The 144,179-nt window shown below is 28.3% G+C and overlaps 6 protein-coding genes across 18 annotated transcripts in view; 2 read left to right on the top strand and 4 right to left on the bottom strand.

Annotated features, from left to right (window-relative positions):
- Nucleotides 1-14,843, top strand: part of LOC107442216 (cytoplasmic polyadenylation element-binding protein 2) — an 80,164-nt gene extending 65,321 nt beyond the window's left edge. For both annotated transcript variants that reach the window (XM_016055714.3, XM_016055713.3), the window contains 6 exons: nt 4,210-4,392; nt 6,990-7,079; nt 10,032-10,150; nt 10,255-10,369; nt 11,513-11,694; nt 14,070-14,843. In XM_016055714.3, coding sequence (XP_015911200.1) covers nt 4,210-4,392; nt 6,990-7,079; nt 10,032-10,150; nt 10,255-10,369; nt 11,513-11,694; nt 14,070-14,297 — 917 coding nt within the window. In that variant the 3' untranslated portion in view covers nt 14,298-14,843. The remainder of the gene's footprint in view (nt 1-4,209; nt 4,393-6,989; nt 7,080-10,031; nt 10,151-10,254; nt 10,370-11,512; nt 11,695-14,069) is intronic.
- Nucleotides 14,844-26,793: 11,950 nt separating this feature from the next.
- Nucleotides 26,794-56,823, bottom strand: LOC107442214 (ELMO domain-containing protein 3). 3 transcript variants are annotated; one of them, XM_016055711.3, is made up of 11 exons: nt 56,672-56,822; nt 56,489-56,552; nt 51,071-51,125; nt 49,398-49,466; nt 49,226-49,314; nt 48,054-48,177; nt 46,585-46,707; nt 41,826-41,956; nt 38,600-38,676; nt 38,386-38,513; nt 26,794-36,171 (listed from the first exon to the last, which is right to left on the bottom strand). In XM_016055711.3, the coding sequence occupies exons 1-11, from the start codon at nt 56,674-56,676 to the stop codon at nt 36,029-36,031; spliced, it is 1,008 nt and encodes a 335-aa protein (XP_015911197.1). In that variant the 5' UTR covers nt 56,677-56,822; the 3' UTR covers nt 26,794-36,028. The 3 variants fall into 3 exon arrangements, with proteins under 3 accessions (XP_015911197.1, XP_042911995.1, XP_042911996.1); XM_043056061.2 differs by lacking the exon at nt 49,398-49,466 and having other exon boundaries at nt 56,672-56,823; XM_043056062.2 differs by lacking the exon at nt 38,386-38,513 and having other exon boundaries at nt 36,030-36,171.
- A 6,607-nt stretch (nt 56,824-63,430) lies between these two features.
- Nucleotides 63,431-81,374, bottom strand: LOC107442221 (zinc finger FYVE domain-containing protein 1). Of its 5 annotated transcripts, none has more exons than XM_016055722.3 (13): nt 80,573-81,361; nt 80,014-80,292; nt 78,803-79,025; nt 78,635-78,694; nt 75,556-75,767; nt 74,238-74,335; nt 73,089-73,197; nt 72,536-72,633; nt 72,299-72,416; nt 69,700-69,870; nt 68,588-68,747; nt 66,292-66,426; nt 63,431-63,700 (listed from the first exon to the last, which is right to left on the bottom strand). In XM_016055722.3, the coding sequence occupies exons 1-13, from the start codon at nt 81,203-81,205 to the stop codon at nt 63,471-63,473; spliced, it is 2,526 nt and encodes an 841-aa protein (XP_015911208.2). In that variant the 5' UTR covers nt 81,206-81,361; the 3' UTR covers nt 63,431-63,470. The 5 variants fall into 5 exon arrangements, with proteins under 5 accessions (XP_015911208.2, XP_015911209.2, XP_015911210.2 ...); XM_016055723.3 differs by having other exon boundaries at nt 66,292-66,408; XM_016055724.3 differs by lacking the exon at nt 78,635-78,694 and having other exon boundaries at nt 80,573-81,374.
- Nucleotides 81,375-81,560: 186 nt separating this feature from the next.
- On the top strand, nt 81,561-105,898 carry LOC107442226 (ubiquitin thioesterase trabid). Of its 6 annotated transcripts, none has more exons than XM_016055734.4 (13): nt 81,561-82,145; nt 82,461-82,527; nt 86,643-86,832; nt 88,680-89,033; nt 91,351-91,515; nt 92,626-92,910; nt 94,234-94,426; nt 96,721-96,792; nt 97,643-97,841; nt 98,983-99,227; nt 99,438-99,667; nt 102,757-103,001; nt 105,003-105,898. In XM_016055734.4, the coding sequence occupies exons 3-12, from the start codon at nt 86,695-86,697 to the stop codon at nt 102,985-102,987; spliced, it is 2,112 nt and encodes a 703-aa protein (XP_015911220.1). In that variant the 5' UTR covers nt 81,561-82,145; nt 82,461-82,527; nt 86,643-86,694; the 3' UTR covers nt 102,988-103,001; nt 105,003-105,898. The 6 variants fall into 6 exon arrangements, with proteins under 6 accessions (XP_015911220.1, XP_015911224.1, XP_015911222.1 ...); XM_016055736.4 differs by having other exon boundaries at nt 81,706-81,998; XM_071177078.1 differs by having other exon boundaries at nt 81,728-81,788.
- A 1,900-nt stretch (nt 105,899-107,798) lies between these two features.
- Nucleotides 107,799-137,347, bottom strand: LOC107442229 (WD repeat-containing protein 91). The gene is made up of 17 exons (XM_016055740.4): nt 137,110-137,347; nt 134,183-134,447; nt 132,297-132,419; nt 129,312-129,394; nt 129,096-129,211; nt 128,350-128,480; nt 126,864-126,994; nt 125,515-125,602; nt 119,317-119,351; nt 119,137-119,231; nt 117,076-117,172; nt 116,887-116,990; nt 116,692-116,800; nt 115,750-115,858; nt 113,167-113,279; nt 110,748-110,921; nt 107,799-108,064 (listed from the first exon to the last, which is right to left on the bottom strand). The coding sequence occupies exons 1-17, from the start codon at nt 137,227-137,229 to the stop codon at nt 107,912-107,914; spliced, it is 2,046 nt and encodes a 681-aa protein (XP_015911226.1). The 5' UTR covers nt 137,230-137,347; the 3' UTR covers nt 107,799-107,911.
- A 4,517-nt stretch (nt 137,348-141,864) lies between these two features.
- LOC107442219 (actin-binding LIM protein 2) overlaps nt 141,865-144,179 on the bottom strand; it is a 98,619-nt gene continuing 96,304 nt past the window's right edge. Inside the window, exon 21 of the mRNA XM_071177085.1 lies at nt 141,865-144,179. This exon is cut by the window's right edge and continues 575 nt beyond it. The gene's annotated coding sequence lies outside the window, so the exon portion shown is untranslated.

Raw genomic sequence — 144,179 nt, 5'->3', positions numbered from 1 at the left:
ATCTTAGATCCTGATTTCACATCTGCTGTCTGTTTCTCTTTCCAAGCTACCTATTTTTTTTTTTTTAAATTGCATTTTTACTCTATTTTGAGTCGAAGTGTACGAATTTAAAAACTTTATATTAAACAGGAAGTCACATAAATGCAGCGACTAACTTCTAGAAGAGTTAAGGCATATAATCAGGATAAAAATTACATAGGAATTCTTGCCCGTAAATGTCGTCGTACTCGGCGAGGGGCGCTTCTCTATTATAACCTGTTCAGGAGCACACGAAGATGATGTGCCCTTGTATGCCCTATTAGTGTGTCGCAACATTGACTCGACCCCCTGTTATATATAGCACTTTTAACATTTCGACAAAGAATGTACGAAAAATGTTATTTAAAAAAATCTGTAGCTTTAAGAGCGAAGCAAATTTATGATTTAAAATCCTCGAGGCAAGATCAAGTATTTGTTTAAATGTAACAAAAAATATTTGCTCCCCAGTGTTATTTTAGAGTTCAATTATATGAAGCCGTCCTTCGTAAAATAGATGTATTTATCCGGATAAAGTACGTTCCTGCGTTTGAAGTACGTTATAACTTTACTTATTTATTGGTTGAAAAAAATTTTTTTTCATTATTTTATTACCGACGTTGAACAACCTACCCAATTTTCGGGTTTACGACTACCAATGTTCAACTCCGTGGCCTTTTAATTTTGAACCCAATCCAGAAAACAAAGGAACTCCTGGATCAAGTATTAGAAGAAATGTGCCTTCGTGGAGGACTTTTTGATGGAACTAACCTGCATTTGCGCTACATGATGAGGTAAACCTCTCACAGTTAGCCTGATGGCAACGGGACTTTAACCCATGATCCGTCTACCACTGAAGAAATTTTACGTCAGCACGTAGGTTGGTGCGAGTTCGGTGCGGAATTAGTCTCGACCAGCTATCGCTGGAATTCGAACCCGGCTCACCTCATTGGAAGGCAAATGCTGTATCCCTCGAGCCACCACGGCTCAAACTTTTAAATTGGCGTAAAATATGTCTTTCAGATCATGAATATTGAAACTTGTTATAAAAAATCTTACTCTATCATTAGATTGCTCCTTTCTTTCCCCCGAGAATACGTTTTTAGGAGTTGCAATTAGATGATTTAATTAAATTAACGAATATAATTAACGTTTTTTTCTTCTTTAATTATAGCTTTCCCTTTCAAAATGTCGGGAGCAAAATTGTTCGGAGACGACGAAATGCTTTAAAGCAAATTTCTGAGGGAGGATATATTTTGGATCCCCACTAAAATGCCTGGTCATCCGAATATCTTTAAAATTAGAAAGGCAGAGCAAAATCCTAAAATTCCATTATCTTTTCTTTCTTACTAATTTGATTATTTACCGGAATTCAATGTGAAACTTTAAACTTAACTAAGAAGAGCAGTTACCTAGAGCATTAACAAAAATAATGTTTTGATTGTGAGTTTAATGTAATATATATTTTTTATTTATTCGGTTATTTCCTCATATCAAAACTAATTGTGAAAATATAGCAAAAATGGAAATATGAATTTTTTTACCCTCTGTTGGACTCAATGTTTTTGAATGCGCATTAAAGAGCTGTAGTTATACTATCGTTATTCGCATATATTTAGATAAACAAGCTTTCATATTTCTAATCACGTCTTTCATGTTTATATTTAAAAGACGTATAAATTTCTTTTACTATTTTCTAAACTTATAATTTCAAACTCATTTCTCTCATTCTAAAATTTAAAATTCATTTTCTTCGCAAAAAATGCCCGATTGCCTAAACGAATTTATGATAGCAAAAATTTTCGGAAAAGCTGGTATAATTCATAACATAATAGGTAAAAAATATAATAACATTTGTACCTATATCTACCCCTTAATACTTATTTTGAACTAAATTTAATATAGTTACTATTATGAGAAACTAAACGCGTGTGTGATATCTAGTAATCACGAGTAAAACCTCCTCCACACTCACAATAATCTCCTTAAGAGCTCATCTCTTCATTACCAGACAGTGTGTGTGTCAGATTTCTCTTCTAAAATATTTGTCTACCGAGTACCAAATATCTTTTTTAGTTTTTGTTTGAATTTTCTTTTTTAAAAAATAATAACAGTTTATATATCATTGACGTAAGTTATCCATTGAACTTTCTATTCAAATCTTTTTTAACAAAGTGGCTAAGAAATGGGCAAAAAAATGCTCTGAAAGTCATGGTAGATTTTGAAATTTAATGTCTTTCAGAGTCATGAAAGTCAAGGTTCGGAAAGACATTAAATTTCAGAAACTATAATGTACATTAAAAAATAAATCTTATTTCATCGAAAAACTGTAGAAAAATGGATGGAACTTTAAAGTATAAGTCTGAATAATAATAATAAATGAGTATAATAAAAATGTTTCAACAAAAGAAGAAAAAAAAGCGAATGCATATTTCATCCTTTAAGTTTTAATTTACTGTTTGAAGCGAATATTGTGAAGCAAACATTGCCGAATTTTTTTTTTAAAAAAATCTATCTTGTAGAAATTCACAGAGATGTTTCTCCATAAATATAAGAAAACTTTTAATCTGCATGGGCTTAATGTAATCTCATTTATTTTATAAATCTACTGTCAAAATGCGTTTCACAAAATGCACCACAGCGAAGGATTTTTCTAATTAAATAAAATACATGATTAAGGAGGAGTTAATTCCTTGAAAATTCGTTATTCTGTTAATTTGCCCCATTAAAGCTCATTAGTTCTATTCTGCCCTAACCAAAAGTTGCTTTATTTGACGTATTACAATCTAATATATTAATAAAAAAATTTTCTTCTTATTTTTTAGCCATGAATTGTAATCATAAATAGAATTTTCGCTACGATGATGCAATATTGAATTGCTTCCTTTTAAAAATTGCGGCAGAAGTGATAGCTGAATTTTTTTGTAATTATCTCTTAAAGGCTGCAATAATTCTTTTTCTTTTTATGTATTTTGTACTCATGTCGAAATAAAATTGTTCGTTAATTGGATTGTGCATGCTGAAGTAGAAGTTAATATTTTATATTTTTTAAAAATACAAAATGATACGATTTGTGATTACTATACTTCCGTAGTTCTTTAGAGTATTAGAAATTTATGGGGATGGTTTTATGGGGAAATAAAAATTTTCCGAAATATCTGTTACATGAAATTTCATTTCATTTATTAATTATTATTTTTTTAATCCCTAGATAATTAAACTTAAATCAGTGTTACTTCGTGACTAATCGTTCGACTCACAGAATGGAAAAATTAAAACATGCATAACATTTTTATGTATCTTTTTTAATTATCCCAAACTAAATAGCGCAGTTTAAGTGAAATAATTTTTTAGTTTTCATTGAAATATAGATCTACAGATGGCAGTGAAATGTATATGATCTGAAACAATCTGATTTTCATTTGCAGTTTTATTTTCAATTAAAGATGTTAAAGTAGTGTTATTCGAAAAGCTAAAACTGATTATTAGTCGGTAATTATTAATTTATTTTATTTTATAATCGGCGTTGAAAAACCGACCCAATTCTGAGTTTACGACTATCAATGTTCAACTCTGTAGTCTTTTAATTTTGAACCCAACCCAAAAGAAAAAGGAACTCCTGCAATAAGCATTGGGTAAAACTAGCCGTAGAGAGTAAAACCTCTCATGGTTAGATCACGTCAAAGGGTTTCTAACTCATGATTGTCTACCACTTATGGTATTTTACGTCAACACTGTGGTTGGTACAAGCCGGGTGCGGAATTCGTATTGACCAGCCATCGCTGCCACCTTATTGGGAGGCGAGCGCTCTAAATCCCTGAGCCTTCAGTAACATATTAGATTAATGTGTAGTTACTATAGGGTTAAGAAAGAAGAAGGATTTTGTTAGAGGGAAATTGTTACATTTTGAGTTGTTTTTAATACGCTAAATAATAACACTCACATTGAAGCAATTTCTTAAATATAGCCTATATCATATTTTAAAACAAAGAAAATTCAACTAAAAACAAAGTTGGTAACAAAAATGAGGAAATTATATTCATTTGTACAAGATGCATTTGCATAAAAAATCTAGCCATGTTTAGAAGATTTAATAATGATTTTGCACAAATTAAAAAATTTCCGTTCAACATTGTTGAAATATACTATAGCCAAATAAAATTTAAATCTTATTTGTTTCATTTTTTTTCCAAGGTAAATCACCTTTTTTCACGGGCTTAGAAGATAATCACCTTTTGGAAGATGGTCACCTAGAGCAAATTGTACCTTCGCTTAATTCATCACTTCTGTGTGCACCTAAATCTCCTAATAACGATTCCGGGGAAAGGTTTTCTCGAAAAGTATTTGTAGGTGGATTACCTCCAGATATTGACGAAGGTTAGTAAATCTTTTTTTTTCCTTCCTACTCTTTACTAAGGTTGTAGTCTCTTAATACAAAAACATAGTGAAAATAATCATTCTCATTTTTATTTATACGTTAAAATTAACGTAGAAATTTTGATGTTTTGCTATTATTTTCATTAAAATAGATTAAAATTATTTTGGAAATTTAATTTCGTTTTGCAATTTTTTACTGTTTTTATTTGTTCAAAAAAATATATATATATTTATAAATTTTATTTATTTCAAACATAAAACTTTGAAATTGATACTGAAAAATAATTCAGAAAATGTGTTAGTTTGCTGTAAAAAAATTTATTATTTTTCGTACTTTCAAATATGCATGCAAGATGGATATAGATGCAAGTAAAATTAGTTTTAAAATTGAAGTTTGAAATTAAGTTAAAATATTGAACCCGTTTTTTTAAGAGTATAAAATGCATATAACCGCTATTTGTATGCCGTATAAAAAAAATTTAAATTCAAGCTTTACGTAATTTGAATTTCTGTATCGATTTCAGATAATTATTTCTAAAAACGAAAGAAAGAACTATTATCTGATTCAATATGAAATTTGAAAATAATTTAAAAGTTACTAGAGAAATTTAAATTTTTATTTTAAATGTACCAATATGCGTTTTTAAAATCTCTTATATCTTGATTCCTTTGGTAAATCGATTTATATTTATACAACTTCAAGTACATTATTATTATGAGTTGTAAATGCATATTTCTAATTAGTAATGCATGCAAGAATAAAATTAGAAAAAATTACACAATTTTATAGATAAAATACAACTTAATTTCTTCATTAAATACAACTTAAAAATCAAATATAAAAAAAATTGCAATGTATGTAGAAATTTTGCAAGTTTTAATACAATCTTCTAATTTTGTATGCTTTAATTTTTAAGAATCAAATGTGTTAAAATTAAGGCATTCATAACTCGTGATAAATATTTCATGAAATTTGGAATAGGAAAATAGGGAAAAACTTGCTCCGATTAAAAAAAAATTTTAAATCTAGCATCAGTGTGTTTTATTAGGTTTAAATGATCATAAACAACAGCAGTTTTTTTAAACTTTATTTGCAAGCCAATGTCTGCATTGCTTTCATAATATTGTAGTTTGTTTATTTTTTTTGAAGTTTTAACGAAGTGTAAAATAATTTTTTATTATTATTATCAATATTCCATGTCGTAGAATTTTTCTTCTTATTTTACTTTAAATTAAGTTCAATTGCGTAAAACTTTACAGGAAACATTGTTAAAGTTACTATATTAGACAATCTTTTTTTATTTCCTATATTTTTTTCTTTAATGCGGTGTTAATAATTATTTAAATTATAAAATAAAAATTGAAATACTTTGCACTTTCAACTGTTTTATTAATGTTTATTTTATTTATTTAGTGAAGGTTTTCTTAAATGAAGGTTTTGTTGCTTAAACTTATTATTTTATTGATTTTTTTTTTTTTTTTTTTTTTTTTTTTTTTTTTTTTTTTTTTTTGTTAAATATTCTGAATTAAGCATAAAGTTTTCAGTTCAAATGCATGGAATGAAAACATTAATGGAATTAGAATTATCATTTTGAATTGAAATTGAATTAATTGAAATATTAATTTATAACAAGTTGTTTCGCCTTTATAGCTTTAGAAAACGCACAAAATTTGTTCTGTCCTATAAGTTGATAGTTTACGAAAGTAAACTAAAATTATTTAAATGCACACTTAAAAGAAATTTGGTATTTTATTAACATTTTTGCTATGTGAGGAAAAATTTTCGCCTGGATAGCAAACGGAATAAATTGGTTGCGTCCTTAACACCTTGAAATAATTTTGTCAACTCTTCCCCACTTTGAATAAGGTAAAAATAAAACAAAAAAGTAATTGTTCTTTTCATAAAATTAAAATGTTTGGAATCTATATATCCTTCTACAGAATACAACTCTTTAACATAAGTAAAATGTTTCCTTTATTTTTTCAACTCAAGCAAATTTTAATTTAAGGCAATTCATAAAACCCATTATTCTTTTAAATAAATTTGAATAAAATTTTTTTTCATCAATTGTAATACATTTCATCAGGATAATTTTTTGAATTCAAGAACAGAGTTTTCAGATCATAATCCTTCAAATTTCTCCTAGTTGTTCTGGTTGCCTTTGACATTAAATTATAATTTCCTGGAACAGTCAAACCTTTTTTCTTTAATTTCAAAAAAGACAAGCAACAATATTTTAATTATTTTTATTAATTAAATGGTTTTTTTTCCTTTCCAAGAGGTAGAAAAGTATGTACCTTCTTCAACCACGCCGATATTTTTAAAAGACCTGTGGTATCACTGATTATGGATAACAGTAATTTTTGTCGATTAAAATATAATTAAGAACTTCCTAATTGTTTTAGTCATTTTCTAGAAAAAAAATGTGTCTTTTTAAAAGAAGATGAAAGCAAGTGAATTTTCCTATGATAACGATATTGTTAATTTACATTTTTATTTATGATTTAGTGTTAATTATTTAAAAACATTCATCATTGTCACATAATAATTTTATTTGTGTTTTAAAAGTTTGATGAAAATTTTTTAATTTCTATAGATGAAATCAATGCTAGCTTTAGAAGATTTGGGCCTTTGGTTGTTGATTGGCCACACAAAGCTGAATCTAAATCCTATTTCCCCCCAAAAGGTATGTTTAGTTTTATTGCAACTTAAATTGAAAATTAAATCGTTAGCTTTGCTATACAGTCTGCGCTTATTAGTAGGACTCCCATTACAACAACTCTTTCATTATAACGACCTGTGTGCCGGCCAGGTGGCCGAGCGGTTAGCTTGCCTGACTGCGAAGCCATTGGCTGCGGGTTCGAATCCCGCTCTGGGCATGGATGTTTCTCTGTGTGCTGTCCTCTGTTGTGTGATGTGTGAATGTGGCCCACCCTATAAACGGGTTTGTGGCAGTGTGGCGTGGGTAATGTTGCTCGCCTCCGTGACTTTGATTCACAGGTGCCCACTGGGTAACGCGAAATGAGCAACAATTCTGGCATCTTCATAGGCAAAGATTCAAATTCTGTGCCTGCCATTAGGGGAAAAAAAAATAACGACCTGTGTTATAACCTTCAGTTTGCTATTCCATTGACGCAATGTTAATTTAATTCCTATGAGAAAGTTTGAAAAAAATTATTTAAACTATTATTTCCTTCGTTTTTATCACACAATAAATGTAAAAACCCCTTTAATCTTCTTTGAATGAAGAAAAAATATCATGACCCCCTAAATTCTTATACTACGTTCTAGGTGTTCATAATTTACTGTCTTTCATGGTCTGTATAACTTTCTTGCCAAACAATACAATAAATCTATCAAAGATACTTTTTTTTGTTTGAAAATATTATTCACTTGCTTGAATATAGTATTTTTGTAAAATATCAGGTTGTTTGTATGCTTTATTTGTGCGTTAAAACGGAGTCTTCGCAGGCTTCTAGACGTATGATCAAAAGTGGGATCGCCGAACCAGCATATTATTTTTTTAAGCATTTTTCATGGATGAAGAATCGTTTTATGGGGTACTATTAATATTGGGTATTATATTAATATAGTGTATAATAGGGTATTATATTAATATAGAAAAAAAAGTTGTATTATTACCAAATTTGATGTTGATTACCAAATTCATATAAAAATAAAGTCTAGATCTGTTAAAATTGATCAAGTATTTTTTTTTTTTAACTAAGTGTTAATATTTACGAAATTTTTACGTTTTCGCTATACAAGGACCTCACATTATAACTTCTGCTTTTGCCCAGACCACGAAGATCGTTATATTGAGCGTCGACTGTATTTGTTAATACAATGTATAGTTAAATAATATCGGAACTGCATATTTCAGCTCTAGTTTAAAATAATCATTTAATAATATTTTCAGCATTAAAAAAAACACCTCAAAAGTTATGAATTATTTTATTCTTAACATAATCATTAAATGAGATAAATTCATGCAGCACAAGGGTTTCCTTATTAGGATATACTCTTAAGAAACAATATAGATGTATTTACCATAATTTTTTAATAATATAAATATTTGTGAAAAGCTATACAATGTGAATTAAGCACAAATAATGACACAAATGATGGACAGTCTTGTACATTTTTGTTCCATTGTTTGTGCTTCACTCATGCAAAGCCCAATGAATATCCAATCTTCATTATAATATGAATATTTATATTGTAGTATGTAAATGATTCATAACAGAAAGGAATATCCACTTAGTATAAACAAATAAAGGGATGCCAGTTGTTCTGCTTTTGGCAAAATAATTTTTGAAGTGGTATAATATTAAATGCTAATACTTTCAAAGTTCTGTATTATGTTGAAAACCCTTTGAAAGTTCATTGGAATTAAGGTAATTTTATATTATGTCTAAATTATTCGTGCATAATAGTGTGAGAAATCACTTTTTAAAATTCTTTTTACATTTATAATATTTAAAATCAAGCATTAAAACTTATTTTATTACCACTGGAAAAATAATTTCCACTAAACAGAGAAAGTTGGCATCTCTTCAAATGTGTTCTACAACTTTTTGTGACCAGGCATTAGTGGGTTAAACATGTATAATAAATTCTCTATACTATTACAGTGCTTTGACCTATTATTTAAAAGTTTTAGTTATAATTGTTGTATATATTTCTACTTTTATCTACTTATATTAAGTTGCTCTTTTAGTCCTGTATGCAAAATATTTAATTTAAATAATCACAACTTTGATGCAGAATTTTCTTATTTCTTTCATTATTTTGTGTTAATTTTGGTCAAAATAAGTGAAAAATATTATTTTTGGAATTTTAATAATTTATGGCTTCAAAATAGGAATAAATTGGTGCAGATAGGACACATATGTCCTTCAGCAAGTATGGTCTGGATGGCTAACTCCCAAACAATAATTTTTCAAATTTGCACTTATCAGTAGATATTTAAACGTAAGAGAGACAATAGTTCATTATTGAAATTTCTTTAATTTACAAAATCAGTTGATCAGTTCATGATTGATAATTTTTTAATCTAAATGAAAATTTTTTCAAACTACTTTTGTTTTTAATTTAATATTTAAGTACAAATATAATTCTGATAATCTAACAGATTTTTTGAGTAACTATTTGCGATCGCAAACGCTCGAATACGCCATCTACGATAAGGGGGAAAAGACCGGTTCCATGCCTTTGGCCCTTCCCTCTCCTCCTCTTTTCAGTTGTATAGAAATGTTCTACGATATTTCCCCCCTTCTTAATATTTTTCGTATTTAATTGTCACAATTACTTCTCCTATGGCTCTCCCCATGCTAATGGTGAAGGCATGTAAAGTGTTGCCATAGGTAGAGAGTTCTGCTCGACGTCACCTATAGCCTATTTCGTTCGACAATTTGACAGTTTTTAATAATTAAAAAATACCTGTATGAATTTTTACTTGTAATTAGAGCGCCAGAAAATTTTTTTTAAGAGAGTCATTGGTGTTCCATCTACGCCAAACGGTTATCAAGGAATAAAAGTCTTAAATATTTGTTGAAAAAACTTGCTCTTAAAAATAGTTCATAAAATTCTTAATGCTTCAATTTTTTTTCTAATACAGTTTATTCTTTTATTTTAGGATATGCTTTTCTGCTGTTTCAAGATGAAGCTTCAGTACAAGCTTTGATTGACGCTTGCATCCAAGAAGATGACAAGCTGTATTTATGTGTGTCAAGTCCTACTATTAAAGACAAACCTGTATGCTTACTTCTTAAAGTATTAGTAAATATTTAAAAAGGAAAAAAATGTGACTTATAATTGATTTGCAATTACTAACAGAAGTTTTTTTTTTAAATTAACAGGTTCAAATACGACCATGGCGTCTAAGTGATGCTGACTTTGTCCTGGATGCTTCCATGCCTCTTGACCCCCGAAAAACTGTATTTGTTGGCGGTGTACCACGACCATTAAAAGCAGGTGAGGTATTTTTATATAGTGTCAAATTTTAATAATGGTCCATAATAATATTACTCAAACAAGTATGTAGTTCGAGCCGCGGTGGCTATGGGGATAGAGCATTCGCCTTCCAATGAGATGAACCGGGGTTCGATCCCAGCGACGGCTGGTCGATACGAATTCCACATCTGGCTTGGACCGACCACAGTGCTGACATGAAATATCTTCAGTGGTAGACGAATCACGGGTCAGAGTCCCCTTACCGTCAGGCTGACCATGAGAGGTTCTCGTGGTCTTCCACTCCATGCAACGCAAATGGTAAGTTCCATCAAAAAATCCTCCACGAAGGCAAATTTCTCCCAATAATTGATCCAGGAGTTCCCTTATCTTCTGGATTGGGTTCAAAATTACAAGGCTACGGAGTTGAACATTAGTAGCTGTAAACCCAAAAATTGGATCGACTGTTCAACGAGGGTTATAAAATAGAAAATAAAAGTATGTAGTTTGAAAATCGGCAATAAAAATGTACTTAAACAACCTGTTTGAAACTTGCTTGTCCACTTAAAGCTTAAATTTTCTGGTTTGAAAATATTAATATTATATAATTGTTACTTACCTAATAATGTATCATTTAAAAAGATTTGACAAATTGATTCTGCAATTGCAAACAAGAACATAGAAATGCATGCAAAGAGTATGACAGTTCTGAAGATCATAGAAAGTAATGCCTAAACCTCTGAGTGTTAGATCTGGCTTTTTCTCAGCTTATAGGTGCAGACTTTCCTGCATCAAAAAACCGGTTTCTCTATGTTGTTAAATGGGAAAATAATGCATAAAAGAAAAATTTCTGTACAATTTTACCTCGGGGCTTAACTCTTGGAGAGAAAAATATATAGAATATATAGAAACAATTTTTCTTGTGTATTCTGTCTTGTTTTATCATTAAATGACTTTATTTATTTATTTATTTTTTGGTAATAAAAAATAAGGACTATATAGTTTTATTTCTATGGCTCCCTGGCTCATTGATCTAAAAAATTTATCAGTTTTTTAAGGAAAAATAGCAATTTTATTTGATGTAGTTAATTTGTTCTAATTTGTATTTATTTCGGTTATAATTTATTCTTGATTGCTAACTGTTCGATGAATGGTAATGTATTTCAGTTGAACTGGCAATGATAATGGATCGTCTTTACGGAGGTGTGTGTTATGCAGGCATTGATACTGACCCTGAATTGAAGTACCCCAAGGGAGCTGGACGTGTAGCTTTTTCAAATCAACAAAGTTACATTGCTGCAATTAGTGCAAGATTCGTTCAGCTGCAACATGGAGATATTGAAAAAAGGGTAATTTGCTGTTCTTTTTGGGTCATTTGTTATTTACAAAAATTAGAGGTTTATATATATCAAATTCAAAGTATATCATTTTAATACTTAATCTACATTTAGTAAAGATTAATGCATTAAAAATAAGGCAAATATGATTTATAATAAATTTCCTACATATTTAAATGCATTGAAATATATATGTGGTCTCATAATTCAACGGGCTTAGTAAGTGCCATTAATTTGAAGAAAAATAAATCAGCCAGGATCTATATGATATACAGATGGATCGATAAACTAACACTAAATAATTTTCTCTTATTGTAAATGAACAACGTTTCTTTCAATAAACTTATTACATAATTTTACTTTCTTAACAGCGTTTTTTGATCTATAAACTATGAACTTTTCTTTTTATGCACTTGAATTGTCCAATTTTTTATTGACTCAAAAGTCTTTCTTTAGAATCCTTCTTCATTCTGTTCTCTTTCTAGCCAGGATGTTTCAGCTGTTAATTTTTATACTTTTAGCAAAGTAGACATTTCATTTATGTCATAAAACTAATTTATTATATAGATTGATAAACATTTTCTCAACTGATTTCCTAATACCAGTAAATACCAGTGGTATCAAAATTCATGATTTGTTTAAAAAAGAAAAATTTAAAAAAAATTCATTAAAATAATCAATTTTATTTGATTTAAATCCATTTTTTTAAAATTATTTTTTTGTATTTATCAGCCAAATTTTCTGATAAAACATACTAACAGTATTAATGTTATTTAAAAACAATAATAGCTAAAATAGTGGATGTTTCTAAATGAAATGTTTCATAAATTGTTATTGAATTATTACAAACAAATCACTGAATCAAGCTTATTTTTGTTCAAGATAAACATCCTAAAATTTTAAAAACAGTGAGGCAATTTTTCAGTTAAAATTACAGTAGAGTCTCGATTATCCGAGGTAATGTGGACCGCGACTAACTCGAATAGCTGAAAAACTCGGTTAAAACGAAGAGTACAAAAAGGAAGGAAAAAGAGTAGGTATAAATGTAATATATTTAACAAATACAACATTTATACGAGACACATATACAACATTATTCATACAGTTCATATTAAAATGAAAAAGCTTACTTAAAAACATATAAAAAGCATACTTTACTAGAATTAAATAGTTTTTATTTAAAAAAAGTCCTTAATCTTTTTTTGTTTTACATAACTTTGGTGCTTTTCTTCAGTCAGCAATGTTTCACCATTCTTGAGGGATAACAGGAAGACTGGTGTCAATCCGTTTTTGTTGTTCTATATATTCAATAGCATTTTCGATAGCTCTTAGTTCATCTGTATGAGAGATTTTTATATGTTGATTTTAATCATCGCTGTCTTCATCATCTTCGCTAGATTCATTTTCATTATTGATGATATTAACGATAATTTCATCGGATCAAGTTGTTGGATTTCATCTTCCTGAGTGTTTGGAAGATAAAATTCAGATTTGTTTTTCAGCGGTACTTTTAAAAATAAAGAATAAACTAGAACAAAAAAATCCTTAAAATATTTGATAGCTCGGTTAAAGCGGAAACTCAGATAATCGGGGCTCGAATTATCGGGACTCTACTGTAATTGTAAACTAGTTTGACGGAGAAAAAAATTTTTTAGATCAGAGGAAAGAAATATTGCTAGTTTCTTTGGACAGAACAAGTCTTTCCTCAATATTGATAAACACTAACTACGTATTTAATACATTTTTAAAGCACTTAATGTATTTACACATAAAACTAAATGGGTATAATTAAAATATATGTGTTACAACCAACGATTTATTTTATATACAACTAATAGAACAATATAATATAGCAGTGTAACATTACTCTTATCCACTTTAGGTCTTTAATTTTATTTATTAATCGATTTAGAAATATAATAATATACTCCTTCATATTTGCAGAAAATTATCTTTGGATAAATGAATTTTATAATTAAGTGCAAAAAGTTTTCAAATCGCCTAAAAAGTTCACAAGATATAGCGAAACACACATAAAGTAAAATTAACATTATGGGGTCCGAATTTCAGACCACTCTTCTGACCCAAACTATTGGGATCCTATTTCCCAGATCGCGGTTATCCCCTCTATTTTGGAGCTGAGAGAAACGCATGTTTATCTAAAGAAAATACGATTTTGTGTCTGAATTCTTTGCTTAAAATATCCTCTACTCTAATTAATTAGGATATTTTAGGCCACCTCTTCGAACCATTAAGATTGAGACCTTGAACTCGAAAATCCGATCATCGGATCAAAAGTTATTCGAAGTAGTCCGTTTTTCTATGTTATGATTTTAAAAAATGGAATTTTCATTCTTGCTACAACAAAATTTTTCTTTTATTTGCAGGTGGAGGTGAAACCTTATGTTCTTGATGACCAAATGTGTGATGAATGCCAAGGATCCCGGTGTGGGGGCAAATTTGCCCCTTTCTTCTGCGCCAATGTCACTTGCTTGCAATATTACTGTGAACATTGTTGGGCAGCCATTCATTCACGACCCGGTCGCGAGTTTCACAAACCCCTGGTCAAGGAAGGTGCTGACCGTCCCAGGGCCGTTCCCTTCCGGTGGTGTTAACTCAACCCTTGCATTGCTTCTTTAACAGCTGAATGATTTTTGTATGTTTTTTAGCTAGTTTCAGGAGTAATCTTGACAGCTTTGTAGACTGTTCCCAAATGGAAGTCCCTCATCCATATGTTTGCTGTTAACTACTATTTATTTATTTCTATAAAATGCTGCAGCAATGCTGTGTGTTTCAAGCATATTTGGCCAGTGTTTAAGAATAAGTCATTTTTAAGAGGTTGTCACCCAATCCCTCCTTTCCTACTAGTTGGCTTAGAAAATTCGGATTTGAATATCATTTTTCTTTTCTAGCTAGACTCAATATAGCACTAGTTTCAAAAATCCAGATTTCTCATCCAATCTGAGCAATAATTAAAGCCTTACCTTTTAGATGGTTTTCTAAGCCATTTGGTTTCTAGTGGCACCATTGTGCTCCTTGTAGGTTTTATTGGACACTACGTAGGAAATGATAATTTTTTTTTAAAAATGAATTGTGAGATTTTTTTTTAACACTAAACAAAATGTCAAACCTTTCGTTTGTTCAGAAAAAAAAATTAAAAACCAGAATTAGCTAAATATGTTCTAATTGGGATACGGGTGTTGGCAGCAAAACTTAGTCTTTCAAATCTTTTATATGAAAAAAATATAGTCATTATTTATAAATATATTTATTTTCTCACTGTATATGCATTTGGCAATGTAAAAAAAATTGCAATATGCTTTACCAAAGATTATATATATAAAATATACATATTTATGTACATTGCTATGCTGAACTGTAATGTGTGCATTCCACTGCATACAATGCATTTTTAGATGTTTGTGTCAGTACTGATATACATAACAGTACTAGAAAAAAAGAACCATATTCACTTTAATGTCCTTTGGACATAAATCGTCATGAGACTTTAAGAAACGTTTATATTTCAGTGCAGTATTTATTACACGGATTTTTGTAAGTTATTGTTGTTGTTATTAGAAGTCTTAGTGTGAATTTTATTAAATATATGGTGTTGTAACTACATGTAAACACTTTTATAGTATTTTTGATTTTGTTATATTTATAGAAAGCTTTCACTTTTTATATATGTGTGTGTATTATATGCAGTTTTTCTAGTCTTTTGTATGTAGTAAAATGCACCAACAGTACATAGCAATGTGAAGAAAAAAAAATTGGAAAGTTTTCTCTTTATTTTGTTAAACTCAATTGTGTGATATAAATTAGAAGAAAAAAAAGTTTTTACTTGTTATATCTATTGAAGATATAGGCAGAGCTGTGGAATTGATGAGTTCAAAATATTTTTTTGATTCTGACTCTGGTTAGTTGAAAGTTTGATCCAATAAATTAAAAGAAGTCTTTGATTTTATTTAGGAAAGTATTCATAATATTGTGAACTTGGCATTACTCAAATAAACATAGTGACAATTATTTAAATTATAGCTTGTCATAAAATAAATGTATTCTTTAAATTTTTTATTGTTCACTAAAGAAATTAATATTAGTTCATGAATATTTGAAAAAAAGAATCTCTTTGTATTAAGGTATTTTAAATATGTCCAACTGTGCATGTAAGATGTCCATATCTAGCACTTTTTCTATCATGGGCTTTGTGCAATCCGAACTCATTATACAAATAGATTTGGTAAAATTTATTTCTTCAAATCTTATGTTATAATTAAGGCCCGAATTTGAATGGCATTTGATTCTTTATTTTAAATTTTTAAACTCTTTTGTTCAATTAGGTCTTTTTTTAAAAATTTTAAGATTTTTTTTATACGAAGTATTATTTTTTTTAGATTTATAGGTACATTTATTCTTATTGAAGAAGTAATCAGCCTTGCAACTCAATCAACTTACAATTATGTATCACTCAATCTTACAACTTCCCCACACATTTTAACTAAGTCATACTATTTAATGCATTCTTCTTCTCTTTTACCTGCTCTACAGCCCTTGGCTGGCTTTGCATTTAAGGCTTTACAGCTTGCAAATGTTAACTTTGAAAAACCAAATAATTCTAAATTTTATTAGCTTTTTGTCACACACACTGGTCATCTTATATATTTGATAAATCTTCATTGCCCAAAAACTGCAATGATGATTGTTATATTAGAATATATTATTATTATATTATATTAGGATTCTGAACAAAATTTATTAATTACAAGAATTTTCTCTTATTTTAAGAGCATTTTTTAGGTCATCGAAATCTGAGCTGTAGTTATAATGGAAATTTTAATCTTAAATTAAATACCTTATTCTAATTGAACATAAAAATAAAAATATTTTACTTGAAATTATTATTTACTAAATAATAATTTTACTACTTTCCTAAGATTTAGTTGAAGTTTTAAATCTAGTTTAAGTCGGACTTTCACAAAAGCCTGGAATCAGATTCTAAGATTTCAACAACCGACTCCATAGCTCTGGACATAAGTGCATACCTTTGAAGTCAGGACATTGGCTTGATATGAAAATTCCAAAGACCCTTTTATTTATTTTTTCATTAATTGAAATCAGTGTACTTCGATATTTTCCTAGCAATATGCCAAAACCTTTCAGTCGCTGTTAGCTGTTTTACATGACTAACTTGTGTACCTTGTTGTGCAATTCAGTGTTCTTCTGTGATTTGTGATGTGTAGCTTTATAGTTCATGAATATTTAAAACATGTCTTAATATATTAACAGATCCTCTTATTTAATATATAGATATATTATAGAAACACTTTATTTTTTTCATATTGTATATGTTCTGCTTGGATATATAAAAAAACAAAACGCGAATTTTTTTTCTTTTATATAGCACAAGTTTAAAATTCATAGTGTATTTTTCATATGATCTTTGCTGTACATATTATGAACTAAAGAAAAAAAAATTGTGTCCATGTTATTCCTCATCGGTTTTTATAAAGGGTTAGGGACAATCAGATCGGAGGCGACGTTTTGCGTGAGTGAATTTCTAGTCAAAAAAAATAAAATAAAAAAAGACGCTTGTCACATATAATATTTTTTAATTCTATTGATGTTAAGATGTTTAAGGAAAACCAAACTGTGGAGAATTAAAAAAAAAAGTCAAAATTTTAAAATTAATGTGGATTTTCTAGTCTTCTTTAAGATACTAGAATTTATTATTTTTAAGAAAAGAATTGTACATAATTATATGCTTGAAATATATATATAATATATTCTCTCAAATTATAGTTAAATTATTTATAAAACTAAAAAATAAAAATTTAATTTCTTAATAAATTGCTCTTTAACAAATATTTTGTCTTAATAGTTAAACCAGTAATTTTTATTAATATTCTTATCAATATATTACTACTATAGGTTTTTCTCCATAAAAATATCTTTTCTAATCATAGAGTAGAGCAACAAAATATGCTTTTTGAAATAGATATTCTCTTATATATTTTATTTCGAAGTACTTTTTTAGATATTTAGATTTATATACTATTAACAAAAACTTTTTAGTACTTGTCTTTAAAAAGTCTTTTGGAATTTATATCAATCTAGTTCTAGCTAGCATTCTTTAACAGTTTAGATAATATTTTATAGATAGTGGAACTCTTAAATGAAAGCAAAACACCCTTTTTGCTTTCAGCGTGTGAGTGTGCTTTAAGAAATTTAGTGTAAAAATAATTTTAAATTTATAGATGGCTAGCAAAAAAAAATAAATACAATTAGTTTTAAACAAAATAGATCTGCTTTTACTCTTCCAAAGTAACCACTGTATGATATATTTGAGATATAAGTACATATTTTAACTATCGGTAAAACATATACTACCAATTGCTCAGAAAATTTTTTCATAGGTGAAATTCCAATTTTCTAGACTTCGCATAGAAAATTTATTCTTCTAAATTTTAAGCTACTAAAATATGAGGTTATAATAATTACAAGTTTTAAATCCATCTATTTGAAAGGAACTTTTATTGTATTGCACTCAGAATTATTTTTGATCATCTTTTTTGCAGCAATGGTACAGTGCGAGAGGGGAAATGAAATTAATCATATCACACGTTTGAAAATACGTGAACACTCTCAAAAATTCGTGTTAATAATTATTTGGACTTTCTCTGACGTCACGGGTCCTCTGTCAATCACATGTTTTACTAAAACAATTGACTTTTTTAAGTGGTATAAAGATATGTATATTTTCAGATACGGTGTATACATATGTGTGTGTTTATTTATTGAAATATTATATAGGAAACATCTATACTTATGTGTTGTTGAAATTATTTTTGATGTAAAAATGTGAAGAAAAAAAAATCTATTTATTATGGCTCATTGAAGTGATATTAACCTATTTATATAGTTGATTGTACGTAGATGTCTCTCTTATTAATGCAGAGTTATTTTTTATTCTATTTTTGCCTTTATGATGTACAAAGTATATTTATATGCTGGGGAAATGTCAATGTGCAATAACAAAAAGACCCACTGACTCAGAGAACTTATTTTTTTGTCAAAACGGTCTTTGTTTTAGATCATATATAGAAAGATTCAGATCAACAAATTAACAGGTTTTATTTCTCCCACACATGTCATTGACAGATGACCCTCATGCTGTACTGACTGCTCTCAATCAGTCATACTGTACTGACTGTTCTCAATCAGTTATACTGTACTGATAGCTTTAAACGCTGCAATGTTAGATGAGTTTATTTAAATTTCTTTATGCCGAAATAAAGAAGCTTTATTTTCCCCTTATTTTTTCCTTATGCGAGAATGTATAAATGCTTACAGGTTCTATGTAGAGTGTTCAATGTGTAAAGGACCTGTACTTTAATGCTAGTATGTTTATATGATTTAGTGGATGTTTTGATGTGTGTGCATTTGTTATTTTTTTAGCCATGACTAAATTTTTTTAACGGATTTTTTTATTACTCTTATGTTTTTAATCCAGTGGAAAGTTCAAGGAATTTAAAAAAAAAAAAATGAGTGAGAGCTTTTTAAGAAAAAAAAACGTTTTATTATATTAGACTGTAATACACCAGTATAATTAATATATCTTTTAATATACCTTTGTAAATTAATGTTACATTTTCTCAAGTTTTATAATGTTTCACATTTTGTATTTTTCTGACTGTGTAGTGTTTTTTCTCTAAGCATATGTGTGTGTGTATAGAATGAAGAAAAAAAAAGCCAGTTTGAAGCACCTTCTCTATATTTAACAGAATTTCTTATTTTTGTGAATGGTGCTATGCCTGTTTTTTCCTATAGCCTATGCCTTCCTGTTTTCACCGAAGCACCTCAATTGGCAGATTGATATTTTATGAACATTGCTTTTGTGCTTGACTTCCCTTTGAAAGTTCCAAAAAGAGTGTTCGGTAAAAACTAAAAGCCAAGGCTATGTGGCTTACTAGGAGTGATGCTATGCGGACCTCTTAGGTGGTAAAATGAGAAAGCTGGTCGGAAGAAGGTGTGTATACAACCCGGTTACGGTTGTAAATAATAATTAAAAACAATGTTTTTTGAGAGAGATAGGGGAGAAAGACATGAAATGTCCTTACATCTCACTGTGTTCCTTTGTAATTTTTGTATTCATACTCATTTTGGAAGATTTACCAAGAGGAAGTCATGAAAGATATTAAAAGATAAAAAAAAAAAATGATTAGCTGGTTCCTCTTGACATATTTTGTTTGATGTTTGTAAAAAGTTGGAGTTAGTTTTTAATTTTAATAACTTATTTATAACTGCCATATCTATAGTTTTTTAATACTAAAAGGATTTTTACCAGTATTATTTTTTGTAGGAAAAAAAACGAATTTCCGGGGAAACGTTTTCGAAATGTTTTTTCCCAGATCTTCAAGAAAAAAAATGCTGTTTTTAAGTGTTTAAAAAATTATTTATCTGCATCCCTTTGATGCTGTTCTTTTTTCAGAAATGTTTTATGTTGTTTAATGGCTTAGGACTATAGTTTTCTGTAGAATATTCGGTGTTGACAAAAGTGGTTCAAACTAAAAAACTGTGACGGTCGTAACTAAGGCAATAAAAAATATTTTTTATTCCCGTCTGTGGAAAACCCACCGAGATGGTTGCTTTGATATTAGCTGTGATAATTTTCTAATTTTTATTTGTGATGCAAATATCGATAATTTTTTTTTCCTACATCACCTAGTCCTTCATGTAATAAGTTACATAATCTCGTTAAGAAAAATTAAGTTATTAATGAGTTATCTCACAATGTTTATTTATATATATTTTCTCTAATATACTAGCAAATGGGAATTATCTAACCAACATCTACTAAAAAATTACTGAATTGAGTTTCTTGTGTATAGCACAGTAATACCTTATAAAAATGCATCAGGAATGGATAAGTATGAAGTAAAAATGAAAACACATAAAAAAAGAAGTAGAAATTAAGAATAACTAAAAAGTTTCACTAGACTAAACATTTTTACTGGTCTAAGTGATTTGAAAGATACTTAAACTAAATAAACTTATTAAATAATGTAATAGAAGCTTTATGTAACTTGAAATTTACTTAATACGGTTTAGTAATTGGGTTAAATGCTACACATTTACCATAATTAGTTCATTATGTTAAATATTTAGAGTAAAAAGAAAGTTTATGTGAAATTAGATGATTATAGAAAATGCGTAATTTTCATAGTTATGATTAAGCATATAATTGCAAGGCACAAAAAAGGGTGCCATATCTTTACACCCGATTATCAGTGATTGTTTCCTAGTCCTGGTCCATTAATCCATTGTCGATTTTGAGTCCTGTATATAAATAGCACTTAATGGGTTGTTGCTATTATATGTAAGCCACATAATTAAGCTATCTAATTTTTTAGGTGTTTTCGCATCTCAAAGCTAATTGGATAATTCTCATTCTTCTTGTATATTTATATCAATATGTTTTTTTCAATATTGCAGCGTTTAAAAAGTTAACAAAATAACACGTAAAGGATGGTGCCAAACAAAGTAAAATAAGTAGAAATATTTAGGAAAGAAACCTGAAATAAACATCGAACCAGTATCTGTGACGAGACTTACTTACCAGAATTGCTTTAAGACTTAAAATATAATTAAATCTAAAATTAATTTCAAAATAAAAAAAAAGTCAACAAAATAGTTTCTTATAACTAAGCATTTACTTTATTATGTTTACAAGTTAAATCTATTCCCTTTATTGTTTTAATAGTTCTGTTAAATAAATTATTCAATTTATTATTTAATTTCAACTTAAAAAATTTAAAAAGTCTGCAAAACTGTTTCCTTTTTTCTATAACTTTTATTTCATTATATTAATGAATTAGAAATTTTTATAATATTGTTAGAAATATTTCGGTTAGATTAAGTATGATTCATTCGATTATCATAAATTAATTTCAAGGTGAGAAAAAAAAAACGAAGAAATTTGGTGTTAAAATAGTTACAATACTATAATATTAACTTTATTTATGAATTATACAAGTAGATATTCACCCTATAAGTAGATTATGATTCAGTTATGTTTAGTATTATTATAGAATTACTTTTCAGTCTTAGCAAATTACAGTTAAATAGTTTTTTTTAAGGGATTTTAAAATCATTAGTTTTATTTTCATTTTATAAACGTTAAATTTATTTTTTTAATTTTAAATATTTATCCTATTGTTTAAAGCACCTTTATTAAAAATAGTGTCTTCATTTGATACCTTATATATATATATATATAATACTCAAGATATAGAACTATATTTACGAGTTATTTCATCCTCTAGTTAATAGAAATAGTAATTTCACTGTTACTCATTACATATCCTCATCAACTTTATTTTATTAATTTTTTTGTTATAAACGATTTTTATTTTGATTTGTTGAGTTTAAACTGTTATAAATACATTAAACGATTTTAAGATATTTATTTTTTAATGTTGTCTATTATATTTCTAGTCTCCTTACTTAATATTTAAGTGGTAACTTTTTGAGCTGGTGTATTGATACATGTATCACGTATACTGTTTTTTATTTATTTATATGAATGAATTATTTATTAGATGACTTACAACGACCACAGTCACTCTTTAAAAATGGTAAACTTAAGTAAGATAGCTGCATTAGTTTTTGTATGAAAAAGAGGATAATATTTGAGTGTACTATATAGGATAGATTTCGGCTTGGGTCTATTCATAGAAGAAATTACATATTAATGAGTACAAAACATGTTTTATATGCATTGCTTCTTGTTCAATTCATATTTATGCTCACAGAAGATAATCATAAAATTTTGAAACGTCCAAAAATGGAAGGAAAAAAAAAAATTGCGTTAGTAATAGTGTAATTTCTTAAATAAAATTGAAAATTGTGTTGATTAAGAAAACATTTTTAAAGTTTTCTTTTGTAAAAGCACATTGTCAATCATTTATTTAAATTACTGTTGTGATAGTTAAAATAGTTATTAGTTTTCATATGTAAATATCAGTGTACAAGTTCAAAAAAAAAATTAATTTATTTTGAGTGATTTATATATTTTTTGTAAAAGTATTAACGAAACACAACACAAACCGACACTTTTTAAGATTGGAAAAAGAATAGCATTAATTTTGTATGACTATTTTTTTATTTTTTTCAGAGAATTTTTAATTATTTTTTAGACAAGTTTAATGTATACAAAAGTGTCTTTATTGATAAAATTGAAGAAAATATTGCCTTTGTTACGACTAGATCCCTTAACCAATCACAATTGTCTTTAGACTGTGGGAAAGTTAGTTTTTGAGTAAATTTATGTTGTTGTGCAATTGTAAAACCACATTTGTTGCTGTTTTTTTATTTTTTATCAAGACCTGAATAAATAATATTTTTTTGTTCCTTTTTAAAATGTATAGTACAGTTTTTGTATTATTTATTTCAAATTTTGGTACATAATGTGTTTTGCCTATTTGAAGGCTTATTAGTTTGAAGATTTTTCATATTTATATTATTAATATTTAAATATCACTCGACTATATGTCTTTTCATCATCTTTGTGTATCAGGTTATTTCTGGTAGTTCTAATAAAAGCACAGCAAAATCTCCAACAATCTTTTCTTCTTTTTGAGAAATAGTATCATACATTTAACTAATTATTTAGTGAGCTAGATCATATTTTGGATTTTATAAATCAAAATACTTGACACTTGAACATTATTTTCTTTTTTATATGTATTAAAATTTTGACATTCAAATCTTGTTTTGTTTATTTTGTACTTTTTTTTCCAAGTAAATGGAACAACAAAAATTCTTTCGACAATATAATTTAAAGACCTTAAGTTTTAACTAATATTTCATTTCTGGCTACAAAAAATACTAATTATAAAAAACAAATGAAGATAAAATCGTTGTTGTGAAACAATTGTTAGTTACATTCTTGATTATTGATGAAGAAATAATAATAAAATAAGGGGTAAAGAAATAATAATAAAAAGGCCCTTAGCATTATGATGGATATCACAAAATATTCATAATAAACAAATGTATATTTGTAACCTGAAATTCTGACTTACAAATGAAAGTTTTTTCATCCTTAATTAAAAATTTTGTACCACAAATTTTTTCTTCTCGGCTATTGTTTCTCAATAATTGATTCAAAAATTATTCCTCCGTTTTAAAATTTTTTGGATATTGTTTATACATATAATTTTAAAGAAAAAAAAATCTTGAAAATATTTGTGTTTAAATATTTACAAAAAAAACTTTTTTTCTCCATCATATTCTCATAAATTGGTACAGGGCGAAAGTAGTAAATTTTGCTAACGGCCAGTGGTCAGCTGTACGTTTATTAATAATGGTCACTTTTTAAACATGCAGCCGTTTTTTCAAATATTGAAAAATGTCATCATTCACAGTTCTAATATCTATAAGATATCTTTTTTTCCTTGAATGCATTGTGATAGTGTTGATAATTGCCACAGTATAGCAGTCAAGAGTCAAATGAAAAACAGTTGTATGATTTGAACCTGTTGAGGGGTAGGGAGCATTGAATTTTTTTCTTCCTTTGTAATTCAGTCCCGCAGTGAACTGATCGTTAAGACATGGTTCCCAGCAGATCACCGAAATCAAGCATCACTGGCTGCGGTCAGTGTGCGGGTGGGTAACCACTTGGATCAGTTTGCGTAGAGACTGAGGGTGTGCGGTATTGATCCTCGTTTAGCTGTTCTACCGTAAAGTGCTCGACTTCACGTGCAGGTCGTCGGGCTACCGAAGCGGGGGTGCCATCCCCTCCGCAGAGGATCAAAATTGTGATGGCATGTCTTCGGATCATCCTCAGGGATGTTTCCAAGGCCGTCGCCAATAGCCCATTGTGCAGCTCTAGTGCGACGTAAATGAACAAATCAATCAATCAAATCCTTTGTAGTTGTATTTTATTTTTTATACTAATTAGTTATATTTATTATGAGAAGTATAGAAATTATTAATTTAATATAAAGCGCAAAATAAAAACGAGACGAGAGGATGTTCAACCATGACTGGTTCAACATGCACCTTGCTGCGTATACACGCCTGTTGTTTTGTCGGTGACCAAGATCGAACTCATCTCATAACCCTCGCTTTCCAACCAAAGATGTGAGCGACGCTTTAAACGACTGCGCCCAGTTATGAAGCATTGTAGATTTAACAACACAAAAATAAAGTATTACGGACGAATACAACATTATACGGTGTGCATAGAAAAAAAAACGGACCCTCCTGAATAACTTTTAATCTAATGATCGGATCTTCACGTTGTAGGACTCTTCTTAATGGTTCGAGGGGATGAGCTCAAATATGCTAATTAATTAGTGCCGACTATATTTTGAGTTACGAAATCAAACACGAAAACGTACTTTCTCTGAATAAACATATTTTTTTTTCCAACGGATTCGGATTTCTGACCTCCAAAATGTAAAGGGTAGCCGCAATCTGGGAGATATGATCCCAATAGTTTGGTCCCGTTAATGTTAATTTTATTTTTAGCGTATTTCGCTGTATATCGAGAACTTTTTATATGAATGGAAAAATTTTTGCACACAAATATAAAATTCGTTTATCCAAAGATAATTCCAGGCTAGAAACAAATTTTTGCAATTATTTATTGTTTTATTTAATAATCAAGGGAAAAATTGAATTGGGAGGTATAAAATTTTTTGCATCTTATCAAATTTTGTAAATATACTTATCAAAATTTGATCAAATAGTTCCTGAGAAATCTAATTTTAAAAAAGTCATATATTTAAAGTTTGATTTCTCATGAACTATTCAACCGTTTTCGGTCGAATTTTGCCATTTAAAATTACGTGCTTTAAAACGATGCAAAAAATTTTTAAACCTTACAATTCAATTTTTTTTATTATTAAATAAAATAATAAATATTAACGATTATTTATTATTTACATGGAATTATCTTTTGACTAGCGAATTTTATAATAGTGTGCAAAAATATTTTAATTCGCTTAAAAAGTTCCCAAGATATAGCGAAATACGCATCAAATTAAATTCACATTAAGGGTCCAAACTATTGGAACCATATTTTCCAGATTGCGGCTATCCCCTACATTTTGGGGGGACAGAAATACGAATTCATTGAAAAAAAGATATATTTATTCAGAGAAAGTATGTTTTTGTGTCTGGTTTCGTAACTTAAATTGTCGTTTGCGCTTATTGATTAGCTTATTTAAGGTCCTAAAGATTAAGATTGAGTCCTAGAACGTGAAGATCAAAAGTTATTAAAGGTGGTCCGTTTATTTATTTATTTTTTTGCACACCAAACAACAGCACGAAAACAACATGAATTTACGAGATTCGATAAATAAATTTTAGTTTAATTGGGTATAATATTAAAAAAAACACAACTACTTCCACTTAGTAGGAATAACATTTCCCATGACGCAATGCTAAATTCTATGCCACTATCCACATAAATCAATTATTAATCAAAAATCGAATATCAATTACTTTTCTTTATAATGCAATAAAATCTGGCGAGCAGCTATTTAAACGATTAAACACTTCGTTTGTTTATTTGTGGCTTGAAGTTAGGCTCGCAGAAAATGCCGTTCATGGGTTAAATTTAGTATACCCAATTGAAAACTATTTCTGAAAGATAGATTATATTTTTATAAGTTTAATAAACGATGTAATTTTTTAAATTTTTATGTCAATGCTTATAAAAACTATTTATTAAAGTTATACATAAATTTTTTGCAGGACAAACTAGTTTTAGCAACTCACAGAAAACAATGTATTATGCGCAAATAAAAATTGTTTATGCATACAGATGTTTTGATACATACTATTCTCAACATATATTCAAATGATTAGATGTTGAGTGTGTTTAATGCTGAAACATCTGTAAATCTTATAACAACTGTGTTTGCACTTAATACATTAACTTTTCGTAAACAGAATTGTAAAAAGATATAAAATATAATTGTAGACATCGATAATGTTGTTTTTTTAAATACTCGGTTGAAGAAATTATTTTAAATGTTCATGAGAAAAACTATGTTTTTGATATGTGGTAAAAATGAACAAATCAGTAAAAACAGGGTATTTCCGCAAGCCTTGCAACTAAAAGATTTTATTTTAACAAAAAACAATAATTTTAGAAGTAGCAAATGCAAAAAAAGTAAAAAAAAATATTGAGCAATTAAAATACATAGTATAACATTAGTTAAAAATAAATATTTTACTCTGAAATAAAATGTAAATAAAACACATACTTAAAAATATTTCTATACTACAACAGTGATTAAAATACCAATCCTATTTTATAAAACATGTTTCAAATTGTGCAAATCAGCTGTTTAAATTTACAGCCGCAATCAAAATATTTGAAAAATCATTCTAGAGGCACAACATATTGGAATTCAATTGCAGTCACTTAACATGGTTTTTCGAAAATTCGTCGCCAAAGAAAATAAAAAAGCCACAATTTAAATGCCTTACACTCGAAGCAAGGCAATGATTTTAAACTATATCAATCAGCTTGCCGTAAAGAATTATCTGAGCTTTAGAATGAACAAATAACATAAATATTTTATAAGTCATTAAATTTTTTTAAACATCGCCAATTTGGCGACATTTAGATGATTGCCTTATTATCAGATTTTGCAAATTTTTATGCGCCCAGATAACGCAGCATTGGAGTAAGTTTCGAAATGTTAAAAAATTAGACCACAAATATTTTTCATTTTCACAAAACTGTGACTTTTGCCCATTTTCAGAATAAGTAAGGACAGCGCTGGCTTTAGATAGGCCAAACTTGACCTAACAGTCATGATAAATCAGTCAGCAGTTATGAAAACAGCATATTATTTGCAAAGGAACATGTGACGAAGGAGTCTTTGAAAAACTCTTCGTAATAAAAAAGCGCCAATTTAAATGTCTCACAGAGGAAATTTTACTTGAAGAAAAGCTATTATTTTAAATTATTTATATAATTTTGCCACAAAGAATTATCAAATCTGCAAAACGGACAAGTAACTTCCATATTTTAAAAGTTATTAAACTTTTTTAAAAATCACCAATTCGGCAATATTTTTCTACCCTAATAAAAATCAACAATTCTCACATTTTGCAAATTTTTATGAGCCCAGATAATACAGAAGAGTAATTTTTCAAATTAAAAATTTAGATCACTAATGCTTTTCATTTTCGCTAAACTGTGGCTTTTCTTCGAATTGATATTTTGCAGTTAACAATAGGGGGCGCTGGCTACATACAGACCAAACATGCATAACAGTTATTAATAACTGTTGCAAACTCACAGCAGTTATGAAAATAGCAAATTATTCCAAAAGAACATAATTTCATGCGATGACAGAGCCTTCAAAAAACACGATTTAATGTTTAAGGCAAACATTAAATTATCTTACCTCTTGTGAGACCGTTAAATACATATTAATTTGAGACAATACAGGGTAAACATAAAATAATGTGAGGTGTTTAGAACCTTATAACTGGTGATGTAATGGGCAGAACATGATGTAATGGAATATTTGGTTTATACGCTCTTAAGAGTATACAGTTTCAATTTCCTATGGGAGTTATTCGTAGCTCTTTTGCCTATTAAAATAAAAAGCCACAGTGTAAGTGCCTTGTAAGGAATTGTTTAGATTCAAACTAACTAATATTTAACTTTTTTTTAAAAATTAATATTTTTAATTTCTTAAGAAATCGTTAATTTGGCAACATTTTTCCACCTAAATTAAAATTAATTCATTTTCATTTTTGCACATTTTTGAGTCAAAACAATGCAAAGAGAGAGTATTTAGTCAAATGTTAAAAAATTAGACCAAAAATGCTTTTTATTTTCACTAAACTATTGCTTCTTTTTTTTTTTTTTCAATTGACGTTTTGAATTATTTTCCTAATTAGTAAAGTGGTCAATGTTTAAAAATAAATAAAACGTAACAGTCATTAATAATAGTTAGAAACTCACAATTACGAAAATAGCATAGGAGTTTTAAAAAATAATATGCGTGCTATAAAAATAGCATAGGTACCATAAAAATAGCATAAAAATAGTATTGGAACTTTAATTTTACAATGAGTAATAAATAAGTTATTTGTCAGCTGAAACAAAAAGTAACTTTTTTTATTAATAATATGCAGCATTTACTATTATTTACAAATGTTGCTTCATGTGCTCCTGCCACCTTAATGTTTTAATAAATACATTTAATGTTTAAAGACCCTAAGTTACTAAATTGGAAAAATAAAAATATTGAAACCATATACTCTGCAAAGCACATAGTGTTACAAAAAAAAATTTATAAATTAATATGAATTATTTGAAAAAATACATTAAAACAAACTGTCTACAGTTGTTTTATCAAGAATATGAGTGAAAATATATTTCTAATTTTTTAAGCTGCTCAATTAAGGCTCTTTCAAAATCTTTTTTATTTTGAGTAGCTATGACTAAAAAAGAGAAAATTATAATTCAACATTACATAATATATTGTTACAAAAAATTACCAGTAAGTAGCTATAAACATAAAATGAAATTATATAGATATATTTATAATTTTTCTACTACACAAAACACAGATAATACTTTAAAAATAATTTTCGAATGAAAATACAACTAAAAAAATATCATTATCACATAAAAATAGACAGACAACAAATTTTTTTCAACATTCATCAGCTAAGCAAAATATATTTCTACAATAAAACAATATATTCTAAATAATTTGCACATAGATATACATTAAAATTGTGCATAGATAATATCAGCTATAACTTTAAATAGTGTTGTTCTTCTTTTTGTAATTCAACTAGTACATAAACAAATTTCATTAATAATTTCTTTAACTGTGAAGATAATATTTCTGGAAGGCACTTATTATAATTAGAAAAAAAGTGAAATTAAATATTACTTTGTAAAAGACCACAAAAGTAACCATGGACCAACTGCTATATATTCCTATGAAGGGTAATTTCCATTCCTTAACATTTCACTGGATAATTTTAAAATTAATAACACAGTTATATAGGCTATAATCAAAGCTTTTAGAAATAATGCAATTTAATAAATGTCAAAATTTTTGCATCCTGCCAAAAATAAATGACGTGTTATTCATTATCTCATGATAAAAAATATTTATTTCACATATACATTTATTAGCATGGCACCTGCAACAAAGAAATCTTTACATTTTAGTTGTGTTCACATTGGATTCTTTTCTAACACGTTTAAAAACATTTTATTTAAAAAAATTTCTAGATCATATTTTTGAGCAAAATTTTTTAAAAAACATTTTAACGAAAGGTGTAGGTAAGAGACATTTTTACATTATAGGTAATTTAAAAAAGTGTTTTAATTAATGTCAAAATAAGTTCTCAATCCATTAAAATGAAACTTCACACATAATGTATCTTGTACTAGTATACAAACCTGAATAAATGCGCACAAAATTAGAGGTTTCTAGTATTATAAATAAAAGTATTGATTTTTAAATCAAATGCCCTTTATATACATAGAATCGCTTCCAATCATGCTTCAGATTAAAAATTCATTATTTTTTAATTACGGAAAGTCAAAACTTTAATTTGTATGATAATCAATCTATCAAGTTATTATTTAATTTCTGCTACACCAGCAAAAAAGTACATTTTTGAAAATGTATTGATCTTGTCTATTTTTTTTATCAGCACTGCATAAAGCTTTATTATTTTTTAAATCATTTTTATAAGTTTTCTCTTTTCTTCCACGAAATAGAGAGGAGAAAAATTTGTTCTCAATTTCATTTACTTTTGAAGCAAGAGTACAAATTCTGTTTTTCTATAGCACTTGAATATGGCAATACTGCATAAACTTATTCAATTTTTAACTTTGCACCTGTTTCGGCCAAGAACTAGCTCTGTTTTATAAATTTGTCCGATTATTATTTTTTTCTTTTTTGTTACCGGATCGGCTTTGATATTCACTGATCCAGATAATCGGTGCTTTACAGTACCCAGATTAAAAAACTTTGATTATAGACCAAAATTTGCTAACAACTTAAAACATAAAATTTTAAATAAACAATGTAAAATTTTTCCAGTATTAAATAAACCCAATTTATACTACTTATTTCACATACTATACTAATATATTTTGAAATAACATTTAACATAATTGAATATTAATTTTAGTGCAGATTAATAAGTTACTGTTATATACTCAAATCTATTATTGAATACATCTACCCTCTAAAATGAAATGCATATTATGGCACTTGTGTATTGCACATACAGATTTATAAAACAGTGATATCATAATGAATATGTAAAAATATTTCATTAAGAAAAAAAATATATAATACAACTATTTAGCTAAAAAAATATTCAAAAAGTAAATTGTCTTAGAATAGAAATTTTAGAAAAAAATCTATGCAAATTAAGAACTTCTTAATACAATAAAAAATAACAGGGTTTGAAAACTTTTACACGTCCTACCAAGCATATTAATCTACAAAATATGACCCAGAAAATTTTTTTACAAGTCCAAACATCTTTTTTCAAGTGCACAGAAGTGTATTATTTATTAATCTGCCAAAATAATAATATTTCGAACATTTTATCTACACCATTTTTATTTTAATTGTAAAACAGAATTAAGTATTGTTAAAAAAAAAAAAAGTATTAAGATCGAATAAGCAATGGGGAAATTGCTTTGCATTGCTCATTGATTATTTTATACAAATAATCACTGATGGTCTAAATGCAGAGCATTATTATTTTAAGAAGTATTCAATATTTATCAGTAGGTGCATTTCTTCTCGTATCTTATAAATTCTTGTTTATGTAATTAAATTTAGTAACATTTAAGTTTTAAAAAATACTATCAATTTTCGTTTCGCTTTGATACTATAGGCTGATTTTGTCAAATTTGAAGAGGTGATGCGTTGGTTTTTATATATAAATATTTATATGCCCAAACAAGTATGTAAGGATAAAAATTGCATAAATGTTTGGAATTTTTACATGACATGGGTATTAGAATTTTCAAGTTCTGTAAAACTAAGAAAAGAAAATTGTTCTTTTTAGACTTTAGTAAGATCTGTAAATCTTGTTAAAATATTATTTACATTTATTGCTAAGTATATGTGTACAGTGTGCAAAATAAAAATCAAACCATCCAGAATAATTTTTGATCTGATCTTCATGTTCTAAGATTCATGCTTAATGGTTCGAGGGGCTGACTTCAAATTCATCAATAATGCTAATTAATTAGCGCAAACGATATTTTAAGTTGCAAAATCAGACACAAAAATCTCTGAATAAACACACTTTTTTTTAAACAGATTTGGATTTTCGACCCCAAAAATATAAGGGGTAGCCGTAATCTGGGAAATATCACTATAGGTCAGTGAATTTGAGTGAAATTGGTTGAATAGTTCTTGAGAAATCAAATTTTAAAAATACGAATTTTTTTTAAATTCAATTTCTCAGGAACTATTGAACTGACTTTACTCAAATTTTGTCTTGAAAAATTATGTTCCTTAAAATGATGTGAAAAATTGAATAATTACAATTCAAAAATATTTGAGACTATTATTAAATAAAATAATAAAAATTAATAAATATTTGCCAAAAGTTGTTTTTTTCACAAGGTATTATCCTTAGATAAACAAATTTTATAATTGTGCGCAAAATCTTTTTCATTCACTTAAAAAAATCTCTAGATATGGCAAACTATGCAAAAAGCCAAATAAACATTAAGGGGTCCAAACTTCAAACCACTCTCCTGATCAAACTATTGGGACTATATTTCCCAGATTGCCCCTACCCTTATATATTTGGGTTCAGAAATTTAAATCTGTCCAAAAAAAGGTATGTTTATTCAGAGAAAGTGCATTTTTGTGTCTCATTTTGTAACTTAAAATATCATCTGCACTTAAAATATCATAGCATATTTGATATCACACCCTTAGACCATTAAGATTGAGTCCTAGAACGTGAAGATCCGATCATTAGATCAAAAATTATTCAGGGAGGTCCGTTTTTTATTTTGTACACTGTGCATAGCTAATATTAAATAGATTTTAAAAACTGTATGAAACTGAAATATGATCAATAATCACATTGCTATGCTATAGGAATGACATTAAGTAGACATGTAATGTAGGAAAACTTGTTTTTTTTAAACAGAATATCACTTAATATTATACAATAAAAATCAATCAACATTGTGTAATGATCTATCTAATATATCTATAATTAAGAATATATACAGCACATTAAACAAAGCAAATCTTTGTACAGATATTTGACTTAGTAGCTCAACAATTATTTATTATCACATGTATGGCTTGCTAAGTAATTTAAAGTACTATAATATTGCTTTTCGGAAAGTACACTGTACATGCAAGGCCAAGAATATTGATAAATCTAATAGGGGTGAATTATATTTATAAAATGAGTGATTCATCAACGTGAATAATTACATTTAAAACTATTAAGAAATGATTCATTATAAATGAATAGTAGTCTATAAAAATGCACCATTCCAGAATTTGTTCTATTTTTGAGGACTGTATTTTGAGAAATAAGAAGAAATGCTTAAGGTTTTTTTTTAAAGAACTACCTGAGCATTAAATATTTAAATAATATTTAAAAATCAATCAAAAATTATGTAAACTTGCCACATTTCTGTTCTTGTGTGTAGAATATAAGAACTGAAACTAGAAAGTAATTATTTAATTTTCAAACTTAATTTCAAAATTAATTTAAGTTCACATTTGAAAAAATACATAATTTAATGCATGAATAATATAATAATACTCATGATTATGATAATATTAAACATTTCCATTTTAACTGACTAGTAATGTAATGTTTGTATTTATTTACATTCATATAAAATAAAATTTACACATAACGATAAAAAGATTTGTACTAATACAAAATAAACATATTTATATTCTGATTAAAAACAAATGTCACGTTTAAATTTAAAAAATTTTAAGAGTTAAAAATGACATAAAGGAACTAAATAAAGGTATTGGAAGCAAATTTTTTTTACAAGGATTAAAAGATCAGCTTAATTAAAATACACAATTATAATTTTAAAAATAAACTTTAAAGATATTATTTAAATTTTAGAGATATTACTCAGTTTTTCATTACCATAATATTAGATAAACATTAGTACAGAAATGATTAGTACATAAAATTCAGTATCACCGATTGTTGTAAATTTTGTACAACATTGATTATAAAAAGGTTCTTTATTTTAATATTTTATGCATGAAACATAAGTACATAAGTGCACTTTGTATTTTATAATAAAATTTAATTCTTAAAAAAAAAATAACTTTCTGTGTTACAATTCAGAAAATGGAATGGGCATTTCAGTATCCTCTCTAGGGTTTCAAATACTTAGACCAATGGTTCCCAATTTTTTGCAACTATAAAAATCTAAAAGAGCAACAGAGCCCCTATTTTATAAATGAAGTTTTTTAGCAGTTGTGACAATTATTTTGAATGTATTTTAATGTAAAAAATAATTTTTTTTTTGCTTCATCCATAATAGCTTTAAAATTAGGTTTTATGTTAGGCAGTTAAATTCGTAAGTATATCTAATCTATTTAGAATTAGTTTTTGTTGCATGCATAACCTGAAATTGGATAAATAAGCGGATATTAGAATCTGGTGCGTATAAATACGTGTTATAAACATTGAAAACGATTATCAGATAAACATATACAGTAGAGCGCCGATTATCCGAACCCTTATTATCCGAATGTCCAATTATCCGAACTGTGTCTGAATTCGTTTTTTTTAAAGTTTAGAATACTTTTTAACCTATCGACAATTTTTCTAAATTGAGAAGAATTAATAATACCCCCTACATCTGAAGATCATATTTAATTTACAACCTTTTTAGCAAATTTCTTATAGTAGCCATATATGTATTGTGATACAGCTAAACCTACATACCCCTTTAGCCCTTTACAACAGAAAATTATCTTCGAAGAATGCAAGCTTCATTTTGATAGTCTACAATGGTTGGAATGCAGAAGGAGTTTATGAATTGATAAGTTCTGAAGTTCTATAATTGGGGAACGGGTAGTTGTAACTTATGTTTAATAATTAGTGATTACAGTGCTTGGAATCTTAAATCTTGGAATAAAATTTTTAACAGAAAAACAAACGAAACTGAAGTTTCTGAACCAGTAGATCTTTCGGATGAAAATGATGAAATTGTTGCTGAAATTTTGAATGAAAATCGGAACTCTACAGACGAAGCGAAAGTTTCAAGTTCAAGATAGTGTACCTTCTCATATAGAAGCATGCAATCCATTAGATTTCGCAATGAATTGGCTAGAACGTCAAAATGATGTTGATCCAGTTCAGTTGATTTATTTAAAAAGAATAAGGGATAAATGGCTGATAAAAAAAAACGATAAGGGATAAATGGCTGCTAAAAAAAACGCGTCTTCTTTGAAACGAGATCTTTGCTGGATTTCTTTTGCAATGGAAAATAATGAAAAATGTTTTAAAATCAGTAATTGACAAAAAAAATTATAAAAAACTGAAATATGATAAAAATAATTCAAAATGAAAAAAAAAAGTTTAAAAAAAATTTTATTTAAAATATTTAAAAATTGAAAAAGGAAAAAAATTTTAAACACGCCAGAGCTATTTTAGATAGTATTGCCAGTCCTAAGCCTACAAAAGGTGTGAAGGGAAGTTAATGCATAAATAATAATCATTTACACTAGATTTTAAGCAACTTTCCAATTATCCGAACCATGTTCGGTCCCGAGCAGTTCGGATAATCGGCGATCTACTGTATATCTTTTTTGATAAATTTGTTTCATACAAGCATATTCTTTTTCATAATTTATTCAATATATGAATATTAGAATATATCTATATTTTTCTAAATTTTGCTATTTATATATTTACTAAATTTTAGTTTAATTCTCATTAATGTAACCAAAATATTAAATAAATAATGGATAATTGCATAAATATGATTACAGATTTCAGAAATTATAATCAATTAAAAAAAAAAAAACTTTGGGAATCATGTAACCCTTACGCAAAACATCTTTTGGAGACCACTGATTTAGAACATTCTTTTCACATTTTGCATTAAAATTACAAAGATACAACCTTTAAATATATATATATATATTAATTTACATAATAATAGATAATTTTAAAATTATTAACAATCATGACTACTAAAATGACATAACTCATAAAAAGATATTAAAATATTAATGTAAAAAACATTTGTTAGATGATCTGACAAAAGGATTGTGCAGGTGAATATTTTTATAGGCTATACTGTGGCTATATTGTCTCCAGCTCCTGCAAATCCATGAGCAACATTAGACGTCTTATCAGGAACTTGGTTCACTTTTAAATAGTTGGATAGTTCTTTCAATATCACAGAAGAATGTTTCTTAGCAATCTCAGTTAAATCTAAAAAAAATAAAGTTTTTAAAAATTAATAGCTACATTACACAACATGTTAGTTATTCCGTCATCAGTCATTCTACTAGATTTTAGAAAGCTATGGTTCTTCCAAATTTCTGGGTCCCTTTTTACTATAAGCAAGTTCCTATTTAAAATATGAATTTTCTACTTTATCAAACTATTAATAAGCATATTTATAACTATTATGTCTACTGATAGACAAAACAAAGAATTTCAAATGTAATATTTGAACTATAAATGCGAAACTATTAAGGCTTTTAATTAGGATTAATCTAACACTTGAAAGAAAACTAAACTTAACTAATCTAGCACTTGAAAGGCTTAAAAGAAACAATGTAATTTGATACTTAGATATTAATCTTATTTCTCCCTCAGCTATTAATAAAGAATTGAAAAAGATTTTTTGGTATAGTTACTTAATGTTTGGTTATAATTTAGCCTGTGTAAATTTGCTGACGTACTTCTCTTTTTTTTTCTGCGGGAAAATTACTCATCTCAGGGGAAGCTTCATAACTTATTTGTCGCGTTCCCTTTACAATGTTAACGTATTTAACACAAGCGGAATCATGAATTACCAACTATTAATATATTATAGGCTTGAGTTTTAATAAAACAAAAGATATTAAAATTAGTTTTTACCTATTTTTTTATGCGTAAATTTGAAAACAAAGATTAATGAATGGAATTAAAGAGAAAAAAATTTATACAAACAAACTACATTCACACCTTCCCAACTTTTACCTCAGTTTTGTGAAATTTTTAACATCTTAAGAAGAAAAAAATGACACTTCGAATTTCCTATGCAATGTTAGAAAAAAACTCATCTAGGAGAATTTCTTATCTCGATAACTGTGTTAATTGATTTATTTTGTTCATTATTAACCCAAATTTTTTGACATTTCAATTTTTCTTGTATTTTCCAAAAATCAATAATTTTAATAAAAACTTATTGACTGAACATTATATTTTAGTTGGAATAAATTATATTCTAGCTAGAACAGGTCGCATTGACTATATATAGCTCTATAAATAACAATTTTATCTTCGCACGAGTAGTGTTTAAAATCGGCTGTACAAAGAACCTACAAGGACATGCATTGAGGGTCTAAGATTAAGAAGTCTAGATTTTGCCTCAATGGGCCTAGTTACAATTAAATATATGTCATATTTAGGCAGAAAAATATTGACTGAATCAGACAAATCAATATAGGGTCAATATGGGCTGAATAATTGCTATAAAATATGAAGTGAATAGGATAATTCTAAAGCCAATTTAAGCAAATTATTTGGAAATAGCACAGCCTTCAAAATTTGCACACCATCACTTTTAAACAAAGCCTTTAGTAAAAGTTTTACGATAAGAAGGATTTGGAGCAATATAATGCTTAGCTACACTTTTGCCAAAGGAAGGTGATATTTTTACATTAAACATGCTTCTTAGTAATATTTGATGGTTTCTTTACAGTTTTCCCCTAGATTTAAGCACAATACACAGAAAAGCAAGGAAGTTGTATTTTTTTCCCCAAAACCGCTCTTTTAAGAAATTTTCCTAAACAATTTAAAAACTTAGCTTATATTATACATACCTGTATAGCACATGCACCTAAAATATAACAATTTTTTTTTCAATGCCCACCTGGGTTGAAAGTTATCAATTCAGGCATACTTAGGGCAAATTTGTTGGCCACTCTTTCAGGGGCACCATATTGTGTGCCAATGTTGCTCCCACAGTAAGGACAGATAGCACAGAGAAAGAAAGAACATCCATGCCTTGTCCGGAATTCGAACCCAGAACCATTCTGTTGCAAGGCCAATAGACAGGGACAGTGATGACGTATTTCATGACGTCAAACGACGTGTCCTTCCAATCTCCGTTCCAAACATTCTGTTGAACGATCCATTTAAATGGCATTTCCTATGTTAATTTAAGACGGCAAGATTTTTAGTTGTTTATTGACATAAATAANTGTAATAGCCGGTAAAATATAATAACTAAAAACCTAAAAAAATAAATAAAAGAAAATGTATTACTATGATGAATGGTGAAATATATGGGCCCCCAAACTCCAAACCAATTCCTTTTTAGTTTCAAGTGAAATTTTGTTGTTTAAAATTGTAAAATGAGATGAAATATTTTGATTTAATTTGTAGAACAGAGGAGTTAGTTAAAAATCGTAATGAAAAAAACTATAAAAGCACCTTTAATAACAAATCCCGAGTCCATAATAGTTTTCTTTTGTTGATACCATATAACATACAACCTGAGGAAAATTCCTGCATAAAAATCATTGGTTACTTTGAAAACATCCATGCACCTGTTACACTCCCTGAAAATAATCATCACAGAAAAAATGTATAAATTCCATGAGAATGCATAACATCAATCACATTCAATCAGGAGAAACTAACTGACCTATTTAGAACTTCTTCCCGCATTGATTCTACAACTATTCTAGTAATATTAATCCCCATGGCACAAAAAGGAAAGTTCTGAAATAATATATAGAATGTTATTAATTATACAATTTTTTATTCAGTCAATAACACTTTAAGGGACAAAAATCACAAAAAATGATAATTTAAATGACAAACAAACACACACAAAAAAAAAACTAGAAACTATTTAGTTATTAGCGCACAAGCATTGCTGGATGAAACCGTTTTATTAAATCTAGACGTTAGACGTGTATTCATTACTTACTTTGTAAATCATTTAAAAAAGAATCTATTTAAATTGTGTTTTTGATTCTATAGACTCACCATTCTATAGAATGCCTACTTATTTTATTAAATGCCAAAAAAACTGGCCAGCAATGTGTGAAATAATTTAACACTTCCCACGCTGCCTAGGCTGTCTGGCAAAGTATGAATACATATTTTGGACAAAAATTTCTTCAGATAATGAAGACAGATAATGAAGACGGAATAATGAAGACCAATTTCATTATTCCGTCAAAATAACTTCAGTAATTTTGAGATATAAATATCTTTTAAATAATATTTTAATCATTACCTTTTCCATACTTTAATGAGCACCAATTATCCTTCTTTGGAAAGTCAAGGTACTATATACATGTATGTAACAGTTTTATTTTATTTTGCAACCGGTGTCGAACAGCCAACCCATTATTGGGTTCATTTCTATCAATGTTTATCTCCATAGCCCTGTCATTTAGAACCCAACACAGAAGAAGGAAGGAACTCATGGATCAAGTATTGAGACAAACTAGCCTTTAGAGGGGACTTTTTGACTTAAACTAACCCATATTTGCATTACACGGAAGAAAAAAACCAAGAAAACTTCAGACAGTTAGCCTGATGGCTTTAATCCACAATTCATCAATAATTGAGAACATTTTATGTCCGCATTGAGTTCGGTGCAAGACAGGAGCAGAATTTGTATCGACCAGCCATTGCTCGAATCCACACCTGGGACACCTCATCAAGGGACGGGCCCTCTACACCTACGAGCCACCGTGGTTCAGTATGTAATACTAGTTGTCATGCTCCATATTTGTCTAAAAATGATAGAAAATCAATAAAATGCTCACAAATTCTGCAGAATACTGATGTATCATAAATTGCCAGTAACATTTAGTTTATAAGAAATTACTGTTATCCACAATTTTTATAAAAGCTTTATGAAATTTATATTAATCTGATGGAGAGGAGGTGGAGCGGCTCTGGGAAAAGAGCGCTAATCTTCTAATGAGGTTACCTAGTTTGAATCTCAGTGTTAGCTGGTCGATACGAATTTTACTCCAGCATCACCAGCCACAGTGGTGATGTAACAGATCATAGGTTAGAATCTAACTAACCATGGGAGGTTTCCTGATTTTCATCACCATATAATGCAAATGGGAATTAGTTCCATCAAAAATTCCTCCTTGAAGGCCAGTTTTTCTCAATGCTTGCTTCAAGAGTTTTTTAGTCTTTTGGATTGGACACAAAATTATAAGGCTACAAAGTTGAACATTCATAGCCGCAACCTCAAAATTGGGTCTGCTGTTTAATGTCGGTTAAAAAATAAAATCTGCAGGAGAAATTTTTTGATCATCCTAAAACTTAATTTTTCAAACAAATAATAAAATATTTTTTCTTAGTTAAATGATAAATAATTTAAAGTTTAGCCGTCTATCAATTTTCAATCCAAAGGCAGAGAGTAAGGCAGCAAATGATATGCTTTGTTTTAGTTTATTATACAAACCATATTAAGATAAAAGAACTACATTTAGAGCTGGTGGAATTTTTTTAAATTATTTAAATTTACAAATTTATTGAAATTACACAATTCCAGATTTTTATTTTCAAACATAAAAATTAGAATAACATTTAGATTTTAAAAAAAAAAACTATAACATAATGGTGTCATGCACCTATTATGCTGAATCAACAATTATCTAAATCAAATTATTAGAAGATCAAATGTTTTATTTTTTAATTATATTAATAAAAATTATGACATCACCTAAAAACAGCTGAGATACTGATTTTTTTCAAAATTTTTTTTTAATGTAAAAACACCATAAACACCTGAATAAATAAATTATGCTTCATCTTTCATGTCCAATTGCAGTGTTCTCCTAAAGCGTTTTTAGAAGGGAGGCCGGCCCTATCTGCCTTTTCATACCTTTATATGCACTCTCTTTGCCTTTTTTGTAAAAATAAGCCACCATCCTTTCAAAACACTGCCTTCTTACTCCAATAAAATATTCCAATCAAAAAAATAAATAATTCATTGCTTAAATAATAATTATACACTGATAAAATCATCTGTGTTTGAAGTTTTAATTCTGCTTATTATTACAAATATTTATTTTGTTAGGATTATTCTCAACTGGTTTAATTTTTATAAAATTCTCTTTTTTTCAGGGGTATATTAATTAATGTTTTAACTAATTTTAAATTCTGAAATTATTTTTTAAATAAATACTTTTTTCTAAAAAAATGCACCTTTAAATGCTCATTTTTTTTTATAATTTTCAGTTTAAATTATAGAAAAAGTTTCAAATAATTAAGTTTAATAAAAAAAAATATTAGGTTTATCAATCAAACATTTTTTCTTAGTTTACTTTTTTTGAAAAAAAAATTATGCTCAGAGATTGTCTTTTAGCATGCCTTCAATTATTTTTTACATACTATAAATTTTTATCTTGTTTTATTACTATGTGAGAACTACTTTTTGAAATATCTATATAAAATAATATAAGAGGGTACTTAAAATATATTGTTGAGGATCAAATTCAGTTATTACTTAATATTACGCAATTTGATAAATTTTTAAGGTGTTAAGTGAGTGCCCTTTTCCTTGAGGAGGTAGCACCCTACCCTTTTTTATTCCTAGGGAGAACTCTGCAACTATAAATAATTGCATTATATTCTTAATCCTAATTTCTTATAAAAGATTATAAAGATTATAAAAAGATTCTAAAAAAGATTATAAAAATTAAAAAGAACCTTAATTTTAATAACTTTTAAAACAGTAAAAGAATAAAACATTTTAAAAAAAATCATACATTTTAAGTATATACATTTTCTTTAAAGAATTATATTATTCTTTGACTTCATGCAGTACGTCAGTAAAATTATTTCAATACAGACAATTTATGAATTGTTCAGAGAAGAAAAATCACACATACTTGCTTCTCATTTTTAGCAAGAACAGAAATTGATTTGGCAAGATCAGCAGTGGCTGGATTGAGAGCAAAAGACAGTAAGTGTATGAGACCAAGAAATCCAACACCTCGTAAATCAGTTCCTGGATCGATGCCTACATAACGTAAAATTCGTTAGAAGCAGTAATATGAAAAGAAAATATACAGTTGCTAATATTTAATTTACAATGACGACATAAATACATAAAGAGTATTAGGATAGATTTTAAATAGCTCTTATAATGTGGTTATAAATTTGGAGCAGCAAAAAAAAAATTAACATGTAAGGCCAAATTTTAAGTATACTAATAGAAGTCAAGGGAGTGCGCTCCAATGGCGCAGTCAATTTTGGAATCACTCACACCCCTGGCATATTTAATTTTATACCCCTCATTGAACAGCCGACCAAATTTTTGGGTTTACGACTACTAATCTTCCATTCCATAGCCTTGTAATTTTGAACCCAATCGAGAAGACAAGGGAACTGCTAGATCAAGTATTGGGAGAAATTCGATGGAACTAACCCGCATTTGAGTGACATAGAGAGGAAAACCGCGAGAACCTCCCACGGTTAGCTTGACAGCAAAAGGACTAGAACCCATGATCCGCCTACCACTGAGGATATTTCCGTCAGCACTGTGGTCGTTGCAAGCCGGATGCGGAATTCGTATCGACTGGGATTCGGACCCGGTTCGCTCCATTGGAAGGCGAACGCTCTATCCCCTGAGCCATCGCGGCTCTGGATCAAGTATTTTATTTTATATTTTATAATCGTCGTTGAAAAGCCGACCCGATTTTAGGTTTACGACTACTAACGTTCAACTTCGTAGCCTTGTCATTTTGAACTAATCCAGAAGACAAGGAAACTCCTGGATCAGTACCCCTAGACGTATGATTTGTTATGGGAACATGGAGGACTTTGAGACTCAACGGATTTAACGTGCATCAGTCACCATTTACTACACGGGGAGTCATCGGCCGGCGAGGATCGAACCCACGATCTCTTGGACATGGGTCCAGGGCCCTATCAACCAGATGGAGCTTTCTGGTGGAACTAACCCGCATTTGTGTTACATAGAGAAGAAAACCGCGAAACCCTCTCGCCGTTAGCCTGACAGCAAAGGGACTGTAGCTCGGTCCGAGCTGGGTGCAGAATTCTTATCAATCAGCCATCGCTGGGATTCGAACCCAGTTCACCTCATTGGAAGGCGAACGCTCAGCCACCACAGCTCACACCCCTGGCATAGAGCTGGAGCTTATGAATTCCATCTTGGCAGCTGACATTACAACCTATATATATATGCAGCAAGGCTCACGTTAAATCAATCATGCCTGAAAGTCCTCTCGTTGGTTGTTTGGAGAGAGGGTTACAAAGTCAAGCACTGTTCACGTTGTCTAACCAGGGTCAAAATAAAATGGCATTTCCACCATGACCATTAAAGGATAGAGCCCAGTAAAATGAAGTTGCTTATCCGGGGTTAGGTGATACGTAGAAGTCATGGCATCAAAATTATGATCTCTGAGGTATGGCAATTAAATTATGGTCACTAAAAATAATATTGATTATATTAGATTGATTGATTTAAGACCAAATATCTAATAGATAAAAATTTATTGTTTCGGAATATAGTATGAAATTAAAAAACTGATCAGTAAATTCTGGTTAACATATGCATTTTAATAATATGTTAATAGTTTAAACACTTTATGCATCATTTAAAAGTTACATAAAAATTGTTGCTGTTGAAAAAGTCATCACTGTTTAAGCACAGTAGTGTTTCAGCCTATCATAGTGCCATTCTTGTCATTTTGTTACTGATTGTATGAAAAAACTAGTTGAGTTCATGTATAAAAAATTAAATTGAAAAATAAATGAAATATCTAATAATTATAATGTTTAAAAACTTCAACTACTTAAAGACTTTTAAATTTTTTATTCGTTAAATTTCTTAAAAAAATAACTTTTAATAAAGCTATGGACTAAATCATGTGTGGCATGAAATGACAAACTTTTGAAGCTCCAGGTGACTAACTTAATTCATTAATCAGCAAGCAAAGCCTTAAAGCAAATGACTGGGCGTCTGTTTTGAAACTGCTATTTTCAATAAATATAATGTCGTACGTCAAAACTTTTAAAATAAAATTTTGATCGAGAATATGTATTAATATGCGGTTTTAAAACTGCCATTTACAATACAATGACATAAGATAAAAACAACTGCCAAGATTTTTAAAATAAAACTTCATGTGTAAGAATGCATTAAAAATAAAATGCTGTTTTGGGACTGCCATTTCCAATAAATACAATGTCGCATGCCAATTTTTTTTAAATAAAATTTCATGGAGGAAAATGCATTAATATGTTGTTTCAGGACAGCCATTTTAAATAAATACAATAATGCCATATGAGAAGATCAAAACAACTGCCAAGACCTTTAAAATAAAGCTTCATATGAGAGAAAGCATTTAAAATAATAGGCTGTTTTAAACTACCATTTTCAATAAATATGTCATATGCCAAGACCTTTAAAATAAAATTTTATGTGTGAAAATGCATTAATATATTGTTTTGGGACTGCCATTTAAAATAAATATGTCATATGCCAAGATCAATGAAACTGCCAAAAAGAAAAAGGAACTACAGAACATATTACAAAACATATAACATATTACATATTATATAACATATTACAAAAAAAAATGAATACAGTTTTCAAACAAGAAAAGTACAATTGATAAATTCATAGCATCCTTTGAGAAGAAAGTCACACAGATTATGAATGATCATTATTTATGACCACCTAGAACTGAATTTAGAAAGTCATGTCACTTTTCGATCATTCAAGGGAGTTTGAAAGTATTTTATTTATAGTGTGATATTATTAAAGGAAATAATTATTCCAAATAATTTTGTTGAAACTTTTTCTAAATCAAATGGCTAAATTTCGAGTGCTATGGACATTAAAATAACAGTGCCTCTATGGAATAGCAAACAGGACTTAATGAATCAGTTGTTATAATTGAAGAGTCGTTGTATTGGGGGTCGTACAAAAGGGTGTAGATGGTATAACTAATTTTATACTGCAAACAAGTATCATCAGTTATCACTACCAAGACATAGATTAAAGAAAAATTAATCTGACAGAGATTAATTTCTCTTTATTCTTTTTTTTTTCCAATGGCAGGCACTGAACTTTATTCGTTTCGCCTTAGAAGATGCCAGAGTTGTTACTCATTTCGCGCTTCCCAGTGGGCACCTGTGAACCAAAGTCACAGAGATGAGTAACATTGCCCAGGCCACACTGCCACAAACCCGTTCATAAGGTGAGCCACATTCACTCATTACACACAACAGAGGACAACACAAGAGAGAAAAACATCCATACCCAGAGCGGGATTCGAACACGCGGCCATTGGCTTCACAGTCAGGTGCGCTAACCGCTCGGCCACCTGGCCGGCTTCCTCTTTATTCTATATTTTGGCATTTATGATGGTAACTACGTATAGGTCCTTGTAACCATATGCTGTTTTCAACTTTATAAACAATCTATGTAATTTAAAATTTGATTTTTCTTTCAAGCATCAAATAAATTTTTACATGAATTTCTTAACTGTTTTTAAGGGAATTTATTAAAGGACGAATAATACAGAAAAAAATTTAAAAATTCAACATAATATGAATGAAAATTAAAATATTTTATTTCTTAAACTAACATAACAACAATCGTAAAAAAATAATAAAATAAACACAAAATTATTTTTTTCTATTAGGAACTAAGAAATTCTATGAATGTTTATCAATTATTTCGAAAAGAAACTTACATTACTTATATAATACTTATTGATAAAAATAATATTTGTTTGTATAAAATTTAGAAATAAAACTGATTTTATTAAGTAAATTTAGTAANTTTTTGATGGAACTAACTCGCTTTTGCGTTACATGGAGAGGAAAACCACGAGAACCTCCCACGGTTAGCTTGACAGCAAAAGGACTAGAACCCATGATCCGTCTACCACTGAGGATATTTCCGTCAGCACTGTGGTCGTTGCAAGCCGGATGCGGAATTCATATCGACTGGGATTCGGACCCGGTTCTCCCCATTGGAAGGCGAACGCTCTATCCCCTGAGCCATCGCGGCTCTGGATCAAGTATTTTATTTCATATTTTATAACCGTCGTTGAACAGCCGACCCGATTTTAGGTTTACGACTACTAATGCTCAACTTCGCAGCCTTGTCATTTTGAACCAATCCAGAAGACAAGGAAACTCCTGGATCAGTACCCCTAGACGTATGATTTGTTATGGGAACATGGAGGACTTTGAGACTCGACAGATTTAACGTGCATCAGTCACCATTTACTACACGGGGAGTCATCGGCCGGCGAGGATCGAACCCACGATCTCTTGGACATGGGTCCAGTGCCCTATCAACCAGATGGAACTAACTTTTGGATGGAACTCAACATAATATGAATGAAAATTAAAATATTTTATTTCTTAAAATAACATAACAACAATCATAAAAAAATAATAAAAAAAAAACAAAATTATTTTTTTCTATTAGGAACTAAGAAATTATATGAATGTTTATCAATTATTTCGAAAAGAAACTTACATTACTTATATAATACTTATTGATAAAAATAATATTTGTTTGTATAAAATTTAGAAATAAAACTGATTTTATTAAGTAAATTTAGTAATAAACTGAACGAATCATATTAATAATCTATAAATTACCTTGGAACCCTACATCTTCCCAATGTTTCCCATAGCGAGGACAATCTTTATTAGAGTTAGTCAATGTTCTGTATAAAGTCTGGAGTACTCTGATATGTATTTCTTCACTGCTATCAAAAGGACCTACATTAAGACACACACTTCTTTTTATTCAATTGTCATATAAAATTAGTAAATAAAACCACTTCACTAAGAATTTTTGTTTTATTTTTTAAAAAAAGCAAGTAAGCAAGATAATATTTTTTAAAGTAAACAGCAAGTTTGGGACACAAGAAGCAAAATCTTCATAAATATAGATTTGTCCGTGATCCTAACACGGTCAGATCGGCTATTATTGTAAAATTTAGGTTTAATCTGACATGTGTATAGCAAAATTAGCATATATAAGGTACATAGAAATGATACAGAAAAAAAGTTTAAAATTTAGTGCTTTAATTGAAACTCTTAATACTTATAAATTAATAAAATAATTGAAATTTGAAAAATGGAATAAGTCCCTAGACAGTCTATAAACAAGCAACTAGATATTTCAGAAATTAAAAAAAAAATTTTAAAGATTTTTTCTTTTTTAGGCTCTTACATGTTCAAAATTCCAGCTAATCAAAGAACCTAATTTAGAATTTTTGAAAGCCATCACCTTACTTTTGCTTATACATCTGCATATAAGCAACTAAATTTTGTTAAGGACTTGAAACAATCAGTAATTAAGTAACTTTGGAGATTAAAAAAAATTTTCTGTATCCTCTATCAGTAATATTTTCAGTTAATTTTTTTAAATCTGAGAGGCAAAATAATATTCATATCTACTGTGTGCTTAAATAATCTACAGTGGTTTTTTTTTAAATCTGAGCAAAATCTGCAGTGCTCGTTGCTATGCTAAATGATTTTTGCTACCAGGTCTGTGACTAGGTTCTACTTGTCATAATAAATAAAAATAGAAATATTTATATGTAATAGTTAAACTGTAAATAAAAAGAGGGAAAGAGAATCATAAATTCTTATTTGCTTACATTATATAATTCATAACTGCTGATTCTATCTTAGCGTCTAACAAATAATTGGTTTTTTAAATATTGCTTTTTTAATTTCTTTAACATTGTAAATTACAATACTGTAATAATATGCAATGACAATAAAACTACTTACAAGAATTACATACTAGCATAAGTTTTAAAATTGCAACAAGCCACTGAATAATATACAATTATTATCTATATATCTACTGAATTTGTATTAAATTCAGTTATACAGTATGATTAATTGTAGCTTACATAAAGCAACAAAAAAAAATTGGATTTAGTTTTGGAAGGCCAGGTTATAAAGCCTAGTTGTTTTGGATTGAAGCAAAATACTAAATTATTATAAATGATTATTAAAAACACATGCAAACATCTAAATGAATGAAAACAAAAATATTACAAAAAATTATAAAAGGACTTATTTATGTAGTAAGACAAATTACAGCTTACATAAAGCAATGGCAAAGAATAAATTTCTTTCTGAAATTAAACTTAGATTTAATTTGGGAGGTCCAACAATCCAGTGTTTTAAAGCCTCAATTCTCTTCCTTTGCTTTACAGGTTTGATACATTTCTAGAAGAAAAAAATGCATATTTAAATTAGTTCAAACCATAAACTAATAATTACATACATAAATTAAATATCTAGACAATAAATATACTAGTTAAAGAGTAACAGTAGAATTTGAATGATTTTTACATGTCTATCTTGTCATATTTTCTGACATGCCACAGTAGTTTTAGCAAATTCAAAAAAAAAATTTTACCAAAATATAAATAAACATTAATTGAAAATTAAATTCTAATAAAAATTATTAAAAAAATTACATTGCATCAAATTTAAATTAAATTGAAAAATATATTTTTATAAGTGCACTCAGTAATTTCATCGTAAATTTTATGTCTCTTCTATTAGTTGTTTTAAAATATTATGTACTTTATTGAACTTAATACTTTATAAGTGTGTTAATACTTTAGTGTTAATAAATGTGTTAATACTTTAATAAGTGTGTTAATACTTTATTGAACTTATAAAAAAATCATTTCTTACAGGGAGCCAAATTGATGATTTAATAGACGATGAATTATTGTTTAAAAGTGTAATTTGGTTCATTATTTAATATTCTTAATTAAAAAGTATTACTAATTTTAAATGCTACAAAAAAATTTAAAAGAATTAATTCACAAGTAAACCCTTAAATTGTTAAATAAATTAAAATAATTTTAAATAAACAGTTCAAAGAAATTAAAATTTTAAAAATAACTCATATCTATCCAACAAGATATGAAAATAGTTTATCATCTAATAAAAATGCTAAATAAAAATATGAACTCTGAATCTCTGTCTCTTAAATTTCATAGTAAGAACATTTGTTTCATCAAATTTTTTTTTTGTTTAAAAAATTATTTAAGATTCTTAAAAACATTCCCAGTATTCTGAAACAGAAAATTTAAAAAACATGTCACTTCAAATCACTTTTGTATATTTCGTGAATGATCCCCCAGTTCAACAAATCAGATTTTTCAAACCCTTAAATCTTTTATAAAGGAATGGTAAAAAAAAGAAATTTGCCGAATCTGTAATTAAATTGTACTTTTAATTGCAAATGATTACCACTTACCAAAAATTGGCTCATGTTTGCTGATCGGAAAAAGTTCAGTACCTCATCAACAGATATTGGTTCAGTTTTACAAGTAGGAATAAAGGTACCTGAAAAAATAGCTTTTATTTTTAATTGTATTGAATATTTATGAAATAATAACAGATATAAGAAAAGAAATTCATTAAATGACCTTCATTTGAACCTAACTGATCCCATTCTGCTTGAGCAAGTTCGATGTCTTTTCTAGACTGAGATAAATCTAAAAAATGACAAAACAAACTATTTAAATGTTAAAATTAACATAAAGATATATAAAACATTGCACAGACAGTTTTCTTTACATGCATGGTAGATACACTATTCATAAACATTCTTTTGGCAATCAAGAAAGGTACTTAAAAGTTTATATCTCTTTCACTATGAAAGTTACAGTGGTTTAACATATTTGTATTAGCATGGTCTGTGAGAAGAATGTTTAAGAATCTAGGGTTAAGCCTAAATCGCAAACTCTTCAATATTACAGAAAAAATTCTTTGATATTCTCGTAATAAGAAGAGTCATGCATGTTTCATACTGATCTTCAATTTCCCAAAATATTTTTGCTAAAATTTTTTATTAATTTTTATTATTATAAATTTTCATTTTCACTTTTTTTTATTAATTTTAACATTCATAATTTTATTAATTTTGATTATTTTATTTCTTGATATTTTAAAATTTTTTCTGGCAATCTAATTCTTTCAGGTTACTTTTGAATGGTTTAATGAACCATTTTATATTGAAAACAGGCACACAAAAAATTAAAAAAGAAAAAAAAAATTGAGGGTAAAATGTAAAAATAGCAAGNAAAAAAAAAAAAAAAAAAAAAAAAAAAAAAAAAAAAAAAAAAAAAAAAAAAAAAACTAGAAAATTCTTATTAGTTTGATACATTATTTTACAATCAAAAGCTCAAAAGTGTGAACATCCCAATGCTTTAGCATATCTTCTGAGGTTTTACTTTTTGATCAATTAAATTAAAAGAAAATGTTTACACAGTAGTTCACATTTGTATAAATTCTTCATTCACTTCATTTGAATTAACATACTTAATGATAACTGAGAGCCGTGATAGCTTCCAGTGGTTAAGGTACTAAGCTGTTATTGTGAAGGTCTAGGGTTCAAACCCCAGTGGCGGCTCGAAGGCCACCCAGTTTTCGATCAATAGGCACCAACTTGTCTGGGAAGTCAAGGCAACCTGTGCGTAATTCTGACCACATTGCTACCATCATACTGTTGGCCATGAAATTGAGGCAACTTAACCTTCATGATCTCTTGGCCCACAATGGGTTTTTAAATGATAGCTGAAGAAATAAATTAAGCCACAACATTATTAAAGGGTTTCCACTTAATTTCAGGAAAAAAATTCCCTGACTTTTCCAGATATTTCAGGAAAATTTCAATGTAAATCCAGACCATAATTTATCTATACTATGCAATTTCCCTCAGAAAACTTCGATATATATATACTTTTTTTTATATGTATTCTTTTTCTTCAAATATTAGACTTAGCGAGAAAAAATCATTAATTGAGGATAGAAACATGGAAAAGTTTCACTAAAAAAATGGAATTTTTACAACAAATAATTGTAGTAGATGTTAGAATTAATTAAATCGAATCTCAATAACTGATTACTGTTACTGACACTTTTAAAACTGGTTATTTTCCAGGTCTTTGTAAAAAAAAATCTAACTTTCCCTGCTCTTTAGAGTCAAAATAAAATTCTCTGACAATTCTAGGTTTTCCCTGACCCGTGGGAGTCCTATTATTAAGACTTCAGAAAACATTTTGTAAAAGATATAAAACAAAAAATCAACAAGAATTACCAACAATTTCCTTGTGCTTGAAAATAGCAGGTTTATTTCCAAATGTGATAATATGCTGCATGGAAGGAAAAAAATTAATTTAATCATAGGAAAATGATATTTAAATAAAACAAAATTTACTTTAAAGCAATGGACAAACATTTCATGGATTACAAAACCTATTATTTTAATAACTATTATCAGTAGGACACTTGTTGGCTGAGTGGTAACGCTTCGGACTCCTGTGCCACAGGTCTGAGGTTCTATCCTCCAAACAGGGTAAGCTTCATTCAGCCTTTCATACCTTAAATAAGTCAATCAAATGAGTATCAAGCATGCTTGCCATGGGGGTTCTACGCTCGGATGACCACACATCCCGAAAATCTGCTCCTGCACCTCAGAGCTCAAGGTCAAGAAAATTGGGATGGTGGCAATAGCCTTTGGCCTTCATTGAACTGTTACACCACTGAGTTTAATTTATATAAATAGATGTGAATATAAAATTTGAAAATTCCATTGAATAGGAAATAAAAAAAGAAGAAACAGGGTAAATTTAGAAAATGAGGTAGGAAGAAAATTATACAAATCAATTATGTACAAAACTAAGTCAACACTCTACTAAATCTTTGTAAGCCTGATTCACTGATCATTAAAAAAATAGTGCGAAAAATTGAATGGAAATTTTTAATTTAAGTTAAAATAAGTTCTAGCAATATATTTTGATATTTATCCATAACCTTTTTGGTAATGGTTTTCTTGACAACTGGTACAAAAATTTTTTTAAAAAAATAATAAATCAGACATTGAAAAGGAACTACTTTGTTACCAGTACACACTTTTTTTTTTTCTCTTCGCCAACCAGATTTGGCACTTTTTGATTAGTGCCAATTTCCCGACCTCCCAGAACAACATCAAAAATTTAAACCCTTTAAAATTATAAGTTCACATATTTTTTTAACATAAAACTGCATTTTATAAGTGAAAAATAGCAAAGACCTATATCAAATCTCAGCCCCTAGGCAGCAGTTTCGCCACCAATAGCACCAGTTTCTTGCCGAAAATAGTGCAGACCCATACCAAATCTAAACTCCTAGACAACAGTTTCGTTATCCGTGTGCCCCCTGTTAATAATATACGGATTAAATGCATCCCAGGCAGTAGCACATAATAACCTTAGAAAAACATCAGTGTAGGAAATATGGAGCAAATGTATTCCGAGCAGCAACACTTAACTTTAAGAAATCTTCAGTGTAGGTTAAATTGCAAATACAGTCGTCCCCACTTAATCGCCCCTCGGATAATCGAATAACCCGCTTATACGAATAAAATTTAATCGAACCAAATCATTTTATATTAAACTAATGTTAAATTTCCCCGTTTAAACGGTTATTTGTTGTTTTTTGCCCCCGCTTAATTGCTCAAAGTGCTACTGAAATGAAAAAAAAATAATATTTTTGAGAAATGTTTCACCAGCTAAAATACAATCTCCCTTTTTAAGATAAGGATACAAGATGGATTCAATAGGGACTTCTTATTCATCAGTAGGTGCTTGGGATGAAGTTGAAAAATTAATCAAATCTTGCTACCACTTATACATTGGAGTAAACGAAGGGTGTTTTACTCCTCTTTGACTTACTTCACTCGCACATCATTTAGTATGTAAAGAAGGAATAGAGTGATTTGATTTTTGGTCAAGATTTGTGGTCCCCTCTTTATGCATTATTAAGTTTTAAAAATCTAATACACTAGTGTAAGGAATGTTTTCTCTAAAGTAGAATATTTGCTTAATCCTGTGAATAATTTTGAGTTGGTTGCAAGTTGAGAGCGAAAAGGAATGATTTAAATTAATTGAAAAAAAAATTAATTTTAGAATCAATAAATTTCAAAAAAATCCCCAACGAAAATAGCGCATTAATTAGGAATTTCTCAAGTTTCGAAGATTTAAATTTTAAAAAAAATCTGAATGCGCTTGAAAGGAATATGGACAAGTCATGAAAATTTTAGTAGAAACTAAAAGGGAAAATCCAATTTTGATAAATTGACAAATTAAACGGGTACAAAAAACAGTCTTCAATTATAGAATTTTTCACATGGGATTAAATAATATTTCAGTTCCAACATGATTCACCAACATTGATTTATTTTTATGTAACTTTAAATGATATTTTTTTATGATACTAAGGCAGAAAGTTTTAATTATAATTATTTATTGATCATAAAACTGAGTTTATTTAATCAAAACGCTATACTACGCATTAAATACCATTAAAAAGTAAAATTTCACAAAAATTCAGAATTTAAGATTGATTATAGCACTCCCCTTTTAATCGAATAACCCACTTAATAGCATAGATTTGGCTGGAACCGATGGTATTCCTTTAAGCGGGGTTGACTGTATTAATAAAAGAAAAATATTGCAGATATGTACCAAATAATTTCCTCCAGCTACATTTCTGTTACTGCTGGGCATAAAATTATATAACAAAATAAGAAAATCCTACAAAATATAAATACATAAAAACTCACATGTAAACTATAATTCCATTCATAAATCCTCAAATAAACATCTGTCTTCATTATTTTGTATCACTAAAACCGTTTTTTTTTTTTTTTTTCTCCAGAAAATTTAACTTGCAACGCTACAAATTTTGCACCCTAACTCATAAATTATGCAAATCAACAACAAAAATACCAATGTTCACAACAACAAGTTTAAATCCAAATGGATTCACAAAATGCAATAAGAACCACGTAAACATTCAACCCGCACAAAAATAAAAAATTAGCAATACTGAAAATATTTTCTTCATTCAAAATTCGAATAACTTGAATTCTGCAGAAAATATTACGTATCTTACTGAAACTCTAATGAATCTTTCTTGCATCCTCAAACAATCTCCCATCCCTTTACACAAATCTGTCATTATATCAACACAACTTTGATTACATCATCATTCACTTCGATGATCACCATCTGCAACTATATGTCTATGATTCCTCCAACCTACTTTCAAATTGAAACCAGATTATCATCAGCTATCACCCAACTTTGCAATAATTTTTTTTTCAAAGATAGATGCATATAAATAACAAGTCTGTATACCTTAAAATTAACTTCGATAATTTTTTTAGAAAAAATAATAAAGGATCATAAAAATTTAAATTTAGTAGTTAGTACTTTAAAGGAAAAATATCATGCCAAGGTAACACATACAGTGTTTTAGTATTCTGGGGCTTTAAAAATTATGCCAAATATAGAGCAAAAATTTAAACAATTTAAGTCAAAATCCAGCAATACCTAAAGTGAATAATTACGAATAACAAATCCTATCTTCATAAGTCTTTTAATTTATCATTATTAAATCTTTAATAAATGTCTTCATTTCATTAAGATTATTTTTTCAAATTTATTAATAAGATAATGTGATATTAATCATGGTAAATTAACTACAGTGAAACCTCCAAGAAAGATCACCTGTGTGTAGTGGCTTCATATATTTATGAACGCATGCGGAAGGCAGGGAATTTTTTTCACAGAATTTGTATTAAAGAAAACCTTTAGGAGAGAAAATTGAAACCTCTCCCAGAGACCAGGCAAACCTCTGCACCAAATGCAGAAAAGGTCACATAAGGAAACACAAAAATAGCAAAATAAAAAATGCTAATAAAACAATTAAGCAGATTCAAATGTATTCAAAATATTTGTGAGTGGCTCTTATTTAGAGAGCTTTTTTTGGCGATCTCTGAAAGAGATTGATAATCTCATGTTGCAGTTCAGGTGCATTAAAGACCATGCTATCACTGATCTATTTTTAGAGCTAGAACTTAAATTAGAAAAAAAAATATTTTAGAAAAAAAAACTAACAGCTCATTTTATAAAGTAAACTAAATTTTTTGATACAAAATTAAATGCAAACTTAAACATTTATAATAGTTCTATCAATTATATTTGGTAAATTTATTTTTACACATATGTGTTTTCACACATATTTATTTTTACAAATATATACAGGGTATCTGCTACATTTTAGATTTTCAAATTCATGACTTTTCATGATTTTCCATGACTAATTCCTAGAATTTTTCATGACTTAACGAAGTTGCTATTTTCTCCAACAAAAACGCAACAATAAATTAAAAAAAGCATTATAATCACATTATTCGAAACAGGCATAACCAAAACTATTATACTCTTCATCTTCATATTTATATATTTTAAACTTAAAAAACAGAGTAAGGAAAGAGTTGAAACAATACAATAGCTCAAAAAAATACAAAAGCAAAAAAAAATTTCTTTCTGCAGAATTATATTCTAAAGATACTTTTCTTGTTCGTCAGAAAGGAAAGAAATACTCCTGATTTTTCTGTTCATTTCAGAATAAAAAAAAATTTGCCAATAACTGGTTTGCTTCAACTAGAATTTTAAATTGATAAAATTTTTTAAAAAAATAATAATAAAAATTCTTAAATCACAGAAGAGAGTTTAAAGGATAATTCGCTCTAGAAATGATATTTTTTCTTTCATTTTTTGAAAGAACACCATAATTTTTAAAGAACATGATAAAATCATTTTATATTCAAATAAAATATGACTGAGTGGTGATTTTGTTAGAAATTCAGATATTTGGAACAGGATGAAATCCATGACTTTCCATGATTTTTTTTAAAAATTGTAAAAATCATGACATTTTATGAAAAATTTTGTTCAATACCGAAATTCATGACTTTCCAGGTGCACGGATACCCTGTATATAGTTATATCAGTAGAGGTCATTTTTATTGAAGCTAAATTTTATTCATCGATTCGGTTCTCATGATGCCAAAACGGGTGGCATTTCCACACCAAGAAAATGACATTACTGAGTAAAATTAAAATCGGTAGCGAAAAATCATGTATATCTTCAATAACATTGTGAAGTCAATTGAGGTAACCACTAAGTGATCACTCCCTAGAGGTTTTTCTGTTACAGTATGTAATTGTCTAAATATACCTATAATTAAGTGATAAGTTCCTTCAGTGAATATGCTATTCATCAAATACATTACAATTTTTCAGTCTAAAGTTTTTTTTATTAAACTAACAACTTGCTAAGCTTAGCTTAGCTTACTTAGCTTAGATAATATTAGCTCCCCTTATGATGGTTTTAAGACTTAACATGAAATTATCTCTTAAGATGAAATTAGCTCTTCAAAGAAAGCATAAAACTATAGAACTAAGCTATTACGGCAACACATTAAAAAAGTAAACTCAAAACAAGTAAAATAAAAAGTGAACGTAAAGTTTAGAATGTCCCATAATGAAAAAGTAAATTTTGCTATTTGCCAACTTATTGGTATAAGCACAACTAATGGCAAAATCATGAAATTTCAGAAAATAATTTAAAAGAAAAATTCACTAAATTTAAATTTGCTGAAACGAAAATACTGATTAAATTTTACCTCATCTTTAACAGCTGCTGTTTCATCACCTTCATCGATCGCGTCTAAGTGCATAACTAAAAAACTTTTAAGAAAAAATAAAAATTATTAATCACAGAAACTTTACTGATATTTGAAAAAAAATTTTTTTAGAGAGTATAAAAGTCATTTTCAAAATGTTAAATAGTTATTGCATTCAATTACATCATTAATTGTCATTCCATTAAAACAATTTTCAGCTTAACAACAGCTCCTCAAATCTAATTAAATGTAAACAAATCGAAATATCAGTTAAAATCATGAGCAAGAAAAATTAAGTGGGACACTCTTCCGTTTTCTCTACCCCACATACTCCATAATCTTTGTTATTTAATCGAATCTTTAGCAGAACAAAAATAAGTAACCGATAACTTTGAGTGATATGTTACTTTTTTCCCACTACAACTGAGAAAAAAGAAAAGGGTTCAAACCTGCTAAAATATTTGAAATTGCTAAATATATTGAAATATTTCAACGAAATACTTGAGAAAAAGTAAAATTTTCTAATTAGTAATATTACACAATTTTGTTCTATTCTTTAAAAAAGCGTGTTTTTAAAATTGTATTATATTTTTTTTAAACTTGCATTTGCACAATCCATCATTTGGTTGTTGTTGTTGTTAATTTACGTCGCACTGGAGCTGCACAATGGGCTATTGGCGACGGTCTGGGAAACATCCCGGAGGATGATCCGAAGACATGCCATCACAATTTTGACCCTCTGCGGAGGGGATGGCACCCCCGCTTCGGTAGCCCAACGACCTGCTCGCGAAGATGAGCACTTTACGGTAGCACAGTTTAACGAGGACCAATACCGCACACCCTCGGTCCCTGCGCAGACTGATCCAAGTGATCACCCACCCGCACACTGACAGCAGCCAGTGATGTTTGACTTCGGTGATCTGCTGGGAACCGTGTCTTAACGATCAGTCCACTGCGGGACTCCATCATTTGGGAGCAAAGCAAATACAATTTTTCGATTTGGTTAAAATAGATAAGAAATTAATTAGGTACACTCTGTTGGAACAGAAAAAGTATATGTTCCATATATTTCAGCAGACGTGTATATAAGTTCATTTCTTGTAAATTTGATGGTGCATTATATTCTCTATATATTTCCTTTAAAATTAAATTTGATCCTAATAAATGTTTTATATTTTCAGCCAAAATACATGTATTTTGAAACGATAATTTGCTGTAGTAGCAAACAAATTACTTAGTTCTAAATGCTAATAGTGAGGAAAACTAAGAAAGAAAATGAAGTAAAAACAGTAAGAATGAAGCACTCAACTGCTATGTCGATTTTTCAAGTACAGCTATCACAATTTTAAAAAAAAAATTTCCGATTATATTCAGTTGTTTACTACTTAATTTTATCAGGAATGTTCCAAAAATTAGTGAATGATTATAGAAGGCTATTATTGTTTTAATCAAGATAATACAAATTCCATCAGTAATTTATTACTTTTTACCACGAATCATCCCTTTTTTGACAATGTAATAAATTTATTTAAGTGAAACTATTTGGTTAGTATAAAATGGTAGTTGATCCCCTTTTGTTATACTTTATTATGCACCTTTCATCATCTGTCCCGCAGGTGCTATATTACATTAATATATGCAAGAGGTTCAGACACAAAAAAAAAAAATTAATAGATTATGTTTCAAATTTTATTTTTAAATTTTAACTATGTTTTAATAACATTTGTAAATATAACAATAATATTAATAGAATGTGTATATTAGTAGAATGTTTTCTTTCCACTTATCACAATCTGTCCTAATTTTACAAGCCCTTTCCTCCTCCCTATGCACGACATCATTTGTGGACGGTCACAAAACAAATTATATACACATAATTTTAAAAATAATCAAGCTCTATTTAAAAGGAATTTAAATTGCTTTTGCGATATATTAGTAATATACATTGTTTTAAATAAGTATTAATTTTTGCGCAATTACTGCAACTTTGGCACGCTATGAAATATAAAAGTAATTGGTCAATTGTAAACATCAAAATATTGAAGTTTAATTTGTATAAAACCTAATTTACACATTGCCTAAATGTGCCCCATGTTTTTCATGTATTGTTTTTTTTCCCATCCACAAATAAAACATCAGATATATTTCCGCTACAGAGAAAAGAAACATAAAATAGCTATTTTATCTCTTACCTGTGGATTGTGTATTAAAACTTCAAGATCATTTTCATGCACTCTGTAAATTTACTTGTATACTCACAGCTCAAAATTTAAATTAATAATAATAATTAAATATTAAGGGAAACTCATTGTTTGGAGAGAAAAAATTTCGTATAAAAAAATTCGCAATAAATAAATTGTAAAAAAAAACATCAATAAACAAATTAGGCTTTAAAAACAGTTTATTGACTTATACTACAATAAAAGTTCTGATGTACAGAGCTGTATACATACAATACTAAATAAGAGATATTCAATATTTACAAAGTTAAAATAATATATTTCAAAGAAACATTCAAATTATTGTAGTTTTATTAAACTACAATGATTCATATAAGGAATATGTTATCAAAATTGCTACTCGCATATTTAAATAAAAGAAATTTGCTTCTTTATTGAATAAAAACATATACATGAATATTCCAGAAAATCATAAATCATGTAATCATGTAATCAAAATTGCTACTTGCATATTTAAATAAAAGAAATTTGCTTCTTTATTGAACAAAAACATATACATGAATATTCCAGAAAATCATTAATGATAATTTTCAAAAAATATTAATATTATTTAGAGTTTTGGTTACATTAAAATGAGCACAGATTTCATAATTTGAAAGAACATTGATTATTTTGACCCAATAGAATTACAAAAATGATAGATTAACTTTGAGATATAATACAATTCCATAATTATTTTAATAAATTTGATGACATAAATATTTTATTTCTTTAAACAAAACATATTTTACATTTAAAAATAAGAAAAAAAGTTTTTTTGAAATAAAAAATAAAGTAAAATTTAAAATTTATTTAATTTAAGAAATAAAATTTAAATGAAATAATATTTATATATGACGCAAAGCAGTGGAATCATCATGCTTTTAATAAAAAAAATTTTCTCTTATATTAAAGCTTGTACAATAAGCAAGATGATTTTGCTAGTAGTAAAGTATTTTAAAACTAATTTTAACATTGTAAATTAAATTTCAGTATCATAGAATAAAAATAAGCAAAGCTGAAAAAAGGAGAGTAAAAATTAAAATCTCCAATTGAATAGAAAATTATAAGCGGTAAATTTTTGATAGATTTGTGCAGCTTTTATATGCAAAAAACTGTCCTACAAATCAAAGTAAGGTTAAGAGCATAAAATTAAGTTCAATCTGCAATTAAATATGCCAAAGGAAGGAGCTGCCTTTAATTACTATAAAAAATCATTACAAAAAAAGTTAAAAAATGTTTGATATATATGCTATACATGCAGTGATCTCTAACGTTTAAGATTCCAAGATAATGGTGCATATTCTCATTCATAAACAGTTTTATTTCCCCCATTTTATTCACCAGATCAATTAATAATAATTAAAAAAAACAATGTTCATAGATACTATAAAACAACATAGAAAACATAATTTCAATAACATTTTTACGTAATCCTCAATTAAATTATTTCCAATCAATCCAATCCTCAAATAAATCATTTTTTTATATCCTTTATAATTAAAAAAAAGTCATCTATTTTATTTACATTTACAGTACTGCAAAATAAACGTATACATTAAAGAGAAATCCAATTTTACAAGATAAAATTACTGTACATAAAATTTAAATTATTGAAGACATAATTTGGATATCCAAAAATACAATGTAAAAAAAATATACAAAAATCTGCCAGGAAAGTATGAAATTATAATTGAGATCACTTTAATATAATAGGAGTTATCACAATATTAGAAATATAATGAATATAATCTCAATTTTCATAATTACTGAAAAGTAGAAAATATTGCACAATTTTATAATCACTATTCATCAGAGTAAATAGCATGCTGTATAGTATTAAACGTTATTTTTTATGTATAAAATAAGTAAAATCAAGCAGACAATAACAATTTTATCTTTTTGAACTTTTTATACTAAGATAAAGTGTTCCTACTTAATTAAAATAACACAAATAAACCATTATTATTATTTTTATTTGAAGCAAGGCTTGTAAGAATTGAAAAACGAATCATTGCAATGCTAAGTTAGAATAAAACACATAAAAAAATTGAGGTAATTAGGATACAAAAATAATTAAAGAAATCAAGATATTAAAAAACAAAGGTTTTGAAGAATTCAAGTATGAAATTTTTTTTGGTTCGTATGTTTATTACATGAACCATACACCCCCATTACATGAACAGTACAAATAAGAAAGATTTAATTTTAATTCTATCGGATATCAAAAGACCAAAATTATGCTTCGTGTATAAGTTATAATAAAATATGTTTCCTAGTTTATTAAATATAAATCTTTTTCTCCTTACAGATTTTATTTTTAATTTACCTATATGCAGAGGGAATTTTTCAAATTTTAATAACGATTGCATCCATATAAAACTAAATGCTATAGATACAAGCCGTATACACTAAAAACTAATTAATTACATTTTATTTTTAGATGATAATTTTAGAACTTTTAATGTTGATAATTCTCACGACTTTCAATATAGAGTTTATAAGTTTAAAGATCAAGAATAGTTTTGTAACGAAATATTAACACTGTTATCTATTTCATTAAATTTTTTATTTCTTTATATTTTTATAATTGATGTATTTCAAAACATGATAACAATCAAAACACATTTGCACACCAAAAGTTAATATTTTAAAAAAACAAATATCAGTCACACATAATTGATTTTATTGAACTTACGTTTAATTATTTACACCCTAATATTTAAGGTTTGGTATTCAAACATTAACTTCTTTTGATAAACAATTACATATTTCCTCTATTTTTTGAAGTTCTATTCAATTAATTTTTTATTAGCTAGAGAACTCTTGCTCACAAATTGAAAATCATTAAGATGTATAGCAAAATATCTACTGCTATACCCAGAATATTAAAATTTCTTTAATAATTATGAATAAGAAAATTATTTTAGTTAGAAATAAATGATTTGATTAGAACAATGAAAATCACATGCTAAATGTATAATTATGTTCTTTACTCTTCTTTAAAATTCAACTTTTAGATGAAAAAAATATTTTAAAAGTAACCACCTTATTCATTAATTCCCTGTAAATAAGATTAGAAAATTATTTTTGAAACTTATTATTTTGGAAACTATTTACAATGTCTGACAATGGTCAGGTTGAACTATTTAGTAGTGCTTTTATTGCAAGAGCTTTGAATTATATGTACCATAGAAAACTTATCTGAAAAAGCTGATAGAAATATAATAAAATAACTAAAGTGACACAGGAAAATTAAAAATTTTCAAAATATAAAACATAAGTAAATAAAACATCGATTGAAACTAGTTAATAACTTTAGCCATTAACGTTGCATTTTGAAGCATAAATAGCCAAAAGCAAAATTTGGTTTTCTAAAAAAAAGAGAGAGAAAAAAGGACAGGCAACATATTTAATTTTAAATAATCTAAAGCAAGTAATGTATCACAGTTTATATAGTGTTGTTTTCAATGAAACTATTGAACCTGTACACTATTTTTCACACAAGTTTTACATTCATATAATCTTGAATGAAATTCATAGATTTTACAAAAATACTAAGATTTGGCTCAGAGAAAGCGTAAAACCTATTTTGTGATGTCTTATTTTATATAAATATGTCAGACAGCTCTAATATATTTTTTTGACGTAATAGAAAAATAAGTGCTTAACATATAAGGAATAATAGTAATATTTCCCAGAAGTGACTTAAAACTTTTCATGCAAAATCCATTTTAAGTTTTTCATTAAAAAAATTTACAAAGTGTTCTATCTATTTTATACACATTTACCAGTTACACATTTAGAAACAATTCTAAGAATCTTCGAGTATATTCACAACAGAATAGGGTAATATTTCCAGATCAGTACCTGTTTATACTAACTATTACTATCAAAGGATTTTTGAACATGCAAAAAAATTATAAATAATATATAGTGGCGTGCTCTGCTATGGCTGAGAGATAAACACTTTGATTTTGTTCCCTTCTGTGATGTTTTTTGATAAGTTTCTCGGGTGCTATTTATCAGTTGTCAGTGAATATTTTTGTGCAGATACTGAGATGAAAATTTTACCCTAACTAAAGCTATACATAATGTATAAAGGAAATACTTTTAAGTTAATATAGGGGGGCACAGTTATTTTGGAAGAGAGCAGTGATAAAAAATGGCCCTGGGAGCTGCAATGAATTATATTTCTACATCAATTGATAATAATGCAATTTTTTTTTCTAAGTGTAATAAGAACAGTATCAATTTGTTTTAAAAATAAGACGAAGTAGTTGTGCAAGATTTTTGAAAAAAAAAAATCATTTCCAATTTTTCTTTACTGTGTTTTAATAAAATTAAAGCAAGCTTCCAACTTTCTCTGAAGTAAAATTTTATTTACTTCTTGTCTCTTAAAATATAATAGATTTATTAATTGTTTTTACAAAAATATGTGAAACACACTTGTTTTAAAAAAAAATTTGGTAAAAAAAATTTTCCTTAGAAAAAATTTAAATGTTGAAAGTTTTAAATCTTCTTACACTTGGAATTAGAACCACTACGTTGTTGAATTTCAATGTTAAAATTTTGGCATTTTTTTAAAAAAAATTTATTACTTTTTTTAATCGTAAGGACATACATTGTCTGTTCTAGGGTTAAACTTTGTGCACCCCTAAATTAACAGAAGATTAAAATACTTTAAAGTTTCTGATGTTTAGAGAGGAATGAAAACCCATCGAACATTATCAGAGGAATTTTATTCTTCAAAAGCACTTAATCTAAATTTCTCCATTGTTGACACATGTATCACAAACACGAACAGGATACTCCCAACCCCTGGAATGAACAGGTTTCCTGGACTTGGAACAATCTTTGCACACCCCTTCGCCACAAGATCGACAGTGATGTTTGAGAAGTTTAGGACCAAATGGATTTTTGCAAACAAAGCATTCTTTTAAAAGATGATCAGGTACCCAATAAGTTGGACGAGCTGAATCTTTAATGAATCCTGAAACAATAAATGCATTTTAAAAAGTAAAATTTAGTATCTTTGTTAATATGAGCTGTGACATAAATGTCTTTTCTCTCAACAGAACTTGATCATCAGAGGATTTTAGACTGAAATTCTAATTTTGCTTTTAATTATTTTTATTAATTTTTGAAATATTAACTCCATTCTAAAACGTCTTTTAAAACATATAAAATTAAAAGTCATACTCAATTAGAATAGGAAAAATATAGCAAGTGATATTCTAGAATTTTGACAGGAACAATTATGATTCATTCAGACTTTGAGAGAATTAGGAATTATAATAAAAATATACTAACATAATTCTACAATCCACCATGTTTTGAAAGCTAGTTCAGAACCAAATGCGTAGGATGTTTAAATATTATCTGTATTCTGTTTAAATATTTCTGTAAAAATATTTTTGAATCTATCTGTTTAAATATTTTTTTCAAAACAAAATTTTTATTTCGAGAGAATATTTCTGGCTCATCTATCTTTGTTTTAACAAAAGTAAAAGTAGTCATCAAGCACTTCATTTACTAATATAATTTAGTGACGCCTTTAGTTCCTACCTAAAGTTATAGTACTATCAAATGATATCAACAAAGTTTTTTTAAAGAAACTGAAGGGATAAAAAAAAAAAAAAAACTGACGAAAAAAAAATAAAAAATTTAACCTATAATCTAAGGGAAAAAGTCTCTCCTAAAGGAAAGATGTGGATTATTTAAAGTTCTAGGGAAGAAAAAGTGAAATGTCTAACTGTGTGTAAAAAAAATAATATGCTTAACTGACAATTTTTTAAAATTAATTTGCATAAGAGCTTAAAAAGTATTAGAATTCACTGGAGGAACAAAAATGGTAGCATTTTGAATAAATTATAATAAATTTACTATTTTCAAAAATTGGACATTTGAAGAAACATAATTTAAGTGAGCAAATACACCAACTTTGTATTCTTTTATAATACGTTTCTAACTAATATACTCTTTACCGTATTTTCTGGTTTAGTAGACTATCGATACTCTTAAAGTATAATGAAAAATAAGAGTTGATCTGCACATAAGTATTAAAATGATGCATCTGCCAGCTAATCATGATATAGGGACGCATAGCAATTAAATAGATTTCTATACATCTATAATGGTTTTTTTCCTTGAAAATTATTTTCAATATGTTTTGTGCAATTATACTTTATTGATTTTAAGGTGAAATTTTTTTAACAAGGAATTTTTCTATCTGAAACAATAAAAAAGAAAAATTGTGAATTACATGATAAATAAAAGAGTTAAAAAAAATTAAGATTACTTTTGTTTAATGATTCTTTACAAATAGTATACTTGGAAAACATAATTTTTTTATCACTTTATTCATTATCAATAATGCTATATAAAGTAAATTTATTTTGATCAACATATTATTTTGAGCACAAATAGAATTAAGATAAGAAAAAAAAAATTATGAACAAAACTATGCAACATGTTTATTTCAGAAAAAACAAAGAAATTATAGAAAATGTGCATTTTTATCCCTCCCTTGTTTTTTTAAAAAAAGTTACTGCTCTCAAAGTCGTTTCAGATAATTTCCGTTATACATGTATATAAGGTGTTGAATAAGACAAAGCCAAAAATGAATGAGAGTTCAGATCAAAATAAAAATAATCTAAAAAAAATAATGACTGAAAAAGCAGTTAAAGGGTAGGTAGGGAGAGAGAAAGAACTCGGAGGAACCCATTTGGCATCTGACGGTGCAAACTTTTTACATTTATTGTATCATCATGTACTGTATTCATTTCAGAGGTCGAAAGTAACATGCTACGAGTAGCGAAACTACTGCAGTTACTACAACTTTTGTTGTACATAAAATAGTGCACTACTTTTTGGCAAGTAATGAGATACAAAAAACACTAGTTTGTAGCAATTTTTTGCAACTACTCTTAACCTTAATTTAGTAAAGAAACAAGATTTAAAAGCAACTCATTTTTGAATATGATCAGAGCAAATCTTACAGGAGACACAGTAAGAAAACCCACAATGTACTTCACATTGTTTTCTTTAGTTAAGTCAACTTAAACTTCAATATAATCACAAATGTTTGATAATTTCTTCGCATTCATTGAGATAGTCAAGAAAGGCATAAAAAGTAGAAGGTTGAAAGAGAAATTGGTTTATTTATAATTCTAAATAAATTTTTTTTAAAAAGAATTTTCTTTACACTTTTTTTAAGTTTGAACACGCGTGCAAATAGGATTCTCCCAAATGGGTATCCTAAGAAGAATTAAGTAATGATTACATTTCAAAAGTATTGTAATCATTACAACTTCTTTTCTTAAAAAAAATTTAGCTAATTACAACAGTAGTTGCAGTTACTACGAAATTCATGTTTTTTTTATATCATTGATTCATTTAGATGTACATTTGATGCTCAAAGAAAATATTTTTGATTTTCTATCCCTACTACCATTTCCTGTTGACATTTTCAACGATCGGTTGCTATGCTATGCTAAATACTTGCATTATTTAACAGTTTTTCCGAAACAAGTTTGAGGCATATAAGTGACAGATATCTGTTTGTAAAAATGTTTGTAATACCTATGGGATAACTGACTGCAGAAGCTACGGTTTCCAAGGTCGTATGTACAGCTTCCCCGAGTTTCCGAACAGTGACTTCTGGAGGATTGTGAAGGTTGTGAGTGCTTGAGAGATTATCTGAAACAGACACACCATCTAAATTAAGAAAGAAATATATACAATTAAAAAACCACAAATACTCTACTTACATGAAATAACTGATAATCATTTCAGACAAGTTTCATTTAAAATAAAGATAGAAATGTAGTTAAGCAAAACAAATAACAATAAAAACTTCACTCAGAATAAACAACATTTAATAACACCAGTCTGATGAAAATAAATTTACAAAGCAGTTTTTTTTTTCTTCCAAAAGGTGAGTGAAGTTGGAAGTAAAACTTTACGACACAAAACTATAAAGCTCCAAATGTAAATAACATTATATTTTTCAGCTAGGCTAATTGAAAATGTTGCAAACTAAAACCTGATGCAAAGAGAGTAAGAAAGAAACCTAAGTAGCCGCAGGGCACCAATTTTCGAAAATTTATTAAAATTGGAAGAAATCTACACGTTTGATTAAACAAATGATATTGTGAAGAACTATTATTTTTTAAACGTTGCCTTATTTTGTTTGAACATTCTTAAATTATTTAAGATGAATTTTAATACCGAATGAAAATCTGATTGCTCTAATTGCAATTTATGATTCATCAAGATTACTACATAACTTTACCATTGAAAATTGAAAATTCATGAAGAGTCAGTAAGACTTAAGTACATAAGCTATATACTTTTTACAATGTTTTTCCTTTTTTATACATTTGATTCAAAAACAGTATTTGCTAAAAATATTTTTTCCCTATTTATTAATAATATTAATAAAAAAGGTTTTACTATTAATACTATTTAAATAATACTATTTAAGAGGCAATGATATCAATTAGTTTGAATTAATGCTGTTCTACAGTAGTCGTAAAACAGCCCATTTCCAAATTTTATAAAGGTTCAAATAATTTTTTTTAAAAAAAAGACAAACAAACGTGATTCATAAAACATAATTAAGTTTAAATATACCTATGAGAAGAGAAGCATAAACATAGCTTGAGGAAATTACACTTAATTAAAAATGTGCGTAAAAAAGATTACATAACAAAATTTCAATACTTATATCAACTTTGACATCAGCATTCAGTGCGAGTCTATGTTAGTATTGCAGTTTGCTCACCAGAAAAACAGGTCTAATTATTGCCCAGAGAATGGAATAATAACTATGCAAAAGTGATATAAACAAACTGTTGATTAAACTGTTTTAATACAGAATCAATTATTATAGCAAAATTAAATTGTAACTTGTTTTCAATAACAATTTGGTAATACCTGGGAATGAGATAGCAAAAAAGAAGAAAAGGGGGTGATAAAAAAGCAAGTTTAAAAAAATTAGTAAACTATTTAATGGGCAGCAAATTTAATAACCAACGATATTTGTCTAAAAAATATCAAATTTGATGCTAACAATAATTTATAGCTAGTTTTTTGAACTTTTAAAAAAAGCATTGATGTATCATATTCTGAATGGATCAATGGGTCAAAAAAGCATTTGAAAATTTTCCATTTATTTTGGAATAACAAAATTTTGGTAACATAAACTTTTAATTCAAAATGATTATACTACTATAAAAATAAAACCATTAATCTAAATATGAAAGACATAGATTAAGAAAATTCACCATAGAAACTTCAGTTATATAAATAAAACATAGATTTTCACAAAATTTAAGAAGTATGATCCACCAATAAGCCGCATTAAAAAATTCAATCAGTTAGCACCTGATCTCAATCTTTATCAATCGATAGATTAAAATCATTGTTTGATTAGTTTTTACCCATTTTCAAATGCATATGATAGATACTTTTACGTAGTATTTTTATTTAAACATTCTGGGAAATATAATAAAAAATTGGAAAATCATTTCAAAGATGAAATACTTTAAATAAAGATGAAAAATTAATTTAAAAAAAAAAAGATTTGAAGAAGAATCTTATAACAGAGTCCCAATAGCAGTACTGATGTATGACTATGCTTTATATAACTCTTAAATGACCCATATAAACTATTGTTTTAAAAAAAAAATTTTTTTTCAGAATTTTTCGAAAGATCCAAAGATTTATGCATACACTAGGTAACAGATGTTGGATAACCACAGCCAAAAATCTGTCCATATGTATTTTTAATAAAATACAACATGAAACAAAAATAATTAAGCAGCCCCTCAACTTCAAGTCACCTCTGGATAAGATGATATAAAATAGTTCCTACCATTGTTGAAGCATTTGTCACAGACTCTTACAGGAGAAGATCCCCATGTTGGAACAATACGTGACTTTGATGCACAATCCTCACAAAAACCACCGCCACACGCTCTGCAATGATGTTTCTTTTCCATATCATCAAATTCCTTGGGGCAATTACCACAATGCTGAAAAAGAGTCATGCATTTAATTTTTTTTTTAAATAGTCAACAATAGTTTACAAAGAAAAATGAATTAAATACATAATAAAACACATTTTCATTTTTTTTAAAACTAAATATCTTTTATATTTCTGCGTTGTTTTATGGGGCTCTGAATTAAATCAATTTATTATGTAGTAGATTGAAACTAAATACACCTTAAAATATGGCTGATTTCTCACCATATAACTCTCGGGTAAAATATTAAAATAAATCTTACATTTTCTTTTACTATATTTTAACAGGTAAAATGTTATAACTTGGAATTATGTTCAAAACACAAACATTTGTTACACATCAAAATTTAATCTTAATGTTCTTTTATTCAAAGTATTTTAACAGTATTCATAAGGTGAGAAGATTAGAACTTAGAATTATATTTACAGAACTAACATCTCTTGCATACCAAAATGAATTTTAAATTTTCTTTTACAATAAATATTTTTAAAAACATTGACAAGAGTTATAACTTGGAATTATGTTTACAGTGTAAATAAATTAATTTTTGCTGTTTTTATGGGACAAAAAAACATTAATTCATATCTTTTTAAGTAAGAATAAATAAAGTCATCATGTTACGAATTTGTAGTTTTGTGGAAAACTTTCAGGTGTATAAATAAAATAGAGATCAATATAAAGACTTTATAATAAACAGTATAATTCAATTTTTGCATTAAACAAACTTTAAAATAGATATTTCGAATATAAATTATTATATCAGTTTTTGGGAACATACAAACAAAGTGTTACTTTTTACATTCATCAGTTAACATGCTTCACACACACAAAAAAAATTAAATAAAATTTTTTAAAAAAAGAGACACATAGGGAAAGCTTCACTGCACCATGCTTATTAAAAAAACATTTTAATTCTGAAAACTCTTACAACATTTATTTTAAAGTTAATTAAAATACTTACGGTTATTCTTGAGTTTGGTATCCAGTAAGAGGGGGCAATTTGATCTGCAACCCAACTAGAAAGTACTTTTGTGGGTTTTGCTCCAATGTTTGACACAATCTCTGACACTGTTGTAATATTATCAATTACATACTGTGCAGTATTCTGAGGCTTTGGCATCAGACCTTCAGGCTAAAAATAAGTTATTAACTACAATTAGAATCTGGCAACACTAATTGAAAATAAAAACAAATAATAACCACCTAGTAAAATATATTAATTGCTTACTGAAGGCTGCTCTGGCAAGATAAGTTTAACAGGTGAGAAAAAACATTGGTATAGGTGATAATAAGATAAAAGAGCTATTTTTAATAGGTCATTAAAGCTAGATTTATTTTAAATAGTTAGTAAAAAGTTTACTCTATAAATAACCATTTGTTAGAGTCATGTCAAAATCATAATCTCATAACGTTTTACCATTATGAAAGATGGCAGTCATTTTTCCCTCTCAACCAATTTTAGAGAAAAAAAAACTTTCTCCTCCCATGGTCAAATCTATTGCTAATGTGAAACGGGAGCTGATTCTTCATCTACCAAACTCTTTTACAAAGGCAACAACAGGTAATTTTCATTCATCATTAGTAATAGATTTAAATACAAGAAAAAAACCTGTGCCAAGACTGAAAACTAATTGTGTTGTTTTAAACTGTTCATTGTAATGGTAAAACACAATATTAGGAGTATGATATATTTACAACCCATTTTAAACACTAAACATTGAATATTCTTTTAAAAAAATATAAAAAATCCATTTGCTTAAAAAAATGCACTACATGAATTGACAATAATTATGCACTACAGGACAAAATTAACAGTCGCCTCTGGGTCTCGTTAAATAAAACAAATGGAAATTAAAAAATTGTCTGTCAATTGCCAACTGATCACCAGTTTTTTTCAGTTCAATCTATAAAATGCACCCCATGTGCATTTTATAGTTTTTCAATAAATATGGAACTCTGAAATAATGTTCAGTAAAAAAATTTTTTTCACGCTAGTTTCTTAAATTTTTTTGTCCATTTTAGAAATGAGCTATGTAACGTTTGCCATAATTGAGAAATGCTTTAAAAAAAAAAGAGCCTTATATATCTAAAATAAAAAAAAAAATTCAAACCAATTAAAATTTTCAAAAAAATGGCCACATGCTTTGAAAAGTGGCCACTGTCAAAAATTTTACAATTGGTCACTAGCCTGTAGCAAAATTTACTAATTTTGTCCAATATTAAATGCTATGAATTATTCTAATAGTTATAAATTAAGATTTACAAGAAGGATATAAAAAGAATGTTGAAAAAAGTTAAAGAAAAAGATATAAAAAATAAAACAAATTAAAACTAAACAATATACAGATGTAAAGAAGATAAAGAGGAAAAGAAGATGTAATAAAAAAAATAAAAAGAAGAAGAATGTGTATATAGAGAATTAAGAAGATTTTTTTCTGCATTTTGTGTTCCCAATATTTTTTATTATACTCCGGAAAAAATTGAGAAAAAATTATCAAATGTAATGCATTTAAATAATAATTTTCAATTTCTAAACAAGTGGATCAATTTATTATAAATAAATAAATATGGTAGAAAATATAGCATACTCTATGCTAGTAAAAAGAAGTGTAAGAAATGTAAAATATAATCCACGGTACGTAGCCAAATCCTTCAACAAAAAATAAGCACCTTTTAAGTACTTTCTAAGCACTCAAAAAATATTTTTAAGCAAGATATACATTAACAAAATGCAAAATAATTTTCAAAGACTATACATGATCGTGATAAAATAACTAGTTTCTGACAAAACACTATTTTCTTGACTATATTAGCCACTATAAGAAAGTGAGAGATTTTTCAGTTCGATTTCAGTGGGTAGAAAATTAAGACTGAAATTGAGAATATTTTACAAAATGCAGCCGAATTGCACATAAGGGAGCTAAAATCTCACAGACTTCTACTCAGAAGACGCACATGCACACTTGTAAGTATTTATCAAACATGTAAAATGATTGATGCTTTCATATGCTATGGACCGACGGTAGGCGAAAATGGATTGTGGTTGAATGAATTGTGAAAATGTAGAATAGAACAATGTGAAAAACACAATTTTGCATCATATGTGGCAAAAATTGACATGATGAAGACATTTTAAAAAAGGGAAAAATTAAGCACTTTTTAAAGACACCGAATGAGAAAAGTACCTTTAAGGGCTTTTAAAAAACAAAAATCGGAAATAAGCACCTTTAAGCACTTCTTAAAAACGCTACGCACCATGTAATCTCGTTCTTTATCAATCTATGAATTTAAAGTTGAATTTGGTTAGTTTTTATATATTTTGAAAAGCACATGATCGAAACATTTTGTTAATATAGTTATTTTTCGATATTTTTAGAAATAAAACCCAAAAATTGGAAAAAGGTTTTTAAAAAAATTAGCAAAATTATGAAAAGTGAGCAAAAAAAAAAAAAAAAAAAAAAAAAAAAAAAAAAAAAAAAAAAAAAAAAAAGAGTAAAAAATGACATATTAAAGAAATAATCTTCTGACTAAATATACTTATAGATCCAAATATAACATACTTCTGGCCATATGTGACAAATCTCAGTTCGGACGCAAGTGTCCCAAGGGTTTTGGTTACCATACCAATACTGACGGCTTCGATAAATTACTCCACATTTTGCACATTCCAAGATATAACTGTGTTTAATAGAAAAATAAAATTTAAAAATATACAATAGCAATGGAAGACTTTTGTTAAAAAATTCATTGCACTAATCATGCTGATAACTGACATAATGACAGAACTGTAAACGTACCCAGACCAGGCATATTTTGCGATTCCCATCCAAGATGAGTCATTAGATTCCATAACTTCAGGTGTAACAGTTATCTTTTCACCCCTCTCAAAGCAAACCTAAAATGTAAAAAGTTATCTTCAATAACTTTTTACAATTTTTTTTCATTAAATATTAAATGGGCAAGTAATTAAAATATAACTAAAAAAACAACTTTATAAGATGTAAAATAATTTATAATTAATTACCAATTTCAACACTAATCTTTTTTCAAGTAAACTAGCTATCAATTAGTATTAGTCACTCATTTAAGGCAGAGGTATGAAATATTTTTTCCACATGAGTGTACAGAGCAAAATAGAAAATTAAATAATATCAAAAAATTGACACACTAAATAAACATTGTCTAGAGGTTTTCAAGTACAAGTGTACAAAACGAAATATATTGAATAAAAATGCTAATTTTTTTGCTAAAATTCATATTGGTTTTAATTACTTTTAGTTAAACTATAAGAAATGAAAATGGATAAAAACATAAATTAAAAATATTTTTCAATGCATCAGTAATAATTACCTTGCATAGGAACACTCTGTTTTCAAATTGATGCTGATAGATACAATTGTTAGAAGAACTGTGAGGGATATCGTCTTTTTCGTGATTCATGCTATTTGAGCAGCGAGATCTATAATACATAATAAATTAAAATGTTCAAAAACCAATTTAAAGCTGGAATTTTCAAAAGTGATTTTATAAAAGCTCTTTAAAAAAGAAAAAAAAAAAGAAGAAGAAAAACATCGCAAAAAAGAGAGAGTAAGAGAAAAAAAAAATTTTTTTTTCAAAAAATTTATATTTGAAAGTAAATTGTTCCTTTTTTTAAAATTAATAATATAAGTTTAAACAAGGTTAGCCAAAGTTTTGATGCTTTCTAATCATAAATGAAACTGTCACATTAAAAACCTAAAAATTTACGTTTCCGTATAGGTATAATACTATTATTCGTATTCTAAGTAGCACATGGCAAAGACATTAAATTTTAAATAATTACATTCTTATACAATTTAGCATATTCTAAAAAGAAAATGCTAAAATCTCTTTTAATACATGCATATATATAGACCACTTTATGCAAACTAAAGATCAGTTGTAAGTTTTACAGTAAAGCTGCGTTGAGGTTGTTTTTTCGAAGGCTTCGTTGTTATATGAAATAATGCGCTTTTGCAAATAATATGCTACTTTCATAACTGCTAAGAGTTTGCAACAGTTACTCATGACTGTTAGAACAAGTTTAGCCTATCTAAAACTAGAGCTGTCTATGCCTATTCTGAAAATGGTGCAAAATATGAATATGCAACTTCATGTTTAAAAGTTAAATTACTAGAAGTGAAAATTCTCTCTTATTTTCTGGTACTAATATTTTAGCTTTTATTTTACTCTTTAGGAACATTCAAATGAAATAATAAAGTGTACTCTGTTTACTAAAAACTATAATTTCTAATTTAATTATTGTAACTAATTCAGCATTTATGTATTCCTTAGTACATATAAATAAGAAAGTTAATGTTTGAAATATACTCTTAAAATCTTCACATACATTATGATCTTATGAGTACCATAGATTTTTAAAAATTTTAACTAGTATGTCTAAAATCTAATTTTGAATTGAATTGAAAATGAATCAGCATGAAAAATGGCATGTATTAAAATGATTATCAGTATACATACTTGCAAGATTTACAATAGGCTGAGCAAGTGAAATATTGATCAGGAAATGTATTAGGTAGGGTTTTTTCTAAATTGCCACTGAACTTTTCATTTAAAGTCTAAAAAGAAGAAAAAATAGGATTACATAAAATCAAATAATGAAAGATTAGTCACAATCAGTTAATGAAAAATTGAATTATTCATATATCTATAAAAAAATTTAATTTTAATATATAAGAAAAATCACTTTTTTTATTAATGCCTGTCTTACTAATGTAAGCTTTCTGGAAAAAAAATATTTAGCAGCAAAATATTTTTTAAGTCTCCAAATATTTAAGTTATTTTACTTCAAATACAAAATCAATGCATTAACTGTTGTCAACCTGAAACGGTATAAGAGACTTTCAGAAAAATTCAAAACTCAAATAGGGTCTCTTCACAAAACTGCATGAATAAAAAAGGAATGTTTGCTAAATTCTAAATTATTAAAATGAATTCTGAAATAATTCTGAAATTTGAAAATAATCCAAATTTTTCTCAATACCTATTTTTTTACAATTTAGGGTAAATATTTTGCTTTGTTTGCATTCATACGATTCAAAAACTAATTTTCAAAAACAATAAAGCTTTGTGTGAATTATTCCCAAAAGTGCATGTAAAAATGAACAGAAGATTGATATAATGTAATTTTTCAAGCAAGCAACCAATAGACAATTTAATTTGTTTCAGATTCTTGGTTTTGGAATATTCATAGTCTACATAAGGGTGGTTTTGATAAAATAACCCATTTTGTAGAAATAGGATCTCATTTTAGGAAAAATTACTTTTATATAGTCTCATGTTATTTTTCACAAGTTCCCTATAAACAGGAACTTGGAAAGAAATTATGGATTTGATCCTAAATCCATTTACTACACCTCTGTCATCACACAAATCTGTTATAAGCTTTGCTCTGTTCAAAATTCTGGTTCAGCAATTATTAAACAGGATATTGAGAAAAAACTGTTTTACTGACCATGCAAGAGTTATATAGCATTGAATTTTTTATGAGTAGTTAAAAAAATTTATAAATAATTTGATCTTACTTATTTTGAAAATTTATATTTTTCCCTAATCCTTAACAGCTCTTCTTCTATCGAGGCACTACAGCCTGTTACAAGCCATCGTAAGTAGCACCAATTTAAACTTAAAAGTTAAGCCCCTACTTAAACTAATTTTCATCTGAATCAACAACTTGCATTTTCATCAAAAATTAACTGATAAACGAAACATTGAGAAAACAAAACCAAAATCTAGGTGGTTTTAATGGTAGATAGATTTTAAAAAATAAATTACTCACTTTAAGAACTGTGAAAATTACTGATGGAGATCTGGCTACACGGACAGAAGAATTTTGTACTAATTTAACCACTCTTTGTCGCAACTGAACAAAATCACTTTTTCCATTTTCAGCATGTATACCCAAATATTCCAAACTACTAAAAGCATCAACCTTCAAACCATTTTCTTGAAATCTTGATCTAAGTATTAGTTCTGGTTCTGTATCTTCAACTGAAAATATAAAAATCATAAAAACAGTGAAATTAAAAATAAATATATAGAACTTTAAGAAAATTGAAAAGGACTACTTAAAACTTTATGATCTAGTTTAAATAAAATAAAGTACAAAGAGGAAGTTATTTTGAAAATTTTGAAATGTTATGATAAGACATTATTATATTGGCAATATATATATATATATGTATTATTATACTATCTTGGTTTTAGATATATATATAATTATATATATTCTTTAAGGTTCTTAAAAGCATTTTAGTTTAAGCTTGCTAACATCTGAATATGAGTGTTGTTTCTCTGTTACAATCCAGTAAGCATAACATTATTATTTTTAGACTTTAATAAACATTTGAACATAAACTTACAATTAAATAATTATATATAGTCTTACAATTATTACAGTCATATAAACAATGTTATAGGAAAGTTAATTTCTCCAATTCCAAGTCTTAATTTCTTTGTTACAATCCAGTAAGCATATCATTATTATTTTTAGACTTTAATAAACATTTGAACATAAACTTATAATTAAATAATTACATATAGTCTTACAATTATTACAGTCATATAAACAATGTTATAAATAGTTTTTGGAGTTCCTATAATAGACATTAGACAGTAAACTTTTTTCTATTGACTGTAAACTTTGTTTTATTGACTGTAAACTTTTTTCTATTACTTGAAAGTGTAGTGTCAATCATATATCACAATGAAATTCTCAAAAGTACTATTTCCAACAAGTATATAAATGAGTTTAAACTATTTATATATTTATTACATTAAATATTCTTGTAAGGTTGTTACTATGATTGATAATTGGCAGTGCTTTTGCAGACTGGATCTGAATTGAGAAAGAAACAGACTTATAGTTGTTAGTCATGGAAATATTGCAGTTTATTTTAACCCATGTTTTCCCTTTTTAACCCCATAACCCTGCTCAAAGTAACACATACTTGTGATTATAGTTACCACTAGTGACTTGCAAAGAAGGGAGCCAAAGGGCACACACATTCAGCCAAATAGGTTTGCAATAACTGACTACGGACAACTAAAACTTTATATTTATTACTTTGATTTTATTATATTATTAAATTTATTTTGTAATTAAGGCTAAGTATATGAAAGACATAAGCATCAAGTCTTAATTTTTTTGGCAATTAGGGTATTAAAAGAGACAAAGGATTAAAAAACATTGATAAAAATCTAAACAAACTCAAGTAAATGAATATCAATAGCAGACCTGCCAACCTAAGAATTTAAAAAAGCCTTTGACTTTTTGTGACCACGGCATGGCGTAATATACAAAACAATAAAAATGTTTAAAAAATAAATTTACAAATTTTCCAATTTCATTTTTTAATTAAGTTTTTAACCCTAAAATTAAAAAATAATAAATAATTCTATTTGTTTAAAATAAATTAAATGACTGATTTAGCAATTTTAAAAAAAAAATTAGAAAATTTTTTTTCTAAAACTTTTTCAGGTTTTCCAACCAAGTCAACAAATTCTTCAAAGTTTGTTTCGACAAATAACAGAATTAAATCTGGATTTTTAATATGTGACGGAATATTCTCTCCTAGGTCACATCTCTGTGAGGAATGTTAAATACTGCCACCTTTAATTAAGCCAACTCACTGAAGATATTACTTTTCCTGTACTGAATTTTTGTATTAATTCTGTCAAAAGAATGAAAAACTTCTGTTCTGAATTATTGTCTTCGTATAGTAAAGCACAAAACTTAAATTTCTGGAATATCAAAAATTGAGCTTTGTCATTTTTTCTTAAAACTTTTACAAACAGAGAAAAACTATCAACAAAAACACACACACATGTGACCTATGATGTCAGTGCCAGTCGATTGTTTATAAGCAAAATGGTGTGTTAAAGTTCAATTAAGTTTCTCAACGTAAGCTAGAATGTTAATTAACATGAAGTTAATTAAATACAGCCCTGTATCACACAAGGAATTTCTTGAAATATAATAATTTCTCGTCTACACCTTTATTTAACTTAGATTTATTATTTGTTTATGCATTTTATTCCTACCATGATATATATTTTTGTTTGCATACATGGCAACTTCGATGCATAATTAGTTTATTTATGCTCTGCATGGCTGCGTTCCTCTCTTTGTGTTAAGAAATATATAATGAAAGAGTTAAAATATTTGTGAAAGAATATAAAATGTGTCACCCAAGAGAATTGATACTAGATGGGCTTGGTTTACTTAAAATAGAAGGGAAAGAACAGTTGCTAACGTAAACAAATGCCATGTTTCAACAACCAATCAGGAACTTGCAGGTATCCCATTGAAACACATTTTGTTAATGCAGTGCTTTGTAAATGCTAAGTTAAAGGCAGTATTAAATTTTTTTCTTTTTACGGTATACCTGGCGTTTCAAAATATTAAGAAAAAATTCTAAAAAGGAATTAATGATAAACCAAATACCTTTAAACTACAAAATTGCTGATATGGAGGAAAGTTTTGAAAAAATTATGCAAACTGTGCACTTATGCTTAGATTTATAAACTTATTATAAAAAAAGCTTGAGAAAATACTTAAATGGCCTGAGAGTTGGCATGTCTGCTATAGGTAAAGAATACAAATATAAAAATATAACACTTAATAAGCTTAATCTCTGAAAGTCCTTCACATAAAATACTATTTTTCAACTAGCCTGTTTTTCTCTGATGAAAAACAAACTAATTTCTTGTATATATTTATGTCGGTACAGCAAAATAATGCAGAGAAAAGAGCGCCTCAAAAATTTATTTACATATGAAAGGATGTAAGAGTTAATTTATCAATCTTAAGAACTTATCCTGATAATAAACAAATATAGCTCTTCAAAATTTCTTACTATTTGAGATCACATCAGCATGCTGTTTTTCATGAAAATTAATAACAGAAGGACCTAAAACTGGTATTAAACCATGAAAGGTGTATTAGTGAATGGCTTTAATTTTAAAAAGAAGTTAATAATAGATCAATCGTAATGAACAAAAATAGATTTTTTAAAATCTCTTACTATTCGAGAGAACTTCAGTGTGTCGGGTTTCGTGAAAAATAATAACAGAGGGGCCTAAGACTGATATCGGTCCATCAACATTACATCGAGCGGATGCTTCTTCTAGTTCTGGTGTAAAATGTTTGGTATATGCAGAAGAAGCATCACCCAAGAAAGAGAACATGTCATTGTGGAGGCGTTCAGCTCGAGTTCGGTAAATTACCACATCAGATATAGCTAAAACCTAGAAGTGAAAAATTACATTTAATAAACATAAGTTGAAACTATTCTAATTACTTGTTCTTAAAGAGACTTAAGAAATATTATTTAAATGAAGTTATCAAAGAAATGTTGATAATCTAACAGGTAGAAAGGGCTTTGAAGGAGTTAAATATTAGTACTTTGCTTATCAATGAAAAGAATTTGTTTCCGAAATAAAAACCAAAATTGTGGGTAAAATGATAAATTTTTCAAAAAAATCAATTGGGTCTAACCTAGCCATCTCTGCTGGTTAGTAAATAAATAAAAAAAAAATCCCTATTTCAGCAATATGTATTCTCTTGTATGAGTATTAGATGCCTGTCCTAACAAACTTTCAGTATCAATAGTGAATGGTGGTCTATCGAAACTAACTTTTGTTAATTTAAATAAAATTGATCTGTAAACAATGTAACTTCAGTAAAAAAGTTCCTTTGCAAACACAATGCAATTTCTTTTATGCATACTTTGTTTATCAATGGGGAAAAAATAGGGTTTTGAATAAGAAACCAAAAATAGGTGGCAAAATTATAGGTTTTTTCAAAGAAAAAAAATTTGCTTTTGAAATACAGACCAAATTTGTGGGTAAAATTATAGGCTGTAAAAAAAAAAAACCCTGCTAGCTCTAAATGATAAAAAAAATTCTTTATTTCAGTAACATGCTGGCTCTTGTATGAGAAATAGATGCCTGTCTTAAAAAAACTTCAATATCAATAGTGAATGATAGTCTGTACGAAACCTTTGCTAATTTAAATAAAATTGTAAACTGTAAACAATGTAGCGTTAATAAAAAAGCTCCTTTACAAATATAATGCTATTTTTTTTTGTATACTTCGCAAATAAATGGAAAAAAATTAACTTCGAAAACAAGTCCAAAATTGAGGGTAAATTATGAGTTTTTTTTTTGAGGAAAAAAAACTCAGCTAATCCTGCTAAGGGAGTATAAATAAATAAAATAAATAAAAAATCTTTACTTTCAGTAACATGCGGGCTCTTGTATGAGTATTAGATGCCTGTCCTAAAAAACCTTCAGTATCAACAGTGACTATTCCCACAGATGGACAATAGGCAGCCCAAACTCCAACTGTACAGGATTCTTGAGAAGCTGATGTCCTAAAGATTTCTCGCCCATCAAAAAATGTATGGTTCAGAGTGTATGATTTGCCATCGCCAGTATTACCAAATATTGAAACAACTTTCAGCTGACGACTACCACAACCTAATTTTTCAATAAAATGTTCAGCATCCTTTACCTATTAAAATAATATGCTGATGTATAAATAAAGTAAAATAAAATGAAAATATCAATAGTAATATTTATATAAATAACTAACACATGAATTGTAAACGTAATTTTTAAATAAAAAAAAAAATCACAATAAATTTATATTTGACTGAGTGAGGAGAGGTGGTTCACCCAACAAAAATTTATTAGTGAAATATCTCCAATGAAATATCTCATAAAAGTAAATATTCAAATTAAAATTTTGCTAGAAACAGAAAATTTATTACAAAAAAAGAAAGATAAATTACCTGCAACAATTCCTTGTCATTGATAAGTAGAAAACTTTTTGGATCCTTTGTAGATTTTTTGGAGCTTTTTAATCCATATTTAGATTCAACCTCATGCTCAGGAAATAAATCAGGTAAACCGTCATTAAGATTTGAGCTAAGGGACATCATTGTGCTGAGAGAATTGATGCTGATATGCCCTGGATCGTTTGATTGTTCCAAAATTGGCAGATATTCATCAGGAATTTCGTCACACGATAGAAATTCTTCTGCCTGAGTGGTAAATTTTGTCCTTACGTGGTTCTGTTTCGATTGAGTATGGATCAAATGATCACACACAAGACAAAAATTGCGATTGCAGAGGGAACAAGTAAGATCCGCAAAATTACGATCTTCACAATTACCTTCACAGAGTTCGTCAGCTGGAGGACCCGATATAATTTGTCTGTTGTGCAAATTTAGACGAAAATCTTCATGCAACAATGCTTCACATGCCTCACACTGATTTGAACCACATTCTTTACAATTAAAAACAGCATAAGGTTTAATACCTCGGCATGCTAATCTTTCGTCACAAATTTTCCTAGAACTTCTAACTCTTAAAGCTTTGAATTTTATCAAACGCGAGTTTGCTGAAACTGTTTTAGCAGACATCAAACAGCACGAAAGTTACGTCACTCAAGTCATCGATAAGGAAATTTAAACACGATGACAATGAAAAACAAAAAATGTTTATGAGAGAAATCATATATTTCTTTAGTGAGGTCACTTGTTGTTTGACAACAAAGTCACCTTAATTGACGCAACAGTGAAAAGATACCGCGTCAGATTTTTATTTTTAATTTTGTTATTTAAATTTTCTAATTTTTTAAGTAAAAACTATTAATTTCCTAAAAAATGCTCACGACATATTTTACAAAATACATTTTAATACGTCGGGAAAGATAATTTCAGCATATTTTTTTGTTTTGTTGCAACTTAAAAAAATTATTTTCGAGCAAAAAAGTTTCTTTTTAAATTGAAAGGTAAAAGAAAAAATTTGTGGTTAAAATAAATCAATTTTAAAGTATTATTTTCAACATTTACAATGACGAGAAAATTTTGTTTCTTCATGAATTTCTGCTAGTTTCGGTTTCATCTTTAAAACAACTTGGAAAAAAACTATGAATTTATTTAAGAATGTTACGAAATTAATAAACAATTTTAGCTCCAAAGAAAATATTTTGTGTCAAATTGTGTAATATGAACATCTATTTACCTTTTTTGTTTGCTTATTTGTTATATTTCTTTCAAATTGATTGGTGCAGCTGTAACCAAGGCCAAGAAGGGAGCTAAGACCAGGGAAACAGAGCAAATGGAAAGGAAATTGTGTTTGTGTCTGAGATTTGTGAAGAGCAAGCTGCGTGACCAGTAATGGATTAGGATCAAAATATTATATAAATAAAAAGTCTGTGATAGTTTTAATAATATTATCCGCGATGCAAATCACAATTTATCCTTTTTTAATGCTTCAAAGTTTGAGCTGAACGTTTTATTATTTATTTATGCTTCTGTAAGCCTAGAAAGCTGCTAATCATCTTATGTTTACATTTTGGTAAATACATTTACCTTAAGTAATAATCAATTAATTTATTCCTTTAACATTTATCTACTTCTTCTGAAAACAGTAATTGAAATTTTTATTTCGTTGAAACTCTTTTGTTCATATTCTTTTTCTTTTTATTAATTTTAACTTAACGTTGCTTGCGAAAAGATTTTATTTTGGCTTAACTACCTAAAAAAAATTTTTCTTCTATTTTTTGTTTTGAGGTGCTTTACTAATGCGTAATATTGTTATACCTATGCATTTAAACAAGCTTTAACCTTAGCATAACCTGTAATAATGCAAATTCTTTCCCCCTTTTTTTAGGATAAATTTTATGGATTGACCTGCACTGGAATATTTAATGTGTAAATTATGGCATCATGATTAGTTTGTGAGTGGAATTCATATTTCTCTTAACATTTAGATAAAAAAAAGTTATTAATTATGTTTTAGACAACTATGACTTTTTTTTAAAACTAAGATATAAATTTTTCTGCAATTGTTTCCATTTTTATAACCGAATTTTTATGCTAAACTAACATAAGAAGATAATCTTGATTTAAAAAATATATTGTATTTAACCTATAATGTGAAAAAAAAGTCTATTAATACCTATTAAAATTTCTAAATGAATCTTGCAATTTTCTTATCACTCCATTAAATTGCTAATAAAAAGAAAATTTCGAAATTCTAAAATGTATGACTTTACATATACTTCTGAGAACAAGAAATGGAGTGTAATCATGTGGATGATCTGCTCTCAGACCTTCTAAAATTTGCAGCATTTGCAAGGTTTAGACTTATAACCAGGCATCATAATTTGCTTGCCAACTTGTTTCGTTTAAATTTATAGACTCTTACTTATGATGTTAATGTGACTCTGAACAAGTTTTCAAGGCTGATCACTTAGACGAGTGCAAAGCATTCTAAACTGTTAATGATCTGCCTCATAAGTATTGGAGAGCTAATTGCATCATAGTCAAAGCTTGACATTTGTCAACGACAACATGTAAGCCTGTGACTTTTTAAATAATTTTATATTTAACTAAAGCTATTTATTACTTGGCTTCTTACATCACATATATTGTTGATTTATGTTATCAAACTAAACATAGTAATTAATAAAATCAGAGCTGTAAATTTGAAATCAAAATCAAGGAAGAATTTCAAGAGGTGGAGTTGAAAAATGTTACTCGCAATCTACTCTGGTTGGTTAAAAGTTAGGTCAATAGGGTGTTCCTTGTATTGGGCAGTGTATCGTGAAGCTTTTACTGTGTATAAAATCTTTAATTTTCTCATTCTTTTTACCTTGGTTTCTTATTAGAAAATCTTACTTTCAATGTATGAAATCACCAAAATAAAAGGGCATTCAATATTAAACCTTTGCCGCTAGGTCGTATAGGTTAAAAAAAGAAACAAAAATTTTGATCTTTTGAAAATTATTTACTCAAATACTTATAATCAGTATGCAAAAGAAATTACCTATTACTTTTTTTATGCCGCAATTATTTAAATTATATTTTATTAAAAATATAATTTATCACATTAGAACATCTTTGATCCTGTGGTTGATTGAACTCATTGGTTGGAAAAACGGCATTTTTGTAGCTTACTACCTTTGTTACAAATGTAGTTAACTACTACTGCTTTTTTTAATATAGTGACTACAAACTAGTTTTGAAATGTAGTAACTGCTTCACTACTTTAAGGAGACTAACTTTGCTGGAGAACTTCACTCACACCCATGTTCACACCCGTTTTGAATAAAAAAATTTGCATAATGTAAATAATTAAGCAAGGAAATATTAAGAAATATTTATTCGTGTTTACATGAGCCAGTTTGTTAATCCACAAATGTAAAAAAAAATATTTTACATTTTTTTTTAATTTGTTCATTTAACCTTCAACTTCTTATGCCTTTCTCAATTGCAAATATTTAAAAAGTGCTAAAAAACATCAAATATTTGCAATTTTAAGCATTTTATGCTATTTTATTTCCTCTAAGAAATTAAGTACACCGAAAATATGTTCCCTTCTTTTGAAATAAAATTAATGTTTCACGAGTGTCCATTAGCATGTGAAAGAACGACCAAAGCTGGCTAAAGAATGACTAAATATGTCTTTCTTGCGCTTCAGAGAGGAAAGAAATAATCATGATTTTTCTATTCTCATTTGAGATTTTTTTTTAATAATCGGTAATCGGTAGTTTTTAAGTAAAATTAATTATTTTACATAGTTGAATAAAGTAATTAATAGCTTAAAAATTCGAATGAGCAACTTTATATTGAATATATTTAAAATTGGGCATAAAATGTTTTTATGGTGGCTAATAACATCATGAGTAGATTTCTTTGCCACAAACTAGTATATATAAAGCCCTGTGGCAGAATTGTGGCGACATTGTCGCAGAATGCTACAGAATTTTTGCTGAGAGATTTTCATTTGGGAGGGGGAAATTTTGGTTTTCCTTTCTGCATAATTTTTCAAAAAACGTTTTTTTTTTACTGCATAATTTAATTTTTTTAAAGATGTTTTTCTTGCACATCAGAGAGGAAAGAAATAATTGTGATTTTTCTCTTCTCATTTGTGATTTTTGCTAAAAATCGGTAATGACTGGCTTCAGCTAGAATTTCAGATTAATTATATAAAGTAAAATAATTCAGAAATCGCAAAAGTTTAAAAGATAGTTCGCTCTAGAAATGATGTTCTTTCTTTCATTTTTTTTTCTTTAATGAACACCATATTCTATAAACACTTATTTGAGTATCTCTTTTTTAAGGAGTCTTATTCGCGTGATTTGTGATCTTTATCTTGGGAGTTACCACAAGGATTTTATGATTTTTAATTTCTGTGCGAATTTTTGTTTATTACCGTTTAATTTATTTATGAATTTTAATCTGTGTAATGATTTACAAAATTCGAATGAGGAAGTAATGAGTGCCTTTTTCCGCCCACAGAATGTGAGAATATCGCCTATAATATTAAAGTTATAAGAATATTATTTTTCCAATTAAAATTTTTTATAAATTTTTATTCTGTAAACACAACGTTTCTGTTACTTTAAATTAGTAATTGTTTTAAAAGTATCTAAAAGCAAAATATTAGTGCTAGGGAAGTTTGTTGCAGCAAGTGCGAAAAAATTCTGCCTTAGGGATATCACGATAGGATCAGTCTTTTAAAATGTTTCTGCATTTTGATAATTTTATGTACATCTGTAGTCTTATACGAATCTTTCTATATTAATTCATGGATAAATATAGATTTTGTTATTAATTTCAAGATTTAGAAATCATTCTTTAACAAACAGCTGTAAAAAGTTAATGTTCGAATTAAAAGATTATTTCATGAACTTTTTGAAAATTCACTCATTAAAAAAATCCCCGAAATTCTCTGAAGTCTTTATGTCATCATCTGTTAAAATGAATCAATNTAGGGTGACCTGGGGTAATTCCTGATCAAAAAATGCAAACATCTATTTTGTAAAAAAATTATTCAAGATAGAATTTTAATATTTACTGGAAGTTTGAGGCTATATGAGATGAGTCCTATTCTACCTTCTTTTGTTTGAAAATCTAATTAGAATTCAAAAGATTTAAAATTTTTAGTGATCAGGAATTACCCCGTCTCTTGATCAATTCTGGGGTAAATCCTGATCATTTCTGGGGTAATTACTGATCACCAGTTTTTATAGTAAATGGGCTGTTTAAAAATAACTATACAATGGTAATTAACAAATAAGACATTAAGATCAAACAAATAAACCAAAAAGATATGTTTAAGCAGCTAATAAAACAATTTATTTAAAAGCAAGAATAAAGATTAACACTTTAAATTTTCCAAAAATCTTTGCATTGTGCCATACATTTTAGGCAAGCAGCCATCTCATTCTCATGTTCTGCTGGAATATAAGAAAGAGTTCCCACATGGGTTACTTTTGCTGGACTTTTTAATTTCACTAAGTGAGAGTGTAAAGTATGTCAACAGCTCTGACAGCAGTTCTCACACTGAAATTTTCATTTTCAATCAGTAAAAGAAATTCACTGATTTTGCTTAGTATCCTTTCTAGAAGCTTAGCATCCTTTTTAGGCCTATAATTTCTCACCATATTTATATTAGGATGAAGAAATGGCCATGAAATGAAGAAATGGAGACCAGAAATGGTGCAAATCAGAACACATTTGTCTTGTATAGAGTTAAAAACAAATTTTGTGATTACAGTTAAAATATATTTTATAGTTGTTCCACTTAATAAATATGAACTGTTATTTAAGAAAAGACAATTAGCTATTTTTTTACACTATTTATAAGAAGAAATGACAATGATCAGGAATTACCCCAGTGATCAATAATTACCCCATCTGTAGGGGGCAACGTTTGATATAGTTTCCTATAATCAATTATAATGTTGTTATGATCAATAAAAATTATGTTAGTGAAGATCATCCACAATGTTTAATATGCATTTTCATTTTTCGAAAAGTGCAAAATTATATTTTTCTTTTTTAGGTATTGCCAGTTTCATTTCTCCAATTCTCGCATATTCTGAAAAACTAATACAATGAGTCAAGATGAACCGAAATGGACTTGTAGTGCTTGCACATTTGAGAACTGGCCTAAGTCTCTTAAATGTACGATCTGCCTCTCTCCTAAACAAGCTAATGTTATATCACAAGAAGACTCTCAGGATATATACATGGTAATTTTCTTCTTGGTTATCTAATCCGTAGCTGAAAGGTGTATTTGCATGTCCAGTAGAATCTGGATTGCTAATTTTTCATGGGACCATTCATTGCGAGCGATACATACAGGAAAACGATGAATATGGTCAATATAAAACATTAAGTAATGACTTGAAAATGTATTAAAAGTAATAAAGAAGTAATGTGCTTCAAATTAATAAGGTTCACTTTAAGTATATATAATATACATATAAATTTTTATTGAAAAAATTATGTCCTTAATGCAAAAATACTTACAATGAAAAATAATGAACAAATTTATATATTTAAACTATTCATAAAAAATTTTAGTTTTAATACAATCTTTTTTTCTCAGTGAAGAAATTAAATTTTTTATGGTAGTAACACATTGCTGTTCATTTTCTGTACTCGTGAATCAATACCGAGTGCTGCTTAGTGTTCAAAGGACCTTCTGCATATGGTTGTGGTTTTGTTTCGCTTTCTTATCAGTATCACTTTGCACTTCTTCAGCTTTTGCAACCATTTCTTGAACCAAAAGTTTAAACTTTTCATTTCATACCACAACTTTCTCCACTGTCATAAAACTGCAATAAATCCTTATTTTCTTCATCATTAGTATCAGGAGTTACTATTTTTTTTCTTCTGAAAACGAAAAAACTTTGATATTTTCAAAGGTCTGTAGAATTTCCGAACAATAAACGTGGGAATTCGCTAGTTTCAGAAACAATTTTAAGTCAGCATTATTAACATTATAAGAATAGCATTTGTATTGGGACCTTTAAAACAAGACGATACATATGGGAAAATAGACGATACAGGAACAGTGTATTGAGATTTGACTGTAATCAGTTATATTACTGTTGTTGCAGTTGCTGCAATTCACCTAGGCTACTCAGAAACACATTTTTGCTCATAATAGCTCTAATTCTGATTTAATTATAAATTGTTTAACAAAATATTTATTGCATTAAGAAGCAAGAATATCTGTTTTTGAAACTAGTTTGAAGTTGAAAGCACCTCTTACCAATACTTTACTGTTTTCTGTTAAAACTATTATTTTAAACAGCAGAAATTTTATTTTCCAATTAAAATTAATGTAAGTAAATTATTGAGGATATGTAAGCTTATAAACTTAGAAGATTATAAGGGAACTTATATATCAACTTATAAACTTAGTGAAAAATTAAATATTTGAAAAAATAATACGATCTTTTATAATTTTTTTCGAAACCTGAAAAAACCTTACTTATACTCTACTATACTTACTTATACCATACTCTACTGGTAATTTTAGTGTCAAATGTTGCTGTACGTTTAGATTTGCATATGTTTGTGAACATATGTTGAGATTTTTAACAAACTAAACTCAAAATACCGTTCAAGATGGACATATGTAACTAAGATGCCTAATTTTAACTAATTCTAATATTGATAACTTGGTTAAAAAAAAACTTCAATTTGAAAACTGATTTCTAATAACTTCTTGAAATTATATATTTTGCGTAATTTATTTTATCTATGACCTAACTTACTGATCCTAATTGTACATTTTATTTATTACATATATTTTTCAAATCTCAACTATCCAATCTTCTATGAAAAAAATTGCAAATGGCATAAAAATCTCAGTCAGCATTTATCACTTTTATATTTTACGGAATGGAGGAAAAGTCGGAAGATGTACTCATAATTTTTTTTTCTCTTTTAATATTAGCACACTTTCCATAAGCGCTAACCTCGTCTGAATTAGATTAGAAAAAAATTTCCTTGATAGCTATTTAAGACAGCATATAATTTATATTATTTTATCTGACTAATGACTTAATATTTTTCACTTACTCAGATTGCTCCATTAATATCTGAAAGCAATACGAATCCAACAGCCCAGAGCAGCAGCGCTTCATCGAATCCTCACAACAAGTGGTCCTGCTCCTCTTGTACATACCTGAACTGGCCTAGAGCTACAAAGTGTACGCAGTGTTCATCTGTTAGAAAACAGTTTCCACCCTCCCCAGTCCTAGAGTCTTCTAATATCAGCAGCCCAAATGAACTTCTTTCAAAATCACCAGATGTTGTGACAACTTCAGCATCCATTCACTCTGACAGCTATTACAATGACAGGAATAAGTCTTGGAGTCGTACAATAAAGTGGACTTGCCCTTCTTGTACCTATGAAAATTGGCCAAAATCTGTGAAAGTATGTTGGCTGCATGATTTAAATCACTTGATTTTTTTTTAAAAAATCATTGTTTTAAAGCAGTGGTTCCCAATCTGGGGGCAATTTAACCTCACATTGGAGCCATAATCCTCAGGGGGGCAATGAGTATTCAAAAGAAAATAAATACAAATTATTATAAATAACAGTGAATATTGATGAAGAAGGAAAGAGGTTAAAGATTTGCTTGAAAGGGGAACTTTGATGATTATAAAGCTAGACATTCAAACTTTAATTGAAAGCACAAGGCAGTCATTGTAAAGATGAACAATTGAGTTTAATATTTTAATTATAATTGTTTTCAATTCTTTCAGGTTTCAATTAGAAAAATATATATTTATATTTTAATTATTTTCCTTTAAGTATCCAGACCTTTTTGAAAAGAAAAAAAAAAAAAAACTTCACAAAAGCTACATTTTTATTTTTTTCAATTCAAATTCAAATTATTTAAATTTCTAGTATTTCTGATGCTTATTAACAGCAACTTATGATTAAGCAAAAAGAAGAGGGCGATATGTGGCAGTCAACATATAAAGTTTAAGACTATAGATGGTAGTCAAAATCGTAAAGAGGACAATAGGTCAAAAAGGGCTGAGAACCACTGCTTTAAATCAACTGTGATTTATTATTTTCTTAAAACATTCGCTTGAGCCGTGGTGGCTTGGAGAATGGAGCGTTTGCCTTCCAATGCGATGATCAGGTTTGAATCCCAGTGATGGCTGGTCGATACAAATTCCCTATGGATCACGGGTTAGAGTCCCCTTGCCATCAGGCTAACTGTGGGAGGTTACCTCGGTTTTCCTCTCCATGTAATGTAAATGCGGGTTATTTGCATCAAATCCTTCTCCACGAGGGCAAAATTCTCCCAACACTTGATCCAGGAGTTTCCTTGTTTTCTGGATTGGGTTCAAAATTACAAGGCTATAGAGTTGAACATCAGAAGTCGTGAACACAAAATTATTTTTAAAAATTGGGTCAACTGTTCAATGACTCTTGCTGGCTGAGTGGTAGCGCGTCGCACTCCTGTGCCACAGGTCCTGGGTTCGATCTTCGGACCGGGCAAGGTTGATTCAGCCTTTCATCCCTTCAGTGGATCAATAAATGAGTACCAAGCATGCTTGGGAACTAAAAACTGGGGGTTCCGCTTTCAACTGACCACCTGACCGGAACATCTGCTCCTGCACTCCAGAGCCCAAGGTCAAGAAAACTGAGTTGGACACAGTAGGCCTTGGCCCTATATGGGCTGTCGCGCCACTGAGTTTAGTTTAGTTCAATGACGGTTTTAAAATAAAATAAATTCATTAAATAATATTATAATATAATAAATAAATTATTAAGTTGTAAATATTTTTATACAAAATTATTTATAACTACATCTATATTCTTTAGGTTGGGATATTTTTTAAAGTATGATTTCATTGATAATGTAGATTTCATCCAATAAAATAATAATAAGGGGAATGTATGTAAATTACTCTATTTAAAAATAAACTAATAATTTTTTTTTTTTTTAATTGTGAATGACAGTAAAATAACTTTCCCCTTTGTCTGTATGAAAAATAATTTGCTGGTAATAAACATTAAACATGTCTTAATCATAACCATTTAGTTATATGTTTATATAAGTATAAGTGCTTTTAAAACTTCAGTTAGTGTATGTCAATAATGAAGAAAGACTTCCCAGAGAAACTTAATATATATATGTGTGTTTGTGTGTATACGCATTAGCAAATGTATTCTGATCCAAACAAATTTATTCTTCAATAGATATTTAACTGATAAATTATCTAGGTTAAACAAAATTAATCATTACTTTATTAACACTTAATTTATAAAATTAAATAATAATTTTAAGCATTATAGTTAGAAATATTATCTTTTTTTGTTATATTGTTTTTAAATAATAGGTATTATTGACGCACTTTGCCTGTTAGTGCAGTTATTAAACGTAAAAAATATTTTTAAAAAATCTGATTTAAATCTGTATTTATTTAAACAGTATTTTTGGTATTTTTACATATAAACAGATAGTTTATAGTGAGGAGGAGATTCCTAGTATCGTTGATATTTCAGGCAATGAGTTGCTATGCATTTCTCAATCTTTATGATGTATTCAACTTCGCTTTCATGTAATAATATAAATATGAAATATTGAGTCATGATAAATTATTTAAAAGAAGTAAAAATCAAGTCAAGTTATCATATTTCTTGTTATGAATTAATTTCATTTTATCTTTTTTTTTAAAAAATGTTTTATATTAATATTATAGTAGTGATATTGATAATAATCCTCTCGTAGTGCGTTCTTTGCCACTCTGCCAGACCCAAAGTAGATCAATCTTCACAAACAACAGATGAAGAGAGCCGGTCTGTTCAAAGAGTTACCACATCTCTCTATTCTCCCATCAATTGCCCATCCATTCGTAGAAATGATCACTTATCATCTGACACCACAGAAATACAGGTTATTACATCGATTTGTTATCACTTGTTTTTAAAACAGCCATCAGTTGATTTTTAAAAGTTTCCCCTAATATTGAATTCATATCCTGTTAAAAATAGATTCACAAAATGTTACATTTTTTAGAAATGATTATCAAAAAAACTTTAAGAAAGTAAAGAATCATGTTACCTTAATGACCTACTTAAAATTAATAAAGTTTCCCTTTGTAGCATGCCAAAATGAATAATTATAAACAAATTAAGAAGCACAAAAAATAATTATAGAAAAAAGAGGACGTGGCACTTTAAAAGCTGTACATATAAATTGCCCTGTATCGTCTCTTAATATCAACCCGTTATGTGCAAAAATGAGTATTACTGTTCATGTTTTTTGCATATTTTTCAAAAAAATAGTAATAATCTATTTAATCCTTTGTTTGATAAACATTTCAAATTATAACATTTTCCATGATTTATTAAGTGCAAAATTAAAGAAAAGAAAAGTAAAAAAAAAAAATTATCATTTGCATACAACATTCTGTTAGAATTTTAATAATTTTTTTAATAAATGCACTGCCTTATCAAGTATGTCAAAGCTCTATCTTTAATAAAAAATTAAAGTCCTTTGGAATGGATTACTTACCAACACCAAAAAGTTGTCTATGTAATAAAGCACTTTTAAAGTTTTGTTTTTGCTAGAAAGAATGGCAATAAATTTTTGTTTTAGTTTGTTTAGAATTGCTTGAAGTTTTTGCATAAAAATAAATAAAAACAATTTCGATAGGTCAGTAATTTTTTGGGTAATATGATCCCTTAAATAATTGAAATTTTCTTTTTTTTTCCTTTTCTGAAATTGTTTTTATCTTTTGTAAACTGCAAGAGTTCATCAAATTTTGCTTCGAAATTAAATGCTTGATAATGCATGCTAACACTTCTTTGCCAAGCTTTTTATAATTAAAATAAATTACTACTTATTATCAAAATTTATTATAAAAATTAACAGCAGATGTATATTAATGTCTATATTATTTCCCATATCTAAATTTAAGATCTATTTTCAAATGCTCTTATTTTTGAAGCTAGGCTACATATATACTTATGAAATATATTAAAGGCGGTTTTATTTCCCTAGGTTTCAACTCCCTTAGCTTCAGCTAGTGATATATCCATAGCATCAAACAACTATTTGGAAGAATGCAGACTCCGTAATAGCCGTAGGAACAACAGAGAGGTGGACTGGACATGGTTGAATGCTTGTATGGGTGTAGTAGATGGGGATGCAGATCCTGTTATTGAATATTTGTCTCTGGGTGGGGACCCCGCCAGACAACTCAACGCAAATGAAGTTGCTCTGCTTAAAAGACCTTCTGCATTTGATTCCGGATTTACTCTAGTGCATTTAGCCATTCGCTTTCAAGTAGGCTTTTTTTTCTTTCTCTCTCCTATTACCTTAAATAAAGTTGAATTTCTTACTGAACACTGTGGCATGCAGAGATGTGTTAATGCTCAGGACAAACTATATTTGCTACCTCTGAAAAGTACAATGTAATAATAATAATGTTGACTCTGAAGAGAAGAAAAGCCTTATTTAATTAAAAGATAAAAATATTTGAATGATACATATTTACAAAAATTTTAATGCATAGTTAAAATTATTTTTATGTAAATGTCTGCTGAAATTAATCTTTCGTAAAATTTTATTATTTCCAGCAAAATATTCTTAAATATTTAAATTTTAATAACCTAAAATTTCATTTTTATGTTTGCTTGAAATTCATATTTTACTATTTTGCCTAAATAATAGATGCAACTAATAAAAAAAATTAAGTTCCTAATAAAAGTAACACTTTTATGTTGTAGACAGTTTAGAGGTCATCAATTGGATGCCTGTAACTGTTACCCCCTTTTCTGCACACCACTGACGCTACAACGAAATTAAATTCAAATAGCTGCCTTCTCTATACGAAAATTTAATGTTTAAATTGCCATCATAATTAAAGCTTTCATGAATGATGCTTAATTAAATAAATTTGATTTGAAAAAGATTTTAAATGGAATAAGGTTAATTGTGTATAATCCTTTGGTATAATTATTGATTGCTGACAAAATTCTGAAATTAAAATTATGTTAATTATTCTTATTTGACTACCACTAAGAAAAATTGCCCTTCATGAGTGCATAAACCAGCAGTCGTGAATTTAAAAAAAGTATTAATGAAAGCAGCTCGATTACAATAATATGTAAGTTAATTTTTGCAGATGCTTGATTTACACTTTCCAACTCTTCAATTTCAAATTTGTTGTTAATTTCTCTTACATACAAACTTAAAAATAATATTTGGCATTTGTAAAAATAGTAAGTGTTGAGAAATGTTTCAAATTTTAATCTCATGTAAAATTAAAAATCTGATAAGTTTTTTTCTAACTTTTATTTATCTTGGAAAATCATAAAATTTAATTAAACATAATATTAAGCTTACCCAAATGCTACTCTTAGGTCTTAGTTTTATCCATACCTTTAGTTTTTGTTATTTTATAGTAAAAACTGGCTTAATTAGCTGTAAATAATAAACGTCTATTGATGTGTACAGAAATGACGTTCCCTAATGTGTACAATACTATTAATGAATACTATTTTTTGCAGTTTTTTTCCTTTTCCTAACTTAAATATTTATAAATATTTTTAATAATTATAGAATATTAAATTAAAAAATATTTTTAATGCTTTTTATTTTTTCCAGCGTGAGGATCTGTTAACACTTTTACTCTCTCACACTGGCATGACACGACCTGCAGCTAAAAGAGTTCCAGCCGACATTAGTCGAACTCTGGCAGCTGACATTCGCCATATGATCACTGCATCACTTAAGCAAAGAAGAGGCGAATTTCCTTGCTATTTCGTAACTGAGTGTGTTACTTTTTCTCTTCCTGCAGGTAAGGTTTCATTACAAAAATTTTCTTTAAGCAGCAAATCGTAAATTCAGAGTGAATATTTATTTTTCCGTGCTCAATATTTTAGAGTATTTTTAGTTATGCTCTGTTAAAGGGTGTCTTGGAGTTAGATACTACTTCCTTCACCTCGCATGTTAACATACAAAAAATTATAAGAGTACTAATTTTTTATATCAACAATGACTATTTTGGAATAGTGTTTGTTTCACTTTATTCCTATGGCAGAATCGCAGCAACATGGTTACATTGTCGCAGAATGTTACAGAATTCTTGCAGAAAGATTTTTCTTTTGAAAAGTAAAAAAAATATTAGTTTTCTTTTCTACAGAAATTTACATGTAATATTTCAATTATGCATATAGATAAGTTCTTGCACGCTCAATTTACACCGATAATATCATAAATCGATGTAATGTTTCGGTTGTATTTTCAGCAGTTATTGATATTGATTTTCACATGGATTTTAAATATCCCGATATATTTCAAACAATATAAAAAATTCGAATCGTGCATTTGAGTATTTACTTTTTAAGGCAATAATTATATCAATTTTTGACAGTTATTGCTATTGATTTCCCCCTAGTTTTTAAATCCGATGTTTTTTATGTGATATTATTTATTACAACAATCTAATCTCGAAACAAAACCCGCATTTAAGGAGTCCGATTAGCATGATTTCATCTTTCAGCACATACTACTACAGATTTCATGATTTTTAATTATTTTCGTTGTGATAAATATTTAATTATTTAAAAAATAAGAAAAAGGAAATAATTTGTGCGTCCTCCCCAACAAAATGCAAGAATATCATATTATCAGAATAAAAAATTATTACATGTTCAATTAAACTTATATAGATATATACTTTCTCTTCTGTTAACCGCTTTTGTTATTTTAAATTAGTAACATATATGTTTTTATTATTAAAAGTATCTTCCAGAAAGATATTAGTGCTAGAGAGTTATGTCGCAGATAGCTCGAAAAATTCTACCTCAATGCACTTTATTCGTTAAAATGCATTTTATTGAACCAAATTTTAAAATTTTAGGTTTTTAAATATTTTTTTTGAATTTTTTCAAACTTTACCAAAACTACTGTATTAGCTTCAAAAAAATTTTTAAACTTCAAAAAATTGTGAACCTAATCAATGGGAAATAAGTTTTCATGTAATTCTACGAAACTTAACATGGAAAGTTAGGGAAATGGAATCTGAGGGGCACCTTTGAGACTGTTCTTAATCTCCTTCATCATGTTAAGGACTTTTTGTCAATAATATACCATTTTTATAACTATTTTGAATTTATAATTGTTAGTTTAAGTTTTGTCCATTGCCTCTATAGTGATTATGAAAATGGTGCAAATTGTTATTTAAGAACTTTTTTTTTCCTTCTTTTTTTAATGAAAAACGAAATAATATTTTTTTAATCTAAAAATATTAAAAATTGAGAAGTTGTTCCAACTCTTTGCGTTCATAAAAAATTTTAAAAATTAAGAATTTATTGATTTTAAAAAATTACATTGTGTCAGAAAGATTTCACCAAATAGAAAATTTTTTAAATTTTAAAGAAAGTTTAATAATGAAAAAGTCAAATAAAAGCTTTAGTGTAAGTTTGAGAAACTTAAATTATGTTTTTCTTATTATATTTTGTGTTCCTTTGTGAAAACTGGGAAAAATATTCATGATCCCTTGTTAATTGGTTAAGGCTTTGACTTCCATCTCTATGTACAGAAATTAGACTGACTCACTATCAAAATGTTGATAAGAGATAAATTTTTTGTTATTTTTCTTGTGTTAAATTCTATTTTTAGTACTGCTAACACTAAAAAAAGAATAAGTGGCTATATTCCTCACATTTTTAAGCAATTATATTAATAAATAATAATAAATTAAGAATAAATTTTTCAAAAAAAAAAAATTGTGCAATAAATTAACAGCCTAGTAGTAGAGTTGATACTTTATCATTATAAACAATTATCAAATAGTCTGTAAGATAACAAAGAGTTAATAAGTGAGGTGAGGAATAAGAGATACTACTGAAACATGGCCCTAGAAATGTTTCGTTTTCCTTTTATTTATTTATTTTGAAATGCAGATGTTTTTACTTTTGATACACGCACTTGGCTGTTTAATGAAATTCGAAATTGTGAAATAATATTTAGTACCTGCCATGTCTATTTATTTGCTATAGCTATAAACATATTAAGAGTTATGAGTGTTTGTACATTTTTAGATAGATAAAGAAAGAAACGTCATTTTAAACTTATTTCTATTTGCAGAAATAGAAGATTTCAACCCTATTGTTCAAGAAAAACTATTTGATGATCTCTTAGACAGAGATGCACAAAAAGGTTATTTCAATTTCTTCTTTCTTTGAAAGTGTTTAACTTAATACATTTAAAATTAGTTACTTAAAATGGATACCCAGAATAAAAAATGGTAGATCCCTACCTGCTTTCAATTTTGTGAGAAATGTATAACAGAAGACTAAAAATAAGTATGGTTTCACAACTAATAAAAGTCTTAGGGTTGAGAGTTATGGTAGAGTCCAAATTCCCAAATGATACTTCGGCAAATGAAATATAGACGATACTAGTATACTGTCATAAGTATATAAGTCGATATCTGCCTGTTTTGTTCTGAGTGTCCATTGTTATGTAGAAATAAATGTTAAATGTGTATGGAATGCAGGGCTGCCAACTTTCTACGCTTTTTGTAAAAATTTATTCTAGTGATAGCTATGTTTATGTTTTATTGTATTTATTCATTTAAACTTATTTTCCACCCCACTACATATAAATTATTTAAATATTCATATGCTTTGTTCCAGCTTTCTCACAGCAGCTCTCTTAGGATTTTTAAATGCTAGCAAAATTACTAAAAATTCACAAAGCTATGATTTTTAAATGTCTACCACTTAATAAAAATTTTGGCAGAAAGCGTAGTAGTTGGCAGTCCTGGGAATGTATATTGAAGAAATGTATGTAAGGAAAAATTGTTAAGACTAAATCAAAATATGTGTGATTCACAATTTTACAATATTTTATAGCAAGTAGTATAAAAAGAGGAAAAAAAATGACTACAAATCATACATGGTAAAAGAAATTTAAACAAAAACTAAGATAAGAAAACCAATAGTAAATAATAGAGCAATATTATAAATATTTCATTGCAAAATCTTGTTTGTTTTTTCTGCTTTAGAATTAGAAGAAGAATCACCTATTATAAACTGGAGTTTGGAACTTACAGAGAGGCTTGGGTCCAGACTTTACGCTTTGTGGAATAGAAGTGCTGGCGATTGTCTTCTGGATTCTGCACTTCAAGCTACGTGGGGAGTTTTCGATCGTGATAATACACTCAGGCGTGCCTTGGGGGAAAGTTTATGTGAAGCAGCAGCCGTGTAAGTTCCCTTTAGTTTGTTTCTTTGGTTTCTATAATTTTTTGTTATGACAATAAGGGAGTTGAAGAATTGTATAAAAAAATACTGTGCATAATTTAGCAAATGTTAACTTATAATCAATGTTTACTCTTCATTTTGAAACTGCTTTTCTTCTTCTAAGAAACAGTTTTAAATTGTTGATTACGAATGTTGATAAAAACTTGAATTTATTAATCTTTTAATTTGTTATTAATAAAGGGAGTGATTTTAATAAAATGTTAAAATTCTTTCTTTATTTATGTCAAATATTGAATGAGGATCATTCCAAAGACTGAATAAGGAACAAAGCCAAGACTGAAATTTATGTATCTCTGATATAGAATATAAATATCTGGTCCCAAACTATATTTTTTTTAAAAGTTTTCATTGTATTTAATAGTTATATTTTATATATTTTTAACGTTATAGTTTACATTATATTTTAATAGTTTTAAGTGACAAATTTTCTTTATTCTCATAAAATAATTTTTTTATTAAAATAAGTAATAAAATAAAACAGTGACCTGACAGCCGCCCATGGAGGACCAATCATACTGTGTCCATCTGAGTTTTCTTAACCTTGGGATCTAAGGTACAGGAACAGATGTTTGGGTTGAGTGATAAGCCTAACGCAAAACCCTCAGTGTTTAGTCCCCAAGCCTGCTTGGTACTCATTTTATCAACCCACTATGGGATGAAAGTCTGATGCTATACTTTCTTATCATTTTAGATTTTTTAATTTTAGTTTAAGAAGGTTCCAAGCACATTTGGCTACAAACAGTCATGAAATAGTCTTAGAAAACCCTCTCTTTCAAAAGCAAATTCAAATACCAAGATTGCAAAACAATTATGAACTCTTCATTGAGTACCCAAATTCTCTAAAATGCTACTTATAACCTTCAACTACTCAACTTTATATTTATTGTAGAGACTGCATGCATGCAATACGTTAAAATTGGAGAATGCCTGTCATATTTTTTTTTTCTTAATTAAATTTTGACAGAAAACTGAAGAATGGAATTCTGCAATTAAACATGACTTTATAATGAGTGTTAACTAAGTTTTTTATCATTTTATTGTCAAATACTAAAAATTCTTACTGAGTTTTGTTGTTATTTTACAGTCTGTATCCACGTTGGAAAGAAGCTGAGACATTGCAGGCGAATCTCTTACAGTTTTCGTTGGACGAGACTCAGTGGCAGGAAGATTGGGCGATGCTGCTGTCCCTCGCTTCTCAACCGGGCTCCGCTCTCGAACAAATGCACATCTTCACCTTGGCTCATATATTGCGTCGTCCAATCATCGTTTATGGTGTTAAATATGTAAAGAGCTTTAGAGGAGAGGCCCTCGGTTATGCTAGGTTTGAAGGTATTCTTTTTTTAAATTTTATTTTTCAGTTCCCTTTTTCTAATTATTGTTCTCTTCTTATGATGGTAAAATTGTATATCTATGATAAGATATGCAGTCTTTCTTTCATTAAGTTAAACCAAATAATGTAAAAATCTTATTCAATCAGGAATCAATAAAAATTTAAAATCTTTATTTGGTTTTTTAATGCACTAATTTCCTTGTTTCAAGGTATATACTTACCATTGTTGTGGGAGCCAACATTCTGTTGGAAATCACCGATTGCTCTCGGTTACACCAGAGGTCACTTCACTGCATTGGTGTCTCTTGAGCCGGAAACCGAAGATGTCCTTGGCGCTGGAGCTAACACACGCTCGGGAGATGATCTGAGGGTCATATTTTTACCCTTAATGACTGTTGATCATCAGAGGCTGCCTGTGCACTTCTTAACACAGGAGGAGGTAATTAACTATTGTAAATGCCATAACAATTTTTCTTTTAAGATGTCATCACTTCACATACGTTACACTTGGGAACTAATGTTGTGTTGCATTTGTAAAAATACTTGATTTTGCCTAATTTGGGTGTCGAGATTGCAAATCTGGAATTAGTTTTGCTCCAAGACAGATTTTTTTTAATGACATTTTTAGTCTATTTTTTGTTGAATACAGCATTAACAAGTTTAACAACGTTATATGTTGCTAATGTTGGGTTGCATAAATAACAAAATTTCCAGAGATGTTATGGCTCACCATCAGGATTAAAATTGCAAAGGAACCCATGCACGAAAACATTGTTGTAGGCGTCTGGTGTGCTTTCCTATTCTGACATTTTCAGAAGCAGTTCATAATAGAGCCCAATGGCTAATGACAGTATTTCCTTACCTATGCTGTTTTAATCCGGATGATATGCTCTTACTTTCTTAGAAGTTGGTCACAACTTCTATGCGACCCCCTATTATATACAAAGTCTTCAACCTTGTTCATTTCAACAAAAAATGTCATCTATAAAAAAGTAGCATCGATAGAGAAACTGATTGTAGATCTAAAATCAGCAGTACTATAGTATCTAAGATCTGTTAAAATCTCATGTAACAGAAAACAAAAAAAAAAATTTCCCCGTGTTATCAATTATTAATCCGTTACTAGTAGCTACCAGCTGTTATTCTTGTACCTTTTTGTCAAATTAACTTAGTATTTGTGAAATAGCACTGCGTTTTTTTTTTCAGGCAAAGAACCTATATTTATTGTCTGCTTTAGTTTGATTAAAAATTTCAGTAAAAATAAATCAAAATTAGATATTTAACTATCAAAATGATTCTCACCAACAAAGTTTCATGTGTAAATACTCTTAACAACCATAATATTATGAAGATTGATTATTGGCAAGTCCTCTAGTTCATCCTTTTGGATTGGATAGCTCTATATTCCTGGTTACTTCAGTGTGGATTATGCTGTATTAGTAACCTGTGTTAGCTTTGTCTTGTTTAAAAATGTCTCGGTTCAAATCTTTTATGCTTAGTGTGCGCAATCTCTTATCTATAAAAATCTATAATCTGCAACAAATCTTGAATAATGCTATTTATCAAACATGGTTGTGTTATACATTAAAGAATAAGAGTTAATCTAATTTTATGAATAATGTAGCACAACTGATACCTTTTTTTTAAAGCTTTATTTCATTTGCTTATATGGAGCAGGAGGCAGCACTGAAACACAGAAGCGCTATCTCTTTGCGATTGCAGTGCCAGCATTTTAACCACCTGCATGTTTAACTATCCTGTTATTATGCCTTATTAAACAGATTTATTATTAATTGTGTTATTCTTCAGTTCCAACAAATATATATAGAGAGAGACAGAGAGAAGCATATTTTTATTTATAGATAAATTTTTAAAAAAATGAAGTACAACCAATGAGAGCATGCAATGAAAAAATGCTTTTAATTTTCATTGCTATTAAACTGTAAGACCATTAAGATGACTGCAATAAAGTTCATAAAAGCTCTAAAATTTTAAATTCTGGAGTAATAAAGTTTCATGCTTCATGTAACTATTTTATCTTTTCTCTTCATGTTTTATCTTATTTGCATGTGTCCCTTTGGCAAAAAAACTTTAGATGCATGTACAGTATTCTCTATTACTTACTTAGAATTGAGGTTTATTTTAATAAGATTTCCCTACAATTATAATACAATTTTGATATTCCAACATACACAGTCCCCTATAGTTAATTGCTATTCTTAATTTATAGTTTAAACCAGTCGTCTCAACTCAAAATTGACAGCTATATCGGATTTACATCCTAAGGCAGTGTTTCCCAAAGTGTAGTGCGCATACCCCCAGGGGGACGGGAACAGTTTAGAGGGGGTACGCTTTCTTATGCGAAATAGTTTGCAACAAACAAAAATTTCAGAAATTTTTATTTAAAAACAAAGCTAGCCATGAGAATTTACAATGACCTAATTTTCTAATGGCTATTTTTTGCAGAATCAACAGTTAATAATTCTTGGTGACGACAGCCGGTTGTGATTTTTAACTTTTGTGCAATTTTTTATTGTAAAAAAATACATTTTTCTATTAGTGGTACACAGCGTTACGAAAAATTTAGAAAGGGTACACAAAAGTCATAAGTTTGGGAAACACTGTCCTAAGGAATTGCTCTTGATTTAAAATATTTTCTTTAATAATTATTACAAAATAAAAGCAAACAAAGGTTGTGATTTTTTGAAATGAAGAAAATTAGTACATAAATAAAAATTATTAAGGTATTGTATTTTTACAGTAATGTAATAATAGTCTATATAGACATGAACCCCAACCCTTTTTTTTTTTAAAGCTCTTAACACCTTCTACTGAATGATATAAGTTTTTTTTAACTGTTGTGACATAGGAGGAATACTATGTATAACAGTTGAACACATTAAATAGTTAAATTATTCATTAAACAGCATGCATTAACAGTTGCACTAACATTAAATACAAAAATGTAGCTCATTTTATGCTGACGACAATGAAATTGGAAAAAAATTTTAATATGACAAAAAGCTGTCATTTAAAAAATAAGTTAAAAAAAATGAAAAAAACTTTGTTGTTTAATTTTTTAATATTTGGAAAGTTATTCATCACTGTGCTGTTAAGGTTTTAGAAAAAGCATACAAAAATTGCAAATTATTCTTTGTAATGCTCTTAATGTAAAATCTTGCCAACTAGTGATTTTAGTTTAATTTTGACCATTTTAGTAAAATTTTTAAATATATTTTTAAGCTGATTTCTTTTAGCAAGATAATACACATAATAAAGATTTGAAGCTTTGCTTCACGTTTTTTCAGGATTCAAATTCGATCAAATTAAATTAGTTTCATTTAAGGACCATTCAGAATAATCTATGCAGTAAAAATAACCTTTCACAGCATTATAAAAATGCCTCCACAAAATTCCAATCTAAAAAATCAGATTTTTCACAGATTCTAAATTTCAAAAATAAACTTTTTGCAAAATATGTTTTTTTAATGACTTGTATAAGCAACAGATATATTATTTGCATTGTAGTTGGGCAGAGAGGAAGAAATAATGAAGCAATGGTTGGATTGTTGTGTGACTGAAGGTGGCATCCTAGTGGCACAGCAAAAAATACTTAAACGACCTTATCTTGTGGCACAAATGATTGAAGAATGGCTCGGATTGTATCGAGGTCTAGTCCGTAGACCCACCATTCACTCATCATCACCCGAATCTCATACTCAAGTCTACTCAAGTGATGGGGATTCTGATCAAGAATAATGAACTTAAATTTTGTGAGTTTACTTATTTTTACCCAAAGTTTCTTAACTTTTAATTATATCATTCTTTACTTTTAATTATTATTCCAATTTTGAAATTTACATATAAGTTACTTTATAAATTATGAAAGTTCTATATTATTTATTTTAGGAACTCTTATTAAATACCATCTTTTTTCTGAATTGAGGCAGAGAATATCTTGAATAATATTTTCAATAAAATAAAGTAAGAGTTTGCTAATATTCAAGTCTGTTAAGTTTGCAAAACTCCATGCAAACCGTTGTTCCGACCCACGCTACTTTTTCATTGTTAGAGCATTAGTTATAGATCATTAAGTATCAGGAAACGACACATACAAAACATGGAAATACATAAAATAACATTTGAAAATAAAACACCTGAAAATAATAATTGAAAAAGAAAGATGTAATATTGGCAGCAATAAAATGAATGTTTTTAAAAATGAGTATTTCTTTTCCCTCTCTTGTTTTCCCATACAATAGCAAAAAAAAAAATAGAAATTAAGTGTGCTAGCTCCAGAATTTAAAGAACTCTTGCTGTAAGTGTCTGATTTAATCTGGCTTTTTGCCAAATTTAAATAATGATGTGGATTGATAAGTTGAAAGGCTTGAGAGAAGAGGAGGAACAAAAGTAGGAAGTCTATAGGTTTTTATTTCTAAACAAAGGTTTACAAATTAACTAAGAAGGCTGGGTAGCTCAAAAGGAGAATTGAAAGTTACCCACAAATATAGCATGTTTAATGTTTGTTACGTGATGGTTAGTTATTCTATCGCTTTTTTTTGGGAGGGGCATTTATTTTGACAGTTTTTAAAATCCCATTTTTTTTTTAAATACGACATTATTTATTACAACAGTAACCTAATCTCTAAACGAAACACGCATTTAGTGCACCCCTTTTTGAAGAGTTGGATTCGCATGATTTTGCCGTCAATCTTTTTTCTGGTATTCACTGCTATGGATTTCACTATTTAAAATTTTTTTTTTATTGTAGTGATGATTTACGAATTGCGAAAAAGCAAATAATTAGTGTCTTTTCCTCCTACAAAAAGTGAGAATATCACTCATATTAGAATTTAAAAAAATATTACATATTCATTTAAATATATATATACAATTTTATTTTATCCAAATAGTTTTTTTGTTACTTTAAATTAGTAACATGTATATTTGTTATTATTAAAAGTATCTTGCAGAAAGATATTAATGCTAGAGAGGCTTGTTGCAGAAATCCCAGAAAAATTCTGCCACAAAGAATTTCATACAAACTCAAAAATATAGTTTACTTATTTAGGCATATCCCTTATTGTGCACAATGCCACCCTTATAAAAAAAAATATTGGCTACTGTTTAGGCTAGTTCCTCATGCACACCTTGATTTCATTGTGCATTTGAAATTGATGCCCCTCTGTTCTTTTATGAGCTCATTAAAGATATTGAAGCTTACAAATCTGGACTTTGTATCTCTATATTAGTTCCTTGCGTGTGGTGAACATTGTTTAGCAAAACAATTATTCCATGTAAAAGTCTACTTTCTGACCCTGTTAATCATTGATTCCAAGAATCAATAAGAATAGTGTCACTATCAGAAATGGAACCCATTTTGTTCTACTCTGGAAAACAATAAATGACCTGATAGCTGCTCGGTTATCATCCTTTTATGATTGCTTCTATTACAAATACTGCAACCTAACAAGTGAAAATCTAAAGAATACTCTTTTTCACACCAACAGATACATTTTAGGTTCATCTCGCTCTTTCTAAATAACATAATTTTGGTTTTAAGGTTGTTATTATTATGTTATTCATTGACTATTCATAATAATTTACCAGTGTTTGAAGCTCCATTTTACAAATTTTGGAAGTTCTATATTGATAACCTTACCAATTTTGTTATTTCTATGTTTTAAAATTATTTTACCAATTCTAAAAGTTCAATATGATATATCAAATCCTATGCACTTTAATAATGTTTCATTTGAATTTTTTTTTTCCAGAACATGATGCAATCAGCAATGAGAGATGTAAATAGTGCTTGTGAATATCCCGTCCAAGAAAAGGGGGACTATTTTATGTCATAGCTTCATCACCCTGTATATTACCAACAACATAGTGGGGGGGCACATTGTCCCCACTTCAGCTATTTTTCTCTAATTCTGTACAGATAGCAAGATGTGTATTTATTCAAACTCTTTTAATTTAAAAAAAAAAACTAATATTTATTTTACTCTTATTCAGAGAGAATCTAGAGTTATTTCTTCCCCCCCAATTGTAAATAGAAAAAAATAAAAGTATGTGCATAATATGCAAGTAGAAATTGTAATTTAAAATGGGTATGCAAATTTTAGCATTTTTATTTTACGACTGTTGATTCTTTAAATAAATTATATGTTTGAGACTTGGCGCAAAGAAAATCTGCATAACTCTGTTGTGTGAATATGAATTGATGATTGTTTATAAAAGAGAATATTAATTCTGTTTTTATTTGTTGTGATTTTAATAAATGTATAGCTAGAACATGGATGTCATTATTAAAATTTTTAATCCATTTCGACACATTATTTGCCTTAGTGTGTGCTAAGCTGAGATTTTAAAAGACTCAAAAGCTTCGTATTTTTCTCCTTTTGATTAATTGAGTTTTCATTTTAAATTTTCCTATGACGTGTGTGATTTGCTTTAAATGTTGTTTTAAAAATAAATTTAATATATTACTTATAAAACTTAACTTTATTTGAAATTGATAATTCCCGATTTTATCTTTATCCCTCCCCATAAGGCCAGAAGAGAATTCTTTGTTGGAACACTTACTTACTATGCACTTTGTTTCCCTGAAATAAAATTATTATCCTTGTACAAATTAAATTTATTTAAAAATAAAATTAACTATGAATGGCTTGTGGGTGATTATTATCATAACACGCACATACACATATCTTAACAAATAAGTATAATGGTCAAGATCATACAAGTTTTAGTGGACTAAGGCCATTTTTTCTGTTACCATAAAAAATAGTTATTTTCAATTTTTTTAAAATTTATTAAAATATTATTATAAAATTAAAGTAGAACAAAAAGGACACTTGTGCAATACCGTGATGTGTTGTGTTTTTAATAATAAAATTAAGTGCTTAAAGGTGCTTATTTTCTATTTTAAAAGCCCTTAAAGGTGCTTTTTTTTTTGGAAATTTTGAAAAAATTTATTTTTCCTTTTTCGAAAATGAGATTTTTTCTTTACCATGTCGATTTTCACATTATTCAATGCGAAATTTTCACAATTCATTCAGTCACAATCCATTTCGGCTTATCATCGGTCCATAGCATATGACAGCGCTAATCATTTTACATGTTTGATTAAATACTTACAAGTGTGCATGTGCGTCTACTTAGCTGGGTTTGGTAAGATTATTGCACTCTCATGTACTGCTGCATTTTGCAAGATATTCTCAATTTCAGGCTTCATTTTCCACCCTCTGATATCAAACCGATGTGGTGGCTATTTTTTATGGTGGCTAAGATAATCAAGAAAAAGAGTTTTTTGTCAGTCTATACTATCATGATCATGTAAAGTCTTCGAAATTTATTTTGCATTTTGTTAATGTATATAGTACTGAGTGCTTAAAAAGCACTTAAAAGGTGCTTATTTTTTGTTGAAAGATTTGGCTACGCACCCTGTAAACAGGATACACCCTGCATGCTTTCACATGGGAACTTTTCTGTTTAACAAATGAAAAGTGTTATTCATTTCCCTAAACTCCCTTTGAAAAATACATAAAATATAAAATCAGATTCAATGCATGAGAAAAAGGTGTTTTTAATGAACCTTAGACAAGCAAATTAAGTCAGGAAAGAACACCTTTCTTTTGACGAGAGCACATCTTGGGTGAAAATACGACTTCACTCAGAACCTCCCAGATAAATAGCAAAGTAATACAGTTTTTAAAGCAAAATGAAGAATACAGGAACAAAGAATTTTTATTCATATAAACCTCAAACATAGTTTTCAATTTTTGTTTACATACATCCAGTAGATATTTAGAGACTCTGGTGTATTTTTATTTAACACATTTACTGCCACTCTTCCATTCGTGCATGATAGTCACAAAATTAGCTTACTGCGCAGGTGCAAGATGACATATTCCAATCAAAAACTTAGAAAATAGATACACAATTTTTTTTTAAAGGTGCCATGACTATTGGATTTTGTTAATCGTCAGTGATAATGTTTACTATATAAAAAAAAAGCTTAACTTTGTAATCACCAGATCTAGTATTTATTACACTCCCCAAATATGTGTGGTCTTTTCTTATTTTGGAACACAACATTTGAGTGGATTCCAAACCAACAAAGGTAAAGTTTGAGAAAGGACTGGAAATCCTATCCCAAACTAGGCTGTGATTGGCTAAGGCTTTATCCATTGTGCTGATTGAGAGACTCTAACACCCTAGGCTTGACATCAGAGGCATGAATTCACTAGATAAATGAAAACCCCATTCTTCACCTACGATTTTTATAGGCTGCTTTCAGGCAAGCATTGTTGGGTGAAGAGAACTACAAATCAAGCGCATAATTATCGCTTCCTTGCGTTGCGAGGCAATGTTTTGACCCTCCTTGCAATATGTAGTTTTTAACTTCAGGAATGGTGTAAATTTGACAGGCCTTTTTTCCAAGTCTGATAACTCAGAAGACTACTTTCAGGCACCTGTGTTCACTGAACAGTTTGGTATTAGTTTTTTGCTTTGCACTTCTTTATAAGTATTTAATGCAATGTTTTTATGTACCTAAAAAACAGTAGTCATATTTCAAAATTTTATTGAAAAATATAATAAATTATTAACAGGAATGCTTTAGTTTGTGTGTACACATACACTCATAATATATTCTTTAATACAATAAAGTTCTTTACAATCACTGATTAAGTAGAGTGCTAACAATCACTTTTCCATCAATGGTACCACATATGCATGTACTAATTTCCATAGCTGTGGACCAATCAACAGTGTTCACCGGTTTATTATGACCACCAATGTCAAGTACAGAGGTAGCAGAAGATGGTGTAACCTAGAAACAATTAAAAAATATTCATGTTTTTTTTTCAAACAATGCTCAACATTCTTTATAATTCCTAACAATTACAAATAGCTATTAATTTCAGATCACATAATATTTGATCACTAAAAATATGATAGGAGAAAGTTGGATATAAAACCTTTGACTAAATTACTGAATTCCCATATAACTAGTAACAGGCAGAGGCCTTTTATTTGAAGATAAATAAAAAAAAACAATGAACACTATTTAATAGCAATGTTTTAAAAATTTTGATTGCTGCAAAAATTTTAATTTTTACTCCTGATTATTTGCTGTAGTTTCTAATTGCTTGAAGATATCTATTTCAATTAACTCAACACCTGATAACACCACTTTTAGCTTTTAAATTATCAAAACATGTTTAGCTCCTTCCTTTTCTTTAAATGAGGTTAATAAATAAAACCAGGAACTTGTCAGAGGGACGACTGGTTGGTATTTGTTTTGTCTTGTTAAACAGGAAATATTTTATAAATGATATACAAATACATTGCTATTGTTTTTTAAAGGGAATTTGTATGAATTAGAGCAAGAAACCTAAATGTATCAGGAAAGAAAAACTTCCTCATGAAGCTAGTTAAAATCCCTGGAAAGTTGGGCACATTTCCCTAACAATAAGAACTCCAGAAGAACATGATCTAAGTTTTTTTTTCTGTCCTTTAATCTGATCAACTAACTTACTTTATAATGTCAAGTATATTAAATTCAAAATTATGTAAGTTCCTATATTTTTAAACCCTTATATGTACAGGAGAGAACTGTGTCAGGCCAATGCATTCATTTGTTGCTATTAAAAAATAAATTAGTAGAAAGTTTTTTTTTCATTATTTCTTTATACACTTTGTTTTATCTGACCAGACTGGATATAAATAATTCAAAAAATAATTAATTTGCCCTCCAAAACTGCTTTGGAACTAAAGGACTGTAACAAATCAAGCTATTGTGACGCTTATCGTCACTCAAAATTAAAATCAAGAAGAAAGGGCTAAAATTAGATTTCTAGAACATTTCAGAGTCTTCGATTAAATAAAACTACCGTGGGAAATCTCCATCGGCAAATAGTAAGTTAAATACGGTTAAAGTAATTCAAATAAACGATTAGGTTTAAATCTTACTATGTCACCCCATCATGGGATTGACCCCATCACGGGACAAACTCGAAAACATCAATAACTTTTGGACTTGACCTTTCCTCAGATTTGTAACTTTTTATCACCCAAAAAATACGATATAAAAGCAGCCGAAGGAAAGGGTTGAGCAAGCAATCAGCCTAAGTGATAAAAGGCTGAACCATGACTAAACTTGGTAAGTCTCTCTCCATCTATTCTAAAAGCACGTAAGAATTAATGTATAAATAAGTTAAATTAATTGTATATTCTAATTCTAAAATAGTCCTGTAAATTGCTAAATTGGTTCAATATAGTTACGTTATTTCTTAAATTGTTTAAATAATAAAATGTTACTTGTTAAATGCAAGACTGCAATTTATTCTTTATTTAAAATTATTCAAAAACGCCACACTATATTGAAGAAACAGTTTTTTTTATTTTTATAAAAACATATTTATTTGACTCAAACAACAAAGCAAAAATAAACTGAAATACTCGTAACGGGTTAGTATAAACCTTAAATACTGACAAAAACTATTCTCAACAAAAAATATCTAATTCTCTAAAACAAATATCTAATCTCTCAACAAATTCCAAAAATTGTCTCATTCTTTCATTTTTTTCTTGATCTCCTTAAATGTCTTTTTTTTTTTAATTCATGCCTGTGTTAGACATTTTTAAGACTTTATAGGACTAATTCAAGTAATTTTATAAATGTTTAAGAATATAAATGTGACATAAAGAATATGAATCTTTATGACCTGGTAGTTTTGATCAACTGTGCCCTATATAGACTGACATAAATGACTCTGCATCGAATTTTTGCCCTAATTTTTAAGCTATTTGACCGTCTTAAACATAATTTTTATAAATGTTTTTAGAAAAAGAAATAGGTTATGTTAAAAACTAAAATGTTCTCATTGTTATTAGGTTCTAAAGTCATATTTGTTGTTCAGCAATGCTAAATATGACAGTACGTATGAATTTCAGCAAAATGTACTGCTGTTAAAGCTGGAAGTCTGGTAAATCTTAGATTTTTATCAGTAAAACCTTGCGTTTACCAAATTTGCTTTGTAACTCTTAGGTTTTACCGCAAAGACATGATAGAAGGCTAAAATAGAATCATATTTAAGCATACTTTGGAGTTTTGCCAAACCACTTTAGTAAAAGATATGTTATACCTGTAAATTCTAGGATTTACTGTTAAAACCAAGGTTTTACCAAAGTGGCATGGTAACTCCTAGGTTATTCCACAAAGGCTTGATGAAAGGCTAAAATGGAATCTTGATAAACCATACTTCGGACTTTTACCAAGCTGCTTTGCTAAAATCTATGTTGTAGTGTATCTATATCTATGTTGTAACATAGATTGGCTAGGATTTACCAAACTTCGGGTTTTTATCGTATCACATATCTATATCTTTTTAAGAAAATTTAATATCAATCAAATAAAAAACACCCTTATAAAAAAATTAATAACTTTAAAATAGACATTTTCTTAAACCAAATACTCTTTCTTTATTGACATTTAAAAGTAAATTCCTTACTTTGTAAATGACACCACCTAAAGGACCACAGGTTAAAACGTGATTACCATCATTACTGAAGCTGAAGAGTTTTCCGAATGACCTGAGTTCATGGGATCTTGTGGGAATTGACTCTGAATGTATTTGGAGTTCACTTGATTTATGACCCGTCTGATTCACATTCCAAGAAGAAAACTGAAATATCACAACAAAACTATGTTAGAGATTACCATCATAACTTCAGAAAAGTTGCAGGTCCAGTTAAAAGTTCTAGGTGTAGTCAAGTGGCTATGTGCTACAAGATGAGACTGCTCACAGCAATGTAAGAAAAACAGTGAAGCTAGCATTTCTACTTTTAAAATAATGTAAGGGTATAGTATAGATAAAAGTGAACTATTAAGTTAACAGTTGAAAATTTAGTACTCAATATGAACATTAATGCGAAAGGAAAATATTTAAAAGGCAATATAACACGATGAAACAATATTGGGAGAGAAAAACTAAAATCAGAAGATACCAATACAGGGGTGATTGTGAGCCCAACTCAAAAATCCTGAAAATTTCTTGAGTAAAATCATTAATGACGCATTTCAAATAATTAATGTTTTTATAAATTTAAATCATTGATAGTTTCAAAACATTAAATTCTAAAAAAATTATATTACACATAATTTGAATGAATAATTACGTAAAAGTTTACTTTTATCTCTAATAACATATATTATTTTACCAGAAAAAAATATTTACAAATGAAAGATGCCAAGTATAAGTTCTAGTTCTAATATTTTTAAATAAATATATACAAGAATTTTTATACATAAATGTGATCGATGATATCTAGAAACTTCTGGACCTAGGATTTCCAGAGCGCGGTTAGGGAAAAATCCCGATTTTTTCTGGATCACAATCAATCACCTTCGCCAATATGTTTGACGAACAGTGTACAAAGAGAAAGAATTGAATAGTTTTTGATCTAATGGTCAGATTTTTCAAATAACTTAATGGCTGAACTTTAACTTAATGGCAAATATGCAAATTAATTTCTGCAGACGATATTTAAGTTATGAAATCAGAGGCTAAATAACTTACATTCTCTGAATAAACAGGCCTTTTTTTAGACGGGTTTGGATTCTATACCCTCAAAATGTAGAGGGTAGCCGCAATCTGGAAAATATGTCCTTGATAATTTTGTCAGGAGAGCGGCCCAAAGTTTAGATCTCTTAATGTTAATTTTTGCATATTTCGCTATATCTCGAGAACTTTTGAAGCAAATTGAAAAAGTTTTGTTCGCAACTATAAAATTCGTTTATCCAAAGATAATTCCTGGAAAAATGTTTAACAATTATTTCATATTTTATTTGACACTGAACGGGAAAAAAATAACTGTAAGATCAAAAAATTTTGACATTTTAAAAAATGCAACTTAATACGTATAAAGGAACACAAAATTTGAATGGAACGTCCACACAGTTCCAGAAAAATTTGATTTCAAAAAAGTCGTCGTACATTTAAAAATGAATTTTCTTTTAAGGATCTGCTTGACAGATTGTGCTCAAAGTTTGTGCTGTACCGTGTAAAATGACATTATTTAAAATGATGTAAAGATTTGTACACCTTGCAATACAAAAATTGTTCAACCCTTTTAATAAAATATAAATCATTATTAAAAATTATTTTTTACTTGGAATTATATTTGGATAAATGAATTTTATAATTGCATGCAAAAAAAATTTTCAATTTGCTTTAAAAGTTATCGAGATATAGTGAAATACGCAAAAAGTTAAATTAACAATAAGGGGTCCAAACTTTTGATTGTTCTCCTGACCTAACTATTGGGACTATATTTTCCAGATTGCAGCTAGCCTTTATATTTTGAGGATAAGGAATCCAAATCCGTCGAAAATAACAGTATGTGTATTCAGCGAAAGTGCATTCTTATGTCCGATTTCGTAGCTTAAAATATTGTCCGCACTAACTAATAAGCATATTTGAGGTTGCACCCGTGAACCATTATGTCCGAGGGCTAGCACGTGAATTAAATCCGAGCATTAGATCAAAAGTTATTCAGTTTGTTTGTTTTTTACGCACTGTACGAAGCTTAACAAAATTTTAAAAATAAAGACATCTTGCTATAACTACTTATTTTTTTTATAAGATTATTTGATTCCTTTACAATGTAGAAATTTCTGAATATACAAATTCATATTCTAAGCTATCTTTTTTATAACATAAATATCTACAAATTGATACTAAATTATCAATGCTCTACAACTTTGCTGCAATTCTCTTCTTTTTTTTCCTGCATCAAGAATCGTTTCCAAGATGAAAACGTAAAATTTAAAATTTTCCACAAGATAATGAGGGATGGTGTAGTGCGTGCGTAACACTTTATTACACTTAGCCAAGCATAATGAATGTGGTCAATTAAAGAATGGTGTACCTTTCCATCTTCCCCCATAGTGTAACAGAGGGTTTCATCAGAACTGAACTCAGTAGAAAGTACTCCTCCGCTGTGTGATGTCCAAGTTGCAATGTTTTCAGATGTTCTAAGATCTATTGAGGGAATTAGAAAACAGATTCAGAAGTGCAGCAAAAATAAGTGTAAACAAGAATGATTGTGTTCTGAAAAGCGTAGCAAGAATAATTTTTCTGAATTATTTCATGCTTGGCTTTTAGATGAAAATATAAATGAATTTATGGTGTTGGAATTGTTTCCTAAAGTGAAATTGCTTTCATCATGGTGTTCTATCATGTAAAAGAGAAACAAATAGAGAGTATAGAATATCAATATTTTTATAATAAATATTAAATTTTCTAGGGTAGGACATATTTTTACAGAATGTTCTGTTATGACCGTCTGCTTCTTTTAGAATTGCCATACAATTAATGGACCTAACAATAGCTCAGTATTTTAACTGGCATTTATAACTGATAGAAAATTACTAATAGTGTTATATTTCTTTATATATAGCAGAGCTGGATTACCCATTAGGCCATGGCCTGGGGCCCCCAATGATTAGGGGCCCCCTTAAAATGGATTTTTTGAAAATAAATTTTAAAAAATTAAGAAAACAATAATTTTTCATATTTTTTCAAAATGTTATGATTATTTTTTAGTTCTAATTTAATAAAATAAAATTTAATTTATTGTTATTTATTTTTATTTTAAGTATGCTTTCTTAAATGGAAAGATATATAAATACTTTCATATTTGAATCAATAAAAAATGTACGAGAAAAAAATTTAATCTAAGGACCCCAAAAATTTGAATGGCCTAAGGGCCCCGCACACGCTTAATCCGGCCCTGATATGCAGACTATGATACAATCACGGTAAAGTATCGATTAAGTCCTGACCCAAATTTAGACGAATTGGAGATAAACGGTAGGAAGGTAAAAATACAAATGTTTTAAGAAAATTGAACATATGAATGAATGTGGAAATGTTACTTGATTTGATTAAGTATAAAATAAATTAAAGTAAAATGAACTAATTAAAATAAATAAATTGCATTTCAAAAAACTTACTTCTTAGTTTTGTTTTCAAATTGTTACGATTGCAACATCAAAAGGAATCAACGAGAAAGTAAAAATTATTTTACAAAGAATAAACACAAAGTACGACAGATTTAATTAAAATATATTTATTTTCAACCATTTCTAATCGGAAAAACCTTCAAATTATGCATCGGAAATCACGTGAATACAAATCGCAAAAAAATATTTATCACGATGTTTGATATTAAAATCAAACGAATACGAATCGCTATGTTTGATATTAAGCTTGTGTAAATATGAACCGCGATATTGGGTTTTAAAAACGGATGAATACAAATTACGATACTGGATTTTTAAATCGTGTGTATACGAATTATTTAACCTCCTGAATACGAATCACGGAGTTGGATTTTAAAATCCTTCAAATTTGAATCGCGATGTGTAATTTTCGAGTCTCAACATATTAATTTTTAAATCGTGAGGACACTCCTGTTAATTTTGAAAGTATCTGCAAAATTTAAGAATTTCCTTGACTGTATCCCGCACGGCTTGCGTCTAGATATGGGAGGTGAATGGGAGCTATTATAGTTTTGATAGCTGATCAATAAGGCCCGGATTTTGATGACATTTGCATTTTTGGACATTTTTTGTCCTTTAGAGCATTTTTTTAGATTTATAGGGCATTTTTCATAAAATTTTTTGGCTTATTTTCCATTTTAAAGCATTTTTGAAATTTTTTGTTATTTTTTTCCAATTTTAATTATTTTTTTTATCATATTTTATTATTACACTGGCTTCCAAACAATGAAGAAAATCTCTAGGATATTAACAGGAAGAATTGTCAGTAAGTGAGACCGTCTTTTTCAAGTACGCACCAATAACATCAGAAGACGTTGAAAGAAGCTTCTCCAGATATAAAAATTTACTTTCAGACAAGAGATCCTCGTTTACATTTCAAAATATCAAAAAAAAATTTAATAGTCCAATGTAATTCTGATATTTAGTAATATTATGAGATGGAAGTTGTTATATTCATTAAAGTTTCTATACAAAATGAAAATGTTTTGGAGTCAATATATTTTCCTTTTTTTTGTTATTTTAGAATATAAAACATATTTTTCAAACTTTAATGAACGTAGAACAAGTATTGCATTGCTTTATATTTTTTGAAATGACTCATAGTAATTTTAAAGAGTGAAACATTGTTTTAGTTCAAGATTTTTACTTAATTTAAGTCATGTCATAAAGCATTTTTAGCGCAATTTTCGCATTTTTAAGGGCTTTTTTTGCACTTTTTAAGGGCATTTTTTGCACTCTTTAAGGGCATTTTTTGCACTTTTTAAGGGCATTAATCGGGATTTTTTAGGTCATCAAAATCCGGGCTCTACTGATCAATATTCATTTGAAACTATGGGTGGGGGCTTAATTGAATCCAGGGGATTTTTTGGTAATTCACTTATGCACAATTCACCAATATAAAAATTAATTTTACATTTCTTGTTTGCTGCATGAATAAATCAACATACCTAGTATTGAAGAAGTTCCATTGGATAATCCAACAAGTAGTAGTTGTCCATTATGATTAAAAGAACAGCAGTAGACGCAGGCATTGTGGGAAGGCGGTAACAAATATCTCTGTAATTTAAAAAACACAAAACTTTTGTATCACATCCTTCCTGCATGGACCTAAATATGTACAGCTTCAAAAATACAGTGAAGATTACAAATTACTGTTGCAGTTAATGGTGTATAACTATGCTTTAGAATTAAATCAAAATAAAAAACATTGCATTGATACAACATCACTTTTAAAAAAATGATCTTGGAAAGATAGATTTCTAATATATTTAAATCTTGGAAATATTTTTAAAAAGAAAATAATACTGCAATGTCGTCATTTTTTACACAATATTAGGGGTAATTGTAAGCCAAACTAAAAAATCCTGAAAATTTCTTGAGTAAAATCATTAATAACACATTTCAAAAAATTTATGTCTTTATAAATTTAAATTACTAATATTTTCAAAACATGAAATTCTAAATAAATTACATCCAATTTATTTAGATGAATAATCATGTATGAGTTTACTTTTATCTCTAATCACATTTATTAATCTACCAGAAAAAATATTTACAAATGAAAGAGATACCAAGTACAAAGTCTAGTTCTAATATTTTGAAATAAAATATACAAGAATTTTTATACATGTGATCGATGATTTCTTGAAACTTCTGGACCTTGGATTTCCGGAAACTTCCAGATCTTGGTTAGCGAAACATCCGGAAATCAGGATTTTTGCGGAGCACAATCGTCTATGCAATATTTAATATTAATTTTCAATTTAATTATTATTTTCTGCTAATGCAGTTTATAAAAGATTTGAATTTCGTCACTAGGCAGAAAAATGAATAAAATATTTAAAAAAAAAAAAAACCTATTTCACTGAATTGATAAAAATAAGTTTTACCTCTAATGTTAAAGATTTCATGTCCCACAAACTAAGTTGTCCACCTTCTTGCAAAGTTGCTGAAGTGACAAAATTATTTCCCAGTGGATTGCAACAAATGCAGAGAACTCTGCAAATTAAAATAAACAAAAAAAAAACAATATAAACACTTTTTTATGCAACTGAACTGTAGAAAGAATGGTAAAGCATGAATACTTCTGATCGTTCTCCCCTGATCCATCGACAAATAACTCTTTCATCACCCTCCTCTCTTTCGAGTCATAAATTCTCAATGTGCCTGTCGTACCACCATATAGAAGCTATCGAAATGATTGTTAAATTAGTTATGCTAATGGATTCAGTTTAAAAACTAAGAAGATAATTATTCCAGAAAATGCAACTGACCAATCTTTCTCTTTTCTTGTCCCATTCCAAAGAGAGGACACTAGTTTTGGACATGATTGTTGACAAAGTGGAAATAGAAGGTGTAGCATTCCATATTCTAATGAACAATTAAAAGATAAAAAACATTTTTAAATTGGAAAATATTTAAAAATATAGCTTTTATATATAATAGCTGGAAAATACAATCAACAAAATTGAAATAGAATGACTAATAACAAAATAATGAATGCTTGAAATTGGGGGACTGCTTGATACTCTCACCAACCAGACGGTTAAACACAAACTACAAAAGTGCGTTATGCAAATGTTTTTTTTTTTTTTTTTTGGAGAATGTTCTGGTTTATAACATATAATAGATACAGAATAAATTTGTTGGTATTGAAAAAGATTTTTTATGTAATGAAAGCATTATGAAAACAAATAATTATGCAAGCAGATTTGACAAGTAAAGAAAAGTTGTAAAATGTTTAAAAAAAAGGCAGCAAAATAAAACTGATAAAAACAAGTCAAATAGTCCTTTTTATTTATTTTAAAATTAGATATGCGTGATATGAGCACTTTCATGAAAAGAGATTCATATTCAACTATTAAATTCATAAAACTCGTCACAAAAGTGCAAATTAAAGCTTTAGGCAATTTGATTGGATATGCTTTCCATAAGAATTGTATGATAGTTTGCAATGTACTACATCAAATGCAGAATTTGCAAAAATCTATGATTTTTTTTTATTTTAAAAATCACATTTTCTATTTAAAACACATTTTTTTATTTAATAAGATATTTTTGATTTCACTACAATGTTTTCATTCAAAATAGATTTTTATTTAATTTTTAAATTTGTCAATCAGAACTTATGTAAAATGCATTTAGAAGGCTTGTAATATTGTTCAATAACAATATAATTAAAATAGTAACTACTTCTAACTAAAATGGTTAAAATTATTTTGTACATACTTATTATAAACTAATTATTTAAAAATTAAAGGAATAGTAATTATTTTTGTTCAAGCTCAATACCAAACAACCTCATACATTTGAAGAAACAAAGATTCAATTTGACAGTTAGAATAAATGATGGATAAATTAATAGAGAAAAAATTAATTTAGATCATTAAACAAAAATAAAAAAATGAATTATTCTTGGCAAAATAAAGTAGGTAGATAAATACTTTGTTTACCTCACACTAAAGCTGCACAATCAATCAAAACTAGTCTTTCTTCAATGCTTTCATACACAAACTAGATATTTAATTAATAAGTTTAAAAAGTACTGGTATTTAAATAATCATAAAAACAAACAAGTACAGTTAAAATATGTTTATTAAACAGCAAATTACTTTGCATAGAGTAAAAGGAAAGTCATATTTAAAAGTTTTACATTACTTTTATCCACATTTAGTATGTTTCCTTGTTTAAAATTTATTTATTTTGATCATCAACTAATAATTTATATAGAATATCTCACTATTTATTTGGATAAAACCTTCAATATCAATAGAATCCAGCTTTGAAAAAAAAAATAGCATACAATAGCATTCAAAAATTATTTTTGACTAAAAGCAATAATTCTTTAAAAAATCATCAAGGGATTTAAATCAATGATTTTTAGAAAGAAAAAAAAATCAAGTGATTTAAATCAAGCCAACCCTTATCAACTGGGGGGTTGAACACTAAAAAGAATGCAGGGATATTTCTATTAATGAGCAAGAAACATGATTAGAAATTTTTAAATTCATGTTGTATCCACCAAACATGAATATTTAAAAAAAATATTAATGTTTCCCGATATAATCACAATAAATCATCCTTTTTTATGCTGATTTTGAGCATTTGGCCCACAGCCTGATATGAATAAAAATCTGGATAAAACAAATACTAAATTTTAATGTATAATAACTTCTAAATTTTAATGTATAGTAAGTTCTAAATTTTAATGCATAAAAACTTCTAAATTTTAATGTATAATAATTGTTAAATTTTAAGGTATAGAAACATCTAAATTTTAATGTATAGTAATTTTTAAATTTTAATAATTACTTATAACACTGTATAATAATTACTTAATAACTCCATCCATATCTGAACTAGCAACAGTTGTACCAGTGCAGTTGAATTTGCAGTGAGTTATCAATGAATTGTGTTCAGAGTATTTTTCCTGCAATAAAACATAAAGACAAATTTTATATGAAACCATTTACAATAAAAAAATTGAGAAGAAAACTAATTAAAATGACATTTACCAAACTCAAAATGATCAATCCACTTTTGTTATCCACTATTCAGAAGAGGCAAGTAAACAAATGAAATTAAACAAAAAAGTCAAATATAGCATTAAACTTAAAAGTAAATAATTTTGAAATACATACATAAAATAAAAATTTTAAAAGTTTTCCAGCACAAACAAAGAACGTTACAAAGTAAAAACGATTTTATTCATCATTTATTTGAGAAGTTTGAAATGATACAGTAATTATGAAATTTGTCCAGCTAAATGTAATTTAAATAGATAAAAATTTAATTAAAATTAACAATTATAAAAAGAAGAAAAAAATCCCTTTTGACTGACCAAAAATTGACGTAGATTATGCTAATCAGAAATTTAAAGTTTGTAGGGTTCCTTTGATTTGAATAGGAAGAAATGATGGCGATTATAAGATAAAAATATCAAGATAAAATGATAGAAATCAAGATAAAATGCGTACAATACAATTAAATCATCATAACATAACTAGAGCATTTACTTATGTCTGCTCATATCCGTATCCTCCATCTATCTGACTGAGGTTCGGACAATGTACAGGTGTGCAGAGGTTACCCGACAAAGTGATTGTTATAATTATTTTAAATACTTATCTTTTATTCATCAAATTTTTTTAAATGTTGAATTGAACAATAATTTTCTGCTCATTTTTCTATAAATTGATAAAAATTAAACTCTAAAGTTTATAGTTTTAATAAAAAGTAAACTTATTTTAGTCAATCACATAACATTCTGTTAAGTACAGACATAGTTTGCTTTTGTATTAAGGTAAACCTTATGTAAAGTTATTTGGAAATCTTGTAAAAGGATATGAAAGAAATAATAAATAACGACAGGTGTTGGAATTGTCACGAATCGAACATTTAAAAAAATTGATGGCTCAAATTTGAAATTTGCCTATCATAACAACGTATTAAATACACAGGAATTAATTTGAAAAGCAATAGGAAAGAAGGGGGGAAACAAAGTGAATTTACAAAAAAAAAAAAAAAAAAAGAATAAAAAATAGTAAATACTAAAACTGAATGTTCTTCATTAATAAAGAAATTTGTAGAAAAAAAATTTACATTTTTCATAAAAATGGGCCTTAAAAAATAAAATTCGAATCAACCCCAGGACATTACAGTATTGCCTTATAATTTCCATGTAGAACAGCAATCCCAATACTTTCCGCAAATTCTAAAAAAGTGACAAGTTTAATTAAACATTAAATTCATGACAAGGTTAATTAAATTCACTTATTAAGCCTAGGTAATAGAGGATTTAAGCAAATAAGTAATAAAAAACATTAATTTATAAGAGTTTATAAAACCTTATTTAATCTAAAATACGAATAGATAATCAGAAGGGCATCCACCCTTCAATCTGTTCTGGATTCTAACAACCAATTACCCTTTTCCAGTTGAAAGTTTTCTAAGTCCTGATGCCATGTTATGCTACAGCTATGTGAAATTGGGCTCTGTGCCAAATGGGTGAAAACGAAACAATTATGTTGGAAAAGTGTTCCATGGAAAATGCTGCCGCGAAGAATGCAAGCTTAGGGATCATCAAGTCAAACTCCCTGACTTTTCCAGATTTTTACTAAAAATTATTACATTCCCTGATTTTTTGGGCAATTTCCTTATTTCCTGACTTTTCCTGGTTTTCCAGGTAGCCTAACAACCCTGTTGACTGCTGATAATTATGATATTGTATATTTTTATGTCCTTTCAATCAAAATTCAGGTTGATCCAGTTTGTCCCGTTATTCATATGTCTCCAAATCACAACCAATATTCTTTTGAATGCACAGTTTTACTCTATTATGAAAATGTTATCTTCTACAAAAAAACAGGAAAAAAACTATGGAAAGAAACAGATTTCGAACTCAAATAGAAGGAACTCCTTTTAAAAAAATATCAAATATTAAAACAATTTTTAAAACAGTTTATAATCGCAATCTAGTTTAATTAATAGCATGAATTTCGGAGCTATTTAAGATGTCCTTTTTATTCTAAGCATATGCTAGACATATACAGTGCCACAAATCACATGATGAACTCACAAACAACATACTATATAAACACACTTAAACAGACTCTGAAATATTGGATTTTAAAATGTTATATAAAACGAAATAAATAATTGAGAAATTTAAAAGAAAAAAATGTAAAAAATTTTGAATATTCTAGCACCATAATAAATTTAATTTGTTTAAATTTAAGGTATTCTTTGCAATTCTTATTGCTAAATAGTGATGTGCCAATCGATTGATTTAAATGAATCGATTCTTTAGAATCAATTCACTAAAATGAACCGTTATATGAATCGATTCTTTGATTCTTTTTTTAATGGTCGTTATAATGGTGTGGTCGTACAGTCTTTATAAAAGGTGGTCGTACAAATTAGTTTAGACTGTTTTAGTATTTGAATTAGTTGATCTAGGTCAGGGGCTCTCAATATTTTTCTGCCATGGAACTCTAAATAATTAACGTTCTTTCGGCGGAACACCTGATAAAAGTACTATCTCGTGTAGCCGCTGTAACCTTTCCACGGAACCATAGGGCTTTACGGAACACCAATTGGGGACTATTAATTTAGATCTTAGGCTCTAGGGTGCAGAAGCAGAATATTCCAGTTAAGCGGTCAGCCGAATGTGGCTAAAAAAAGTACCAATTAGCGAAACCCTTGCAATTCTTGGCGGAACTCTAGGGTTCCATGGAACACCATTTGGGAACCACTCTTTTAGATCCTATACTCTAGGGGTCAGAAGTTGAATGTTCTACTTGGGTGGCTATAAAAGTACTATCTCGTGTAACCGCTGTAACTTTTCCACGGAACCATTGAGCTTTCCGGAACACCAATTGGGGACCATCAATTTAGATCTTGGGCTCTAGGGTGCAGAAGCAGAATATTCCAGTTAAGTGGTCAGCCGAATGTGGCTAAAAAAAGTACCAATTAGCGAAACCCTTGCAATTCTTGGCGGAACTCTAGGGTTCCATGGAACACCATTTGGGAACCACTCTTTTAGATCCTATACTCTAGGGGTCAGAAGTTGAATGTTCTACTTGGGTGGCTATAAAAGTACTATCTCGTGTAACCGCTGTAACTTTTCCACGGAACCATAGGGCTACCCGGAACACCAATTGGGAACCATTAATCTAGATCTTGGGCTCTAGGGTTCAAAAGCAGAATGTTCCACTTGGGTGGTCCAGTTGAATGTGGCTGTAAAAAGTACTAACTAGTGGAGCCCCTGTAATTTTAAACGGAACCCAAGGGTTCCGCGAAACACCATTTAGGAACTGCTAATCTAGGCAATGCTAATAATTTTTTTAGAATTTTAATATTTTTATTTTTTTTTTAATATTTGTTTGATTCATCAATTTTATTAAAAAATAATAATTTTTTTAAAAAAAATTGTTAATATAAAGACCAATAATGAATAATAAAGATATTCGTAAAAAAATAAAACGTTAAATTCACTTATAATAATGAAAAAAATTCAAATTGTATAACGTGAAACAAAATAAAAAAATAGTTCAATTGCCTTTTAAAACTTAAAAAATTAAAACTTGAAAAAATGAGAGGATATGCATTGATATTCAATAAGTTTGTCTAAAAGTATTCCTAACAAAAAAAAAATAGAAAAGGGGGAAAAAAAATAAAATAAATAAAATAATTGAAAATATCCCTCCCCCCTGCAGTAAAAGAATATTTACTCTAAATACTCACATTTTTCGCAATAAACAGTTTTTCAATCATTAAAAAAATAAATATTTTTTTTTATCTTTTCTTAAAAAAAATAAATAAAATAAATAAATAAAAAAATAAATAAAAAAAACCTGTCTTTTTTTCTGAAAATTTTTAGTTACTTGCCCCTTTTCATAACCCCCATCCCTCTGAAGGCATCTTTTAATTTTAGAAAAAAAGATAATAGCGAAAAGAATCGATTCGTTTCTCAAAACAGTTCTTTTAATGTTAAAAGATATAAAACCGCTCAAATGAATCATTTAAACAGTTCAGTGAATCGAATGCAATGTTAAAGTATAGGAAAACGACTCAAAAGAACTGATTGGAAATCCAAATCAACTCTTTGAGCCGATATCAATGTTAAGAGATACGAAACGACTCAAATGAATCGTTTAGAAGTTCAATTCAACTCTTTGAGCCGATTTCAATGTTAAGGGATAGGAAACAGTTCAAAAGAATCGATTCATTTGGCTTTATGATTCTTTTAATGCTAAGAGATAGGCAAACAGTTCATTGAGTCGTTTATTCGACTCTTGATTCTTTTTCTCGCATTCGGCTCATTTTTAACCAATCAGAGGATCGTTCATTCGATTCTCGACTCTTTTTGTCTCATTCAACTCATTTTCAACCAATCAGAGATTTGCATTCATACGTAAGTTCATTACCCAATCAGCGCAACGGTTTCATTTTCTATGGCTCTCGCTCCTTGGCATAGAATAAACGATAACATAAAACTCTGCTTTACTTCATATTTACTGAAATTTATAAATCGAAAATTAAACGTATGAATGAAAAAATTCGCTCTTTAATATTAAAGGACTGAAAAGTAATATCTGAGCTTTACAGCATTAATATCTTTTTTATTTGAAAGGAAGAACCGAAACTGGAGAAGACAGCTTTTCAGTTGTTGTTGCCATTTTTAAATTGTTGTTTATCAATAGAATTTATTAATTTCGTAGATGAAAAGAAAAAAAAAGAGAGTGATGCATACCTTTCACTGCATCAGAATGCAGTATGCATTGCATTAATAGCATTTTCAATTCCCTTCATCCTTCAAGTGAGTTCATTTTATTAATCACCTCCGGAAACCGGTTGTGCGCAAGCATTGACATCGGGGTCATTCTCATTGGATGCGATTTTTCCGCTTGCGAAAACTCTCACACATACGAGTAACTTATTGGCAAGTTGTTCGCATGTAAATATTTTCAACCAATCAGATTGTCATTCACATGATACTCGAGTGAGAATGTACCTGTGTCTATTCGACTGAGTTGGGATTTTAGCAAGCTCCAATTGTATAAACGAAATGCTGTATCAAATGCATATGCGGATGTTTAGTAAGTATAAGTACTAACTCTGAATAAGCTTATAAAGTGTAGAGTACAAAATATTGTCAAAAAAAAAAAAAGAATCGATTCTTTTTCAAAAACGAACTTGATGAATCGATTCACAAAAAAGAGTTGATTAAAATATCGATTCGTTCGTTTTTCGCACATCACTATTGCTAAACAATTATTAGACAGTGTTAATAAATAAACAATAATAATAAATAAAATTTGTCATATTTAGTTTTTTCCATTATGTCTAGTTTTTTCCAATGTCTTGGAATAAATCGTTTTCTTCCAGGCAAAATTCCAACTCTGATTTGACATGAAATCAACCTATGTTGATATCAAACTGGAGCTAAACAAATAAGTAGGGTTCACACAAGAAATAAAATTTTAGTGGTCCAATAGGATCATCTAGGTATTCCTTTTGTGGTCCAAAAACTTAATATGGGGGGAAAATGCATGGGAAAAAATTTAACTTTACAATTACATAATTCACATTATGGTACACATCAAAAATTAATAATTGCCATCTATAACCCCCTAAAACTAATTAGGTTCATTAGTTCATAATGATTGAAGATTAGTATTTATTAAAAATTAAGTGTAAAAAAAGTAAAATAATATTAGTAAATAGAAAATAGAGATTAAAATCTTGAAACCAGATAAATAAATAAACGAGGCAAGCAGAGAAAGTGAGAGCTAACAAAATATTATCTTAAAAGTTAACTATTTAAAAATCAAATAAAGTAAATTTGAAAAGAGCAAAAAATATTTTATTGGTGTCAGTACATGAATGCAAAGAATAGCATAACATGTAAATTTAAAATTTCAACATTTAAATTTAAAAATGTTTGTACCAGACATTTTCTGTTATTCCATTTGAATATCCCGCATTTTAATTCCATACCACAAGCCTAGAGCAATAAAATTAGTACAACAGTTTTTTTAATAGCAAGGAAGTTGATTAATTTTTGCTCCTATTTTGTCAATTCCAAGCATATTTCCAGCCTACAAATTTGTTGGCCATGCATAGGATTTTAGTGACATTTGTAGAACACTTGGCAACAATTGTCACCATACTGGTGTGAACCTCACAAATAAGTTATGTAAAATGCTTACATGATTTAATAGGTGAAGGAACAGATGTTGTTGAATGATGTGACTTTAAATGAGGTCTTTCCGCTTTAGCTTGCGATGATCGCTTTTCCTGAAACAGTAAGAATGTGTTATTGAATGGCAAACACAGATGATGTTTCATATCAAAGATCAAATCCGAGTCTAAAATAACAGATATAAGTGTGGACTAAAATTCAAGAACAAGTTATTATTTTAAGGCATCTAAGATTTTTTAAATTCCCTGCACTAAACAATTTACAGGATCTCAAACTTTGTAATGACTATGTATAACAAGAATATAAGTTTATCATAGCAATAATTGACATCATTAAATAATAATGTTTCCGTGATAGTGAAATTTTTTAAAAAAATTCTTTCAACCTTCAATTCAACAATTTTAGTTACACTGGGGAATTATTTCATTTTACAAGTAAATCTAATCTTAACTGCCACACAAAAGTATAGTACATTAATTATCATACAGAAATTTTAATTTTGAAATAAATATTTTCACAAGAGAGCAGAAAATAAAGATCTTATATGGGTGGAACTTATTAAAAGTAATTAACTAAACTCTACTACAAAAGAGCAGTAACTTATATAGTTAGAACTTAAAAGTTCTCTATTTTATTAAATATCCCTTATTTTAAACAAGGAAAGATTACAGTTAGAATATTGAATTCACAATAAATTTTTAAGCTAATTAAAAGACAATACTAAATTAAATGAAAATAGCATTTCATGAAGGAAGAGCAAAATTAAAAATCGTCACCAGCCTAGGATGATTAAAAAGTTGTCTACTAATAGCCACTTGATACCCACTTTTTTTGTTGAGAATGCTAACATTATTTTATACCCTAAGCGAATATTATTTTATTTAATAAATATGGATTTATTATCAATATATTTCATAAAATTCTGAAAATTACTTTACTCTACATTTGTTTCTAGAAAATTTCTTCATTTTAGAAAGGAATCATATAGTATTTACCATATTTTGAGAAATGCCCCTCATTATAAATATCACGTTTTTTTTAATTGTTCAATATTTTTAATTTTTGAAAAAGCAGTGACTTAAAAATGCTATAACTGACCGCAGATCAATAGCAAAATTTCCTCAATTTGTCTTATAATATATCAAATGGAATTGCATCTTAAAGAAAAATATAAATTAATATAGCAAATATAATATAATTGCTTCGTAAACTGTGTTTTGTAATGTGCGCTTCGGAAACAAGTTGTAATATCTTAAACTTAGATACATAACCATCATTTCGTATCAGATAAATTACATTGAAAATTTAAAACATACAAGTAAATAAACGCAACATAAGAAATAATGAATAATTTACATCATTAGAAATAGATCTCGAAGCTTCAGGTGATTCCCTTTTTGGTTTTGTTTCCAACACAGAAAGTGTGCCTGTTGGACGAGGTGGAACACTAGGTGACCTTGGTTTCAATTTGCTAACTTTAGACGAACCTATTTGTAAAAGAAAAAAACACTTAATACTTTTGAATTCACAAATAGTATTTTTTATTGTGAATTTCAAAACAATAAATTCTCAAATTTTAAAAGGGGGTGCGTCAAAATATTCAGATATGAGCAAAATGAGTTTAAAATTATATTTAATATAGTTTAACAAGAGAGAGAGAGAGATAAAAGACATTTTGTACGCTGTTTCAGTTTTGTGATAAACTAACAAAACACCAGCAAAATGCAAATATCAATGAAACCATTAAATAATATTTAATTTTTATGAAATCTTAATACTATTGTGAATCAAAAGAAAATTTTCTGACTGAAATATTACACAGTAGCTGGACATGTGGACATAAAGGATGAAATATTAAATATGACAATGGGTACCTTCGTAAAATAGATCTATTAGAGGCAACCTCCAACAATTCTGAATTAGAAATATAATTATTTTCATAATAAACACTTAAAAGGCGATGTAATTGCTTGATTGCAGCTTTTTATTTAATCAAACATACAAAATATTTTGGTGGCATCAATACTTTTGAACATGGAATTTCTTCCAATCTGATTAATAAAGGTAATAAGCCACAACAATTATTGAGGCTCTTTCAGCAAATAACAAATATCTAATCTTTAACTAGTTTTTGAGAAGGTGTGTTAAAAACACTTGGACAAGTTATTGCATCATAGAATAGACATTAACTGAATTCTTTTTAATTTGTGTGCTGATTTCTTTCTTTTTTCTATAACTTCAATTATAAAATATTTTATAATAAATCTCTCAGTTTACATACTGTTTTTTGGCTTTTTTTACAATGTCAAGCAAAATACCCGCTATTATAGAGTTGTTTAAGGAAGGAAAATGAGAGTATGTGAAATCATTCCTTTGATCTGTATATAAAAATTTGAACTTCCAAACAATCGCTTTGGTGGGAATGAGATAGATTAAAAGTAAGACGGCTTGCCAGCCAATTGCTAAAGATTTCAATAAACGTTTGCACCTCCGCAAAAGGAGGTCACTTATAAACCAATTTATTAAAAGTATTAATTATTTATTAAAAATCTACTCTTATTATTTGCTTATAATTTTTCAATTAATTTATTTTTAATATAGTTATATTAAAAATTTTTTGTCCTTGTGTTCTTTTATTTTTTTGCTGCATCCTGTAAAAAGAAGATATCATTAACAGTTTTAAAAGAATGGGAGAAAGTTAATATGAAGAAAAAAAATTGGATCTATCTAGCTCATTAACTCGAGGCTTTAATTTATGCAAAATTTTAATGATTAAAGAATATTGATCAAAAAAATCACTACATTTATTTAAAATGAGATAAATGATATAAAAATGCCCAACTTGATACTTCTTCAGATTTCTTGGATTCTGTTGAACGACGTCCTAAATTAGGTGAAGTGGGTGTACCTCCTCCGCTAATGTTGCGTATCAGTGACTTGATAGATCTGTTTGAACTCTCTGAAGGAGTTTCCCTAAATGTAATGTGAAAAAATAAAAAACATATTTAGAAATGGTATCTAAGATCACTTTTACTAGTCCGATTTTCTTTTGAAAAAATGAATAAATAAAATATTCCTTAGATAATTTTTCTTCTAATATGGTAAATTGGTCAACCCTTTATCTATAATCTGGTTTTGTTAATTCCAAAAATCTTAAACCTGGACAAAAACAATCTTTTTTTTAAAAAAATTAATGTGGAGAAATTAAGCAACTTTGTAATTCCAGAATGCAGGTAAACGTCCAAATAATCGCTAAAAAAATACTTGACCAGTTAAAATTTATATTAACCCACTGACGGTTCTGCACATAAAAAGTCGTATTTTAACCTGCAGTTTTCTCTGCATAGCAAACCCAGTTTTTCTAGGCTATTAAATAGGTAAATAGTGTGTAGGGGTGAAACATTCTCCCAATTTTGCCCTGCTAAGCCACCAGTGGGTTAAACATGGTGTTTTAAAAAAAAATTTGAAAAATTTTGTCCACACTAACTCCTTGAACTCCAACAGGAAAATCCAAATAAAAAGTTACTCAGGGTGCTTCATTAATTTTTTGTGTTATGTATAAAATAATTAAACAGTTATAGTACTCACTGAGCTATGACATAAAAATCATCCATTAATTCGGAAGGATTACGAAAGATGGTGCGAGGAGGTTCTTGATAAGATTTTGGTTCATCAACATTTTGACCAGACTGAAGAGCTGCTAACTGTATAAATAGTATGAGAGAAAGGAATGCAAAATTAAACCTTAAATGAAACGAAATAAGAAAAATTAAAGGTTTTGAAGTCAAATATTACTAAGCTTACCTTCCTTTTCAGCTTTTCATTTTCGTCAGAAAGTTGTTGAAGTTTAATTAAATCTTCTTCATAACTCAGTAAAGTAGGCATTGCTTTAAGAGAAAGAATGATTAAAGTATATTTCAATAAATAAAGCATTATAAAAAACTTTTAATTGCGTATTTTTTAATTGATTTATGCATTTTATAGTAATTTCTAATTTTAAAGATTATTAAAATCGTTAATACTATCATTGTTGTTGCACATAAAATATCCGGTCTAAATACTCTCACTTAATAACTACTGACTAAATATTATTATTAATGAAATTAAACTTTGATTTAGTTTATTCTATAATCTTATTACAAGAGATTTACAAGAATGGTATGAAACTGTTAAATCATATGCATCTTTGACAAGGTATCCTCAAGAACGAATCATAATAACTTAAAACTACATTCAATAATCCAATAATAACACATAACAGCAAAATAACATGCTAGCAAATAGGTAGCAGATGAATAGAAACAAAAAGCAATTAGTAAAGTCTTTATATACTGTCTCTGAAACAGGAGGCAGCAATGCTATTCTGTAACGAAAGACTGCCGTTATGGATTCGTTAGTGATGACAGAAAATGACGTCGGTTGACATCACAACATAAACGAAACCAACCTTAAATTAGAGTATATGGTTAAATACGTAGAATATGATAAAAATTTATCGCTAACAGATATAACTTCACCGCATAAGATATTACACCTCAAAGTTCTAGTTCATTTAAAATTAAAACATATGAAGGATTGTGATAGTTTTTAGTTTTCCTTACTTAATACTAAATTATTAATTGAATATTAATAGTTAATATTAGATAGCATTAATAGTTAATATTAGATAGCATTAATAGTTAATATTAGATAGCATTAATAGGTAAAAATCCCTGTATAATACAGCTCAAAATCCCATATCTGGATGTTCATTTTCTGGAAATGTTGATTTTCTAGAATCTTTTTAACAATCAAAATGAACAAATCTGTCTTCCTTTTTCCAAAGAGAAGAAATTCCTTTTATTTTTTAATGCTTTAAATTTGTTATAAAATATCATTATTCTCATTGCTGTGTTCAGGTTACCTTAACATTTATACTGTTTTCATGAGCATATCTAAAGAGTTTTTGAAAACACAAGAGCAGTAAAAGACAAAGTTCCTTAAGAGGAATTAACTATGAATATTAATGAAGCTGGAATATTAATAGCGTTTTAAAGCACTCCCAGCTTACAGACTTTGTCACGACCCACGCTAAGGACTACAAATTCTTAGCCAATAAATTAGCCAAATACCAAAAGTATTTGCTGAATTTCAAAATTCTTAGCCAAAGGCATGTCTTAACTTCTGTGCTTGATTTTTTCACATAGAAAACTTCACATCAAAATACAATTTTTTATAAATCTAATTATTTTATAAAATGCAAATTTAAATTAAGAGTAATTTTGCAGTTACAGAGGAGTAAAGGAGCATTGAATGGGAGCAAGGATAAAAAATTTAGATATTGTTTTATCATCTTTGAGGAAAAGGAATAGGTTGGGGTCAGGGCCGGATTAAGCGCAAGTGGGGCCCTAGGCCATTCAAATTTTTGGGGCCCTAGGATTAAATTTTTTTCTCGTATATTTTTTATTTAGCAAATTCAAAATAAAAATAAATAATAAAATAAATTTTACTTTATTTTGTAAAATTAGAACTAAAAAAATTATCGTATTTTATTAATATATATTTGAAATTGATTTTTTTTTTAAAAATCATTGTTTTTCTTAATTTTTTTAAATTTATTTTCAAAAAAGTTTATTTAAGGGGGCCCCTAATCATTGGGGGCCCCAGGCCATGGCCTAGTCTGGCCTAATGAGTAATCCGGCCCTGGTTGGGGTTAATTTTTGATAATTTCTCAGATTAGAGCAGTAATATAAGGATAAACCTTAGGCAACATATGTTATTGTCACAAAAAAACATATTTTCTGCAAAAATATTTGAACGATAATATGCATCTTCTTGTTTTATTAACACAAACCGTAGGAAAAAATTTCGTCACATGATGTGGCAGCAAACCTGGTAATCTAAATTATATGGAAGTTTGTTTCATGCTTGCATAATCTCTCTTGTCGTTTACAATATCTGGACTTGATATAATTCTAATTGATTGTGTAACGTATCTAACAGAAACTACTGTAATCGAATAAAAAAATACAGGAAAATCAGAAAAATTCTCTTCAACCTTTTTTTTTATTTTTTATTTGAGATGAATATTTATTTTTCTTTTCTGTAGAAGGAATCATACTTTCGCCAAAGCACACATTTTTTCTTCAAATTTATGATTTATCGCATTTGGTGAGATGGTCCTACTCTTTTTTCCCTTTAAATTATAAATTTTTTCAATTGAAAACACTCAATTGTATTATTTGTTAAATTTTTTTTAATATTAAATTGAATTGATTCATTTTTCTAATTTGAAACTAGTTTTTTAATGTTATCTTTATATAAATATTTGTACTGTTAATTCCTTGCAACAAATTTTAAATAAAAAAAAAATGAGAGAAATGAGTCATTAGACACAAAAGAAAAAGTTCAACTCACCCTCAGCTTACTTATCCCCTTCATTTTATCAGTGATACTTATTTTATGACACTAAACATTGTTCAGTTAAATACCATTAAATCAATAGCAAAATGCTATTGTGTGAAAATCGTTAATTATCTTCAATTCACTATTTTTTTATTAAATAATAGATAATATACAATAATTTTTTGTCCCAAGTATTCCAGATTTAAGACTTCTCATTGTTGTTGTTGTCATGCCTATTTCTCAATGCCGAACAATTCGAAAAAAGCACTTTCCATTGTAATTATGTCTATTCCAGTGCTAAATAATTCCATATTATTACATGTTTTGTTTTCTGCACATTTAATTTAGAAAGGCAGAAATACACACAATATAATAAGTGTAATTAAAAAGCAGATTTCATTTTACCTGCACTTTGAAAGACAACACTGATAAAGTTATGAAGAGAAAGCAACATGGTATCTTGCCACTGCCGAGAAAAATAAACAGAGAAGTTTGGATGCTCATCAGCATTTTTCATGAAAGGCAAAGCTAGAAGAAGAAAAAAAATAGTTCCATTTTACGACATTGCAATTAGAAAAAGTAAAACAATTTTGCAACAGCTAGTTGTCAACCAATGGGGTCATTGAAACTTAAGCGAAACAAAAATTATAAATAGCATAGGTTCCCAACATGGGCACTAAAGTCTTCTATGAGAGCGATGGAGCATTCTAGAAAATCAGTAATAATTTGTAGGAGAAATATTTATTAAATTAAGGAAAATAATTTTATTTGTTTTATATAAAAAATCTTTTAATGGAGCATTATAATAAACCACGCTAGCTCAGTTTGTTATTTTAACATTTTAATTACAGTAAAATAATACAAACACAACACAAGACAAACATCAAAATCACTTTTTTCTACGTCTACTCAAATTAAACGTTTGAGAGAAAAATGCGGAGAGGATCATGGGTGAAGTTTACACTAGCACAGTCTAGCGGGAAAACCAGGCATTACAGCATTTTATTAATAAAAGATTACAAACCAATTTTAAAGTGAAAGCAACACATTGTTTTCTGTTCCTCACCACATATATTTTTATAAGAATAAAAATGAATAACAATTAAAAATAATATACTCTTAAGTAAGAGAACAAGATCATTAGAATGATCACTAATTGCAAGGTGTTAAAACTATTTATTTAATATAGATCATTTAAGATATTTAGAGTTACAAATTTTGTTCCAGGAAGGCATTCACTCCAATTAATAATAGGTACATAAAAAATTTAACATGAAATTATACATTATGAAGCTGCACTGCTAATTAGTAAATAAATAAAAAATAATTATGCGGTGATAGAAAATTTTATAATATAACTTAGCTGTTGAGGATCCTCATATTTTTGTATCTTAACCTCAGCTCTCCAAAACCATGTCCTTGCCTTCTTTCTCTCACCTCCTCTAACCAAGCCCCCAAAGCATACTCAACTCTTATTGGCTGTTACCACCATCACATAATAAGTAGGGCTATACTTGCTATTTCTTTTTTATTTTTATTTTTGGCTAAATTATTTAAGGGCAGAAAAGGGCAGGTGAAAACTTATGAAAGAGAAATTAAAACTTTAAAGTAATTATAGCAGAGCAGTGCAGCGAAGATAAAAGTAACAAAACATCATAAAAGCAATACCACATATATATAAAAGTAACAAAACATCATAAAAGCTATACCACATAAATAAAAATTTAACTCTAGGGCATACATGACAGTGTTCTTTTTTTTTATTTTTTTTTTAAATAGAAACAAGTGTTTTTGATTTTTCATTTTCATCAGGAAAATGTTACAATAATTTCGAATTTCTGCATAAATTTGTTTAAAAGTTGTTTAACATTCTTCCAAAGAGGTTCAAAGCAAAAAGTATTTTATTGTTGTACAATGTAAATTTTTTTTAATTACAAAGCAATGATGATTATTTGACGTTTATTTGACACCACACATAAATAGTGGTGTCTAATGAGCATGTGACAGAATCATGTGTGACAACTAAACATTTTAATTTGATACATCTATGTATGGGCATATCTTTCTTTAAACACCCATACAGACATGAGCTGTATGGTGCGTGTTGATCAGTGTTATCTAGTGTTCTTGTGTGTTAACACACACCATACAGCCATGAACTGTATGGCGTATATCAACAATGGTCAGTGTGGTTTAGTGTTGTGTGATAACAAAAATCAGATAATTTAAATTAACCCTTTATTCCATCAAAAGTCAAAGGAAGAGAAAGAAAAAAAAATATTCATAATTACCAAACCATTCTTTCCATTCAGGTTGTCCCTGAAGCTCTGAAGTCATTTTTTCAAAAAATTCAAGTAGTTTGTCTTGTTTCCCTGTTGATATACATGTGACTAAATACATTCTAAGCAAAGCAACCTCTAACTTCTTGGCTGTGCCTAGGAAAGAATGTTCTAATCTGGCAAAAAATCTCTGATCCAGGTGACCCCAGGCATCTCTTAGGGTAGCCAAGTCAGAATTCGCAATACAACTACTAAGATGTTCAACAATTCTATCAGGCTGTTAAAAAATTAACACATTAATTTAAAATCAAAAACTTTCTAACATAAGATCAAAATTGTAATAAGATTATACAATCAATCTGTTAAAAAAAAACTAACAGTAAAACACATACAAAGAATATAGAATGGTAAAGAAGTCCAGTTCTTAAAATACAAAACTAACACAGGAACGGCTTGGTTTAGAATGCTATACCAGAAAAACAGCTTACAGGATGAGCACAGATTTTACAGAGCATCATACGTACTAAGATCCAGCGCATTCGCATAAGAAGCAAAGTGGCCATCTGGAGATACATCACTTGTGTATCAGTTGTTGAGCAACTCTAAATGTAAGTTAGGTACATTGTCTCCCGCCAACTGCTGTTTTATTCTTTCTATGTCAAAATGTGTTAGCTAATTTAATCAACATAGATGACATAAATGGTTTCTCAAAGGAATATCTTTATTAACAATACAGTACCGTTTATCAATAGTGTAAAAATGTAGAGCAGACCAATAATAAATAAATAAATAAAAGAATTTTCTTCTTCTCCCCAACCCCAGTAGTGGTTGGGAGGAGAAAAGAGTGGGAACCCATTTCAAGAATTTCAGCTGCTATGCCTGTAAATATTGTTTTTTTTTTCTTTCTTTTATACACAGGAACCACACCTAACCTTACTGGACTGGTCTACATTATGTCTACAAAAGCTAGTCTTCTTGCCCTGAGTATATTCTTGACATAGGGATGCCCAGCATGCCTTGCAAGTCAAAAGTGGCTTTTTGATTTGCTTCCCCAGCTACCTTAAACCTTAATGAACTTATGATCGAAAAAAAATATTTTATGGTATACTCTGTTACAGTTATTTACAATTCAAAGAAAGGCTTTCTCAAAGTAAGGGATAATATATAGTTTATAAGAACTCCTACCGCCACAAAGTCTGAGGCCGTCTGGTGCTATGGAGACAAGAAGGTGCATTTTAGGGAGGGTAGCTTCACTCTAGGACTAACACAATAGACAGAAGAAAGAAATTCCCTTTCTCTCGCCAACCCGACCCCTACTTGAAATAGTCATATCCCGTTACCATAGTCACCACCGCAGGTCCAGACGAATGTTTGGGAGAGTTCTCATTTTAGACAAACTATACTTCATTTTGCAAGTTTTGTTTACGACTGTTTATGGAGGAATGTAATTTTGTACAAATGTGTAGAAATAACTTTGGAAAGAAATAAAATGTAATTTTTCTAAAATCAAAAAATAATAAATATATATAAAAAACATTAATGAAAAAATTTTTTACTTCAAAATTTTAATCCTTTAAATCACATCAATATGCTACTATATAAGTAACAGAACAAATTTTCTTTTCTGAGTAATAAAAGCTAACTTTTAAGATAAATAATCATTTTGCAAATTACTATTTCTTTCACTTGTATTTCTTTGATAGGTCATAATAATTTGCTTTGTAATCTTGCAACTGCATTTGTTCAGAATTAAAACATTTTTATTTATTTATTTAAACCTAGATTGCATACACCCAAATGAAAATTTTAATTCAGCATCATCCTATTACTTTCTAATGAAATCTAAGTTTTATAAAACCTTACAATTTTTAGATTAATATTGGCTGCTAACTTAGTATTGCCAAGATTTTGCGCCCTGCAAACCAAAATTAGTTGTACATCCGTGAGTGAAAAGCTAACTTACAAGAGCAATGCTGCTTATTACAAAGAGCAATATCAAGATGTAAAAATATCGAAAATTTATAAATAAAAATAAATATTGCTTATGTTAGGATAATGACAAGGATAAACCTAGAAAAAAAATTAGGTCTTTTAAGAAACAAAAATCTAAACACTTTAAACTGACCTTTTAAGAAATTCTAAACTTAATATTAATTAACAATAATTAAAAATCAATATATTTTTGCATACATTTTTTTCCATAAAATTATATAAAGATATAGGACATGCTGGACAAATACAATTTTAGTAAAATGCCATTTTGTTTTCGACGAAACTACAAATTATTTTTCAAAATTTTTAAGACTGAGCCATGTCAAAAAAATTTGCATGACTTGATAAATTATAAGAATATTCAACCAACCATTATGTAAATCTATCTATTGATGATACAAATTTTGAGTTAAGGTTCCATAAGCTAATAATTTTAACCTCAGACTTATGATGGACATGCTGGTAATGAAATGATTATTAGTTAATATAGATAAAAACTTTTTTTCCACTGATAAATTGAAAAACAAAGATTTTACATGGATTCATATTATCTAAACAAATTTGTATATAAATAGCTAAAATAATTTACATAAAAAGAAGAAAAAAAAATGATGATTACAATAATAAATTTCTTTTCATACAATATTTGAAATTTTATTAATAAGAAAGTATTCAGTAAAGAATGTAAAGGTAATTAATAAAAATTAAATATCATGGTAACCACCCCTTTTCTTTGATGAAAAAAATAATAAAATTTAAAATGAGTCATATCTAATTTCTAGCAATATGCTGATCTCCTTTAATATTTATAATTACTAGCGATAATTTTCGTTAGTCTTCAAAAAAAATCACCTAAAGTTTTACAAATAAATAATAATTTATTTTTCAAAAAGTAGTATTTGTTATAAATTTTTAAAGATTGATATAAAAAAAAAACATTGAATTACTCGAAATTGTTTGTCTTTGTCAGATTTTATTTCACTTTCAAATGCTTTAAGAGTCGATAAAAAACCTCGAAACATTAAATAATCTTTTACAAGTTCATCTCCAAAACCAATTGCGGACATCTTTTTATAAAAATAGTGAAAATGTTTTCATAATTCACGTTTTATAGCAATCATAATTTTGTGGGAGTCCGTGCATATTGTTTACAAACATTCAAGTTAACGAATGAACACGGCTGTGAGTTTTTCATCAGTTTTCTTTTCTTCTTTTTATCGCAGATTGTCTTGCTTAAAAACCTTTATTTAAATTTTAAACATATGATTGCAGCGCTACCTACAAAGATGGCGTCGCAGTACATGCTCTGCGTCACATTTGTTGTAGTTGTTGTAGTTCATTTACATCCAGGGACCCCATCAGAGGGGAAGCTGGGCGCACGATGAGCCCACTTAAAGCTTGGGGGGGGGGATTTTTACACTAAATAAAACGAATAGTTTGGGGAGGAATTTAGAATGCGCCCAAGAGCTTGGGGGGGATGGGGGCCACTGTTACGTCGCACTAGAGCTGCACAATGGGCTATTGGCGACGGTCTGGGAAACATCCCTGAGGATGAAACGAAGACTGATCGAAGAAAAGATGCCATCACAATTTTGATCCTCTGCAGAGGAGATGGCACCCCCGCTTCGGAAGCCCAACGACTTGCACGCGAAGTCGAGCACTTTACGGTAGCTCAGTTTAACGAGGACCAATACCGCACACCCTCGGTCCCTACGCAGACTGATCCAAGTGGTCACCCACCCGCTCACTGATTGCAGCCAGTGATGCTTGACTTCGGTGATCTGCTGGGAACCGTGCCTTAATGATCGGTCCGCTGCGGGACCTCTGCATCACATCAAATACATAAAGATTTTTACATTATTTTAAATCAGGACTAAAATGTACAATTTAATTTTAAGTAAAAAAGTCAAAAATTTGAGCGGAATCGGTTGAATAATCTCGTTAAATGAAAATACAATTTTTCTGTAATTTCATTATGCAAGAACTATTTGACCAATATTTCGCTTAAATTTTGTTTCTCGTATTTCAAATTGCACAGTTCAAAAATAATGAAAAAGTTGCATTGAGTTGAGTGCATTTGCAATTAGAGGCTTAGTTTATTTTTAGTTACGGTAACGTTAACAGGTATTCTAAAGAAAATTGAATAGGGAATTGATGCATTTTGCGTATATTACGAATTACTCTTCGATTTTGGTAGAAAAATTAACTCCTTGGAACCTTTTTTAAAAAAGTGGAAAGTAATACCAACATTGATGACGTTTAGTATCCTAATAGGACGGGGAAAAAAGTTTTTAAGGAATGTATTATGTAACAAGCAAGAGTTTTGAAAAGTTTTATAAAACTACTTCAGCTAATCAACCAAACTCTTTCTCGATTTTTTTTTTTTTTTTGGAGGGGGGGATTTTATCAACTACAAAAATTAACTATTACAGATTTTTCTGCGGAAAAGGCAGTAAGAAAAGTTAAATTCATAAAATCAATCACCATCATGCTTGAGAATCGGTATTCTCATAGCCAAACGAAAAAAGGTTGGAAAATCAGCCCGAAAAAAGAAGGAAAATTATTAGTAAGCATCAGAGAAAAAGACCACAGGAAAAAAAGTCGCGATACAAAATTAAGTCTCAAATAAATAAATATTATTTTAATAATTAAATCTTGATAAATTAATTCAACATTATTTTAAAATTAATTCGTATAAAAAGACTAGTTTGAAGTTCGTGGAAAGACAGTTTTCACCGTTCCTACTTTTTAAATGCTTTTATTTCATATTTTCTGTTAACTTTAAAATGTTCTAATATCGCTAATTATATTTATATTGTTATATGATGTAAAAATAATTCTTCTTCAAACGAATGACTTTTTTTATGTAAAAAAAAAAAAAAATCTGCGTATAATGAAGTAAATGAAAATATAAATAATTATAAGAATTAAATTGACTACAATTAAGGAGATTAAACTGACTACAATACTTATTTCATTTAAGGAGGAAATGAATTAAATAGTTGATATAATAATATACAGCATAGCCGACCGGCCTGTGTAGGGGTTAGGGAACTGCCCTTGCATCAGAAAGGTTCTGGGTTCGAATCCAGGGCAAGACATAGAGGTTCTTTCATTCTCTATACTATCTGTCCTTACAGTGGAAGCAACGTTGGCCACCTAATTGGCCTCTGAAAGAGTGGCCAACAAATCTGCCCTTCAGATGCCTATATGACCTAGGCTATTCTCCAGGTGGTCATTGGAAAAACAAAAATAATAATAGCATTATATTTAATGCGATTCAAAAAATCTTACTATTAAGTTTCAAGAAATACACTAAGAATAGTATGTTTTTAGAGAAAATGACTATTTAAAAACCAGCATTTTTAAATATAATTTGTGTCTTTTATTTAAATAATAAAAACAGTCGGAATTGAGATCTATATTAAACCAGTTGCTTGCACCACTTGAAGCGCACTAGTGTGTCACTTTTCTATGGAGTTGATTTCGCCAATCACACAGTTTCACAATAATTTAATAAATTTTTCAAAAATATAAACAGAAGAACAAAAAGTCTACATAGGAAATGCAAAAATTTAGTAAATCCTGAATGTTCTTGAACTTTCCTCTAAATCCTTGGACATACTAACTTATACAATGGACTATTTTTGAATTAATAACATTTTATAATATAGTTTATAAGTGAATGAAATTTTATCTTATGAAGTAAAAACTTCGAAATCATTTCTTCGTTATTAGCAATCTCTAAGAATTATATTCCATGAATTTGTAGCAGAAGTAAAAATGTTTAAATTGAAGCTAACAGCTGAAAATTCAAATATTTTTAAGAGGACACGATCTCAGAAAAGGTCACCAAGGCAATTCAGGGTTATAAGACTGAGATCTGTATTTATCTGAAAACATCCACTAACGGAGGTTCCTATCTTAAAATATCTCTCAATAGCTAATATAAAAAGAAGCATTGAGTGAGAAAGAGATAGGAGAGCTAAGTTATAAAACAGTATAAGAAAACTAAAGCTCGGTCGTTGATGGAGTTTGGTCGTTCTTAGAAGTTATCTGCATCAAAATTATTATCGAAAGTATACATGATTTTTCGCAAACGATTTTAATTTTAGTCCGTGTCATGTTCTCGCGTCTCGACATATCGATGAATAAAATTTAGCGTCTATAAAAATGATCCCTGATGATATAATGATGTGTACAAACAAATTTATCAAGTATAAACGATAGAGCTATTTTAAATAAATAAACAACTATTTTAAATAAATAGTTAACTATGTTTCTTGCACTTAATTTTATATCATAAAAATTAGTTAGCTTTAAAAGATGAGGTTTGTTTAAGAGATGCTTGTTTTTTCTAATTTATCTTTCAACTCTAGAAGTAAATCATTGATGGCATGCACTTTGAAGTTGTATCGTCAAAGAAAGCTCTCTAAATAAGAGCCTTACACATATATTTTAAATAGATTTTAATCTACTTATTTGTTTATTTAAATTTTTTGTTCCGATACTTTTTCCGCATTTACTGCAGATGTTTGTCCGGTCGTTGGAAGAGGTTTTAAATGTTTCGCCAACACAAAAAAAAAAAATTCCCTGCCACCCAAAAGTGGTCACTAAATAGAGGTAGTCTTTCCTGGAGGTTTCACTGTATACTATTTGAGTGAAGGGTAACTTAATGGTTTAACCTTTCATAAGGTCATTTTTTTTCTAGTAATGTTATGTTCAAATATTTTTGGGATTCAAATTAATTTCAAAAACGAATTCTTTTAGCTTATTACACAAAATAAATTTTTAAGACTATTTCTTTTTCCTGTAGGATTTTTAGTTTTATCTGCTGTAAAGAATTGTCAGAACTTGATATTTAGTACTTATTACTCAGTACTTATACTAAATACTATAATTTCAATACATACTATATATTTAGTACTTATAATCATTATTCGCCATCGCAAAGCTGGAATACTCCATCTGGAGAGACGATCGGATCGGAGCCTTGTCACTTCCCCTTCTCAGTTTTATAGGAATGTAGTATATTTTCCCATTTCTTAAGATTTTTCTTATTTAATTGTCAAAAATATTTTATAAAATTCCCACGACACTTTCATTTAGAACTATATTTAATATAGTTTTCAGTGCTCTAGAAACTAGCTTTAAATTTAAATTTCATGTCTTACAAGCATTTCATTAAAAGAACCTTGAATGCAGCAGAAAGTTTTGACTATTCTTCAATTTTGACTGAACACCACACATACTTTTAAGAATCTTTGTGAGGTCACAGACGCTGTTTAATAGTGCTCAAATGTGTGGTATAGCAATGTGAATTGCTCTTCTACTAGCAGACTGAAATAAATATTTTAGTTGTAATAAATAAAAATTGAGTAAATTTTAAATAATTATTTAGTAAATGCTTAAAGCAATGTAAATTTTTTAGTTTTATATCATATTTTCCACTGTTAGTCACTGACTTGGAACTAAATGGAAAGTTCAGTGTCAATCACTGATGACTGATGTGGACATTCAATGTGTTAATCAGTTAATAAAATTTTAGCATGAAATAAAAACTTAGAAATCATTTTCTCTACCTTGGCATTACAGCCTATTACATTTAACAAATTGGAAAACAATGAATTGGAATGAAAGAAATCTTAAGACTTCTACAAATCATAAAGAAAAATAATGGAAGAAAAATAATGAAAGCATACTATTTGTAAGATGCATTTATTTATTTCTTAAATATAGTTCACAAGAATAAATCTTCAGTTTCCTTTTCTCTTTAAAAATAATAATAATCTAACTAAAAGAAGCCACATAAACTTTGTACAACGCAAGTCATGGATATCTTATTCAATAATAATGACACATTTCAATAATGAATAGCACAGAAACAATACACACACAAAAACACAATTAAATCATACGGTTGAAAGGTAGAGAAAAAGAATAACATTAAGTTACCATAAGGCAACCCATAATTTGGAGGTAGCCAGTACAATTTCACACATAAAAGCAAAAGCATTCACACAATATTTTCTAAAACATATAAGCAAAGTTAAAAAACAAAAATGCATTTTTTAAAGAATGGGGTTTTTATTTAGATAAAAACAATGTACACAGAAAGCCTCACAGGGTTCCACAAATCGAAAACAATGGTCCGAATTTTATTTTGATGGGTTGAGTGATTTTTATTGATTATTGAGTAATTTTTATAATAAGACCATTTAAAAAAAAAGATGGGGAAATGATTTTTATAATAAAATTATTTAAAAAAAATACTAAAAAGAATTTTTACAAAAAAAGATACAAAGAAGTGAAATTAAAAGCACTTTTAAGTTGAATTTTAATGTAAAATAGACATTTTGTAGTATAAATTACTAGCCATTCAATAAAATATTTAATACAAACACGCTTTTTCTAAAAAACTGAATGTTATATACTAAGTGTCATCTTTTTTATTTTTAAAATGATTCATTTTGCGATTAATAAATTGAATTGCCTGAATTTTTTCTAACATAAAATACGAAAAATCATTTCCAATAGAAAGTTGGTATTAAAAGATGATAGACTCCTCTGAAGTCCTATTGCCACAATTTTCATAAAATTAGCAGATTTGGAATGGAGAAAATTTTGGTTAATTTGGATAATTATTTGGAGGGGAAAAAACGCTTTTTAATAATTTCATTTATGAAAATAGCTTCAAACAAGCCAAAAATTTTCCTTCTAAGAATATAATAGACATAGCTACTATATTATCACTATTAAAGCAAAAATTTCAGATATACTGTTATAGCCTAATATGTGATCTAAAAGTGCATCTGAGTATCTTTAGAGATATGTAAAGCCAAGAACCATATTTTAATTGAAAATCAACTATTAAAATAAAATCCCCATTCTTCCCAAACATATAGTTTCAGAACCCTATGAGCAGCAGTGCATTTCAAAGCATAAAATAAAGCATATAATAATCTTTAAAACAGCTGCATAAAATTTAAAGACTAGCAGTCTCATTTAACCGGGATCGTCGGACAAATAAATAATTTTTATAAAGCTACCGGGTATTGAAGTTTTGGACAAACAAAATGAGTACAGAAGGGAAACCTCTCTATATGAGCACCTTGCAGCATTTTCAAGAATCTACCGAGGGCAGTGAAGAGTGTCGGACGGAATACCGCACGACGAGATGCGAGGGAAATGTGCCTGACAGTTATAATTAGAGGCACTGGAATATTGAGCACATTCACCCAGCAGCCGTGCTGGTCCATACACACCTAGAATGGAACATTGAATTTACTGGGAAATCTCAAAAGAAATAAATTTTAAAGGAATGTCAAAACGGATAAAATGAAACGCGTGAGATATTTGAATGATCAACTAGTAATAAATTGATAGAATCGATTAAAAGTTAAAATAGATTTTTGACGATACTTTTCAAATATCTATTTTCATATAATCTTGTCGAATACTTGAAATGGTGTGGTGTTTTGATTCTTGTAATTTATGTTTGGAAGAGAGTGAAAGAAAAAAAAATTGCTACTTGTATTAATACACATATGGTTTTCATAAGAAATTTTTTTTTAAATTTGAATATCAAAATATAAGATGAAATCAAGTAAATGGAGAAAAATAAAAATTCTTAATTTTAAATATATTTTTTGAACAAAAAATTTATAGAACCCATTAAAAAATGACAAAAATTTTTTTGATGAACTATACCATTAGGGGAGAATATTTTCTTTTAACTTAGAGCGCAACGTTCAATTATCTTATTAGGATTTGCTTTTTAGTGACTAATTATAAATACAGTGATGCTAAACGTTACATTTTTATTACTAGCCATTGACTCGAAAACTTTTTTTTCTTTTTAAATTCTAGTTACAAAATAAGAATTTTAAAAAAAATTTCCAAACACTTAACTGTTAATTTTCATTATAATTAGCCAAATGCTTTCTGGTTCCCAAGAAATACGACCACAGATATTCAAAAAGTACCATGCTTATAACTGTATATAAGAGATAAAAAC

Source organism: Parasteatoda tepidariorum, chromosome 2 (genome assembly GCF_043381705.1).
Source record: "Parasteatoda tepidariorum isolate YZ-2023 chromosome 2, CAS_Ptep_4.0, whole genome shotgun sequence".
NCBI classification, from domain to species: Eukaryota; Metazoa; Arthropoda; class Arachnida; order Araneae; family Theridiidae; genus Parasteatoda; species Parasteatoda tepidariorum.
The sequence above is the reverse complement of the archived record's forward strand: the minus strand, read 5'-3'. Positions and strand labels throughout refer to the sequence as shown.

Bases quoted from the DNA above. Each gene is read 5' to 3' on its own strand.
- LOC107442221 (XM_016055722.3), bottom strand. From the start codon at position 81,205: ATGTCTGCTAAAACAGTTTCAGCAAACTCGCGTTTGATAAAATTCAAA. The intron at 80,293-80,572 runs GTAATTTATCTT...TTATTTTAATAG, and splicing joins ATGACAAGGAATTGTTGCAG to GTAAAGGATGCTGAACATTT. The intron at 72,417-72,535 runs GTACGTTTACAG...TATTAAACACAG, and splicing joins GCAAAATATGCCTGGTCTGG to TTATATCTTGGAATGTGCAA.
- LOC107442214 (XM_016055711.3), bottom strand. The intron at 49,467-51,070 runs GTAATTCTTGTT...GTCATTTTTTAG, and splicing joins CAAGCACAAGGAAATTGTTG to ATTTATCTCAGTCTAGAAAA. The intron at 38,677-41,825 runs GTATGTGTGATT...ATATTATTTCAG, and splicing joins TTGCTAAAAATGAGAAGCAA to AACTTTCCTTTTTGTGCCAT.
- LOC107442226 (XM_016055734.4), top strand. From the start codon at position 86,695: ATGAGTCAAGATGAACCGAAATGGACTTGTAGTGCTTGCACATTTGAG. The intron at 89,034-91,350 runs GTATGTTGGCTG...ATCCTCTCGTAG, and splicing joins ATTGGCCAAAATCTGTGAAA to TGCGTTCTTTGCCACTCTGC. The intron at 96,793-97,642 runs GTTATTTCAATT...TTTCTGCTTTAG, and splicing joins AGACAGAGATGCACAAAAAG to AATTAGAAGAAGAATCACCT.
- LOC107442229 (XM_016055740.4), bottom strand. From the start codon at position 137,229: ATGTCCGCAATTGGTTTTGGAGATGAACTTGTAAAAGATTATTTAATG. The intron at 115,859-116,691 runs GTAAAACTTATT...TTTAAATTACAG, and splicing joins TGAAATCTTTAACATTAGAG to AGATATTTGTTACCGCCTTC. The intron at 110,922-113,166 runs GTACACCATTCT...GTGATATTTCAG, and splicing joins CTATGGGGGAAGATGGAAAG to TTTTCTTCTTGGAATGTGAA.